We start from the raw sequence: 144,179 nt of genomic DNA on the forward strand, positions 1-144,179 counted from the left end.
TTGCATTCTGATGGGAGGTAATGTCCCATCCGGACTGGCTTCCAAATGAGCTGGCAGGGAAGTGAATCTATTTCTTAAATTAAAACATAAGGTTATTGCTCCTTGATTCACTGTACTGGGGTGAGATCATCTTGAGTTATAGCAACTCAAGTCTGGCAAGTTTGTGACTATGTTTTTAATCTTTTGTTGTAGTTCTTGTTGTTGTTGTTATGAGATGCCTGGGTCTCTCCTCGACCGGCCTTGACCTCACAGAGGTCCACCTGCCTCTGCCTGTCTGGTGCTGGGATTAAAGGCATGTGCTACCTACCATGCGAGGCTTACTTTTCCATCTTTGTAGTTCTTAACAGTCCTCACCACAATCTAGGAACACAATGAAGATACTGACTTACTACTTCAGTACAACATCACGTGTCAGGATGGAGACTTTGAGGATGGATTCACAAAAGAAACCTTCACGGTGAGCAGCAGCAGCCTGGAGAGTTAGCCGGCAGACTAGAACAGACACAGTTGCTGACACAGGCCATGTAGAAATTCATCAAAAATGAAATGGATGGACTAAATTTACATCACTGACATCCTTATAAGGCAAGTGAACTTTGAGGTTAGAGAAAAATGGACATTTTCCATAGAAATTTGAAAAGTTTCTATTTATTTCTAGTTATTGGAAGAAAGGAGAGAACATTAGACAAAGATTCACCCCAAACTCTCTCAGGGTGGCAGACCCTGGGCACAGGGTAGGAAGCACCCTGCATCTTGGCGTTATGTGTCCTGGAAATGGCCCCAGTTATTTCAAGTGTCAGCAGAAGGCTGAAGGTGACCAGGCTCAGCCTCTCCTCTCCTCCTCAGCTCATCAAAGAGTCACATGCATGTCTTTAAGCAAAACACTGCCTGGCACATGAGATTAAATGAAACTGTGACATCTACTCACCACGATGATGAGGTGCACATGGGCTCTGGGTACTTCTGGCAAGTGAGCCTGCCCGGGTCATATTTGTACCTTCAGTGTGTGTACAGCACTTGTCACCATAAAGTATCCTCAAGACACTAACACATCGTGCTGTAGCGAAAAGGGAGCCCTCTGCAGAACCTGGTCCCTAAAGCATGGCTTTCCCTCTCCCTCCTCAATTACGACATTTGTTTGCCTCCAAAGTTACCCCTGGGTTAATTAGGTTTTCATTACATCACAGAAACATGCGAAGTGAGAATGTGAACAACAGCAAGGTTTCCATGTCTAGAGTTCCCCCATGTTCCTGATCCCTTCTTTACTTTTCTAAACTAAGTCTATGATGAATCAGAATAGAGACCTGCCTCTGGCACAGAGGGAAATCAGTTCTTTCTCCAGCCCTTGTTGTGTGGAGGACATAACAGATGACATCTGTCACTTCACACTCTACTTTCTGAGTACATTCCAGCCACACACGTGGGCAGAACAAGGTGTCTTTGCCTTATCTGCGCACGTTCTAGTTCACCATAGTCTGCCATAAGCAATGATTTTACTCCTTCTTCCTTAAATAAATGGTATCCCCTTTTCAAATTATGTTCTAACACCACTGTATCCTCATAAACAAAGACACTCCTGATACCCAATGCAGGATAAACACACTTAACTGTAATTGAAGGAAATTCCTTTATCATCTTCATCCTTACTTTTGAATGTGAAATTGAATCCTGGATGGATCAAAGGTCCCATCCCATTTTCAAGGGTGAATACAAATATAAAAGTGAAAATCCTAATTCTCCCTGAAGCAAAAGGTCATGATTAATCTCAAATTCTTCTTTTAAAACATTTTCATCATACATTGTGTATATTTTTTCTCTTTTATTTTTTGAGTTTTCTATTGATTTTATTGAATTCATAGTTAATACAAACTCTTGTATATATACATATCTTATAAAATGTACATGTAGTAAAATTATTTATAAGTCTATCTTTTTTTCCATTTATTTTATTTTACAATACCATTTAGTTCTACATATCAGGCATGGATTCCCTTGTTCTCCCCCCTTCTGCCCCCCTCCCCTTCCCCCCAGCCCACCCCCCATTCCCACCTCCTCCAGGGCAAAGCCTCCGCCAAGGACTGAGATCGAGCTGGTAGATTCAGTCCAGGCAGGTCCAGTCCCTTCCTCCCAGACTGAGCCAAGCATCCCTGCATAAGCCCCAGGTTTCAAACAGCCAACTCATGCAATGAGCACAGGACCCAGTACCACTGCCTAGATGCCTCCCAAACAGATCAAGCCAGTCAACTGTCTCACCTATTCAGAAGGCCTGATCCAGTTGGGGGCCACTCAGGAAGACAAATATGGTATGTACTCACTCATAGGAGAATACTAGATGTGGAACAAGGATGACTGGACTGCTACTCACATCACCAGGGAGGCTACCTGGAAAACAGGACCCCAAGAAAGACACAGGGATCACCCAATGACGGAGAAATGGCTGAGATCTACATGAACAACCCGGACATGAGTGGGAGTAATGAAGGGCGAGGGTCGAAGGAAAGAGAGCGGGAGATCCCAGCTGGATCAAGAACAGAGAAGGAGAACAAGGAATAGGAGACCATGGTAAATGAAGACCACATGAGAAAAGGAAGAAACAAAGTGCTAGAGAGGCCCACAGAAATCCACAAAGATACCCCCACAATAGACTGCTAGCAATGGTCGAGAGACAGCCCGAACTGACCTACTCTGGTGATGGGATGGCCAAACACCCTAATAGTCGTGCCAGAAACCCCATCATCCAAGGACTGAGGAATCTGGATGCAGAGATCCACGGCTAGGCCCCGGGTGGAGCTCTGGGAGTCCAATTAGCGAGAAAGAGGAGGGTTTATATGAGCAAGAATTGTTGAAACCAAGGTTGGATAAAGCACAGGGACAAATAGCCAAACGAATGGAAACACATGAACTATTTTTTCTCTTACCCCTTTGATATGTTTGCAAAGTTTTGATTTCATCAAGACAATAACCTTTCATTCATTCTCTTAATGAACCTAGAATCAATCCTAGGGAAGATCCTGGTGTTTGTAAGACATGTATATATTTTTGTCATTGGTGCCAAGAAAATATAAAGACTTTATTCTCTTCCACTTGACTTTCTGAAGCATTTTCGTCATGGAGAGATTGACTGCAGAGAGAGACACGGGTTTTTCACTTTTTACTTTTTGACCAGTGGAGAGGGGCATTTATTGGGACTTGGAGACACAAAATGCAGGCCTGTGCTTCTGCTCTTGACTGTCAAAATATGTGATTGCAAGGCGTCTTTAAGGATGAGTCCACATAGGGGCACCAGAGAGCCAAGAAATGCTGGGGATCCATTCTTCTGTGTCTGCCTTGAGGAATATACCATCTGGAGTCTCTGAGGCGTTTCTCTTGCTAGAAGCCCTACAGAAGGGAGAGGATTCTCCCTTTACACGCCATTTTGCCTTGCACCTGTTTCTAGAGTCCGTGTTATCTCTATTTCTAAAAATGCTTTCCTGGCATTAGCATTTGAGAAACCATCAACATTTGGGTTCCTTTAGTGACATGTGTCTTAGTTAGGGTTTCTATTGCTGCGACAAAACACCATGACCAAAAAGCAAGTTGGAGGAAAGGGTTTATAAGGCTTACAACTGGATCTCATCCTGGCATTTCCTCAACTGAATCCAATCTCTCTCTCTCTCTCTCTCTCTCTCTCTCTCTCTCTCTCTCTCTCTCTCTCTCTCTCTCTCTCTCTCTCCCTGCTTGCTGGTCATGATTTCAGCTACTACTCCAGCTCCATGCTTGCCTCCATGTCACCATGTCCCCTGCCGTGGTGGTCATGGACTCACCCTATGAAACTGTAAGCAAGCCCCCAATTCAATACCTTCCATCATAAGTTGTCTTAGTCACAGTGTCGCATCACAGCAGTAGAATAGTGTTTAAGAAACCTTGAAACTGCTTTCTTCACAAAACTCTGAAGCAGGCCTTGGATTCCTTGCCATTTTAAACTAAAGGAGAACCTAACAAGAGATAGATGAAGTGATTAATAAAATGACCCTCATGCAGGATTCAGCGATTAGCCGTGACTCAGTGCTTTATCATCTTCTATTATCAGTGCTACTATACTTTGCAGACATTCAGAAATTGACCCGTTGGGATCAGGAATGTTTCTTTCCAATCTGTTCTTGGCTTCAGTGTCACGGGAGGTGAGAGGAAACTGGAACCAAGTCTGAGAAAGCAGCACCCTCAGGACACTGCTCACCCTCACTTCCCACCTCATCACCCACAGACTCTGCAATTACAATCATAATGATTTGTGAATCAGCAAATGACAGAGAACCAGGGAGACGGCTGCCCTCAGGGATGGAGATGGGAAGAAGGAGCCCTTTTCCCTGTGAACCAAACTCCTGACAGCTGGGAGAGCTGCTGTGAACACAGGGAGTGGGGATGATAAACAGGGCCTGGCTGGTGCAGTGAGGACACCCACTGAGCCCTGCACAGACTGCCCAGGTGAGTGCTGCTCTGTCACTGTAGACTGAGGCTGCCTTGGACTTTGGAAGGGACACTGTGAGGCAGGGTGACTTTAGGTGTGAATAAGGAGGGTCTCAGTTGACCTGTCACTGTGCAAACGGAAGGCGGCAGGACCCGGGGAGCAAACAGTTTATCACTTTCTACCTGTCATCCAGAACCTCGGTTAGGCAGAGTTTGCAGCAGTCCGTGGTGCATGGCGGCAGAGCTGCTCATCCCATGGCCCGGCAGAGACAGGACACGGGGTTCTGGGGGCATTTCAGTCTGGATGTGGGGAAGGACTTACGCTTTCCACATTTTACATTCAAAAAAAAAAATCAAAGATTTTGTTTGAGTTCAGCGTCTCATTTCTCATGTTTTTCAGTCTTTTAAGACAGAGCTCTCTTGCCTCTGACTCTGGTTTTGTTTTTCAGAACTTGCCAAACTATAACATAGTGAACACAGTGTACAATTGTACAGACTTGGAGAAAGTGGACATTACTCTCAGGTAAGAGAAAAAATGATTTCTTTAGAAAAATAATTCTGTTTCTGATACTTGACACCTCACAGTATGCTTGCATGGGACAAAGCAGCATCCTCAGGTTACAGAGGAGAACACTGGATGTGAGGAAGCCAGATTACATGATCAATGTGATACAAGCAGAAATGAGAGACTGGATTTGAGTCTGGAGTGGTTGATTGTAAACAAGGTTCTTGTGCATGCTTAACTTAATGTGTGTGTGTGTGTGTGTGTGTGTGTGTGTGTGTGTGTGTTTCTCTGTGTGTGCCTGTGTGTCTGTGTATACAGGGTGGGGAGAACATGTTGTTATGTGCAAGTGGTGGGGGTACATTGGTATATGCAGGTAGAGGTGTATGCATGTGTGTACGTGCATGTGTGTGCATGATTGTGTGTGGACAAGATATCAACCTCACATGTCTGCAGCTCACTGCTTCTCCTAGACTGGCTGGCTAGAGACTCTAAGAGATCTTCCTCTCTCTGCATACAGAATGCTGGAATTAAAAGAAGGATGCCACGTGGCATTTTTGTGGGGCTTCTGGGCATGAAACTCAGGTCCTCATGCCTCTACTCGGGTATTTTACCAACTGAGGCATCTTCTCAGCACCATGAACTTTAAACTTCTAAAGTTTATGGTACTTCTCAAGCATTTGGTATATTTGTAACACACTCCCACATATTTTGCTACAGAAACCTTGATTTCATTTCATTCACACAGACTAAATTTACTGTTACATGCCTTAGGTGAGAAACATGTGAAAGCTTATTAAAATATGGCATAGCAGCCCTGGATTAGACAGGTACTTGTAGACATTAGACTTCAAGCTCTTTCAGTTCAGATGCAGCACTGTTAAGGAGATCAAGGGCTACTTCATTCTTACAAATTCTATTACCGATGGCTCCAAGAACTTAGAAGTATCTGAGAACCTCACCAAATCACAAAATAATTATTACAGAGATATTGCAAGTCAATTTAAACCACTATACTTTTCTTAAAGGATAATTCATATCTTTCACTAAATTGATGGAAGCTTGCAAATTCATGTACCAAATGTGTCACCCAAACTAAGTTGACTTCTTCAGGCCATTCAGTTTTTAAATATCATAAGAAAGAGACCAATTTGAGTGTTTCTACACGTGGGCTGCTAACTTTCCTCTGTGTTTTGTGTGCAGTTTTAAAAAGAAGCGCCTCATTTAATAATTTGTTCATAAACTAGTTTTGAGTATGCATTAGTAGATTCTCCAAACCAAAGCAGTGTCTCTGAGGCATGCTTACTATCCTGGGCAGGAAGGCAGCAGATCCACAGGGAAGACAGCCTGGAGAGTTCAGGGAAAGCACAGCAGGTGAAACTCGGAGCTGATATGGATAAGATGGAGAGTAGGTAGCCATGAAGCATGATGCCCTGACAAAGATCAACCGGGGTATATTATGCACAGTCCTGTGGCTAGGAAAGCACCAGTGCTACATTTGAGGGGGTGAAGGGAATTCAGGAATAATTGTGATAAGGAAAGGATGCTAAATAGTGAATGACAAAGACAATTAAGGTTGAATTGCATTCTGAATGTTTTCTAAGAGGTGAAGCGATAGCATATTTGTCTGTTCCAGCAGCATTATGTGTTATGTGTAGGTGTTTTTTGGGGGGAGGGGGTTATGTGTGTGCAGTTAATCTTGCACAAGTGTGTGTGCAAGTAGAGGCCAGAGATCAGCATTGGGGTCTGCTTCAATAGCTTTCCACCATCAGTTTTCAGTCAGGTCTCTCTGAACATAGAGCTCCCTGATTCTGCTAGGCTAGCTGAGCAGGGAACTCCAAGGACATGTCTATCTCCATATCAAACCCCTTCCCACCAGCACTGGGGCTTCAAATCTGCACTTCTTTGGCCAGTTTTTATTTGGTTGCTAGGGATCAAACTTGGATCCTTATATTTGGACAGCATGCCTTTTACAGACTACGCTGAATCCCCAGTTCCTAAAAGAATATTTTGACTTAAATATATAAGGAGAAATATGAAAATGATACCATTCATAAACAGTTTACACATTTGCATGGAACATTAGAGAGATGTAGATCACTGGTTGTGGCATTTCTAACTGAGAAATTGTTCGTCTCAACACACCTTAAAGCATATAATCAGTTGCATGCCTCTTGGGTTAGAGTCCATATAGCCAGTGCCTGAGCTAGGAAATGTTTGCGTGGTGTTTTCTTTTAGAGGAAGTCTCAGTAGAAAGACAGAGCAAGAACAAGGTAGGTGGGAGGAAAAGAAAATTACCTTCCAGAAAGCTGGGAACACAAATCCCACCAGACTTACTCCCACCTTGATGAGAGAGGACAGGACTCCTGTCCTCTACATCCCACAAAACATTCACTCCTGTGCCACTTATGGAAAGGGATATGAGAAGTGGAGTATGTCATATAATCTCCCCTGAGAAGCCAGTCCATTTGGTCAAGAACAGTTTTCTGGAGGAGTGTCAAGCTCTTTATTAGTTCCACAACCACTTGAGTGATGGTTGCATATGGACAGTGAAGAGGACCAGGATGAGGTGCCAACACAGTCCAGGAGCCTGAGGTCACACTGGGTGTGAGGAGGAAAAAGGAAGAGGCCTGTCAGGCTAATAATCAGGACTGTGTTGTTTGGAGAACTGACAAAGTGATGCCATGCTTTTAGCTTTGTTCTAGGAAGAGCATGGTCACATGAACTTGAGGGAATGAGGATCATCATGAAAGGTAGGATTTATACCCTTATTGTACCTATATCATTTCCATGGGAATGGAAAAAATACAAACCAAAAACAAATAAACAAACTAAAAAACAAAAGAAAACAAAAGACCAAGAATATGACCAGGCATCATTAAGAAAAGAACAGTATGTGCTTACATACTTGAAACCATTCTTTTCTTTGGAATAAGCGGAGAACATCTGACATGTTTCTCACATGATTTTCCCTAGTGCTGTGCATGAAGTCAGAAGATGAAGTGGAGTAACATTATCCAGACAATAATCTTCCTTTGTCTTATTGGGCCTGGAAGTGTGGGAAATATCCTAATGTTTGTGAGACAGGTGTACACGTCTGCCTTGGGCACTGAGAAAAAGCCTGTGGACCTCATTCTCATCCACTTGGCATTTTCTAATATGATCATTATTTGCACCACAGGAATCAGAGACATAGCCACAGTGTTTTATTTCAGAAACTTTCTCGGCGATATTGGCTGTAAAGCTGTGGTTTATCTGGCAAGGACGGCCCGGGGCCTCTCCATCTGCACCACCTGTCTCCTCAGCGTGGTCCAGGCTCTCACCATCAGTCCCAGGACCACCATTTGGAGGAAGCTCAAACCACAGACCTCATGGCAAATTCTTACCTATGTCTTACTCTTTTGGATCTTTAATGCCCTCACAAGTTCCAACTTGTTGTACTATATGACAGCAGGCGGCAGCTTGAACAGATCTGGAGTTGCAGGGTATATTGGATATTGCTATATGCTTCCATCCAGGGACACAGTCAAGTGGCTTTTCCTCTCACTCATGGCTGTTCGTGACCTCATCTTTCAGAGTCTCATGGGCTGGAGCAGTGGACACATTTCTTTTTATCTGTATAAACATCACAAGCAAGTCCTCTACCTCCACAGCTGCAGGCCTGTAAATAGTTTCAGTCCAGAGATCAAAGCTGCACAGAGCATTCTCATTCTCATGGCCTGTTTCCTTGTCTTTTATTGGGCAGACTTCATTTTCTCCTTTTACACAGGTTACATGGTGACTCATGACTCCATCATACTAAATATTAAAACATGTCTAGTACTTGGTTATGCTGTTCTCAGCCCCTTTGTCCTGATGAGCAGAGCTGTTCCTGTTGCTAAAGCCTTGTGTTCGCACTGAGAAACACTAGCATTACATATCTCTATGAGTTCAAGATACACAGTGTTATTTATTTGCCTTAATTTTGGAGGGCACATGGTGAGCACGTAGCTTTGCTATGTATTGCAAGCTGTCCTGGAAGCATCTTTATAGCTCAGGTCCTGACCTAGCACCTTCCTGGGCATTACAAGCATTGGCCATCATACCACAATTTGCCTTGGTATGCTAATATATCCAAACATTAAATCAGTTAAGCATTATAATAATTTACTTTTAAAAATAAGACTACTGTGGTAGTTTGAATGTAATTGGCTTTCATAAGCTCATAGAGATTGGCACTATTAGGAGGTGTGGCCTTGTTAGAGGGAGTGTGTCACTGTGGGGCCAGGCTTTAAGGCCTCCTATGCTCAGGCTACATAGAGTGTGGACACAGACACCTTCTATTTTCTACTGCCTGTGGATAAAGATACAGAACTCTCGGCTCCTTCTCCAGCACCATGTCTGCCTGAGCACCACCAATTCCCACCAGATGATAATGGACTAAACCTCTGAAACTGTAAGCCACCCCAATTAAATGTTTTCCTTTATAAGAGTTGCCTTGACACTTGGCTCAGTCTGGGAGGAAGGGACTGGACCTGCCTAGACTGAGTCTACCAGGTTGATCACAGTCCTGGGGGTGGGGGGGGGGAACTTGTCCTGGAGGAGGTGGGAATGGGGGGTAAGCTGGGGGTAAGGGGAGGGAGTGGGAGGGGGAAGAATAGGGAAAACCATGGCTGATATGTCGAACTGAATGGTATTGTAAAATAATATATATATATATATATATATATATATATATATATATATATAAAGGAAAAAGAAAAAAATAATAATTTAAAGGCCATCAATGAGAAACAAAGCAGAGGGGAAATGTGAGAAAGTGTTGAATCAAAAGATGCGAGTGACTGGAGGTAGGAGACAGGGGAATGGTTGGAGAGAGGAAAGGAAAGGAGAAGATGATGTAATTGTATTTTAATTAAAATTAAAAGAAGTGTTTTTAAAAAATTAAAAAAAAAAAAGAGTTACCCTGGTCATGGTGTCTCTTCACAGCAATAGAAACCCTAACTAAGACAACTAGTACTAAGCCACTTAAGAGGAGTTTAGGGTTTCTAGGCAGGTGGAAAGTAGATTGTTACTATCTTTCCATTGACCATCCCTGTCCTGTGACTTGTAGCTTCTCATTAGCATTGGGGGAAATGCTGGAGGCGACACTGTCAGAAATCAACAGTTTTCCCCTTCACAGGAGAGGAAGAGAGCAAGACAGTGGAGGTGCCCAGGAGGAGGGGACCTTTTCTGGGGTGGTTTGTACAGCAGTGAGGAGGACAGGGAGACAGGAGATGTCATCCTAGTCCAGCAGGTTTGCTCACCAGTTGTTTGACCTTGTCAGGTTCCAGAATGGTTAGGAAACTCGTGATGTCAACGCGGGACAAATCTCATCATGTTAGTTCTTAAATTATCACCACGGGTGGCTCTGGCCACCGGGTTCTCTCAAATGATGCCATCGCGGGTCCGTAGACCACGCTCCAGGCCAGAGCCTCACTGGCACACTGATGTGTAAATGTCTCACTAACAGATTGTTAGTAACACTGGGGTTTCCACCTCTCGCTCCCTGTCACTCACAATGATTTAAACTGCACATCTGGGGTTGGCTAAACCACTTTGCCTGGAATCCCAGACTCCTTTGCGCCCTATGCTGCACAGGCGCAGAGGAATACACGCTGCTGAGCTGTGGACTAGGAGACCAGGGAACTGAGGACGCACTGGAGATCTGCTTGGTGAAGATCAGGAGGCACAGCCTTGCCAAGCAGAAGGACACTGGTGGCTGTGAGAACTCCACAGCCTCTGGCCAAAGAGGAAGTGGAGGGTCCAGAAAGCCCCCCCACCCTGTGCCCTCCAGAATCCTGTGCTGTGAACTTCCCCTGGAAGCTTCGATCAGTGCAGTGTGTTCACCGCCCAGAGGGCAGCGAGGCTGGTCACCAAAGCTGTGCATCAGCTCACTGCAGTTCCTGCAGGAAGAGAAACGGAAACACCTCCACAGTTCCCGAAGAAGTGGAGCCGAACCAACTCCCTGCAGCTCAGTATCAAACAAGCACCTGGCAGGAAGGAAGCTCAGTCCTCCTGGTCTCTCCAGGACCCAAGAGTTGAAACTCTCCAGAGCACAGCAAGAGAAAGCCCAGGCCGTGGGCCTGTAAAATACTGCTCTTTTTAAGATAAACTAGGGTTTTACTAAGGTCTAACTAGGTTAAAAACCACTTTCAGAGTGTTATGAAGTAGATGCATGGCTAGGGAGGAGGACTGTTTCTCTACAGCAGTTATATTTACAGTTTGTGTGAGTCTTTCTTATGAGTGGACAGTGTGAACAGAATGACAGATCTGTTCCTAACCTAGCGTTTCTATCCAGATCTGTATATTGTCTACATTTTCCCTTACATCTTTAAAAGTAAAGGTGATATATAACTAACCTTCAAGAAATGTACCTTTGATACACAGTGTGTGATGATTCCCTTAGAAAAGCTGAAATCACTTATCCACTTACTCTGGACTGTTATTTGGAGGGTATAGTGAAAACCCTTGAAAATTCTCCTAGTGAATTCCCAGTGTCCATTACAGTGGAAACAGCAGTCCGCTGCTCTGCAGGAGGTCTCTTTAGATAAAGAACAGCTAATGGTTGCCCACGTTTGTGCCCCCAGTTAGCTTCAGTAGTCATCATGTAAGGGAACTTAGCCAGCACTTCCTCCTTGTCACAGGCTCTCCCAGGAGCCATGAGCAGGAGCACACAGGGGAAGTGGTGTAAGATCAGATACTTTAGAGAGAGACGCGTCCCCTCCTCTGAACTTCAGAATATTGACACCCAAGGAATTACCATTTGGCTATTTCCCTACTGCTTGTGTGTTTATCTCAGGAAAATATTCCATCTTGGGCACACACTATAACTTTGGATGGTCAGGAGGACGTTTTTTGTGTAAGTTGCATAATTCTGATGATTAGAAATAATATTAGGATAGTTTTTTATAACTGACACAGGAAAGCAACAGAATTCTCAGTCACAAAGACAGTTAATTTTAGATTTCAGAACAAATTCAAAACAGACTAACTGCCCCTGCAGAGAATTCACAAACCTATGTTCCAGGTGTTTATCACTAAATCGAGGTCAGAACTGAAGCACCTTTGGTAGCTATAACCCTATGTAGTAATTCTCTTTCCGCACTTACCCAACCACTCAAGGTTGAGGCAAGTACTCTTGTTGTTAAATCCTGAATTTCAGTGTCATTCTCTGTCTGGGAACGCTAACCACTCAGGTCACCTGGTTGGCCAAGTGTTACTCATTGGCCAGTCAGCATGACCTTCTGCCCTGAGAAAAACCATGTGACCTATCATGAGAATGGGTCGGCCCCTGAAAATGTAACATATAATTGTCCAGAATTTGACTATGAGAAAGAGAAGGAGGAGTGAGTGTGTGTGTGTGTGTGTGTGTGTGTGTGTGTGTGTCTGTGTGTGTGTGCGCGCGTGTGCGTGCGTGCGTGTGTGTGTGTGTGTGTGTGTGTGTGTGTGTGATGTGTGTGTGTGATGTGTGTGTGTGATGTGTGTGTGTGATGTGTGTGTGTGTGTGTCTGTGCATGTGTCTGTGTGTTGGGTGGGTATATAGAAGGAGCTGAGGAAAGAACATGAGTAGGCAAGAGAGAGAGCAAGAGAGATTTTTCAGAGAGGATTTTTTTCAAGATGAAGTAAAAGAAAGTTACCATCAGAAAGCCTGTGTGTTTCCTTATTTTTCCCCTCAGATAGAAAAAGTCTAGCCCTTGCTGCCTTCATGGATTATTTATATTCACCATGGGCCCTCCAGCTACAGGTACCTGGTTAGGCCAAACCAAAAGAAGGCCATTTGCTTTGTCAGTTTGTTTCCTAATTTCCTTAAAGAAGCAGTGGCCTTGTGAAACTCTTTGCAGTTTCCATTTTTCATGTGTGTGTTTGTGCATGTTTGGAATGTGTGTCCATGCTTACAAGTGGATGGGCACAGGTGTGTGTGAAGTTGTACACATGCACATTTGTGCTCACCTGTATGCATGAGGCTGAGGTTGGTGTCAGGAATCATCCTCCATTTCCCATTTTACTGAGTCAGGGTCTTTGAGGCAAGCACAGAGCTCACCAGAATAATTAATCTCACTACCCAGCTTCCTCTAGGTCTAGTCTGTCCCTGGCTTCTGAGACTGGAATTACAGGCAGGCTGCCACCCCACCAGGCGTTTAAATGAATTGGAGCCCACACTTGGAAGCCAAGCACTTTGACCACTGAGCAAGCTCTCCAGGTAGGGTTTGTTAATATTAAACGCCACCCTGTTACAAGGAAATATCCTCTATATGGGATCAGCTTGTGGGACGATATGGAGGACACCAGTGAAAGAAGCGAACTCCCTGCCGTATAATAATTTCAGATGGTGGTGCTTTCCCATTACTTGCTTGGAAATTGAAAAAAAAAAAAAGTAAGAACAAATGAACTAAGATAAATCCAGACACACTGAAGACCTCGTAGCGTGATAACATAGAAGGGCCATGGCCCCGGAGCACAGACAGGCCCATCAGGTGTGTTTCCCAGCCCACCACCCCACACACATTGGCCAGGTAGTTGGTTTCAATCCAGACCTGGATCTTGGGCAGAGACAATGATGTCAAGAAAGCCATGACAGCCACCAGAAAGGTGCACAACAGGAACCAGCAGGTGACCTCGGTGACAAGCATATGTGAGTCTTCAAGTAGGTCCTTTGGATGGAGCCAAAAGGGAAAGAGGAAAACAAGAAGAAGAGAGGTAAGGGTGTGATGTGTGGCTCCATGACCTCTCTGAAGACAGCTCCTCCCCACGATGATAGACATGGACAGTGACGTCACCAAGCCGAGTTGCACAACGGACATCCCCCCATCAGACAGACCGCAGCATGGCTCAGGCCTCCTCCAGTGCCCAGCGCAGTGTGTTCCTGGCATGGCATGGACACCAAGGCAGAGGAGACCCGGGAGGGAGTGCCTCACTGCTGAAGACACTTCCGGCAAGCAGGACTCAGGTTTCCATGGAAAACCTGATGAGCAGCTCAGGAAAAGCAGATCTAGTGAGGTGGGGGTGGCAGCAGAGACTTTCGGCTCTCTCTCAGGAGTGCTCCCTCTAAACAGATGCAACAGTCAGGCGCATAGCTCAGAAAGAGTGCCTCCATTCTGTAGGTTGTCTCTTTACCGCATTAAATATTTTCATTGAGCTACAGAAGTTTTGAACTTTGTGGGGTCCCTCCTGTCAATCATTTGCTACTTTACTGAGCAACTGGAGTCACATTGAGAATGTGCTTGTCTATATCTTGAAGTTGTTTGTGTTTTGTTTTTTACAGTTTTTGCATTTCCTCAAGTAATTTCTTAATTTGCTATCTCACATTAAGGTCTTTGGAGCTGATTCGTTGGAGGATAGCATGTACAGATCTAGTATACATCTTCTACCTGTGTGTTCTCAGTTTCCCCAGCACCATTTGTCCTTCTCTGGGGACCAAGCATGCTGAACTACTAAGGTGACACACAGGACATGCCCAACTGTTGTGATAAAGGCATGGCTGACAGGGAAACAACCAGATGCTCTCTGGCTGAATCTGAAACCCCATAAACAGAAGGGAGCTCACATCTGATACCATAGAGCTGGTCTAAAGCCTGTGGTGGGGTGGGGTGTCCACAGCCCTAGTGGGGAGGCTGCAGCTGTTACTTTGCTAACTAGACATGATGGGCCTGTCAGATCCCACTGTAAATACTTGACTATAACCAGAGTTAGTGTTGACATAGGTTTAGTCATGGAAGCTTCTTTTTTGCAGTGGGTAGTTACTTCAAAACCTCAAAGCTAGAAACAATGCTGATAGTAAGTTTTATAATCGTCAACATTTTGCCAGTCATATTTCTTGTGTCTTCATGTGAGGCTGATTATGTTGTAATAGAGTTAGTTTAAAATAAAATCCATTTTATCCTAAGATTTAGTGTAGCATAAATCTTAAAAGTTCTTACCAATAAAAACAAACCTGAGGCCAATTATTGGGGTGAACGCTGGAAGATCAGAGAGACAGAACAGGCCACAGCCACCTCACCTCACCAGTTCTTCAGCTGGTCCTGTTTCCTCAGACTGGAAGAAGCCTCTGAGTCCTCATCCAGAATGAATCTCAGCTGAACTGCTGCTAGAAGCCTGAAAGCTTAACCAGCCAAATGCTTCTAGTTTCTGGTCCTAACACCTTATATATCTTTCTGCCTTTTGCCATCACTCCCTGGGATTAAAGGCTCACTTCTTGGGATTAAAGGCATGAGTCACCATGCCTGGCTGTTTCCAGTGTGGCCTTGAACTCACAGAGATCCAGCGGGATCTCTGCCTCTGGAATGTTAGAATTAAAGGTGTGAGTGCCACCATTTTCTAGCCTTTGTATCTAGTGGCTGTTCTGTCTCTGACCCCAGATAAGTTTATTAGGGTGTACAATATTTTGGGGAACACAATGCCATCACAATTTAGAATTGATAGAGTGTTAGAATTAAGGATGTTGTATTTTATGTAATACTGTCCTCTTATTAACACATATACACTATTATGATGATCAGAAATTAAGCAATGATCTTTTAGTGTAAGATGTGAATTGAAGTGCAGGCTGGTACAGACTGAGGCCCAGGACCCTCTCACCAGGCAAACAGCAATCCTATAGCATAAAAGGTGATGGTGCTTGGCTGCATTCTTTGAAAAAGGTGCATTTCAGCTGCCAAAGTCACATTCTTGAGATACTGTGTATACATTCCTTCCTGGGGATCCCGTATGGATCTGTAATCCACAATACACAAACGCTCCCCACCATGCCAAGTGCCATTAGGAAAAGACAACAGCTTCACTGACGAGTCTCAGAATCATTTCCACTTTTCAAAAGGAAAACCTGGATCCAGGTAACACCTTTCTGAAGACAGCTACAAGAATCAGTACATATCTGCAGCAAAGGCTTTATATTATGGAAAGTTTCTGGAGTGGAAGAGGCAGTCATGGTGAATGCCATCATGCAGATATTTGACAAAGGACTCTATCCTTCATTCTGTGGAACCATTTGTGGGTCAGTCTGGAGTCTCTTATGCCTTCTAGATGACTGATGGTCAAACATCTATTTCTCAGTTCAGAATGTTCATGAGCTTCATGTCATCCAGACCAATGTACTTATTTAAGTTGTTAGAGAGATAATGGTGAGAACCATGTCATTGAACTCAAAATAAACTATTCTTTATGAAGTTAGCATGCCTCATGTGTTTTTCATAACAAAACTAGACAAATAAACACCATGACTATAGAATTATCCCCGAGCACATGACTTTTTCTTTGTTGACCACTCTCCATGTCTGCTGATGCAGAAATTGACAAACACTTAAGTAAGTAAGTAAGAAAATAAGGCTCAAAATTATAGAGAGTTGCTAATAGTCTGTTTAGAAGAAATGGATGCTCTGTCAAGATAGGACCTTGAATGTGAAAAGAAAATAAACAAGTAGTATGAGATTAATAAAAGTGGTAATGATTATTATTTTCTTCCTGTCAGAAAGCTGCAAAATAAAATGGATTTTTTCATTATAATATTCTGAGAGATGGCCTATTGCATGGCATCATGGCTGGCCCACTGGCTACATAGTATTTCTGCTCCAAGAATACCACCAGAATGTCCTCTGCCTATAGGTGACTAATTTTTTTTTCTACAGAACTTGTCCTAGATGGAAGCACCATGAAGGTAGGTCTCTCTTTCTGATATTTTCTTGCCTTTTATTGAATAAATCAGTCAAACTACTATAAGCTTTAAATTGCTTTATTTTTCTTTATACTTCAAAGGTAAAAAAGACACTTAGAAATTTTCTACACAAATTAACAGAGAGAACAGAGGAAAGTGCTCCTTGTTGGACCAGAAATAATTATTTTATTTTTCAACTTCTGTCCACCCTGACATATGTAATGTACAACTGAGTTTCTGTGCACCTGGATTTCCCCATTCAGTAGAGAGGATGGAATTCCTGGTTTCCTCAAAAGCTGTCATTTCATTTACAGCAGAAGCATTTCTGATTTATATTATATGGCAGCTTCACCCACGGGTGTAGAGACACCAACACACAATACACAAAGAGAGACGAGTGACCTCGAACTCATCTCCCAAGGAAACCCAGTGGTGCTTTCTCCTCAAGAACAAAACGATGATGCCATCATTTCTACAGTCAGCCTACACCCACATTTATTTCCATCATTTTGCATTTGGGATAGGAAGGGCTCCTGGGCACTAGAATGCAAAGTACACAGAAGGACCACTCTTGGACACACGTGAGTTTTAGAAGTGTCCTTGAAGTTTTATAACAAATAAACGTTGTTTTTGGAATGAAGTCCAGGTTGGGGAAGGTTGGACTTTATATTTCAAGTCTCATATGATATTTAAAGTGCAGGAATGAAACAGTCAATTACAGCAAACACCTTAACTACCAACAGGCACAGGGAGAACAAGGGACCTAAACTCATCCTGGTCCATGTTTGGAACTTGTTCAATAAGCAGAATCCCCAGTGCTGAGGATCATTTATTCTAATTCTGTCTAAGCAGGGATTTAAGAAAGAGAAGCAGGTGACTTAGTCTAAGTGTTAGAAGCTGGTCCCTTGCCAGATCATAGCTTGTCTCTTTGGGAAGGTGAAAAACAGTCTGGAGATTCACAGAGCTCGGTACAAAAAAACTCAGTTAGTTGTTCATTTTCTCATCTCACATCCTTCCTCTCAAAATAATTAAACCCTAATTAAGCTTGAAATAACCTCTGAGCAAAACAGAAGTAGTAATTGTGGAGAGAAGGGGAAGCTGTACTTCAGGGACTGGGGCCCTGCAGAGGCCTTCCCCCCCCGCCACCCGACACTGTGACAACATGAAACTTGAAGTCCGCACTACCTGATGGCAGCCAAGAGCCCCACAAATCCTGACAGTACAAATAGGACCTGGCAAGTGTCACTTCCCAGAGCTGCTCCAGAGACTGTCTGCACCGCAGAGGTCCAGGTGAGTTCATGGAGGTAAGATCTTCGATCCCCTCAGCTGTGCCAGGGAGAGTTTCACTAAAGCAGAAGTCTCTCCCTTTGACTAAGTCAGGGAGCAGTTGAGAGGCTCTGTGATCCTCAGGACCTCTGCTCTCCTTCTGGCCCTGAGGAGGCTGGTCCCTGACTCCAGAAAGATCAAAGGAGTCAAGTTCCTGGAGACACATAAATAGAACAGAAATGCTGAGGCATCTCTATCCATCCTCAGGCTGGAGGAGCATGACAGAGCTCTGGCTGGGTCTTTGCCTATGGTTACCTCCCTCCTTGCCTTTTTTTAAAAAATGAAGCTATAGGATGTATAAAAATTTTAAGAGTGTATCAAAATATTGAGACAGGGACTGGAAAGATGACTCTGTGGTAAAAAGCACTTGCTGTTCTCCCACAAAACCTGCGTTTGTACCAGCACTCACACCATATCTCACAATCATCTGAATCTATAGTCCTGGGAGATCTGAAGTCTTCTTCTGGCCTCCACAGGCACCAGGCATGCATGTTGCGTATACATATATGCAGACAAAACACCCATACATATAAATTGATAAAAAAAATGAACTAAAACAAAACAAAATAAACATTGAGACAGGCAGAATAGAAGACTCCTACTATATCAGTACTAGAGTAATGAATTAGAAAGATTGCATGCTGAGGACCAGCCTGTTACATAAGAAGACCTTGTCTCAAAAAAGAGAGAGAAAGCCAAACAAAATGTTGTTTTCAGTCTCCAGATTTACTATCATAATGATTCTAACACGTTATTGCCATTGTGCTTATAAACTTTGTACTTCTCAATTTTGGTGCATTTCCATATTTCAAATATTGGCAAATGTTTTCTTTTACAAAGTGTTGGTATGTCTTAAACACACTGCAGATAAACTGGAAGGATTTGGTTACAGTTTCTTGATTCTGTCACATGATATCGTACACACTTGTAAATCAATTTTAATCATTGTGTGCTGGAAGATGGGGAGAAGTATAAACCACTAGAGCAGCAGCTGCCGTTACCATCTTGAGAATCCCTGCCGTAAAGGATCCAGGCTGTGAAGGATACATCCTGAAACAGCTCATCGTAATTTTATCCCAGTGCTAAGGAAAAGGAGCAATAATCTTATATTTATTGGCATGGAAGAAATTACCAATGTACCTCAAGGTTCTGGAGTTATACAGGATGTGGTATTCTTTGTCTCTGTAGATAGAAATCATGTCTCCTAAAACATTTCACAGGATAATCTAAGAGATAAGCCAGCTCTATTTCCCTGTGGTTCTTCATATGAAAAGATAAATCACTTTTGAGATGTCCCATAAGCTGGCTTCAAACAAGACACAGAGCTTTAAAGTTTGGAGAAAAAGAAAAGAGTGTTAGAAAGTAGAATCCCTAGTCCCTTGGAGAAAAGAAAAGAGTTAGAAAGTAGAATCCTTAGTCTGTGAACAAGTGGAAAACATTCAATATTTCCATCGGGACTAGAGGTGAAAGGATTGCAGGGATTTCTACAGATTCCAATCTCTAGGTGAAGAGTTAATGAATATACCAAATGTAGTAATGAATGTAGTGATGCTGATATGCCTGCTACTAATGTCTGGAGCATGTTTCATTATTTACAGACATATAGGATGGTATCCTGAGTTCTAGCATGCAATAGCACAGGAGATAATTACCCCTTTGTTAGAGAAGCAGTTCAAAGGCCATAAATGACATTACTAGAGTCATTAGGCTACATGAACCCACAAGGCTATGTTCATGCAGGTCACAGGTGACATCATCAAGACGCAGACATTTAAAGCAATCCTGTGAGTTTAACAGGAGGGAGCATAGGGAACCGAGGCATTCCAAGTACTCAGAACACACAAACCCATGGAGCCACTGAAATATCGAGTTTCCTCTCATTCTAGAAGGTGCCCAAAGCTTACCATAAGTCCCTGAGAAATGAGAACGGAGTTCCTGAACATGAAGAATAACATCCTGCTGAGATCTAAGTTTCTGGAATCAGTTCACACAGGTGTAGAACAAAGCAGCCTGCCTGATAAACAGGTTGGAGAAGAATCAGAAGCAGCTGCAAAGCAAACTGACAAACTGCTGCTCACAAGGCCCCACAGAGGCAAATGCCACCGTGAACTCTGAGATGGGATCCCTGCTCACACAGTATGCCCCAACCTACGGTACTGTATGTAGAAAATACTGAGGAGTCGTAAGTCATGAACTGCACTCATTTCATAGCATCACATAATACTTCATTAATCCCCTTCTCCCATCCACATCATCATCATCCCCTGGTCCAGAGATATTCCAAACTCTTTTAGATGCCCTTAGGTTGCTCATTGGGGGTCACAGATTCCCTGAAGACATCCACCGAGATCACAGCCCTCTGCTACCCACTCTCCTAGGAAATGTCCCAAGATTCCTCTTGATGCTCTTCCTAATTACAACGGGGTAGTAACATGACTTTTTAACCCAGGACTCTTTTTCAGGATGTCTTTTGATGATTCAGCTTTAATTGTTGGGCCCTATCTGAAAAGATTATTCAATATGACTTTTCACTGAGGATTATTTTGTTAAAGCATAATCATTTATATGGAGTGAAATCACAGAATAGTTAATGTCAAAAAATTTAAATGGAGAAATCCAAATTATAAAGCTTTGAAGCCAAATGCAGACAGACATGGGAATGGTTCTACTAATCCAGATGCAGACAAGAAAGGAATATCAACAAAGGAGGAGAGAGTGTGGAGGGTGAGGTACCAAATCTGAGATAAGTTACAGGTGGTGACCCAGCAAGAATTCCATTGTCTGGGAGGTGATGTGGGGAAGGCACACAGATTCAGCATGAGCCTCGGGCTTTGGGAGTCCGGTGGGGAAATATGATGAAATGGAACGAGAAACAGAGAAAGAAATGTTGGTTAGATAAACTTGGAGTTCAATTCAGCTATGTTGAGAATTAACTAGGATAATCCATGCACATAAATAGACAGACAGACAGACACACACACACACACATACACATACACAATCACACACACACACACACACACACACACACACACACACACACACACAAAACCAAGTCAACTTTGCTAGTACACAGCTCAAAAATCAAAATCTCCTTTGAAACTTTAGATTTTTGAATAGCAGTTACCAAACTCATCTGTAAAAGAACACACAATATCCCAGAGTCCACAGTGGGGAAAAGGAGGCATTTCAAGGATCTATTCTGAAACATTACATGTGTCCATTGCTACCTCTTGCACACTAGAAAATGCCATTGTGCAAAATGTGTTTTTCAGATCCATGTCTAGCATTACTGATGCTTTTTTGAAAAGTGTTTACAGCGTGGAAAAAAGTATTTCTACCTAAGAAGGAAGAAATGGTTTTGAAGATAATTAACGAAATAGTTTTCTTCTTCATGACTGTGCTTGGCACTCTGGGGAACATTTCTGTTTCTGTGAATTATATGTTCAGTTGGTGGAGAGGCCCTGAGAAGAAACCCATACACCTTATTCTCATCCACTTGGCTTTTGCAAACATCATAATCCTTCTTGCTAAAGGATTGCCAAAGACAATAGCAGCTTTTGGTTTGAGAAACTTCCTAGATGACATAGGCTGTAAGATCATCGTTTACCTGTCAAGGGTGGCCCGCGGTGTCTCCATCTGCACCAGCAATCTCCTCACTGTGGTCCAGGCCATCATCATCAGTCCCAGCGCATCTGGGTGGAGGAGGCTCAGACCTAAGTCTGCATGGCACATCCTTCCATTCTTTTCATTCTTTTGGATACTCAATGCTTTAATAAGTGTGAACCTAATCCACTCCATCACAAGTATAAACCTGAATATGTCACAGCTTGAAAATGGTGACAACTATTGTTATTTTTCGCTAGAAAGTCAGAAAACAAAGTGGCTTGTTCTCCCTCTCATGGTCCTGAGAGATGCAGTGTTTCAGGGAGCCATGGGAGGGGCCAGTGGCTACATGGTATCTCTTCTCCACAAGCACCACCAGCATGTCCTCTACCTTCAGAAGGCCAAGCTTCTCTACAGAACTCCCCCTGAGCTGAGAGCTGCCCAGAGTGTCCTCCTTCTGATGCTCTGTTTTGTTTTCTTCTACTGGACTGACTGTACTTTTTCTCTAGTTTTAAGTTTCTCTTTAGTGGATAACTCCTTGATTATAAATATTCAAGAATTTATGACCCTTGGTTATCCAACTTTTAGCCCTCTTGTGCTGATTCACAGGGATGAACTTCTGCCTGAGTGTTGGCATGCTCAGTTGGAGAAATTGAGAAAATGTCTCTCTCGTGTAGCTGTTCAGTGAGTGTGAAAGAGCTCTCGGTTCTGCAGTATTGTGGGGAATACAAAATCCCACAAAGCAGTTCAAGCATGTGTACATTCTCAGAAATCTTCCTGGTGATTCACCGCCTTGAGCTGATTGATGAGAGAGAGAGATCTTAGCAAATTACACTGATAAATAAAACCTCATTCTCTGTATTGCCACCCTTTTGAAAAGATTTTATTTTTTCTACTTGTCTATATTTGTATTCATTTATTGTGTCTGAATAGTTTGCATGCATTTATGTCTGTGTAGCAAATGCCTGCCTGGAGCCTGCAGCTGCTGGAAGAGACCATAAAATGCCCTGTGACTGACTGGGGTTAAACAGATGGCTCTGAAACAAAATTTGCCTGCTAGAAACCGAGCCCGGCTGGTCTTCTAGAGCACCCCTAACTCCCGAGCCCGGCTGGTCTTCTAGAGCACTCCTAACTCTTGAGCTCTCTCACCAGCACCTTAATTAGAATTTGTAGAATTCACATTACTACTACCGTGACCGGGAGCATTCAGGTGAATTTGGTAAATTTTATCAAAATTCATAGTGATTTAATCATGTTAGTCCAAGAAATCTGTTTTCTTGTACCTGACACTGTGCTTGCTAGGTGGTATCCACGAGGCTCTTTTGGGATACTTCCAAGTGTCTGTGACTATCCGTCCATAGAGAAGATGTTATAGAATTGTGGAAGAAGGACGTGCACTCTGCATTCAGTTCATAGAAGCCCCACGCCTCAGTCACAGAAATTAAATGCCCTGAAGCATTTCATTGGTGGTCTGTTCATGAAGGTTCTCTGCAGGAATAAAGACGGCAGATGTGGGATAAACTAGAAAACAAATACTCAGTGAAGTTTCCTGTTATATCGTCTGCAGTTTCTGTGTTGATGAAAGGGTATGGATTTGCCTTTTTGCAATGAACAAGTCACGTGACTGAAGCCGACTGAGGCTGGCTCGCAGCTGCCCTTTGTTAATGCCCTGGTGCACGCAGTGTGCTCCACGACACTGTCCAGCCGTTTGTCATCAAAGAGCTGCAAAAGGATCTGAGTCTACATTTGTTTAGATGAAGGATTCTCTGCTCGATTTCTCAAATTGGATCCACACAATAAGATGTTGACATGGTTCTAAGACTCTGATGGACACATTCTGAAAAGTACTCATTAATATAATCGTTGAACATGACATTGTAGAATTGTTAGAGGTGGGTTTATGCCTTATTTGAAAAAAAAAACCTGCTCTGTCATATCTGACTAAGCCCCCTGTAATATTCTGAGTGCATCATGGCTCTACTTTACAATGATGTGCAAGTATTTATATTTTGCTTGGTTGCACTGTATATATAAAACATTTAAGTAAGTGGTGTGTATTGTATTATGCTATAGATGACTAATTAGGGTGTTTTTCTAAGATAAAGATTTATTTTTATTATGTGTATGTGCCTGTGTGAGTGTATGCCACATTTGTACAGGTACCCACCAGGCCAGAAGAGGGCACTGGGTCCCGAGGAGCAAGAGCTACAGGCAGTCATGAGTCCTAAATATGAGGAATGTTGGGTGAGGAACCAATATCCTCTGCAAGAGGAGTGGGTGTCTTTTCACATTTCTCATGTAAATGTGACTTGTTTGTAGGTAACAGCCATTGCTTCTCTTGGTCTCACACTCTTCTGTTACAGCCATTTTCTAGAAACTGACATAAAGGGCTGGATTAATGAACACTTTCTCAGTGTGTAATTTGACCCAAAAGGAAGTGATGTGAGAACATGGAGAAGGAGTGAAGAAAGGTGTGCTAAATCTGCATCATGAAGACATTGTTCAGCACTAAGAATAGACAGGGGGTCTGGAGAGACACCTCGGTGGATGAAATCACCTGCAGACAAGCCAGAAAACCTGATCTATCTCAGACAAAGAAAACTGACTCCCACATGTTGTCCTCTGACCTCCACATGTGTGCTGTGACACACACATAAAAACACAAAATAAACTTTAAAATAATTAAAAACTTTTCTAAAAGGGTAGACAGGAGATACATAATTGTTGACACCGTGTGCCCAAGGATGGTCTGGACTCTGAGTGGCACATAGCGTTGTAATTTTCAATTTCCCCTTAAAAGTCAGAGTAGATTGGGAAAAAAAACAAAATCTTGATCAGAAGACAAATTAAAATTTTAATACATGATGGAAATAGTTTAGAATCTAAATAAGTAGAGGATTGTGAAGGCAACCTGGACATGTGACTCACTTGCGCCCTTCAGATTTGACAACTGGAATTGGATTAGTATAAACATCTCAAACTTTATAATTTCTTTATTTCTTTTTCTTTTCTCTCTTTTTTTGATCTTGTTTTTTGTTTGTTTGTTTGTTTGTTTGTTTTTTGAGACAGGGTCTTTTGTTTCTCTATGTAGCCTTGGCTATTCTGGAACTCGCTCTGTAGATCAGGCTTGCCTTGAGCTCTCAGAGATCCATCTGCCCCTGCCTCCTGAGTGCTTGGATTAAAAGTGTTAGCCACCATGTCCAGCCAATGATTTCTTTATGTTGGATGAATTGGTCATCAGTAGCATGGCCCTGTGGGACATTAGGATAATGAAATAAGTCAGCTGCATGTAGACAAATACCACGTGATTTTACTAATAAGTGGAGCCTAAATACAGAAGAGAACAGAGCCTTCAGTGTGTGGTGTGCAGCCTACAGCCCTCAGAAACTACCTCCATTTGTGAACCTGCTTGTGGCTGGTTCCTCCCTATAATCAGAAATATAAAGCTGTGGCTACTCAGAGCTTACCAGCCTTTACCTTCAAATTTTCCCTATTATATGACTTTTCCTAGGAAGTCATTTAAAAACATTGTTCTCCCCAGATAGAGTAAAAACTGTGCACAGAATTGGTTCCATCCAAGTTGAGTTGAGTGAACCAATTTACTTGGATTATCTGAATAGATCATAATTGATAGGGCATGAAAGACTCAAACTCACCAGCATGACCAGAAATTCTAGCTCCAACATCGGTGACAACCCCAAAAAACGCTGTATGAGAAAAGATCCCCAACCTCAATCAAGATGCTACCTCCTATGTACCCTTCAATTCAATAAGCAGCGGCGGCAGGAAGAAATGGAGACTGGAATCTCAGGGGAAGCTGTGAAAACAGGCTCTACATTCCCATTAGATTGTCACTGCCCCATTGCCGGTACTACAGGACAAGCTACCAATCTACTGTTCCAAATGTATTCTGTGGGACTTAGAGTTACTGTTTCATGGTGGCCACGAACTGGCTAATTCTGTCAACCTGACACAAGCCAGAATTATCGGAAAGGAGGAAAACTCCACTGAGAAAATGCCTCCATAAGATCCAGATGTAGGGTATTTTCTTAATTACTGATGATAGGGGAGTTCCCAGACCTTTGTGAGTGGTGCCATCCTTGGGCAAATGGTCCTGGGTTCTACACAAAAGCAGGCTGAGCAGCCATCACGCAGAAGCCATTAAGCAGCTCTCCTCCATAGCCTCTGCATCAGCTCCTGCCTCCAGGTTCCGCGAAAGAGGCTGTCCATAGCCTTAAAGGTTGTGGACAGGGGTTCCCTTGCTTTGCGAGAACACTAGTTGGATTGCCGGAAGATCAATAGTCATTTCCAAGGGTCCAAGGAAGCGTTTATGCCAACAGGTAGAAGGAAAACTCACCACACGAAGTAGCTGGTGTTGTGGGAAGCGATCCAGCGGCCACGCAGATGGAAAATGGTCAGTTGTAGAAGAACCAGACCGATTCAGGATCCCGGCATGGAGGTGCCAGGAAAGCCTGTTTGGTTTTGGCACCAATGATTTACCGAGCGCGAGAACAGACCACGAGATACAACAAAACCCACTTGACGAGTTTTTTGGTGAGGGAGGGGAAATGGAAGGGTATGCAACAGACCTGTCCGGAAAAGGAAACATGAAGGAGAGAGAGAGAATCAGGCAGAGTCTGCTGTTTTAAAAGTAACTTAGCACATGCATGTAGGGGCTTACGTAGCCATGCTACATATAGCACATAGGTTACATAGGATATAAGGCCCTGGGGCGACTAAGCGATTTGTCTGGATGCTGACTGTGCATGCACATGACTCCAGAAGTGACTAGGGAAGATGCCGGAAATCCTTTGCCAGTTAGTCAGAGAACAGTTGGAGAATGAGCACATAGAACACTATTTTTTTTTTCTCCCTGGAATTCTGTTCTTGTAATTAAAAGAAAATCTGGTAAGTAGAAAATTGTTGATTGATTTATGCAATATTCCTGCCACCTTGTGGCTAATGGGAGCTTTACAGACTGGTTTACCTACACCTACCCTCATTCCTAAAGATTAGCCTTTAATAGTTTTGGATTTAAAAAATTGCTTTTATACCATATATTCATTGTGATGATAAGATGCATTTCACATTTACTGTTCCCTCACTCAATCATAAAGAACTTCAGCTTCCATATCAACAGACTGTATTACCTCAAGGCATGACAAACTCCTCAGTGATGTGTCTGTCAGTACTGTGTAGGAAAGGTTTTAGAGCCTGTGAGGCAGGCTTTCCTCAGGCTTATATTATTCATTGTATGAATGATATCCTGATAGTCACCTCCAAAGAGGAAGAGCTACAATCAATAGATGACATAAATCAGGATATGCTACATAAAAATGGGCTTATTATTGTGCCTGAATTGGTTAAAAAAAAAAAAAGATCAGACATTGTGCAATATCTGGGATAACTAGTTACTAAAACAACTGTCAAACAAAAAATTATTTATTAGACAAGACAATTTAAAAAGTTAAAGACTTTCAGAAATTATTAGGGAATATTAATTGGCCACATCCTACTTTAAGAATATCTAATTATGCACTAACCAATCTATTTAAAACTCGAGAAGGAGGAAGTGCATTGAATAGTCCTTACATATTATCTTGAGAGGCAAAGGAAGAACTAGGCTATTTAAATCGGGGCTAAAAGAGGCATCTGTGTATTGTGTGACTCCTTCACTGCCTTAAAACTTAGTTATTTTCCCCACTAAATTGTCTCCCACAGGTATTATAGCATAAGAGGGTAAGCCTTTGCAATGAACTCATTTATACCGTAAGGGCTATAAAATAAATACTAACCGCATACCTTACTCTTCTTGCTCAATTAGTAAATCAGGGGAGGACCCAAGGTCAACAATTATATGGATTTGATCCTTTGCTGTATTATGTTACCTTCAATTAACATCCATCTTTAAGAGTGCTACAGAACTCTATGGATTTTCAGATCTTATTTGCAGACTACTATGGAAGGGCAGGAAATCATTATCTGGCTGTCAAACTATGGGGTTTGCTCATAAAAACTAAATTTCTAAATATAAAACTTGTTTAATCTTTTCCCCCTCTACAGGCAGACACTTATTTTACTGATGGCTCATCCAACAGTATAAGAGGAACTCATGATCCAAATAATGATCAATCTATTAGTATTTCTTTTACCTTAGCCCAGCAGGTAGGACTGACTATTTTGATTAACCTACTACAGTTAATTCACAAGCCCTTAAATATTGTTTTATATTCTGCTCATGTTGTAGAATTATTTCCAGTGGTGGAAACTGAATCCATTTTGTCTTCACATTCTGTTCTGCTCCCATTACTACAGGAGCTACAACATCTAGTTAACATCCACACACGTCCTTTTGTTTATTACCAATTTTCGTGCACACTCTAACCTTCCTGGTTTTATTACAGATGGAAATAAGCAAGCTAATGCACTCACCTGTCCGATTTTTACCTCTCCAGAAAAGGAGCATCGACAACACACACTGATGCTGATGAACTTCATGGACAATAAATACCACCTCCCACTCAAACAGGTGAGACAGACTGTGGAAGGACGTCCTGTTTACACTCCCTTACATTCTCATAGTCGTATAGCTGGATATTGAAAACCTAATGAATTATAACGAATGGGTGCCACTCACTTTGCTTTTGTCCCGCAGATGCTGTGCTTGCATATCTGCACGGACACGTATTCTAATTTTTTTCAGCTGTACCTCACTCTTCAGAGAGTGCTTCTGCTGTGTGCTCTTCCCATATACAAACTTCTGCTGCTGTGGGAGGACCCACTTCAACAAGAACTGACCATGGACCAGCCTATAGTAGTAAGAAAAATTTAAAAACATCTGTAAGGCGTGAAGTATTAGCCATCTTACAGGTATTTCTTATAATCCTCAATGCCAGGGCAAAAGTGGAAGAGCACCTGGAACATTAAAACAACGATTATTTAAAAATAAAAAAGGGGGAGCACCAAGGGCTATTATTGCACTTTCCTTATTTACTCTTAATTTTTAAAAGTTTTGTCTCAAGGTGGTATATGTTCAAGAGCTCAGAACACATTTCCCTACAAAACATTCTGAACTACCTTTAAAAGGGCTTATGTGGTTTTTTGTTTGTTTGTTTGTTTGTTTGTTCGGTTTTTTTTATTGAGACTTGGAAGCCGTATTTGCTGAAGAAAATGGGAGAATATATGCATCTTTTGTTGCAGATGGATCCACTGAAACATGAATTTCTTTTTGGCTACTCTGGCCCCAGGCCATCAAAGACATGTCATAGGGTGAGAACCCAGTGGGCGTCACCAGAGAGACAGCAACCCTCCAGCCAAAGGGCAAAAGGAGACATCGACTTCATCATTAGAACACAAGCCTGTCCGCTGGGGTCAAGTTAAGGCCCTACGCACCTAGGGAGAAGTTATTTATGGAGCACATGGGGCCCTGGGTCGTCTGAGAATTTCTTTTCTGGGGATGCTGGCTGTGTGAGTACCTCTGAGCATGCACATGTTCCTCAACCTCTTTTGCTTCAGCTTGTGGATTAGATAGATCCAGCCCCGGTTCTCTTCACTAATGACTCCGTGTTTATGACTGGACCTTGGGGCAGTAATAGAATCATTCATTCATCTGAAGGGACAGAGTTTAATTTTTCTTTGAGATTTGAATCACTACCTATTTGCACAGGACAATCATAACATTTGTATTCCTATAAAAGGGCAAATATGAGTTTATGTTCTACCAGATTCCAGAACTACCAATAATATGGGTCTCTTTTCAAGCTATTCAATAGATTTTTCTGATAAATATAATAATGTAACTAATAGTACCAGATGTCGTTTGGATTCTCATTCTTGGTCGCAGAGTATAGCATATAATACTTTCACTGGTCTAATATTATACATTATGTTTATAATTTGCTTACTTGTAGGATACTCATGCATCAAATGGCAGATTTATCTACTACATCTCAGATCAGAACCACTGGATATCCTGCAACTAAAAACATAAAAAAGGGGGAGATGTCAGAACACAGCCTAGGAGTTGAGTCATTTGAGGAGAATGCTGAGTGCTTGTGGAAACCCTCAGAGAAAAGAGGAGAAAAGTCTCGTGGCTCAGCTGCTTCCCAACATGAAAATGTTCTTGGAATGTGTTTTTGTGCTCCCTCCAGGCGTGGCAAAAGGAGGAGTTTAATTTGACATTACTTACTATTGCTTGTTTGTTATTGACAATTGTATACATGTTTAAAGTGTCCTTTGTTTAAAAGATATGCTCCTGCCGTCCTCAGCTCCTCTTTGTCACTGATTACAACTTGAATTCAGATGAACTTGAATTGCCTCACTTACCGGCTCAATTGAATTGCGTCCTCCAGCCTCTGAAGTGATGACACCTTCCCAACATGCTTTGGTCATGATGTTATTTCACAGCCAAGGAAACCCTAACTAAGACAGGACATGTCACTCCTGAAGGGAAGAGATCCACCACAAAACTCCATTACTTGTCTTCTCCCCACTCCTACAAAAGGCTCTCTTAATAATCTTCAGATGCTGAATCCCAAGCCCAATTCACGGTCACTTGGAGGGCATGGCAGTAGATCTCAGGGTTCTTCATTCTATTATTTATGGCACAAGAGTTTTTAGCCTCTTTTTTTTTTGTGCAAAATATATCACTTAGTAATGCTCATTGATTCACATCTGAAAGACAGGGACGAGGCTCCCCCCAGGACAGGACCAGTGACCAGAAGCCTCCTCCCAGGCCAGCCCAGCACTGCTCTCACTTCTGGATTAGGGATGCTCCTCTCACCTCTACTGTTAGCCCTGTGCCCACAGTTGTTTACAGTACTTGGCATGGAAAGGCCCTCCTATGTGGGACAGCATGTGACAGAGAGAAGCATCCCGAAGGCAGATGAATTACCGTTTTTTCTCCTTTATTCTTTGACTCTTTGGGGCATGCCAACCAGCTCCCAAATAAATCACACATGGAGACTTATTCTTACTTACAAATGCCCAGCCTTAGCTTGGCTTATTTCTAGCTAGTTTTTCTTAAATTATCCTGTCTAATTTTTGTCTCTGGGATTTCACCCTTCTCTATTCTATACACTTTTCTTTCCTTCTTACTCTTGGGTGGCTGGGTGGCTGGGTGGCTGGGTGGCTGGGTGGCTGGGTGGCTGGGTGGCTGGGTGGCTGGGTGGCTGGGTGGCTGACCCCTGGCATCCTCCTCTCCTTCTCCTTTTCTCACTCCCTCCTCTTCTCTCTGCTCTTGTATTTATTCCCTCTGCCTGGCAGCCCTGCCTATCCCTCTCCTGCCTTGCTATTGGCTGTTCAACTCTTTATTAGATCATCAGGTGTTTTAACAGGCGAAGTCACACAGCTTCACAGAGTTAAACAAATGCAACATAAAAGAATACAACACATCTTTGCATCAGTAAACAAATATTCAACAGCATAAAAAGATGTAACACACCTTCAACTAATATCCCACAACAGTGAATTGTACAGATTTCCTTAAAGCTGTGTATAAGGCTATTGGCTTTTTGAAGTGGGGGTGGTGGGATTCAAATCCAGTCAAGATTTTGAGTCCCATTTGTAGTTTAGTGTTCAAGGAATAAAAGGACCAAACACACCAATGACCTTGAAGTGCCTGTGGTGTAGATACAGCAAGGTGACTCTCATCTGTCCAGATCCCTGGCTGGAACTTAGTCAGAAGACACAATCTTCGGTAATCTCCATAACTGTTCTGTGCCGGTGTTTAAAGAAGGACCCGAGGAGGAAGAGGCAGTGACCACCTACTCTGTGACTCAGAAGAGGGTCCCTAAGCTGGGTCATAGCTTGGCGCTGTGGGCAGAGGAGGACGGGTCTGGAGAAACCGGAAACTGGTTACAGAAACTGGACTCCTGGGATAACTTCTGAGCCAAGCGAACATAATAATTATGGAGGAATAAGGAAAGCTGACTTCAGAGGCCGACTCTGCAGCATTTCCCCTCTACTAATGGAAGAGTTGGATAACCTTCTGCGCTGACAGCTGTGCACAGCCACAACCCCAGTCCAAGCCTCCCTGTTCAGAAAATTTATTCAACTGATTTCAGTGAGTGTCTGGGCTCCAGTTTAAAAAACAATATTTTATGAATCCACCCTGGGAGTCTCCCTATCTTCACACATATTATACTATACATGAAAGTAATGAAATATTTGATATACTGGACAACAACAACAATAAAAAGGTGTTTTTCAATGATCAGTGACCTTAAAGAGGATTCAGAAAAGCAGGATGAAAGACCATGCAGTACATTCAGGATGTAAACCAGGAAGTCAGCAGCACAGATGAGATGTTTAGCAAGAAAATTCATCAACAAACAGAAACATTAGAAATGGAAAACTCAACAAGCCAAACTAAAAGCAGTGAGAAATATTACCCAAAACACTAAATGTATCAAGCAGAAAACCATCAGGGCCTGTATGACAGTTTAAGGAACTGCTACACTCTGCTATATGGAGGCAGCAGTACAGAAATGAGCGTGACCACAGCTTTCCAGAACTCTTTATGATCAAGAGTGGAGACCTTGGAAGCCACAGGCTAGGGGAGTTTATATCCTACACACTACAGGGAGAGGCTACATGTGAGCTCTGTGCACAAAATACAGTGATCTCTGTCTCTCTGTCTCTCTCTCTCTCTCTCTCTCTCTCTCTCTCTCTCTCTCTTTCTCTCTCTCTCTCTCTCTCTCTCTCTCTCACACACACACACACACACACACACACACACACACACACACACACACACACACCTAAATTTAGAGAGAGCTCTAACTCACAGTTAGGTACAACCAAGACTGAAGAAGAATAAAAGGAGAGAATGTATCTGTACAGCAGCCCCCGGCCGTCCAGGGCTGACACCAAGTCTCAGTAAAACACAGGCAGCAGAGAGGCCAGAGCCTCCCTTTCAGGAGAGTGAAAGACAGACCCGGGCATTGGACAGCACAGGGTGTCTCGGGTGAGACTAGGAGCCTCATCTCTTCTACCCACCACCTAGCTTATCCACCTCAGCTGACACAAGACACACTCCTGTGACTGGAGAAAAAAGTCTCCTGAGTACTAGTTCAATATGACCACTCAGTGCATTCCTTCACACCAGGGAGTAGATAGGCACTGGGAAGGAGGGGAAGGAGGGGTGGAGGAGGGGAGTGTGAGCTAAGCAGCTCTGCAGAGGTGACTGTGTGGACAGTGAGTCCACTGCTCTCTCCTTGGATCTGCCCTGCTGGCTGAGGACAAGTGAGAACTAAACTTCATTTCTCCAGCTGCTGTTAGAGATCCAGAACTGATATGTGGTCCTTCGAGTTAATTATACATGACCCTTCTCCACGGGATCTGGGCAATGACTGAACAATCTGATCACCAAGAGACAGAAGCCCATTGCTTGACAGTGAACCTCTAACTACATACAACTACATACAACTACATACAAACAGGAGGAGAAATGGAGAACTCCTCTGTGGAGCCAGCACTCAGAGCAAGAAACAGACAGACAGACAGACCTCCAAAATGTCCCCTGCTGCCCCACCCCAAACACCACGTCTGAAGACCAGCCACTGACTCGGACCCTGAACAACTTTTGTTCATGGTGTTACTGAGCTTCTTTGTATTTTTCTTTAAACCTTTATTTTTTTATTAGATTGATTCATTTTATCTTATCTATCTTTTATTTATCATTGTATCTGTGTGTTTTGCCGGCATATATGTATGTGTACCACATGTGCTAGATACTTAATTCCCAGGAGCCAGGAAACGCGGGTGCTGTTCGTCCTCACAGCCCTCCTTGTCACCACACAGGGACTGTAATTAGGAACAGAAAGTTTCTGCCTAGGCAAATGGCAGGGCTCCAGGGAGAGTGCAGAGGTGCCATCCAGGATGGAGAGGTACATAAGGAACCCTTTCCCCTGGAGAAGGGAAGTGCTGAGGGTGACATCCTAACTGCAGTGACAGTTGCTGGGAACACAGGGCTAAGGGTGATAAACGGGCCTGGCTGTGCTGTGTGAAGGCCCACCCTGAGCCCCGCACAGACTCCACAGGTGAGTGTTCCATCCCGTCATGGTGGACTGAAGCTGCCTTTCCCCCTGACAGAGATGCTGTGAGGTAGGATGGGGAGAGAAGCGACTAAAGAGAAGGGTCTGGGCTCCTCTGTCACTGTGAAAGAGGAAGGTGACAAGACCCAGGGAAAAAGCGTCCCTCATTCCCACCTGCCATGCAGGAAACTTTCCAGGTCCATGAGGGAGCCGTGTGCAGCTGCGCCGGGTGCTCTGGGCCAGAGATGCTCATCACAGCCCAGGCAGGTCTAGGAGACAAGGGCTGAGATCTGAGCCTGAGTGTGAGGAGCTTTTCCTCTCTGCGGTCTCCAGTTTGTGTGTTTGTCCTCACAGGAGTGAAGGGTTCTGCTCAACAGTATCTGAGATCTGGAGTCCTTCAGCTTCTAAGAAGGGGGTTGGGTGGCTTTGCCCTTCTTTGTTGTGGTTTTATTGTTCCTGAAGATTCCCTGTCCAGGACTCGAACCTTCACACGGTGTGCAAGTGCAGAGAATCGTGGGGGAAAGTGACGTGACACAAAGCCAGAGAACAGTGCTGTTAGAGTGTTTGACACTCAGCAGGCAGGTCCTGAGCACTAGTGCCTCCACTCCAGTGAATCCTCACAACACATGAGTGGTGCCAAGCACCATCCCTACCTTAGTGAGCCTTAACTGTTCAAAGCCAGGAGTAGAGCGGGTAGGAAAGGCAGGGTCTGACAGACAGGATAGCTGGTCACAAAGCTTGCTGATTTTGCAATAATCTTTCTCTGATTTACTGATTTCTCTTCCATGTATCTGGACCTTGCATCTGCCCCTAGAGTCCACGATCTATTTCTGAAGGAAAACCCTGACTTGATTAGTTTCACACAGGTTGCTTTTTGCTATTTCTTACATGCTGGGGGAGTTATGCATATGAAGATATATATATATATATATATATATATATATATATATATATATATATATATGTATGTATGTATATTCCCAATCACCCTGGAATAGACGTGTGTGCGAGTGTGTGTGTGTGTGTGTGTGTGTGTGTGTGTGTGTGTGTGTGTGTGAGAGAGAGAGAGAGAGACAGAGACAGAGAGACAGAGAGAGAGACAGAGAGAGAGAGATTTTTCCAGCTAAGTTCTGACACTGTGAAACATGAAATCAAAGACAATTTCATGGTTATAAATTTTGCTATTGGCATCTAGGAGATCACATAGGTACATCTAAAAAGGTATCAAATTATAAGCAGTTCAGTACAGAAGCACTTCAAGAGAAAATAAAGCATTGTTGGCAAGTTCTTAGAGGATAACCCATGCCCATCACTAAATTGTGTGAAGCCTGAAAGCTCACTCACTGCACAAGTGAGGAAGTGCTAAACACTTGCCTAGTGGGCCACCCAGACAGAATAGACTCTGGAGGGTCCTCAGCTGTATCAACCTTAATACAAGAGCCCGATTCAAGCATTTCTCCAAAGTCCTCTGTTAGTTCATCTCTGTGATTAAAGTGCAGTTTTAAAACCAACAGTTTTGTTGAGCAACCTACAAACTTTTTGAGCAGGTATTCTGCCAATATTTATAAACTACATACAGAACCAGTGTCTCCGGAGCCTGCTCATTGCCCAGTGCAGGAAGGGAGCTCATATACAGGCAACAGCCTTCCAAGTGCAGGGAAATCGTAAGAGATGAAACTCCAATCAGGGTTCAATAAGGCAAGATAGCTGGCAAAGATCAGCTGTGGATACAGCACATAGTCCTGTGGAAAGGTAAGGGTGAATGCTAACATTTGCTTGGGAGGGGTTCAAAGTAATTCAGCCTGGCGGTGGTGGCGCACACCTTTAATCCCAGCTCTCGGGAGGCAGAGCTAGGTGGATCTTTGTGAGTTCGAGGCCAGTCTGGTCTACAGAGTGAGTTCCAGGAAAGTCGCAAAGCTACACAGAGAAACCCTGTCTCGAAAAAACAAAACAAAAGAAAACAAAAAGTAATTCAGAACTGATTTTGATGTGAACGAGGTGTCAAATTATGGAGGACAGACAGAAATTAAAGTTATCATTTGAAGTTCTATGTGTTTTGGGGAGGATGAAACAAATAGAATAGGCTTCTGCTTCAAAGGCCTCATTTTGACTGCAGTAAACAAAATTTAAAAAAAAAAAAAAAACAGAGGAAAAAGATACCATTCCTAAAATGGTGACAATCACAGTGTGAGATATTGGGGAGGACTCGCAGGCTGGGGGATTTCTGACTGAGAACATTACAAAACTGAACTAACCTTAAAACTATTAGCAACACATGCCTTTGTTGAGATGCTACAGGAACAGTTCCCTGGTGTTTTTTTTTTTTTTTTGGGGGGGGGGTGGGGTGTTCACAAAAGAAAGAGAAAAAAAACAGGATAAATTGGAGTAAACAGGAAATCGTCTTCAGTATGATTCTACACATGCTGATTGGGAACACAACTTTTACTCACACGTAATTCCACATTGAGACCAGTGATCTAGACTTTCATGGCCCACTAATTCACTAACATCTGTATAATTAATGATCAATGGGCTTGGGAAGAGGAGAATACCATATCATCTCCCTGAGAAACTGGACCACTTCACCGAGAACAGCTTTCTGAGAAGCTGTAAGCTTTTTATTAGTTCAGCAATCAGGTGATAGTTGCATATGGGCAATGAAGAGGACCAGGATGAGGACCAGCACAGTCCAGGAGCCTGAGGTCACATGGGTGTGAGGAGAGAAAAGGAAGAGGCCTGTTAGGACTGTGTTGTTTGGAAAACTGCCAAAGCGATGCCATGCATTTAGTTTTTGTCTGGGAAGAGCGTGGTCATGTGACTGTTGATGAAGGATGAAGGAATTCAAAGAAGGGTCTTTGTGAAAGCAGAATTAATGAAGTTTATTATGGATATGATAAGATAAAAAGGGAGATTATGGAATCTACTTTTAAAAAGGAACTACTTGTTTTAAATAAGATAAGTAATGAAAATTTTTTGGTCTGAGTTTATCAGATGTTACTGGACTGGACATTGTTAATATATATAAAATGGAGTTTTTGTCTGGATCTGTCAAATGTTAATGGACTAGACATTGTTAATGTAATCTTGACTGTATATTGCATATACTTATTGAAGATAGTTTTTCTTGTATTAGTTATAAGCTTTTTTAAATTTTAGACAAAAAGAGAGGAAATGTGGTGGTATTGTGTTCCCCAAAATATTGTGTACTCTAATAAATTTATCTGGGGTCAGAGAACAGACAGCCACTAGATTCAAAGGCTAGAAAATGGTGGCACTCACACCTTTAATCCTAGCATTCCAGAGATAGAAATCCCTCTGGATCTCTGTGAGTTCAAGGCCACATTGGAAATAGCCAAGCATGGTGACACACACCTTTAATCCCAGAAAGCCAGCCTTTAATCCCAGGGAGTGGTGGTAGAAAGCAAAAAGATATATAAGGCGTGAGGACCAGAAACAAGAAGCATTTGGCTGGTTAAGCATTCAGGCTTCTAACACAGTTCAGCTGAGAGCCATTGGGATGAGGACATAGAAGCTTCCAGTCTGAGGAAATAGGACCAGCTGAGGAACTGGCAAGGTGAGATAGCTGTGGCTTGTTCTGTCTCTCTGATCTACCAGCATTGACCCCAATAACTGGCCTCGGGTTTGATTTTATTAATAAGAACTTTTAAGATTCCCTCTACAGTTTATGCCCTGATTGTAGCTAGCACCACTTCTGTGGGAATGGAAAATAGACAAACCAGGAAAATAAAAAATATGATCAGGCACCATCAAGGAAAGAACCATATGTGTTTACATAATTGATATAATTATTTTCATCAGAATAAACAGAGAAAATCTTACATGGATTTCTCAAATGATTTTCCCTAGGGCTGTGCATGAAGTCAGAAGATGAAGTGGAATAATACTCTCCACACAGTAATCTTCCTTTCTCTTGCTGGACCTGGAATTGTGGGAAATATCCTAATATTTGTGAGACATGTATACACGTCTGTCTTGGGCACTGAGAAAAAGCCTGTGGATTTTATTATCATCCACTTGGCATTTTCTAATATGATTATTATTTGTACCACGGGAATCAGAGACATAGCCACAGTGTTTTATTTCAGAAACTTCCTCAGCGATACTGGCTGTAAAGCTGTGGTTTATCTGGCAAGGATGGCCCGGGGCCTCTCCATCTGCACCACCTGTCTCCTCAGCATGGTCCAGGCTGTCACGATCAGTCCCAGGACCACCCTTTGGACAAAGCTCAAACCACAGACCTCATGGCAAGTTTTTCCCTTTCTCCTCCTCTTTTGGATTGTTAATGTTCTCATAAGCTCAACTTGCTCTGCTACATCAAAGCAGGTGGGGACTTGAACATGTCTACACTTGGAACATACATTGGCCATTGCTATATGCTGCCATCCAGAAATATAATCAAGTGGCTTTTCCTCTCTCTCATGACTCTTCGTGATGTCACCTTTCAGAGTCTCATGGGCTGGAGCAGTGGGTCCATGGCTCTCCTTCTTTATAAGCATCAGAAGAGAGTCCTGTACCTTCACAGCTCCAGGTCTGAAAACAATTCCCCTCCAGAAATCAGAGCGACATGGAGTGTTCTCATTCTAATGTCCTGCTTTCTTTTCTTCTATTGGGTAGATTTCATTCTCTCCTTTCACACTGGTTTCACAGTGACACACAGTTCTCTTTCCCTAAATATTAAAACATTTTTAGAACTTGGTTATGCTGGGTTTAGCCCCTATGTTCTGATTAGCAGAGACATCCGTGTTCCTAATGTCTTGCATGCTCACTGAGAAGCTTGGGAATTACGTTTACACATATTCTCTATGAGCTAAAGGTATGTATATTGTAAGCTAATTTGCCATGGTGAATTTTAGAGCTGGGGGACCTAATGCTCACTATGTAGCATAGGCTGACCTGGCAGTCAGTGCATAGCACAGGCTGACCTTGAGATACTTTGGATTTCCAAATGCTGGTGTTACAGGCATTCCCCCACCAAACTGCCATTTGCCTAAATGTCCTACAGTATCACAACATTAAATTAAATATTATAATAATAAATTTTCTTTCCTTAAAAAGTCTAGCAGTGCACAATCTTAAGACTAGTTCAGGGTTTCTAGGCAGGTAGAACTCAGATTCTTACCATCTGCTTCCTATTCCTCCATCCCTGTCATGGGACATTTTGCTTCTCCTTAGCACTGGGGAAAACGCTGGAGAAATTAGTATCTATTTTTTCCCCAAAGCCAGAGAAGGAAAACAAAATAGTGGAGGTGAGGAGAGGCCATGTGCTTGTGAGACAGATCTTGCTTCAGAGTCCCTGCGTGCTGCTGTCTGTTCTCAGTGTTAACTCTAATATAAACTTTTTACCCTCAAACAATAAGTCACCCCATTGCCTCCCTAAACCTCCTTTGACACTAAACTTGATATAAGCTTGTATAATGCTAAATGTTAGGCTAGTTCTAAAACTTGGCTCTGCTCTTCTAAGCCCCTTTGTCCTGATGAGGAGGAATGTTGTTATTGCTGAATGATGACAAACCGGTTATCAGTTACTGTTTACACACATTTCTCCAATATATATATATATATATATATATATATATATATATATATATATATATATGTGTGTGTGTGTGTGTGTGTGTGTGTGTGTGTGTATAATACTGATTGTTGTGTCTTAATGTTCTAACATATCAAATCATTAACTTAATCAAGTCTATTAAAAGTAAGTTTGCATTATTTTTTACAAAATTCATTCTAGGCAATCTAAGCCCTACTCAAGGAGTCTAGAAAGCTGAAAGGACAGATCCTTACCCGCCTCCCACCCCGCTGTGCCCACCCATCACACAGCTTTAGATCTCTTGCTCCCTTGGGGAAAGAACTGGAGGTGATTCTGTTGCCAGGGAGCTAGAACTGCAAGTTAAGAAGAAATGAGTAACAGTTGTCCACATTTATATCCCTCAATGGTTATCATGAAGGGAAACACCCCAGCACTTCCTTTTTGTCATGGGCTCTTCCAGGAGCCTTGAGCAGAAGAACAACAGAAAAAAAGGTGTCAGAATGTAACTGTCCAGGCAGGAGAGCAGATATTTTAAAGAGAGACATTTGTCCCTTCTATTTCACTATCATAGTATTGATACTGTGGTGATATTTTATTTGTGCTGAAATGTGGTGATATTTTATTTGTATGTTAATAAATAAAGTTTGCCTGGAGATCAGAGGAAATAGCAAGCCATTTTAAGTAAACACAAAAGTAAGGCAGTGCTAGCACCTGCCCTTAACCCTATCACTTAGCAGACTGGGTCTCTATGTGTTCAAGGCCACACTAGGGAACAGAGACAAGCGTGGTGACACATGCCTTTAACCCCAGTGCCAACCATAGAGACCTGGAGGTCTGTACAGACAGACAGAAAGTGATAGAGCTGTGTAGGAAGAGGAAGTGAAGTAGCTGGGCTAAGAGAGCCAATGAGAGGGCAGAACAGCAAGGCAATAAAGACGCGGATAGACAGGAAGTCGTGACATTTGGAAGCTGCTGAGCTGGTGAGGTAAGGTTGGCTGGTGGCTTTTCCTATTTCTCTGCTCTAAGGCCTTCACCCCTATATTTGGCTCTGTGTTTTTATTTAAGAAGACCATTTAGAAATTCATCTACATGATACAATAAACCCAAAGAAATAACAATTGCCCAGGAGTCATTCCCAGTCTTGCAGATGGGGAAGGTTGAAGCCCTGGGACTCTCAGAGGAGGAACTTGCCCTCCGCACCCCAGAGGGTTCACAGGGTTCTGATGACATGCACCTTCCTGCATTTTCTTCCTGTGTTACACATCGTAACATTGCCACAGCAGTGGGGAGGGGGAGAGAAATCCTTGTGCTTGGTTTCTTTGGCTTTGTCGGTTTGTTTCCTAATTTCCTTAAAGGACAGCAGTTTCCATTTTTCATGTGTATGCCTGCATGTATATCTTTATGATTGGATCGGCGTGTGTGTGTGTGTGTGTGTGTGTGTGTGTGTGTGTGTGTGTGTGTGTGATGTGCATGCACATTTGTGCTCACCTGCATGCATGAGACTGAGGTTGGTGTCAGGAATCATCCTCCATCTTCCATTTTACTGAGTCAGGATCTTTCAGGCAAACACAGAGCTCACCAAAATAGTTAATCTCACTACTCAGCTTCCTCTAGGGCTAGCCTGCCCCTGGCTTCCAAGGCTGGAATTACAGGCAGGCTGCCACCCCACCAGGCATTTGAGTGAGTTAGCACTCAAGCTTGCAAGGAAAGCACCTTAGCCACTGAGCCGCCTCCCCAACTAGGGTTTATGAATTTTCAGTGCCACCCTGTAAGACGGGGATATCCTTTATCTGAGATGAGCTTGCTGACCAGAAAGAAGCTAACTCCTTCCATACTATAATCTCAAGATAGTAGTTGTCTGGCATTGCTCGGTTCCAACACATCAGTTTGGTAAGAGTAAACACAAGATGAGTCCAGACACATCGAAGACCTGAGAGTTTGGTCACCACATACTTGGATGGATGTGACTGTAGCTGCCACGGAGCACAAGCAGGACCCCGGTGTGCATCCCAGGCTTTCTAGCTCAGTGAGAACTTTGTCAGGTAGCTAGGTTCCAGCCCAGAAGGAGATCCTGACCAGAGGTGATGTCAAGAGGGTCATGAAAGCTGAGAAAGTGCACAAACAGATAAAAAGTGAGTGATCATTGGTGACATGTTCTTATGAAGTGGGTTCCTGTGACTGAGGCAAAAGCTGGTGATAAAAGCAAGAATAAGAAGGGTGATAGGGATAAGATAATGTGTCTTTAAGGTGACCAATGTGAAGAATGTCTTCTGGCCTGGATGACGGACATGAATGATGATGCCACCAAGCAGAACTGTACAACAGACATCAAACAGAACAGCAGTGACTCAGACCTCCCCAAGCATCCAGTGACATGTCATCCAGGGATTGCCACTGACACCAAAGCAAGAGAGACCTGGGCTGATGTGAAGGAGTGTCTCAGAGACAAATACACTTCTGACGATCAGGACTCATAGTCTTCCATGGAAAACTTAATGACTATCTCAGGAAGGCAGATTTGCAGAGTTGGGGCTGGCAGCAGAGATTCAGGCACTAAGGACCACACCCTCTAAACAGACAAAGCAGTCAAATGCTTGGCTTGCCAAGGTTTTCTCTGTCTGTAGTCTGTCTTTCACTTGATTAACTACCGTTTTGTAGTACAGAAGATTTTTAAGTTCCTAAATTCCCATTTATCAATTGTCTTGTTTCCTGAACAACTGGAGTCTCATTGAGAACAGCCTTGCCTATGTTTAGATCTTGAATGTCTTTGTCTACATTTCCTCTGACACTTTTTAGTTCCTTGTCTCACATTAAGGTCTTTGGTCCACTGAGAGTCAGTTCTTGTGAAAGGCGGGCTATATAGACCTAGCTCTTTTCTTCTACATGTGGATATCCTGTTTCTGTGGCCCCATTTCTCCATATCTGCAGACCACGCATGCTGCACTAGCAACCTGACATGCAGTACATGCCCACTGCTGTGATAAAGGCATGACTGATGTGGAAGTAGCCAAACACTTTCTGGTTGGACTTGAAATCCCATGTACAGGAAGGAATTCACATCTGACGCGGTAAACCTGGTCCGAAGCGTGTGGCAGAGGTGGGTGGGATGCCCACAGCCCTAGAGGGAAGAAGGAATTCACATCTGCTGCCATAAACCTGGTCCAAAGCCTGCGGCAGAGGTGGGTGGCATGCCCACAGCCCTAGCAGGGAAGGTGCAGCTGTTGTTCTGCAAAATGGACATGATGGGCCTGCCAGATTACAAAATGAGTTCTGAAAACTTACATTTATGCCCATAGATTGCTGCTGCCATAAGCTTTAGTCACAGAAGCTTCTCTCTGAACTGGGCAGTGGTTACTGCAATACCCCATAACTAGACAAATTGCAGAGAGTACGTTTTATAATCATCAACGTTTGTCAATCATATTTCCTCTGTCTTCCTATGAGTTTAATTATAATGTAATGAGGCTAATTTAAAGTAAAATTCATCTTAACTTTAAGATTTTTATTTTGTATACCTTATAAATAAGGACCTTCATTTTATATCATCTTATTTTATCAACATAAATTCAGTACTATTATAGCCTTTTTTTTTTACATAATAAGCAGAAACCTTTCAGTGTAAGAAGAGATATGGGGCCATCAAGATGACTCAGGGTAGAGGAACCTGCTGCCAAGCCTGAGGACTTGAGTTCAATATGCAGCACCCACACGGTAGAAGGAGGAAACTGACTCCTTAAAAACTGTACTCTGGCCTCCATACATACCATGACAGGTGGGCATCCATACAGAGACACACACAATGTAAATATGTCTTCATAAAGCTTTTTAAAAGGTGACTTGGAGGTTGAGATATATAATTTTGTGTTTAGCATGTTCAATGCAAGGTTCTGCATTTATCCCAGCACCAGCTGTAAACACACATACACACACACACACACACACACACACACACACACACACACACACACATACACACACACACACACACACACACACACACACACACACACACACACACACACACACAAAGCCTGGATAAATAAATAGAAAGTGCAAAAGTGAAATTTGAATCCAATATCTCTGGCTCCAGTTTCTTCTAGTAGATCACTTTTTCCAAACCACTTACAATGGATAACAATTGTCTCTATTAAGCAAGTGCAATAATAAAGGGAATGTTGATAATTTATTGCATTTTAATGTGTGAGTTGAGATGTTGTATGACAAGACACCGTGAACAAGGCAGCTCTTGTAAAAGGAAACATTTAACTGGGGCTGTTTACAGTTTTAGAGGGTTAGTCCATTATCACCATTTGGGGGGCAAGGTGGGGGCATGGTGGCACTCCCGGCACTGGAGCAGAAGCTGAGAGTTACCTCCTAATATGGAGGCAGAGGGAGAGACAGAGACAGTGAGACAGAGACAGAAAGACACATCGAGAGAGAAGAGACAAAGATTGGACCAGGTGTGGGCTTTTGAAACCTCCAAGCTCACCCCTGTGACACATTTCTACCAATAATGCCACAGCTCCTAATCCTGCTCAAATAGTGTCCTGCCATGTTGACTAACCAATCAAATACGTGAGCCTGTGAGGGCCATTCTTATTCGGATCACCACATTTCTATTACAGAACTGTAACGAGTCTTTCTCTGTCCCACTAGCCAACTCACAAACAATGACATGGAGACTTCTTATGAATTATGAAAGCTTGGCCTTAGCTTAGGCTTGTTTCTAACTAGCACTTATAACTTAAATTAACCCATTTCTATTAATCTACATGCTGTCATGTGGCTTGTGGCTTTTACCTCTCTTTCTGCATGTCCTGCTTCCTCTGAATCTGGATGGCAACTCCAACCTACTTCCTCTCTGAGTCTTTTCTGTACTCAGAAGTCCCACCTAACCTTTTCCTGACTAGCTATTGGTCATTTAGCTCTTTATTAAACCAATCACAGTGACACATACTCACACAATGTAAAGGAATATTCTGCAACACAGAACAAATATCTAAATTTTCTAACCATACTGTTTGAGCCCCATAGTGGAAAAATCAAATTGAATCCTTGTTTACTCTGCCCATGGTCACGCTCAAGATGGTTGAAGACAACCTAAATTTTTTCTTAACTTGTGGAGTTATTTCTTATTTTCATTATTTCATTTATCGTATTTGATTCTGTTTCATCCTATCATATTACCATCATTTAATTCCAAATGCCAGGGAATAAATCAATGCATCTTAACTATGGCCTATTTGCAGACACTTGGGGAATCTCTTTCTTCAAGTTCTTTAACATCTCCAAGTCTACAGGTGTTGCAACTTCTACTGTGTCTCATATTTTATTTCTTTTAAAACATTGACTCATTTTATGTACGTGTGTGTGTGTGTGTGTGTGTGTGTGTGTGTGTGTGTGTGTGTGTTCATAGGCACATACATGCACTATGTGTGTGTGTGGAAGTTGGAGGTCAATACCCAGGATCTGGCTCTGTCTTTCTACCGTGGTTCTGAGAAGGAACTCAGGCTGTCAGGCTGGGCAGCAAGCTCTTTTCCTTGCTGAGCCATCTCTCTGTCCATTTAGTTTGATTCAGTTTTCCCTGCTGTCTCCCTTTGTTAAGCAAGATAACTTCCAGGGTAGCCTTTCTCCTCCCAACTTGTGTGTCTTTGCTCCAGAGCTTTGATGTTTCCTGGGTTAGAGTTGAACCTCAAACTGATTCTGCGCTTTAGTATTAAATGGCATTTTAGCTTTCAATAGTATGCCAAGCTGCATAATTTTTCCATTTATGATCAAACAATTAAAGCTGAAACACTCAAAGATGTCCCAAAAAGTCTCTTATTGAAAAAAATCAAATAATCTGCTGTGTGTAGCCAGGAGAGTGCCCTCGAGGAGCTGTGGGTGGCCCTTGACCACGAGGTCTGAGTTTTGATTCCTGACCTCTAAGGGAAGCTTGGATTTGTTCTATATGTGTGGATGCTTTTGAAGGTAGATTAGAGGAAGAAGAATAACTTGCTGTTGTGTATTGTCATGGGATTAGGAAAATTTCTGCAGTCTGTTTTTAGTTTTCCTCTGGTCTTACCCATATCTTTTCCCTCAACCTTGTTAATAACTGGGTCACTGTGATCTCTGTCAGATCAAGTTGATTTTCTGATTTCTAGATGGGGAGGAATTTCTGTTTCACATCCAAGAACTCCACCACCATGTCTCCCATATAGGCGTATTTATACGGGACAGTATGTTAGCATAGAGGAAACCATGAGTTTTGGTCCCCAAGGTTTGCATATATTCTAAATAACTGGAAAGCCAATCTGAACCCTTCCTCTTCTTCCTAGTTAATATTACATTATTACTTTAGAGTCTACATGGCCAGTTCTATCAGCCATGGTGACATAGTGAGACCCTGGCTCAAAAAAAAAAAAATAAATAAATAAATAAATAAATAAAAATAAAAGCAAACAAAGAAAAAGCAACACTTCTCCAAACAGACTTATAGCTTGACAAAAAATGACTGCCCTTACCACACTGGTAATGCAAGTCCACATTTCCAGCACCAGGGAGACTACAGCAGACAGATTGTAGCTTAGAAACTACCTAGAGATAAATAGTAAGAACTTGTCACAAACGAGGCTAGCACTACACTGGAGTGAACTGAAGGGTTTCAAGGTCTCCTTGCTGTGCTGAGCCCAAAGGGGAGTGCTGGGTCAGCCTGTCAGGGTGAGGAGTCCCAGGTCTTATTGTACTTTCAGGATTCTTGCAGGTCTTTGCTCCAAGGAAGCAGCACAAAGACGTCAGCTGTCATCATCACCGTGTCAGGAAACTCTGCAGAGTCTCAGCCCCTGTGCCAGCTTTTCTTCTTCCTCTACAATCATTGCACTGTTTGGCTCACAGGTTATCCCAGCCATTGTTGTGGATTAACTAAGGATGTGAGCTGAGAAAACACACAACATGAAGTCCAAACATGTTCTGTAACTATCTTCCCGTGTCCCCAGACCAGTCCTCCACCCACATTTCCAAGCTATGAACCAGCTCAGGGACACACATAAAAAAAAATGTATTTTTCAAATAAAAAATGCATTGGAGAAGATATTTTGCTTTTGTTTCCACAGGATATGAGAGGCTGTGGATTCCTTTAGAGTTAATATGGATCAGATTTGATCAGGTGAGACCTCTTGAATATTGACAGGTGATGTCTATCAGCAAAGTTTACTGCTGGTCTTCCCAGGACTTGGTCATTATCTCAAAATTTTCTCTCTGGTACCCTAAAGATGTTTCATCCATAGACAACAGGAACCAGTATAGAGAAAACTATGCTCACATTCCCAAGAGTTGGGAGATGTGTGTGGTCTTTGGTTATTTGATGGGTTATGGATATTTATTATAATTTGGGGAAATACAGGAATGATGAGATAAAAGGGAATATTATTGAATCTTCCTTAAACTAAAGAACAACTGTTAATCTCAAATATTTTGTATTGGTATGGACTTTAGTATACTGATACAAATTTAAGGTCTTTTTTGTTTTAAAGTATTGTATATATGTTTCTACTATTGTTTAAAGGATTTTTTTATAGATACAATTTAAGGTCATTTTGTTACCACATATTGTATATATGTCTCTACTCTTGTTTACAGTATTGTACCTATGCAGTTCATTTAAAAATGTAAGGTAAAGTTCTAGTTTTTTTTTTTTAAGTATTGTTATAATCTATATAGGATAATCGAGGAACATAAGTCAGTAGTCATTTATAACAAATCTGTAGATATGTTAGGTATATTTTCTAGGTTAAATAAATATATTTTAGATATATGGTCTTCAAATACTTCAAAGACCTATAAAATATGTCATTTAAAATGTTTTGTTAACTTAAAGTTTTTCATGACAATAAGACACATCCACACCTGACGGCACCAATTTATTTCAGAGAAGAGATGGGCACTGAAGAAACTCATTACAGAGTTTGCTTTCATTGTGGCAAGGTTAGCCACTGAGCAAAGAATCTGTTTTTGTCTTTGACTGCTGACAATGTGCTGTGCAGACTGGACATGCAAAGCACACAGGAAAAAAAAACCCGATGAAATTGCTAAAAGAAGGTAGGACAGTCTTTCCAAATTCCTGCTTCACAAATAGTCTGTCAGATATTCTGCTCGACACAGAGAAAAGCAACTGATAAACTTTTCCAATACAAGACAAGACAGTCCTTCACATTTCCTGCTTCACTGATAAGTTTGCCTGATACTCTAGGCCTGTAGGCTGAAGATAGTTTCCCCAAGGTTGCAGAAGGAACTTTGAGTGATGTCCAGACAGTCAGATGTCATTTCTAGAGCTTTGGAAGTTGCCTGCAATGTACTTTTTGTTTACTGAAATAATATTATCCTTCTGGGGTCTTTGATGGAGTTAAGACTAGACAGTTATGGTTGCAGTTTTCCTTAGCTATGATAGAGAGTAAATTAAGTGTAAAACTTGGGATTCATTATGATAGGATAGATAATCCAGTATTTTCGCTGAATATGCTAACTACAAATAGAATATTGTAAATATAATTCTTACTTGACAACTGCTTTTGTTGTGTATAATTTTACTATGTTAAAGTGAAAACTTTTCTTTCTATTTAGACCAAAAGGGAGAAATGTTGGAGAATATTATTTTAAGGTGTGTTGCTTTTATTTATGTTTCATTTGTTTAACTCTGTGAAACTTTGTTACTGTGCCTGTCTAAAACATCTGATGGTCTAATAAGAAACTGAATGGCCAATAGCAGGGCAGGAGAAATAGGCGGGGCCAGCAGGTACAGAAGATAAATAGAAAGAGAAATCTGGGAGGAAAAAAAGTAGAAGGACGAGCAAGAAAAGAAAGAGGACATTAGGGGCTAGCCTACTCAGGCACACAGCCAGCCAGAGTAAGAAGCAAAATAAGATTACAGAAGTAAGAAAAAGGTAAAAAGTGCAGAGGCAAAAGGTAGCTGGGATAATTTAAAGTCAAGAAAAGTGTCAAGAAACAAGCCAAGCTAGGGCTAGGCATTTGTAAGTAAGACTAAGCCTCTGTGTGTGACTTATTTGTGACGCAGGTGGCAGGACCCCCAAAAAAGCAAAAACAAACAACAGACAGCATACTGTCCATAGTTGATGCAGAGGCAGTTTCTTTGCCCAAATGGCTAGCTTTTGCCATAAAGAAAACAAACTCCATATGCAGTTTCTTTGATGCCCATCATCCTCTCTTGAAACAAATTACCGCTGTCAGGAGCAGATGTATCTGTCTCATTGTCATGAAAAGTCATAGGTTATTAAACATATATAATGCCACATTCTGTAGGCCTTTGACGTGTTTGAAGACTATCTAAATATATCTCTGTATGACCTTGAAAACATACCTAACATGACTATAAGTTTGACTATTATAGATGACTATTAATCTGTATTTCTTAGTTATACATTACATTTTAAATGAGCTGCATAAACACAATACCCCAAACAAGAGTAGAAATATACATACAGTATAACAAAGTTAAATTTAAATTTGTATCAATGTACCAAAATCCATAATAATGTGAAGTATTTTGAGATGTATAGTTGTTTTTAGAATTAAAGTAAATTCAATAATCTATGCCTTCTCCCTTATTATTCCTATATAATGTCCCTTTTTCCATTAGAAAGAGTTCTTTGAATTTAACTCTTTTGTTTAGCTTTTTTTCTGACTATAACCAATAACAACTTGTAACCAACCCTCCTAAACAATTAAAAAATTTTTTATATTTAGCCATTTTAATTTTTATTATGTATTTTATTTTATTTTATTTTATTTTACAATACCATTCAGTTCTACATATCAGCCATGGGTTCCCCTATTCTCCCCGCTCCCACACCCTCCTCTTACCCCCAGCCTACCCCCCATTCCCACCTCCTCCAGGGCAAGTCCTCCCCCGAGGACTCTGATCAACCTGGTAGACTCAGTCCAGGCAGGTCCAGTCCCTTCCTCCCAGACTGAGCCAAGTGTCCCTGCATAAGCTCCAGGTTTCAAACAGCCAACTCATGCAATGAGCACAGGGCTTGGTCCCACTGCCTAGTTACCTCCCAAACTGATCAAGCCAATCAACTGTCTCACCTATTCAGAGGGCCTGATCCAGCTGGGGGCCCCTCAGCCTTTGGTTCATAGTTCATGTGTTTCCATTCATTTGGCTATTTTTTTCAATTATTGAGTAGAACTGAAATGTATTATAAGCCACAGTCATCCTAGGGACCTCCATGCTATATATATAGCCTCTATGGTCCTATGGGTTGTGGTCTGATTGTTCTTTATTTTATATCTAGAATCCACTTATGAGTGAGTGCATACAATGGCTATCTTTCTGGGTTTGGGTTACCTCACTCAGGATGATTTTTTCTAGTTCCATCCATTTGCCTGCAAATTTCATGCTTTCATTGTTTTTCTCTGCTGAGTAGTACTCCATTGTGTATATGGACCACGTTTTTTCCATCCATTCTTCCATTGATGGGCATCTAGGTTGTTTCCAGGTTCTGGCTATTACAAATAGTGCTGCTATGAACATAGCTGAGCATGTATCTTTATGGTATGAATCAGCATTCCTTGGGTATATGCCCAAGAGTGGGATGGCTGGGTCTTGAGGTAGTTCGATTCCTAATTTTCTGAGAAACCGCCATACTGATTTCCACAGTGGTTGTACAAGTTTACATTCCCACCAACAGTGGAGGAGTGTTCCCTTTGCTCCACATCCTCTCCAACATTGGCTGTCATTGGTGTTTTTGATCATAGCCATTCTGACAGGTGTAAGGTGGTATCTCAGAGTCGTTTTGATTTGCATTTCTCTGATGATTAAGGATGTTGAGCATTTCTTTAAATGTCTTTCAGCCATTTGGAGTTCTTGTTTTGTGAATTCTCTGTTTAGCTCTTTAGCCCATTTTTTAATTGGACTGTTCAGTATTTTGATGTCTAGTTTCTTGAGTTCTTTATATACGGTGATCAATCCTCTGTCAGATGTGGGGTTGGTGAAGACCTTTTCCCATTCTGTTGGCTGTCTTTTTGTCTTATTGACTGTGTCTTTTGCCCTGCAAAAGCTTCTCAATTTCGAGAGGTCCCATTTATTAATTGTTGTGCTCAGGGTCTGTGCTGTTGGTGTTTTATTTAGGAAATGATCTCCGGTGCCAATGCGTTCAAGAGTGCTTCCTACTTTCTTTTCTATTAAGTTTAGTGTAACTGGATTTATGTTCAGGTCTTTGATCCACTTGGACTTGAGTTTTGTGCATGATGACAGATATGGATCTATTTGTAATCTTTTACATATTGACATCCAGTTATGCCAGCACCATTTGTTGAAGATACTTTCTTTTTTCCATTGTATAGTTTTGGCTCCTTTGTCAAAAACCAGGTGTTCATATGTGCATGGATTAATGTCAGGGTCTTCAATTCGATTCCATTGGTCCGTATGTCAGTTTTTATACCAGTACCAAGCTGTTTTTATTACTATAGCTCTATAGTAGAGTTTGAGGTCAGGGATGTTGATGCCTCCAAAGGTTGCTTTATCGTATAGGATTCTTTTAGCTATCCTAGGTCTTTTGTTTTTCCATATGAAGTTGAGTATTTTTCTTTCCAAGTCTGTGAAGAATTGTGTAGGGATTTTGATGGGGATTGCATTGAATCTGTAGATTGCTTTTGGTAAGATTGCCATTTTTACTATATTAATCCTACCTATCCATGAGCATGGTAGATCCTTCCATTTTCTGATATCTTCTTCAATTTCTTTCTTTAGAGATTTAAAGTTCTTATCAAAAAGGTCCTTCACTTGTTTCGTTAGTGTTATCCCAAAGTATTTTCTATTATTTGTGGCAATTGTAAAGGGTGATGTTTCTCTGACTTCTTTCTCAGCCCTTTTATCATTTGTGTATAGGAGGGCTACTGATTTTTTTGAGTTGATCTTGTATCCTGCCACTTTACTGAAGGAGTTTATCAGTTGTAGGCGTTCCCTGGTAGAGTTTTTGGGGTCACTTATGTATACTATCATATCATCTGCAAATAGTGACAGTTTGACTTCTTCCTTGCCAATTTGTATCCCTTTGATCTCCTTTTGTTGTCTTATTGCTCTAGCTAGAACTTCTAGTACTATATTGAATCAAGATGGGGAGAGTGGACAGCCTTGTCTTGTTCCTGAATTTAGTGGTATCACTTTGAATTTCTCTCCATTTAATTTGATGTTTGCTGTTGGCTTGCTATAAATTGCTTTTATTATGTTTAGAAATGTTCCTTGTATTCCTGATCTTTCTAAGACCTTTATCATGAAGGGGTGTTGGATTTTGTCAAAGACTTTTTCAGCATCTAAGGAGATGATCATGTGGTTTTTTCTTTCAGTTTGTTTATATGGTGTATTACATTGACTGATTTTCATATGTTGAACCATCCTTGCATCCCTGGGATGAATCCTACTTGGTCGTGATGGATGATTGTTTTGATGTATTCTTGGATTCGGTTTGCCAATATTTTGTTGAGTATTTTTGCATCAATGTTCATGAGGGAGATTGGTCTGTAGTTCTCTTTCTTTGTTGCATCTTTGTGTGGTTTGGGTATCAAGGTAATTGTAGCCTCATAAAAATAGTTTGGTAGTGTTCCTTCTGTTTCTATTGTGTGGAACACTTTGAAGAGGATTGGTATTAGTTCTTCTTTGAAAGTCTGGTAGAATTCTGCACTGAAACCATCTGGTCCTGGGCTTTTTTTGGTTGGGAAACTTTTGATGACTGTTTCTATTTCTTTAGGGGTTATTGGTCTATTTAAATGGTTTATCTGGTCTTGATTTAATTTTGGTATGTGGTATTTATCCAGAAAATTGTCCATTTCTTCCTGGTTTTCCATTTTTGTGGAGTACAGGTTTTTGAAGTATGATCTGATGATTCTCTGGATTTCCTCGTTGTCTGTTGTTATGTCTCCCTTTTCATTTCTGATTTTGTTAATTTGGGTGCTCTCTCTTTGTCTTTTGCTTAATTTGGCTAGGGGTTTGTCTGTCTTGTTGATTTTTTTCAAAGAACCAACTCTTTGTTTCATTGATTTTTTGTATTGTTCTCTTGTTTTCTATTTCATTGATTTCAGCCCTCAATTTGATTATTTCCTGGCGTCTATTTCTCCTGGGTGAGTTTGTTTCTTTTTGTTCTAGAGCTTTCAGTTGTGCTGTTAATTCATTGGTATGGGATTGCTCCATCTTCTTTATGTGTGCATTTAGAGCTATGAATTTTCCTCTTAGCACTGCTTTCATAGTGCCCCATAAGTTTGGGTATGTTGTACTTTCATTTTCATTGAATTCTAGGAACTCTTTAATTTCTTTCTTTGTTTCTTCCTTGACCCATTGATGTTTCAGGTGGGCATTATTCAGTTTCCATGAGTTTGTGGGTTTTCTATAATTTTTGTTGTTGTTGAGGTCTAACTTTAAGGCATGGTGGTCTGATAAGATACAGGAGGTTATTCCAATTTTTTTGTATCTGTTGAGATTTGTTTTGTGTCCAAGCATGTGGTCAATTTTTGAGAAGGTTCCGTGGGGTGCTGAGAAGAAGGTATATTCTTTTGTGTTAGGATGGAATGTTCTGTAGACATTTATTAGGTCCATTTGTGTCATAACATCTGTTAGGTCCTTTATTTCTTTGTTAAGTTTCAGGCTGGTAGATCTATCTTTTGGTGAGCATGGTGTGTTAAAATCTCCCACTACTAATGTGTGGGGTTTGATGTGCGTTTTAAACTTTAGTAGTGTTTCTTTTATGAACTTTTTATGCTTTTGTATTTGGAGCATAAATGTTTAGAATCGAGACTTCATCTTGGTGGATTTTTCCCATGATAAATATGTAATGTCCATCCTGATCTCTTTGATTGATTTTAGTTTGAAGTCTATTTTATTAGATATTAGGATAGCTACACCAGCTTGTTTCTTAGGTCCATTTGCTTGGAAAGCCTTTTCCCAGCCCTTTACTTGGAGGTAGTATCTGTCTTTGAAGTTAAGGTGTGTTTCTTGTATGCAGCAGATGGATGGGTCCTGTTTTCTTATCCATTTTGTTAGCCTGTGTCTTTTTATAGGTGAGTTGAGACCATTGATATTGATGGATATTAATGACCAGTGATTGTTAATTCCTGTTATTTTTTGTGGTTGTGTTGTGTTGTCCTTCTGTGGTGTATGTTGGTGTGGGATTATCTGTTGCTTGATTTTTCATGAATGTGTTTAGCTTCTTTGGGTTGGATTTTCCCTTCTAGTGCTTTCTGTAGGGCTAGGTTTGTGGACAGGTATTGATTAAATCTGGTTTTATCCTGGAATATTTTGTTTACTCCGCCTATGGTGATTGAGAGTTTTGCTGGGTATAATAGTCTGGCTTGGCATCCGTGGTCTCTTAGTGTCTGCATGAGATTTGTCCATGATCTTCTAGCTTTCATAGTCTCTATTGAGTAGTCTGGTGTTATTCTGATGGGTTTGCCTTTATATGTTACTTGGTCTTTTTCCTTTGCAGCTCTTAATATTTTTTCTTTGTTCTGTGTGTTTAGTGTTTTGATTATTATGTGGCAAGGGACTTTTTTTTGGATCTAGCCTATTTTGTGTTCTGTAAGCTTCTTGTGTCTTCATAGGTATTTCTTTCTTTAGGTTAGGAAAGTTTTCTTCTATGATTTTGTTGAATATATTTTCTGTGCCTTTAAGTTGGTATTCTTCTCCTTCTTCTATCCCTATTATTCTTAGGTTTGGTCTTTTCATGGTGTCCCAAATTTCCTGGACGTTTTGTGTTACGACATTTTTGTCTTTAGTGTTTTCTTTGACTGATGAATCTATTTTCTCTATTGTGTCTTCAGTGTCAGAGATTCTCTGTTCCATCTCTTGCAATCGGTTGGTTATGCTTGTTTCTGTAGTTCCTGTTCGTTTAGTCAGGATTTCTATTTCCAGCATTCCCTCAGCATGTGTTTTCTTTATTGTCTCAAATTCATTTTTCAGATCTTGGAATGTTTCTTTCATCTGTTTAATTGCTTTTTCTTGGCTTTCTTTGATTTATTCCCATGTTTTGTTCATTTTTTCTTCCATTTCTTTAAGGGAGTTTTTTATTTCCTCTCTAATGGAGTTTTTCATTTCCTCTTTAAGGGTAGTTTTTATTTCCTCTTTAAGGGAGTTTTTCATTTCCTTTTTAAGAAAAGTTTTTATTTCCTCTTTGAGGGAATGTTTTATTTCTTCTTTAAGGGCCTCTATCATCTTCTTAAAGTCATTTTTAGGGTTGATTTCTTCTGTTTCTTCTGTCTTGGTATTTTCAGGTCTTGCAGATGTAGAATCACTAAGTTCTGATGTTGCCATATAGGTCTTTATGTTGTTGCCTGTATTTTTGCACTGGCATCTACTCATCTCTTCCTCTGTGCGGTGCAGGTGGTGTCTGTGTCTGAGAGTGCCTCTCTTGTTCTAATTTTCAGTCTTGGTTTAGTAGGAGTTCTTGGTTAAATTGGTGCTATTGGGCTGTTTCTTCAGGGGCAGCTGATCTCAGTCGGTGAAGTATATACTTATGATTCTGGTGATCTGGTTTGGTGGCTGGACAGCGCCTTCTTCTGTGTTCCCAGATCACGTTTTGTTCATTCGTCAACTCCTCATCTGATCTTGTTTCTTCAGACTTCAAACTGTAGGCATCTGAATCCTCTCTCAGATGGGTTTCAGCTGAGTGGGGTAGTCTCCCCATCACCTCCAAGTTGTTGGGTTTCGCAGGATCAGCAGCTGGGTCCTGGGTTGTTCTCAGACGGAGTGTTCAGATTCGTTCTGGTTCCGTCCCATGGAGATAGCTTCTTCCCCAGGTGTTGGGGTTAGAGGCGTCCCTGTTCCAAGCTGCGTCTGCTTGTCTCATCGACGGGCCTGTCTACCTCTGCGTTACTCTGCTGGGCCTGGATGTCCCCATCAGCTGCCACTGGGTCTCTCTGCTTCTGTGGGCCGCCGCCGGACCTGTATGTCTCTGCCAGCTGCCACCGGGCCCGTCTACCTCTGCGGGCCGCTGCTGTGGACCTACCTTCATCTGCTTGTCTTCACTGCCAGGCCTGTCTACCTCTGTGGGCCGCCACTGGGCCAGTATGTCTCTGCCCGAAAATTTTTATAATCCACTGAAAACCAAAACCCACCCATACTCCATCTCTTGGGAATGTGGGCTTCATTCTCTAGACTACTTCCTGTTGTCTATTGGCACTGGTATCTTTGGGGGAACTCTGAGAAAATAAGGATAATTGTGAGGTCATGGCTAGAATAGTATGTGAGGCTGGACCATGTAAGCCAGCAGTCTTAAAGCTGTTTTGAGTGCAGAATTCTGAGGAGACAGTAACAGAGGCATTTTGAGATGCTTGATCACCTGGGCCATCTGTTTTTTATTGGTGTCTGGTTCCCTTGCTCTGAAAATACATAAACTTTTAAAAGTAGCATACATGTCTGCATTAACACAAGTATAGACAATGCATTATACACACATTAGCCAAAGAAGTTTTTTTTTTTGCTTTATATTTGAGCAACTAAAATATACATTATTTGTTTTGTAGGTTTTCTATGTTTATTTCTTTATGTCTGTAGTCAGGATTTTTAGAAGGTTTTCCCAATTAATTGATCCATATGAACCTGAAATGAATCCACAGCCTCTCACTTCCTGTGGAAATAAAAGCATAACCTCTTCCAAAGTAACATTTTTAATTCCATTTTGAAGACAGGAAGTTATGAAAATATATAGGTTGGCTTAATCCAGCAGTTTTGATAATCCAATGCATCTTAGTAGCTGTTATTCCTTCATTAGCAATCAGAAATTCTAAAGAAAACACAATAAAATGCAGGATCCAGACTCTGTGTAGTTCCCATATTTATGTGGTTTATTTATTTATTTTACTTATTTATTTATTTACTTATTTATTTATTTATTTTACTTTACTGCTATGGATATCACTCTGTATGCTGTGAATGTGTTGTTCTGATTATTTACTAAATAAAATGCTGATTGGCCACTAGCTAGGCAGGACGTATAGGCAGGAGAAGCAGAGAAGAGAATTCTGGGAAGAGTTCGAGGTCACCAGGCAGACACAGAGGAAGCAAGATGTGAATGTAGAACTGAGAAAAGGTAGCAAACCACATGGCTAAATATAAATAAAAATTATGGGTTAACTTTAGGTTAAGAGCTCATTGTCGGGCGGTGGTGGCGCACGCCTTTAATCCCAGCACTCAGGAGGCAGAGGCAGGTGGATCTTTGTGAGTTTGAGGCCAGCCTGGGCTACCAAGTGAGATCCAGGAAAGGCACAAAGCTACACAGAGAAACCCTGTCTCGAAAAAACAAAAAACAAAAAACAAAAAACAAAAAAAAAAAAAAAAAAAAAAAGAGCTCATCAATAGTTAGCCTGAGCCAATGGCTGAGCAGTTTTGATTAATAAAAGCCTCTGTGTGTTTACTTGGGTCTAAGCGGCCACAGGGCAGTGGGAGCCAGGCAGAACCAGGAAAACTTCAGCTACACTGAACTTCTTTTTTAAGACTTTATAATTTTTAAACTACTTTTTATTATATGACTGTATATATCTTTTCTCTTTTCTTTCCCAAGCCTATGTATATTTTTAAACACACTGTAACCTGTTTAGAGGTTTTTTTTTTTTCATCTGGATCTGTCTTTACAGAGCATCTGTATTGTTCTTTGGTTGCATGAGACCAATCTTAAACTGCCATGTTAGTTACCTGGCAATGCTCAGCTCAGTGCATTCCTTGGCTCATGGCATTGGCAGCTGGCTCCTCCCCTCTTGGTTCCCTGAGAGCCTGGCTTCATGGCCAAGGGACTGGAGGGAGCCACATTTACTGCCCCAGCTCTGGGCAGTTGTTGGGTCCATGCTGCCTCCTAGCTGCTCATTAACCCCAGGTCAGCATCCAGGAGCAGGCCTCTTGAAAGAGCCATGCCCATGTTTGCCACTAGCACCCAGCCAGGAAGCTGCCTCTTAAAGGAACCACACCTCTGTTTGCTGCTGGCACCCAGCTGACCCAACAAAAGGCAGTTGCCAAGAAGCCATATTTGACTCCATTTGTGTGTGTGTGTGTGTTTGGAACCCTTTATTTCTCTTTAAACTTCCTCAGGTTTTATGTGGATCTACGTTGCCTCACGTTTCAATGTTGAGTAATAAAATGTTTGTCCTATATATACAATGTTTTTTTCCTGCAGAGAATGTTCACCAATACAAGACCAATTACACTTTTCAGTTCATTCAAGTGTTGTGACTGGTGCATTGATCATCTAGTGACTGACTGATTGCACAGTACAAATCATTCTTTTGAAGTTCTGTAAAATCTTTTCTATGGATGCAATCTTAAGACACTTTGATGAATCAGGTACAAGATATGGAATTTCTTGGACTAACAGGATTAAATCACTATAAATTTTGATAAAATTTACCAAATTCATCTTCATGCTTTCAGTCATGGTAATATAAAAGGCAATTTTACAAATTCTGATTAAAGTCATTTTCTCAGTGCTTAAGAGATGGTTCACTTAAGAGCAGTAGCTGGTTTCACTGAGGATCCAGGTTCAATTCCTAACAACCACATTTTGGTTCAGAACCATAAGTCTTACTCCAGTCAGTAACAGGGCATTAGATAATCTCATCCAGCTTCTAGAGGCACCAGGTACGCACAAGTTACACATACATAATGCAGACAAACTATTCATACACAAGAAATGAATACAAATATAAAATGGCTAAAAACAATAAAGTCCCTTCACAAGGGTGGCAATATAAAGAATGAGGTTTCTGTATCACTATAATTTGCTAAAGTCTCCCTCCCTCTCCACTCAAGGCTTGAGTTACCAGGAAGATTGTCTGACAATAAACACATGCTTAAACTGTTTTGTGGGATTTTGTCTTACTCACAATATTATAGAACTGAAAGTTTTTTCACACTCATTAATAGATGAATGAGAGAGATAATTTATTGAATTCTTTCACTGAGCATGCCAGCACTCAGCCAGAAGTCCATCCCTGTGAATCAACACAAGAGGGCTAAAGGTAGCATAACCAAGGACCATAATTTCTTGGATATATATCATCAAGGAATTGTATTGTAAAGAGAGACTTAAAAATAGAGAAAAAGCACTATTAATCCAGTAGAAGAAAAGAAAACAGAGCATCAGAAGGAGGACACTCTGGGCAGCTCTCAGCTCAGGGGGAGTTCTGTAGAGAAGCTTGGCCTTCTGAAGGTAGAGGACCTGCTGGTGGTGCTTGTGGAGAAGAGATACCATGTAGCCACTGGCCCCTCCCATGGCTCCCTGAAACACTGCATCTCTCAGGACCATGAGAAGGAGAAGAAGCCCCTTTGTTTTCTGACTTTCTAGCATAAAATAACAATGGTTGTCATCTTTTTCAAGCTGTGACATATTCAGGTTTATACTTGTAATGGAGTGGATTAGGTTCACACTTATCAAAGCATTGAGTATCCAAAAGAAAAAAAAGAATGGAAGGATGTGCCATGCAGACTTAGGTCTGAGCCTCCTCCACCCAGATGCTCTGGGACTGATGATGATGGCCTGGACCACAGTGAGGAGACTGCTGGTGCAGATGGAGACACCACGGGCCACCCTTGACAGGTAAACGATGATCTTACAGCCTATGTCATCTAGGAAGTTTCTCAAACCAAAAGCTGCTATTGTCTTTGGCAATCCTTTTACAAGGAGAAGTATGATGTTTGTAAAAGCCAAGTGGATGAGAATAAGGTGTATGGGTTTCTTCTCAGGGCTTCCCCACCAACTGAACATATAATTCACAAAGATAGAAATGTTTCCCAGAGTGCCAACCGTAGTCATTAAGAGGAAAATTATTTTCTTGATAAACTTCAAAACCATTTCTTTCTTCTTAGGTAGAAAACTTTGTGTCCAGGATATAAAGACTCTTCAAGAAAGCATCAATAATGCTAGACATAAATCAGAAAAGCACATTTTGCACAATGGCACTTTATAGTGTGTAAGAAGCAGCAATGGACACAGGTAATGTGTGCAGATTAGGTCCTTGAAATGCCTCCTTTTTCCCACTGTGCACTCTGAGAGAGTGTACTCTGACAGGTAAGTTTGGTAACTGCTATTCAAAATCTAAAGTTTTGAAGGAGATTTATATTTTTGTGCTGTGCACTAGCAAGGTTGACTTGTTCAAGTGGAGTGTGTCTGTCTGTCTGTCTCTCTCCCTGTCTTTTTGTCTGTATGTCTTCATACCTGGATTTTCCTAGTTAACTCTCAGCATAGCTGAATTGAACTCCAGTTTCTCCAACCAACATTTCTTCCTCTGTTTCTCATTCCATTTCATCATATTTCCCCACCTGACTCCCAAAGCCTGAGGCTCATGCTGAATCTGTATGCCTTCCCCAAATCACCTCCCAGACACTGGGAATCTCTGCTGGGTCAACACCTGTAACATATCTCAGATTTAGTACCTCACCCTCCACACTGTCTCCTCCTTTGCTTGATATTCCTTTCTTATCTGCATCTTGACTAATGTAACAGTTTCTAGATTTGCCTTTGGCTTCAAAGTTTTATAACCTGCATTTCCACATCTTAATATTTTTAAAGTTCTTGTATTGAACACTCTATGCCTTCATTCCATATTAATGTTCACTAGTCACTTTTTAAAATAGTCCTCAATGTCAAAACAAATCATGTAACCTTTCAAGATACATTTCAAGATAACCTTTCAAGATAGGGCCTGACAGTTAAATCTGAGTCATAAAAAGATATGCTGACAATTTCATGTACCCACCCGGTTGCATATGTCTAGCAGAACTCTGTGGTGCTTCCTAGGAGAGGGGGTAGCAGACAGCTTTGACCCCAGTTTATGATTTCAAGGCATTTGTGACTCCAGTGAGTGACCTGGGGTCATCTGAGGGTGCATGGATCCACTCTCCAAGAGGGGATGATGATGAGCTGGATCTAAGAAGGGGATTAATGAGGTGTTAGGTACCACCGAGAGATGAGTGCAGTTCATGACTTATGACTCCTCAGTATTTTCTACATACAGTACCGTAGGTTGGGGCATACTGTGTGAGCAGGGATCCCATCTAAGAGTTCACGGTGCATTTGCCTCTGTGGGGCCTTGTGAGCAGCAGTTTGTCAGTTTGCTTTGCAGCTGCTTCTCCTGATTCTTCTCCAGCCTGTGCATCAGGCAGGCTGCTTTGTTCTGCATCTGTCTGAGTTGATTCCAGAACTTTTGATTTCAGCAGGATATTATTCTTCATGTTCAGGAGCTCCTCCATTCTTATTTCTCAGGGACTCATGGTAGGCTTTGGGCATCTTTTCTGGAATGAGAGGAAACTGAATATTTCATGGGTCTGTGTGTTCTGAGTACTTGGAACGCCTCTGTTCCCTTATTCCTGTGAAACTTACAGGATTGTTTTAACTCTCTATGTCTTGATGGTATCACCTGTGACCTGCATGAACCGAGCCATGTTCCCAGATTTGGGTCTCTGTTGCCTCATGACTCTAGAAATGTCAGTTACTTCTTTCAACTGCTCCCCTGATGGAGGGGTAATCATTGCCTGTATTATCAGTGCATCCTAGAATCACAATACCATCCCAAATATGCTCCAGACAGTAACAGCAAGCACATCAGCATTCAGTAACAATTTAGAATAAAAATGCAGTGTTTACTCAGAGGCTGGAATCTGTAAAAATTCCTCCAATAATTCACCCAAAATCCTGATGGAAAATATTAACATTTTTTAATTGTTTAATATTTTATTAACATTAAACATTGTTTAATGCTTGATATCTGGGGATTCCTACTTTTCTGGTCTTCTCTCTCTCCACCCCAAAGTTCAATCATATTTCAGAACAGATTCTGTTCTAATAAGTGATCCCTTCTACTGGAATGGACTGTCAGAGGAGATAGAGGCAACTTATCTTCCACATTATATTGGTGAATACAAAAGGAAATTAATTTAATAGACAGGGTGGACTTGCGTTTACAAATACGGATGATCCCTAATCTGTAAGTAAACCCCAGGAACGTGACATAGGTTACATCCATCCATCCTGGTTTTCTGAAAACAAGGAAACAAAAGCAAAACAGACTATTTCTCTTTGCTACTTAACATTGGGATAAAATTAAGATGAGCTGTTCAGGGTGTGCTAGTTTACAGCCTGTATCCTTGATAGCAGGAATTCTCAAGATGGTAACAATAACTGTTAAACTTAGTGGTTTATATTTCTCCATACCTGCCAAGCTCACTAGACTGTACCTGATAAAAAGTATTATAATATTATGCAATAGACGGAAGAGCCTAAGGATGGATATCGAAAAAAACCCTTCAAATTAGGAGTTATGATATAATTTTTAAAAAAAATTGCCAATATTTGAAAAGTAGAAATGCACCAAAAGTGAGAAGCACCAACATTACAAACGCTAGTGATGCTGTTGGAGTCACAATGCTGGAAAACATGGAGGCTGAAACAAGAAATTCTGGTTTTGTTTTGTCTTGTTATTTTTGAGACACAGTCTCCCTATGTGAACCAGGCTAGCCTTGAACAACAATCACCTTGTCTCCATCTCTCGTGTGCTGATGTTACAGGAGCATATTCTGATTTTCTCCATGGTTTGAGAGACATGGGGAAATATTCTATATACTATCGATTCCTTTAAAGAAAAAAAAAAAAGGAAGAAACCTATACAAAGACCCAGACAGAGCTCTGTCATGATCCCATAGCCTGAGGAGGATAGCGATGCTTTGGCAATTCTGTTCCATTTCTCTGTCTCTGGGATCTAGTCTCCTTTGCCCTTTCTGGAGCCACGGACCAGCCTCCTCAGGGCCAGAAGGAGACCAGAGGTCCTGAGGATCACAGCCTCTCAACTGCTCCCTGACTTAGGCAAAGGGAGAGACTTCTGCTTTAGTGAAACCCTCCCTGGCACAGCTGAGGGGATCGAAGATCTTACCTCCATGAACTCACCTGGACCTCTGTGGTGCAGACAGCCTCCGGAGGAGCAGCTCTGGGAAGTGACACTTGCCAGGTCCTATTTGTACTGTCAGGATTTGTGGGGCTCTTGGCTGCCATCAGGTAGTGCGGACTTCAAGTTTCAAGTTGTCACAGTGTCGGGGGGGCCGGGGGAAGGAAGGCCTCTGCAGGGCCCCAGTCCCTAAAGTACAGCTTCCCCCTCTCTCCACAATTACCACATCTGTTTTCCTCAGAAGTTATTTTAATTTTAATTAGGATTTAATGATTTTAAGAGGAAGGATGTGAGATGAGAAAATGAACAACTAACTGAGTTTTTTTGTACAGAGCTCTGCGAATCTCCAGACTGTTTTTCACCTTCCCAAAGAGACAAGCTATGATCTGGCAGGGGACCGGCTTCTGACACTTAGACTAAGTCACCTGCTTCTCTTTCTTAAATCCCTGCTTAGACAGAATTAGAATAAATGATGCTCAGCCCTGGGGATTCATGTGCAAGACCCACACAAGGGCTAGAACAAGTTTAGAGCTCTTTGTTCTACCTGTGCCCATTGCTGGTGACAGGATTAGTTGGAGCTGATTCTTTCATTCCTGCACATTAAATATCATACAGAATTCTAAATGGATTCCTTCTTGCCCTTATTCCAAAAGCAGTATTTGCTTATTATAAAACTTCAATGACAGTTATAAAACTTTTGTGTGTGGACCTTCCATATACATTTCATTCTAGTTTCTAGGAGGCCCTACCTTTCCCAGATGGAAAAGGATGTAAATAAAAATACAGGGCTAAGATTAGAGGTGATGACATCATCATTTTGTTCTTGAAGAGAAAGCATCATTGTGTTGACATAGGAGATGAGTTCAAGGTCATGACTCTTACTCTGTGCCCTGCATGATGGTGTCTCCATACATATAGGGGCTGCTGACATTCTAGAGGCCAAAAAATGCTTCCTCTGTAAATAAAATGACAGCTCTTGTATCCTCTCTATTGAATGTGGAATCCAGGAACAGGGAAGCTAAGTTGTACATTACATATGTCATGGTGGATGGAAATAGAAAAATAAGGGTTGTTGGCCAAAGGGCCCCTTGGAGTCCTTAAAACAATCCAGGCTATTGCCAAGTCTATAGGCTACTCCCCACAAACTGACATCAAGGCTCCATTCCTTAACACTTCACCCACACTACTCACTGAGCTTGGAGATGTCAAGTCAATGCCTACATAGAGGCTTTATTCCATGTTCCCGCATCTTGGGTACAGGCAGGTACTCTGCATGCTCTCAGAAGAGAAACATAAACACCAACCCAGGCACAAAGCCTTATCTGCAATGGTACGCTGCCTGCAAGATACGCTAGGACAATGGCGGCACAAAGATTGTGGAGTAACCCACTCCTCAAGATGAAACCCACACCTGACACTGCTTGGCTAACCAGGAACCTGAGAAGCAACAGCCAGGGACCAAGGGTAAAACCAAATAATACTGGTCTAAAAAAGGGGGAAATGTATTGATAAAATGACTCCTAAATATTATGCAGCACTCATAGGTCAGTGTCTTGTTGAGCTATCAGCCGAGAAGCTTCCTCCTGCCACAGATGGGATCAAACACAGAGACCCACAGTCAGACAGTACCCAGAGAGTGAGAGACCTTGGAACACACAGCCCCAAATGGGATGTCTCCATCAAATCCCTCAATCCCTCCCCTCAGAGCTCAGCGAACCCCACAGAAGAGGATGTGTCAAGAGCATTAGAGCCAGAAGGGATGAAAGACACCAAGGAAATAAGGCCCTCTTGTGGTGGTATTGTGTTCCCCAAAATATTGTGTGCCTGAATAAACTTACCTGGGGTCAGAGAACAGAACAGCCACTAGATACAGAGGCCAGAAAATGGTGGCACTCACACCTTTCATCCTAGCATTCCAGAGGCAGAGATCTACCTGGTTCTCTGTGTGTTCAAGGATACAGCCAAGCATGGAGATGCATGCCTTTAACCCCAGGGAGTGATGGCAGAAAGCAGAAAGGTATATAAGGCGTGAAGACCAAGAACTAGAAGCTTTTGGCTGGTTAAGCTTCAGGCTTTGGAGCAGCAGTTCAGCTGAGATCCATTCAGATGAGGACTCAGAGGTTTCCAGTCTGAGGAAACAAGATCAGCCAAGGCACTGGCGAGGTGAGGTAGCTGTGGCTTGTTCTGCTTCTCTGATCTTCCGGCATTCATCCCAATACCTGGCTCCAGGTTTGTTTTTATTAATAAGACCCTTTAAGATGCGTGCTACATCCCTCTAGATCAACATGAGCAAAGCTCCTAAGAACTCAGAGAGACTTGAGCAGCCTGCACGGGTCTGCACGGGTCTGCACCAGATCTTCTGTGTGCTTCTAGTTTTTATGGGATTTCCAAGTGTATGAATGAGTGGGCCTCTGATCCTATGCCTTCTGTTAGGTTCTTTTCCTTCTGTTGGTTCGTCTTGTCTAACTTCAATGTGATAGGTCTTGTTTTATCTTATTATATATTTTCTAAAAATGAATGAATGAATGGAAACCTAGCCACTGGGGTAAAGGTTAGTGACTGAACTGTCACTTATACTTCCTGGGAGAGGGAAAATCAGTTTTCTCTAATAGAGTGACACTTGGTATATCAACTACTTGAGGACCTCACATGCAGGAGTAATTAACCAGCATAATAATGGACTACACAGGGTATTTGTTTTGTTTTATTTTGATTTTTGTGTGTGTACTTTTATGTGGTTACAGTTCAATGGCTTTTTCTTTTGGGATATGTATTTTTTTATTTTGTTTTCTTGTTTTGGAGGGATTTTATTATTGTATTGGGTTTTTGTTTTTGAGAAAGAGCTTGAAGTTTGGTGGGTAGGAAGGAGGGGAAGATCTGGGAGGACTTGGACTTTGGGAAGAATGTAATAAAAATATGTTTGAATTTTAAAATACTTGAAATGTAAAAATGAAATAATAATAAAAGAAATTTTAAAATAAATCTCTGGAATAACAAGGAGCACTTCCCTCTGTTGTTTTTGTGATTGTTTTTGGAGAAGTTCTAATTATCTTCTTTGTCTTTGAAAGAAAAAGAAAAAGAAAACAATTTAAAGCTTGTAGTGCTCTGACTAGTTTATTTAATAAAAGACAAGAAAATCTCAGAAAGCTAGCTTTCATGTGGCTTCCATCCAGAATTCTATAGAGAAAACCGGCCACCACAGGCAGAGGGCATGCTGGGAGTCACTGGTAACCTCGGTTTTGTACAGCAAGCTTACAATACTCCATTGTAAGAGGGTGGCAACTAAGGTTAATAAACCTCACTGGGGAGATTGCTCCGCGACTAAAGTACTTTATTCCCAGTGTTAGTGCTAACTCACTCAAATGCCTGGTGAGGTGGCAGCTTGCCTGTAATTCCAGCCTCCAAAGCCAGGGACAGGCTATCCCTAGAGGAACTGGGTCAATAGGTTAGCCATTGCTGTGCTCTGTGTTTCACTGTAAGATCCTGACTCAGTAGAGTAGATGGAGAATGATTCCTGACACCAACCTCAGTCTCATGCATGCAAGTTATGTACAAATGTGCATGCACATCACCTCACACACAGGTGTGCCTGTGGACTCACAAACATGCATGCACCCATAAAAAATAGAAATGTAAAGAAAAAAACAAAAAACAAAAAAACCCCACCACAATGCAACTGCTTTTCTTCAAGGAAATCAGGAAACCAACTGTCAAAACAGGTGGCTTTATTTATGGTTTGGCTGAACCCGGGAGAGAAAGACTCTTCCTTTCTCTGCCCTTCTCTGTAGCGGTGATACAATTTTATAAGAAAGAAAGAAATGCAGGAAAGGTCCTTGTGTCCTCAGAACTGTGGGAAGCCTCTCTAGAGGGTAAGTTTCTCCTTTGACAGTGCCAGGGCTTCAACCTTTCTCCTGCCTAAGGGTAGGAATGACTCTAGGCAAATGGTCATTCCTTGGGTTTATAATATCAATATTCTCAGAGTGCAAAGGAAGGGACACGTTTCCTTTTAGAATAACTGCCATCCTGCCAGGACAGTGACATCCTGACACCTCTTTCCCTGTTTGTCCCCTGCTCATTGCTCCTGGTAGAGCCATTGGGAATCAGGAAGTGCTGGGGTATTTCCCTGACTTGATAAACACTGAGGGGATATAAATGTGGATGATCATTAGTTCTTCCTTTTTTTATTGTAGTTCTAGATTCCTGGCAATGGGGTCTCCTTCAGTTTTTGTTTTTGTTTTTTTGGTTTTTTTGCAAGTAAGCAAGAGATCCAAAGTCACATGATCGGCAGAGTGCGGGGGAAGCAGGTAAGAATCTGCCCAGCATTCATCCAGGGAAATATTTCTGCATATTGGAATATCTATTTGGATGATTTAATAATCTATTTTATGTTGCTATAAAAATATTTGAGATTAAGTACTTCATGAAATGATCTGCTTGGATTAGAAGTCTTGTATCTGGAAGGTTCAGATAGCATAGCACTCTCATTCTAGTGAGGGACTCCTGGATGCTTCACAATGTAGTTAAGATACAGAATAAAAAATGACCACAGAAGCTATCAGATGTGTGGTGTGGTCTTGCCATATAATCCATTCCCATAAGAATGACTTAACCCTGTCGCTGTAAGAAAACACCATGGCCAGAAGCATCTTAGGAAACGGTTTATTTTGGCTTTTGGTTCCCAAGGGTTAGTTCCCGTGATGGGGGTACAGCGTGGCAGCAGGTGGCTGGAGCAAGAAGCTGGCTGATGACATCTGAAGCCACAACAGCTTCTCCCGTTGGCAACGGCTATATCAAGCCTCCGGTTCCACCTGCTTCGGGTACACACAGGGAGAAAGGACCACCGACCATGCTGCCCATCAATGTGGACCCAGACAGCAAACCAGGAGAGTACGTCCTCAAGAGTTTGTCAACTTCACCACTCAGGCAGAGCGGAAGATTCGCATCATTATGGCAGAGCCTCTGGAAAAACCACTGACAAAATCTCTGCAGCGTGGAGAAGACCCCCAGTTTGATCAGGTGTTGTAGAAACACGAGACCATGTGGAGTTAGACAGACCTGGGCTTACATCTCAACTTCCACACGGAATTCACTAGATCATTTTTAACCGTATGACACAAACTGTGGCCTGTGGACCATGTTAGGAACATCGCCTGGCGGCCCTGGAGCTACAGACTTCGCAGCTCAAAAAGAGAACCCCCAGGGGTCCCATGCTGCCAGGTCATCAGCTAGTACTGCCTGCCTTCCATCCTGCGGACGCAGTTTGATTGGTACAAGAGGCAAAATGGCATCCAGGACGAATCACACGAATACAGACCGAGAATGAGCAATAAGTCCAAAAGTGATGAACAGCAGCGAGACTATTTAATGGAAAGACGGGACCTCGCCATTGACTTTATTTTTTCATTAGTGTTAATAGAAGTTTTGAAACAGATTCCCCTTCATCCTGTAATAGACAGCTTAATACATGATATTATCAACCTGGCTTTCAAACACTTTAAATACAAAGAAGGGTACCTGGGTCCCAACACTGGCAATATGCATATTGTGGCGGATCTGTATGCAGAGGTCATCGGAGTACTGGCCCAAGCCAAGTTCCCAGCTGTCAAGAAGAAGTTCATGGCAGAGTTGAAGGAGCAGCGGCACAAAGAACAGAGCCCCTACGTGGTGCAGAGCATCATCAGCTTGATCATGGGGATGAAATTCTTCAGGATTAAGATGTACCCCGTGGAGGACTTCGAGGCGTCCCTCCAATTTATGCAGGAATATGCCCATTGTTTTCTGGAGGTTAAAGACAAGGACGTCAAGCATGCCTTGGCTGGGCTCTTTGTGGAAATCCTCGTCCCCGTGGCTGCTGCTGTGAAAAATGAAGTCAACGTCCCCTGCCTCAGGAACTTCGTGGAGAGCCTCTACGACACCACGTTGGAACTTTCCTCTCGGAAAAAGCATTCCCTGGCCTTATACCCCCTGGTGACCTGTCTTCTCTGTGTCAGTCAGAAGCAGCTGTTCCTGAACAGATGGCACGTTTTCCTCAACAACTGCTTGTCCAATCTCAAGAACAAAGACCCCAAAATGGCTCGAGTTGCCTTGGAATCTCTCTACAGATTACTCTGGGTTTACATGATTCGAATCAAATGTGAAAGCAACACTGCAACTCAGAGCCGACTCATAACCATCACCACCACGCTTTTCCCCAAAGGGTCCCGCGGCGTGGTGCCCAGGGATATGCCTCTGAATATCTTTGTGAAGATTATCCAGTTCATTGCCCAGGAGCGTCTGGACTTTGCAATGAAGGAAATCATTTTTGACTTTCTTTGCGTGGGAAAAGCAGCCAAGGCTTTCTTTCAGTCTCAACCCAGAGAGAATGAGCATCGGTTTGCGGGCGTTCTTGGTGATTGCTGACAGCTTACAACAAAAGGATGGTGAGCCGCCCATGCCGGTCACAGGAGCTGTGCTCCCGTCGGGAAACACCCTGAGAGTAAAGAAAACGTATTTGAGTAAGACGCTGACTGAGGAGGAAGCCAAAATGATAGGAATGTCCTTGTATTACTCCCAAGTCTGCAAGGCCGTAGGCAACATCCTAAGGCACCTTGATAAAGGAGTGGGACGATGTATGATGCTGACCAATGTCCAGATGCTGAACAAAGAGCCAGAAGACATGATCACGGGTGAAAGAAAGCCAAAAATCCTTCTCTTCAGGACCTGCGTCGCTGCAATTCCTCGACTGCTGCCCGATGGGATGTCCAAACTTGAACTTATTGACTTGCTGGCCAGGCTCTCCATTCACATGGACGACGAGCTGCGGCACATCGCACAGAACTCTCTTCAGGGACTGCTGGTTGACTTCTGCGACTGGCGGGAAGAAGTGCTCTTCGGTTTCACTAACTTCCTGCTCCGGGAAGTCAACGACATGCATCACACCCTCCTCGATTCCTCCCTCAAGCTGCTCCTGCAGCTGCTCACCCAGTGGAAACTGGTTATCCAAACGCAAGGAAGAGGCTACGAACAAGCCAGCAAGATCAGAAACTCAGCGCTCATTCCCAACGGCTCCAGCCACAGGATGCCGTCGGAGCGTGGTCCCCACTGCAGCGTCCTCCACGCTGTGGAAGGCTTTGCTCTTGTCCTGCTCTGCAGCTTCCAGGTGGCCACGCGCAAACTGTCCGTGCTGATACTCAAGGAGATCCGAGCTCTCTTCCATGCCCTGGGTCAGCCTGAGGACGATGACAGGCCGATGATTGATGTCATGGATCAACTAAGTTCTTCCATTCTTGAAAGTTTCATTCATGTGGCAGTTTCAGATTCGGCAACACTACCACTTACCCACAACGTGGATCTACAGTGGCTGGTGGAATGGAATGCCGTCCTGGTGAACAGCCATTACGACGTGAAGAGCCCTTCCCACGTCTGGATCTTCGCACAGTCTGTCAATGACCCCTGGGTCCTCTGCCTCTTCAGCTTCCTGTGCCAGGAGAACTTGCCAAAACACTGCCCCACGGCCCTGAGCTATGCCTGGCCTTACGCCTTCACCCGGCTGCAGTCCGTGATGCCGCTGGTGGACCCAAACAGCCCAATCAATGACAAGAAAACCAGCACCGCGGGCAGCGGAGACAACTACGTTACCTTGTGGAGAAATTACCTCATTCTCTGTTTTGGAGCTGCCAAACCCAGTATTATGAGCCCAGGACACTTACGAGTGTCCACTCCAGAGATCATGGCCACGACCCCCGATGGTACAGTGAGCTACGATAACAAGGCCATCGGCACACCGTCAGTGGGCGTCCTGCTGAAGCAATTGGTGCCTTTGATGAGGCTGGAGAGCATCGAGATCACAGAGTTGCTTGTTCTAGGATTTGGAAGAACAAATTCCCTTGTTTTCAGAGAACTGGTCGAAGAACTCCATCCGTTAATGAAAGAGGCTCTGGAGAGGAGGCCAGAGAACAAGAAACGCCAAGAACGGAGAGACCTGCTGAGGCTGCAGCTGCTGCGGATATTCGAACTTCTGGCAGACGCTGGGGTGATAAGTGACAGCACCAACGGAGCCCTGGAGCGGGACACCTTGGCCCTCGGAGAGCTGTTCTTGGAGTACGTGGACTTGACCCGCATGCTCTTAGAAGCTGAAAATGACAAAGAAGTTGAAATTCTTAAAGACATCCGAGCGCATTTTAGCGCCATGGTTGCCAACTTGATTCAATGTGTCCCAGTTCACCACAGGAGATTTCTCTTCCCCCAGCAAAGCCTGAGGCACCACCTCTTCATCTTGTTCAGCCAGTGGGCAGGCCCCTTCAGCATCATGTTTACACCTCTGGATCAGTACAGTGACAGGAACCACCAGATCACGAGACACCAGTACTGTGCCTTAAAGGCCATGTCAGCCGTGCTATGCTGTGGCCCTGTTTTTGACAATGTCGGCCTCTCTCCGGATGGCTATCTGTATAAGTGGCTCGACAATATTCTGGCCTGTCAGGATTTACGAGTTCATCAGCTTGGCTGTGAAGTTGTCATCTTGCTACTGGAACTTAATCCTGACCAAATAAACCTTTTCAACTGGGCCATCGACCGATGCTACACAGGTTCCTATCAGCTTGCGTCCGGCTGCTTCAAAGCCATAGCGACTGTGTGTGGAAACAGGAACTATCCCGTTGACATAGTGACCCTGCTGAACCTTGTTCTCTTCAAGGCCTCTGACACCAACAGAGAGATTTACGAAGTCTCCATGCAGCTCATGCAGATCCTTGAAGCCAAGCTGTTTGTGCACTCCAAGAAAGTGGCCGAGCAAAGACCTGGCAGCATTCTGTATGGAACGCACGGGCCGCTGCCTCCTCTCTACAGCGTGTCTCTAGCCCTCCTGTCCTGTGAACTGGCCCGGATGTACCCGGAGCTCACTCTTCCCCTCTTCTCAGAGGTGAGCCAGAGATTCCCCACGACACACCCAAATGGACGACAGATCATGCTCACCTACCTCCTGCCATGGCTACATAACATTGAACTGGTGGGCAGCCGACTCCTACTCCCAGGGTCAAGTCCCAGCAGCCCTGAGGATGAGGTCAAGGACCGGGAAGGAGAAGTGACCACCTCTCATGGGCTAAAAGGGAATGGCTGGGGCTCTCCAGAGGCCACGTCACCGGTCCTGAATAACCTCATGTACATGACAGCCAAGTATGGCGATGAAGTCCCAGGACCAGAAATGGAAAATGCTTGGAATGCGCTGGCCAACAACGAGAAATGGAGTAACAACCTGAGAATCACGCTCCAGTTCCTCATCAGTCTGTGCGGGGTCAGCAGCGACACCGTCCTCCTGCCCTATATCAAAAAGGTGGCAATATACTTGTGCCGGAACAACACCATCCAGACAATAAAAGAACTTCTCTTTGAGCTGCAGCAGACGGAGCCAGTGAACCCCATCGTCCAGCACTGTGACAATCCACCTTTCTATAGATTCACAGCCAGCAGCAAGGCCTCAGCTGCTGCTTCAGGAACCACCCCAAGCAGTAACACCGTAGTCGCGGGTCAAGACAGTTTCCCAGACCCCGAGGAGAGCAAGATCCTGAAAGAGTCTGATGACAGGTTTAGCAATGTGATCTGAGCCCACACTCGCCTGGAGTCAAGATACAGCAACAGCTCTGGAGGGTCGTATGATGAAGATAAAAATGATCCAATCTCTCCCTACATGAGCTGGTTGTTAACTATTACAGAGGCCAAGCAGCCACAGCCCTTACCCATGCCATGCACTGGAGGATGCTGGGCCCCCTTGGTCGACTACCTCCCAGAGACCATCACTCCACGCGGGCCACTGCACAGGTGCAATATTGCTGTGATCTTTATGACTGAGATGGTGGTGGATACAGTGTGAGAGAAGACTGGGCTCTTCATCCTCCACTGTTACTTCACGCCGTCTTCTTAGGTTTGGACCATTATCGGCCTGAAGTCTTCGAGCACAGCAAAAAGCTTCACCTCCTCATCGCCCTCTCTTGTAACAGCAACTTTCTCGCCGTTGCCTTGTACTACTGCAGACCCGGGAGATGGGGGAAGCCAAGACACTGACCATGCAGCCAGCCTACCAGCCCGAATATCTCTACACAGGTGGCTTTGACTTCCTGAGAGAGGACCAGTGGTCCCCAGTGCCAGACTCCGGCCTGAGCTCCAGTTCCACGTCCTCCAGCATCAATCTAGGCGGTAGCAGCGGGAACCTCCCGCAGATGACCCAGGAGGTAGAAGATGTGGACACAGCTGCAGAAACAGATGAGAAGGCCAACAAGCTCATTGAGTTTCTGACCACCAGGGCATTCGGTCCACTTTGGTGCCACGAAGACATCACACCCAAAAACCAGAACTCGAAGAGCGCGGAGCAGCTTTCTAATTTCCTACGTCATGTTGTATCTGTATTTAAAGACTCCAAATCAGGCTTCCATCAGGAGCAGCATTTGAGTGAGGTCGCCCTGCAGACAGCCCTAGTGAGCTCGTCCCGGCACTACACAGGCCGATCCTTCCAGATCTTCCAGGCCCTCAAGAAACCCCTGTCAGCGCATGCGTTGTCTGACCTCCTGTCGAGATTGTTGGAGGTGATTGGGGAGCACGGTGATGAGATCCAGGGTTATGTGATGGAAGCGCTCCTGACCTTGGAAGCTGCCGTTGACAACTTGTCCGACTGCCTGAAGAACAGTGACCTCTTCACAGTGTTATCTCGTTCTTCTTCACCAGATCTGAACTCCAGCAGCAAACTGACGGCGAGCAGGAAGAGCACTGGTCAGCTGAACGTCAACCCCGGGACTCCCAGCGGCAATACCACAACTGCAGAGTGGAGCCGGCACCAAAGGAGCTTCTCGGTGCCCAAGAAGTTTGGTGTGGTTGACCGATCCTCCGACCCGCCTCGAAGCGCCACGCTGGACAGAATCCAAGCTTGTACCCAACAAGGTCTTTCCTCAAAAACCAGAAGCAATTCCTCCCTGAAGGACAGTCTCACAGACCCGTCCCACGTGAACCATCCCACCAACCTGCTGGCCACCATCTTCTGGGTCATGGTGGCCCTGATGGAGTCCGACTTTGAGTTTGAATACCTCATGGCCTTGAGGCTCTTGAACCGACTGCTGGCCCATATGCCGCTGGATAAAGCTGAGAACCGAGAAAAGCTGGAGAAACTCCAAGGGCAGCTCCGGTGGGCTGACTTCTCGGGCTTACAGCAGCTGCTCCTGAAGGGCCTCACCTCTCTCACCACCACAGACCTGACCCTGCAGCTTTTCAGCTTGCTGACGCCAGTGTCCAAAGTGCCCATGGTGGACTCATCCCAAGCCATCGGTAAGGCCAGCATCGCACATCCTTGTAGCCCTGATGGTGGCTGCATTCAGCCTTAGAGAAATAAGATTATACTATATATCTGTATCTATAGTATTAGACACTGGCAATCAAATAAAAGGGGCAGCAGTTTATAGAGAAAAAAAAAGAATGACTTAACCTAGACATCTCCATTAAATGCTTATGAAGAGTCACCTGATGAGGCAATTCCATTCCAAGTTAAACTCTACCTCCTCAACACTGCCAGATAGATGAAGACCACACTTCCAATCCCATTCCAAGTTAAACTCTACCTCCTCAACACTGCCAGATAGATGAAGACCACACTTCCAATCCCTGGACCTGAGAGAGACCCTTAAACCATACTGAAACCATAGAAGTTGCTTAATATGCAGATAAAATTTATCATATCTGAAACTCTATATGTCTTTATCTAAATATGCAATCCATTCCTCTAAAGCATTTCCATCTAATAAATTATCATAGCCACTTACCCAGGATTTCTAGTCAAAAATCTCTCACACATCACACCCTAGTAAACATTATTGGTTCTATCTTAAATTATTGAAAATGTAGCTAAATCATACTACCTCTATATAACTAATACCATCCAAATCCAATGTTTCCACATTTTAATATGCACAGAGATTGCTTGATCACATCCCACATGAAGATACTGTGCTCTTGAATCTTTCTGTTCAAGAGAACCTGCTCTTGCATAGAGAACATCATCCCTGCATCCACCGGTGCTGCCAAGGCTGTGGGCAAGGTCACCACAGGGCTGAACCGGAAGCTCACAGGCATGGCCTTCCATGTTCCTTCCCACAATGCGTCCACTGTGGATCTGACATGCCCCTAGAGAAAGGGGCCAAGTATGATGACATCAAGAAGGAGGTGACGCAGACATCGGAGGGTCCACTAGAGGGCATCCTGGCCTACACTGACGACCAAGTATTCTCCTGTGACTAACAGTGACCCCACTCTTCCACCTTTGATGCTGTGCCTTGCATTGTTCTCAATGACAACTTTGTGAAACTCATTTCCTGGTACAACAATGAATTCAACTACAGCAACAGGGTGGTAGACCTCAAGGCCTACATGGCCTCCAAGGAGTAAGAAGCCCACCTCAGCAAGGACAGAGGAAGAGAGAGACACTGGGCCGCTGAGCAGTCCCTGTTCCATCTCTGCCCTGACACTGAGCATCCCCCTCACAGTTTCCATCCCAGAATGCCAGAATAGCTGGAGGGACTTGGGGAGCCCTACTCTCTTGAATACCATCAATAAAGTTAACTGCATGCCTTCCCCAAAAAAGAGTAAAATTTGAGCATGCGAAAAAATAAAATAAAATTCTACTTTCCGGGATTGCATGCTCTCCTGCATTTCCTGATGAAGTTTGCAACAGGCTAAATTGTAGAAGAATTGATAAACGGTCTTCTTCAATAAAAAACCCAGAGCCAGATTCAGGGGTTAAAAATCTAAGAGATCAGTGGAACAGGAAAAGCCAAAAGCCAACCTCACCTCACTGACACCTCAGCTTTCAAAGAGACCTACTGCCTGTCTACTGACATCTATATGCCTTTCTGTTCTGCTATCTCATTGCTCTCTCTGTCCAGCTACATCACATTCTCTTCCTGCCCAGGTCTGTCAATTCCTGTCTGTCTGTATAGACCTCCAGACCTTTATGGTTAACTAGTGTTGAAATTGAAGGTGTGTGCTACCATAACTGGCTCTGTTCCCAGTGTGGCCTTGAACTCCCAGAGGTCCCAACAGATCCCTGCCTCCTGAATGATAGGATTAAAGGCATGTGCTACCATGGCCTGACTTCCATGTTTAATATAGTGGCTGGGTTTTTCTCCGATCCTCAGATAAACTTTATTGGGTTGCACAAACAAAGTATCACCACACTAAATAAACTTCATGATCACCATGTTGGGATGGTGGGAACGTGAGAATCCCGACAGCTCCCGGAAGCCTAAACCAGTCTTCAACTTTCTAGGACAAATTGATTGTAAAACAAAACAAAGAAAAATATAATCTATTATCTCAACAATTTATTGTTGTGATACACGAGAAGGGAAGAGCAAAACCATCCTAGTGTATGTAGCTTTAGTTGGTAAAGAGTTCGGTGTGAAAAGGAATTTCTTATTTCTCAGGGGACACGGCAGTGCTTAGCAACACGGACGTCCCTGATGATCAGGACAAAGGGACTGAGGCCAGCACAACTAAGTACTAAAAATGCTTTCATATTGAGTATTGTGGAATCGTGTGTCACTGTGGAGCCTGTGTAGAAGGAGAAAATGAAATCTGCCCAGTAAAATAAAAGGAAACAGACCATGAGAGTGAGAACACTATGGGCAGCTCTGATGTCTGGCCTGGAATCATTTGCAAACCTGGAACTGCGAAGGTACAGGACACGTACGTGATGTTTATACAGATGGAGAGCCATAGACCCACTGCTCCAGCCCATGAGACTCTGGAAAATGACATCACGAAGAGCCATGAGAGAGAGGAAAAGCCACCTCACTGTGTGTGTGGATGGCAGCATGCAGCAATACCCGGTACACATCCCGACTCCAGACCTGTTTGTGCTGCTGGCTGCTGTGATATAGTGAAGCAAGTTGGAGCTTATCAGGGCATTAAAGATCCAAAAGAGGAGGAGAAAGAGAAGAACTTGCCATGCAGTCTGTGGTTTGAACTTTCTGCAAAGGATTGTCCTGGGACTGATGGTGACAGCCTGGACCACTCTGAGGAGACAGGTGGTGCAGATGGAGAGGCCACAGGCAACCCTTTCTAGGTAAATTATAGTTTTACAACCAATGTCACCTAGGAAGTTTCTGAAATAAAAAATTGTGGCTATGTCTCTGACCCCTATGCAATGAATAATGATTGTGTTAACAAAAGCCAAGTGAATGAGCATAACATCTACATTTTTTCTCTGAGGACCCATGAAAGTATACACATGTCTCACAAATAAGATGATGTTCCCTAAAACTCCAAGTCCAGTAAGTGAAATGAAAATTAGTCTCTGGATGAGGTCTCTCCAGATCATCTTCATGAAATTTCCAGCACTAGGAAAAACCCTTTTGAGAAGCACAAGGAAGTAAACATGAAATGGTTCAGGCCTGTGGGTGTTCTGTTTTCTTTAGTGAAGAGAACAGTGTATTATGTAAATGCAGAGTCCTTTGTTACAGATGCCTGAGTTCGTTCTTGCCCCTCCTGTTCTTGTTTCCATGGATACAGCAATGGTGCTGATGGTGATTGAACATAAACACCATGCTGATGCACTCACTGCTTTACAGAAGACAGTTTTATACCCTCCATCTCTAAACTTTTTTCCCCGAGGACACCCAAACAAAGGGCAGCATCACTCAATTTCTGAGCTATGATATGGAGCATCAATTTAGATGACTCTTTTCCCAGATCCTCTTTGCCATCCTGTACACACTCATCCCTCAAGTGATGAATTAATAGAAAATTGGAGAAACTCCAAAGATACTGTAACACTTGTCCATATGGGGATGCTTTCCAGGAAAAGTCAGGTGGCTTTTCTCTGTCTCCAATGCTGAATTGACCTTGGCAACAAATGACACATAGATTAGGTAGAGCAGCAGCAGCCCATTCCCTTAACTTCAGTAGGATAGTGTGATTAATTTTTGTTTCCTATCACTTCATGAGTGGGATATATTAAAGGAAACCACACCCCTACTTATGTATGTTTACTGACCATGCCCTAAGAATGTTCTCCCAAGAAAGCATCATATCTCAGTTCTCAGCTTAGGCATTTTCCTTTGGACTCCCAGCAAAGGCACAGTCTAACATTTTGATTTTTAAGGCTCATAAAATCAGTGATTTTATCAGTCAGTAATGCTATACCCTATAAAGGACAAGCAACCTACAACACCATACTATTGTGAAGTTTTATATATAACATCCATTCTTCTGTTTTCTCATTCTGCTTAAATTGAAGTGAGGATTAAAACACAAATGAATTCATGTCACTTCCACTTTTACAAATCATAGATAGTTTTACGTGGGAAATCTAAGTCTACTTTCTTCCACTTTTTAGTATTCTCTGCTGTTCACAAAGTTTATCTCCAGATTGCTTTCAGATTGTTTCAAGCACATGGAACACGGGCACTGACCCTGTGCCAAGGGGACATGTGATGTCCTCTTTGTGACCTGACTCCAGCCACGATCCTTCATAGCTAAGTGCTGCCCACAGGTCACAAATGTGTCTCCTACCGTTTCCCTGAAGCCTCCGAATGTGCCGTCTGCTCCCTGCTTATATCATCCCTCTGTGCTGAGAACACCTGAGAGACGCTTTAGGACATCAGCACCTTCCATAAACCTGTCATGGAATGCTCAGAAAATGGCTTCTGAGTAAATTATTAACTGAGTGTTATGGTTGCAATGTTCTATATAAATCACAGAGATGAACTGAAAGCAAAGATATTCTGGTTGTGCTCTTAAAGTGCTGGGGAAGTCAGTCCACTTTGGAATACACATTCAGGAAGGTTTACTATATTTCCGTGCAATATTAGGGTGGGAAATTTCCAAGATCCCATAGGTCCACTGACTATCATGGACTACCTATAAAGGCATTCATCAGTGTAGCTAATTTTTAGTTGCATTATCTCTGTAATGATCTTTTTATGACTATGTTTTTTAAAGGTGTACCTCTTATTTATTTGAGATACCAATAATGTATATTGAAATGAGGAATCTATCACTGTTTCCTGAATAGTGTCACTCCTGCACTGAAAAAAATTATCTATTTTACATCTATTAAAAAAAATCCGGAGAGACAATTATATGTAGATTTCCATTCATTTCATTTTAATTTAGTTATTTTATGTGTATGAATATATGCCTGGGCAGTCTTTGTGTCCCTGGACCTGCAAGGGTCAGAATTAGGTATCAGGTCCCCTGAAACTGGAGTTGCGTATGGTTACTAGCTTTGATGCAGGTGCTGAGAATCACAAGAGTATCAAATGCATCAACCACTGAGCCTATTCTTCAAACATGCATGGACAATTTAACACGTTTTCACAAGCTCCTTACCTCAGCCATGCTGGAACCAAGCAATCCAGTCTGTGTGCGTCCAGATAAATGAGGGATTTTGCTGCAATGATGTGGTGGAGGCTTACACATATTCTGGAAGCTTGAGGAATACCGAAACTTTAGAAATAGAAAGTTCAGGATTCACAAGAACCTGTTTTGTGACCACCCACTGTGGATTAAAATTCTGGCTTTCCCAATTCATATGTTCATCATGTTAAGGATATTATTTGGTTTCTTTAAAAAGTATTTTTCACATGTAAATTGTGTTTTGTGCAATACAGGTGTATTTTAGGGAGTCAGTGAACTGACATGTATAGTGCCTAGGGAAGTGCCCAGCATGCTTTAAAGACCCATTATCTAAAATCAGTTATTAGTGTTAGTGTTTAGCCTCATGTCTGCATTATCCACAATTCTCATGTTCTATGGTTTACATTGGATCTAGGGAAGGGGAAATTCACAAGAATTGAAATCATGGTAAGGAAGGAAAGAGTGCTCCATCTGCAAAAGACTGTAGTCACTAGAGGTTACACAGCTCAGATGGAAGTTCCCAGTCCTTGGAGGGAAAAACACACAAAGATTGTGCAGAAGCTGTGGGAACCGGAGCTTCCTCCTCCAGGCTGCAGTGCAGGTCCCCCTGTCTCCTGCTCTGCCTGTCCTGTGTAATGAGCAGCTCTGGCCCAGTGGCCGCACACACTGTCCACACGGCTGATGCAGCCATCCTGGATTGCAGGTAGGAAATGATAGACCATCTTCTCCCTGAATCCTGCCTCTTCCCTCTCCCAGAGTGACAGGGAGCCCACATCCTTGTCTCCTGCATCTCTGCCCTCCACAGATTTCTGTCCACACCAAAGGCAGCTCCACCCCACCATGACGTGCAGCACTCACCATGCAGTCTGTGCAGCAGCTCGGGGTGGGTGTCCTCACGGCACCAGCCAGGCCCTGTTTATCAACCTGAGACCTTAACTCAAGAGAGGTGTCAAGATGTCACCATCAGGAGTTTGGCTTTGTCAGGGGAAAAGGCTCGTCCTGCACATCTCCATCCCTGAGGCTGCTCTGCCTTCTCTCTGGTGCTCTGTCATTTCCTGAACCCAGGAACTTGCTGATTGTAATTATGGTCTCTGTGAGTAAGGAGAAGTAGGGGTCAGGCATTTGAACTTAACTCTAGTCTGTCCTCATGCCTCAGTTTACCTCCTTAACCAGGAACTGCTTTGGAAGAAATATCTGATACTCCAAAGTGATCACTTTCTGAATAATTTTCAAACATATTCTTTATTAATAACAAAAGATCATTTAGTGCTACAGGCAAGTCAGTGTCATGTTTAGGACAATCACCAGGACACTGTGGGAGCCTCTGTGCTCTTAGTACTGTTTTGAGTGTCTGCTGCATGCTTTACAGTCAGTCCTGAGTATTTTTGTTTTTGTTTTATATCTGTACTATTTTCTTTTTCTTATTTAAATTTTTATACAATATATTTTGATCCTGTCATTCTGTTCCCCCAATACCTCCTGCTTTCTCCACACCTTCCTATGCATCTAACTCTATATTTGCTCTTTTGTGCTCTCTCCCACAAAAATAACAAAACAAAATCCCGAATAAAAGTAAATGAAAGGAATCAAAATAAAATTTTTAAAAAAGCCCACAAAACAAAATTGTGGAGTTCATTTTATGTTAGATAACCATTCCTGGGCATGGGACCTGTCCTGGAGTATGGCTGAGTGTCACTCAGAAGTATTAATACAGAAGTTAAAGACTCAAATATATACAGTAAGGGAAGAGAGAACCAGGAGGAGTGTAAATCTCTGCATCGATTCTAGTCTGTTCTTAAATATAGGAAATCAGTAAAAGCATCGCATATCTTTCAAAGAGGCTTGACCAAATAACTTATTGTCAAAACTATGCAATCTACCCAAATGTATTTTGGGTTCTGTTTGAGAAAAATCAAAAGCAAATCATCATTCATTTGGGAGCCAGGATCTTTTCTAGGTCTCTGCAACAGAGACTAGCAACAATAGGAAGTTCAAGGCAATAACAACTCCTCCAAAAGAAACACAAATTGTTTTCAAATCAGTATTTTGTTTATTGATAAAATTCATATGAATGTATTAATCATGAACACTGGGAGGAAAATATTAAATCCATCTTCATTAGTTTCCATAAATTTAGGTTCTTTCAAATGAGGCAAGTACTTTTTCCATTCTTTCTTATTATTTACATGGATTGTATTGTTGGTGATATACAATTAAATATTGTTCTATTGTCTTTTAAACCAAACTATTAAGCAGAGCTGTAGAGGGAAGTTTCTCCAGTCCCACCTGGTCCTCCAGTCCTGTGTTTCTCTAGTTCTGCCTGGCCCTGTGGTCTTGTCATTCTTTCTAAAATAATCACTCAGAGGCTTAATATTAATTACAAACTGGATGGCCTATGGCTAAGAATTCTTTTATTTATTTATTTATTTATTTATTTATTTATTTTTGGTTTTTCGAGACAGGGTTTCTCTGTGTAGCTTTGCGCCTTTCCTGGAACTCGCTTTGTAGACCAGGCTGGCCGGCCTGGAACTCACAGAGGTCTGCCTGTCTCTGCCTCCTGAGTGCTTGCTAGCTAGCTCTATCATCTTAAATTAACCAATATCTATTAATCTATGTATTTCCACATGGCCATGGGGTTACCAGTCTGCTGGCATGTTCCTCCTTGGCTGTGGCTTGCGTCTCTCCTGCCTCTGCCTTTCTTCTTTCTGTCTCTCTCTTGGATTTCCTGCCTGGCTATAACCTGACTTGCCATAGGCCAGAGCAGCTTCTTTAGTAACCAATCATAGCAATACTTATTCACAGCATACAAAAAGACATCCCACAGTACATAGCTTTTCGAATGAATTATGAGCATACCTGAACTATCATAATGTAAGACTGACATCGCCCATTCTTTCATATTTTCAATGAGAAAAATCTGAGATGGACCTGTATAGCTGCCTATAAATAACAAGCCAAAGGATCGGTCACTAGATATTTGGTTTTGAAAATAATGTTGCAATGTGTGAAGGTTTTTGCTGTGAGTCTGATACAAACAGCTTGAGAGTAAAGACAGGAGGAACCCCAAGGATCAGCCTGTGCAGACAGTCAACCTCAAGTCAGCCAGAGCTACAGGAAATGACTCCATCTCACTTAAACTAGTACTGATACAAATAAAACAATTATATCTGCAAGATGGAATTGAGACCTGAAATCCCTAAGTCAAGTGTGACTGTGAAAGTAATCAGGGCACAATTTCTAACTTGTTGTTAGTTTGTTTCTTCCCAAAGTATGTTTTTTTGTATTTGTATTTATTTATCTATTGAAGGCTCAAATATCTTTATTTGCAGATGATGATAGTTATACATAAATGACCCAAAACATCCTGCCAGAAAACATAAGTGACCCCCCAAAACTCCTACAGGTGATAAACTCTTTCAGCAAAGTGCCTGGATACAAACTTAACTCACAAAATCAGTAATCCCTCTAAATACAAATGACTAACAGACTGAAAAATAAATTAGAGAAAAAAAAACACCATTCAAAATAGCCTCAAATACCATAAAATGTCTTTTTTAAAAAAATTAATCACATAATATTTTATTGATTCCTTGAGAATTTCATGTCATGTGCCCCAATCCTGCTCACCTCCCAGTCCTTCCATAGCTGTCCCTCTCCCCCCGCAGCATCTCCCCAGAAGGAAACCCCCCAAATTAATTAAAAACAAAAACTCTTTCTTCCATCCTTCCCACCTCTTCATTCGTCATAGTGACACTGGGAGCTTCAGTGTGTCACGCAGTGTACACTTTTGTCCAATCAACCCCACACAAAAGTGTTCATTCCAGTGAGTCATTGGTCCGTCAAGACCTCTGGCCTCCGGCACACCATCATCACTGGACCCTCACTGAAACTCTTCTACCATATCCTGCTGTTGCCCCATGTCTGGAGATCCTGTGGCTATTGTTCTACAGTAGCAGTCCCTTCAAGTTCTCCAGCATGTCATAGATGAGGTAGATGTTAGGGTGGGCCAACTCAAGGCCCAGGTTGTGGGTCCTGGGTGGTAGATGAGCAGTCATTCTGGGCCACTGGGACTGGTCCCTCAGGTGAGGAGCAGAGCCAGCTCTCCCTAGTGCAGTGGTGGGGGGCAGCTCTCCGATAAAAGTAGGACCAGCTCTCCTGCTGCTGTGTTCAGCAAAGGGCAAGGTCAGCTATCCCATGGTCACTGCAACAGTGTGGCCTTCAGACACCAATTAGGCCCCAGGTGGTGGCCCAGACTCCTGGCATCAGTGTGGCCTTCAATTGTAACAGGAGCCATGGACATCAACATAGACCTTAGCTTCTGTAGGGCCACAGACCCAGACATGGCCCTCAGTTGTCACTGTGGCACTTTGTGGCAGCACAAGCCATGCAGATCTGTGTGGCACAAACTGCAACATGACCCTCAGACACCAACATGGCCTCAAGTGGCAGCTGAGACCCAGGCATGCTTGTGGCCTTGGGTGGCAACAGGGGTCATGGATGTCAACACAGACCTCAACTACTGTAAGACCACGGACCTAGACATGGCCCTTAGCAGCAGCCTGGGCCTGGATATTACTCTGGCTCTGGGTGGCAAGCAGCCCACCCACACCAGCCTCTTCCTAAACGCCTTTGTTTCTTCAGTTCTGCCTCTTCCTACAGCACATGAACAGTTCTGCTTCTCTTTCTTTCCCATTTCTCCAGCATATATTTGCTCATCATAATGGCTTCTACCTGCACAATACCAGGTAGACCTGTGGATGTCTTCAGCCATCCAGGACTGTGAGGACCCAGGCTTGCTGTGGAAGTCCTCTGTACTCTGTGAAGATGTGTTGCTCACATTGTTAATAAAAAGCTGATTGGCTGATGTCTAGGCAGGATTTCCAGGGCAGAGAGAATACTGGGGAGAAGAAGGGCAGACTCAGAGGAGGCGCCATGAGACCCAGAGCAAGCAGGACGAGAAATACATAGATGAAGTATATGAGCCTTGAGGCAGCACATAGATGAATAGAAATGGAATGATTTAAGTTATAAGAGCTAGGTTAAAAAAAAACAAGCCCGAGCCATTGGCCAAGCATTTATAATTAATATTAAGTCTCTGTTTGGTTATTTGGGGATTGGCTGGTGGGACAGAGCTGATTGGTAGTTGAGATGGAAAACTCCACCTACAAATGTTGCCCAATGTTTAAGGCCACATATATCCACACAAAACCTTAAAAAAAAAAACAAAAAACTTTTTAAAAAAAGCTTCCAAATAAACAAAAATGGAGCCAAACACAATTTTCTAGTCCTACAGTCTTTTGTGCAGGCTCAGGGAGGAATCTCCCAGCCACTGCCTGTATCCTTGAGCTGTCAGCATGAGCCCTGCCAAAACGCTGTGAGCTAAGCCACATGGCAGGTTTAAGGTTTTGTTCATGCAAACAAAAAATATAGATATGCAATGAAGACAGATACAGAAAAAAGAAACCTTTAAACAGGTTACAGTGTGTTTAAAAATATACATGGGCTTGGTAAAGAAAAGAGAAAGGATATATACAGTCATAAAAAAAGAATAGTTTAAAAATAATCAAGTCATTACTACAGGTGTAAAGTAATATTAAAAAAATAATAAACCATTTAGAGATAGAAAATATACAGGGAGACCAGAACCTGTGTGTTATTATGTTGTCTTTAAATTTTCTGATTGCTGATGAATAAAGCCATAGCTGATAAGAGACATTGGATTGTGAAAGTTTCTAGATTAAACTAACCTATATATTTTTAAAATGTCTTGACTTCAAAATGGAAGTCAAAAGATGTGTTGCTTTGGGCAAGAGGTTATGCTTTTGCTCCCCCCAGGAAATGAAAAGCTATGGATTTGTTCTGGGTTAAAGAAGTTCAAGTTTGATCCAGGAAGAACCCCTGAAAATCATGGCTACAGACATAAAGAAATAAATCTAGAAAAACTACAAGACACATGATGTATATTTTACCTGCTCAAACATAAAACAAAATACTATCTTTGACTGACTTGTGTATAACACACAGTCTATTTTTGTATTAATGCAGATATGTATGTTACCTTTAAAAGTTTATGTATTTTCAGAGCAAGGGAACAAGACATCCTTGAAAACAAATGGTCCAGGTGGTCCAGGATCTCAGAATACCTCTGTTGCAGTTTCCTCAGAGATCTGCATCCAGAACAGTATCAAGGCTGCTGACTGAGATGGTCCAGCCTCACAGACTACTCCAGCCAAGACTTAACCATTATCTTGATTTTCTCAAGGTTCCCCCAAAGATTCCATTGCCCCCAGACAGCAGAAAGCAGTTTAGATAAAATAATGCCCACATTCCCAAAAGATGAGTTATAGATGTTTGTCATCAATTGGGGCAGTTGGTTACAAATTGTTATTGGTCATGGTAAAAAAAAAAAAAAAAAAAAAAAAAAAAGGAAACTAAACAAAAGAGTTGGATTCAAGAATCTCTTTCTGAAGGAAAAGGGGAGGGTATAATATACAAATGATGGGATAAAAGGGTAGATAACTGAATCTACTTTAATCCAAAAAGCAACTACGAGTCTTAAATACCTTGGTATGGATTTTTGTATATTGATTCAAATTTAAGGTTATTTTTTGTTAGAATATGTTGTACATACATTTCTACTCTTGTTTAAGGTGTTGTTGTACCTATACAACTCATTAAACAATGTAATGCAAATTTCTAGTCCTTGAAAGTTATTATTATAAACTATTTAGGATAAGAAAGAAATATAGGTTGGTAGTTAGTCACAAATTACAATCAAACTTTTAGTTATGGTAGGTATGTTTTCAAGGCCAAAGAGAGATATATTTTAGATTGACAGGTAGTCTTCAAACACCGCAGAAATCTACAGCCTTGGAATTTAAGATGTTTTAATAATATAAGGCTTTTTATGACAATGTGACATGTCTACTCCTGGCAGTACCAATCTACATCAGAGAAGATGATGGGCATTGAAGAAACTCTATATGGAGTTTGCTTTCTTTGAGACAGAAGTTAGTGACTGGACAAGAAACTGCTCCTGCCTCAACTGCTGACAGTATGCTGTCCAAATTTGTCAAGTAGGGCCCAAAAGAAAGGATTGCCAAACTTTGTCAAGAAAAGGTAGACCAGTCCTTCAAAATTCCTGCTTCACAGAAAAATCTGTCAGATAATCTAGGTCTGTAGGCCAAAGATAAATGCCCCAACATTACAGAGGAACTTTGGGTAACTGGTCAGGCAGCCAGCTGTTTCTGTCATTTCTTGGTTTTGGAAGTTGTTGCTGTGCACTTCCTGTTTACTCAGGTAATATCATATCCTTCTCAGGTCTCTGACAGAGTTGAAGACTGGATAGTTATAGTTATAGTCTTCCTTGTTACCAAATTCAGAGAAGAACTCACAAAAGAGGAATAAAGTGTATAAGGTTGGGAGACAAAAGAATAGTTTTGGGTTGGTAACACATGTTAGGTTATAAAGTGAATTAAGTACAACACTTTGGACTCACCAAGATAGAAAAGAAAATGGAAAATTTTCTCTGAATTTGCCCAATACAAATGGACTGGATTTTGTGAGTGTAATTCTTACCTGATATTTATTCTTAGTGTAGATAATTTTATTATGTTAAAGTTAAAAACCTTCCTTTTTAATTAAACAAAAAAAAAATCAGGAAATGCTGTGGAGTAATCCTTTTGTATACTGTGAAGATGAGTTGCTCTCATTGTTAGTAAAAAGCTGATTGGCTGATGGCTAGGCAGGATTTTCAGTGCACAGAGCATGCTGGGGAGAAGAAGGGCAGATTCAGAGAAAGTGCCATGAGATGCAGAGCAAGCAGGATGAGAAATACATAGATGACATAAATGAGCCTTGGGGCAGCACATAGATTAATAGAAATGGGTTGATTTGAGTTATAAGAGCTAACTAAAAACAAGCCTGAGATATTGGTTGAACATTTATAATTAATATTAACTCTGTGTGGTTCTTTGGGGAGTGACCAGAGGGATAGAGCTGATTTGTAGTCTAGTTGGGAAACACTGCCTACACAGGCTGGCCTATGGGTGTCTTTCACCCACCTGGGCCATGTGGCACAAAGCAGGCCTGTGGATGCCTTCAGTCAGCCAGGACTGTAGGACCAGGCTGACCTGTAGATCTGTTTTTTCAAACCTAAATGTAATGCATTTATTTTCATTATAATCATTAACAGATTAATTGTATCATTCAGTGGGAGTCACTGTGATATTTACACATTGTCTCTATCATGTATTAATGGTGTGCTTCTATAACTCTTTCTACTGCCAGAAGTGGTGATCATGAATGATCCTTTATAGACACAGGAAGGCAAGATGGAGAAAGAGACAGTTGGGGCTTTGGACTTTCCTCAGTTTCATTATTAGCTAAGGACAATCAACATTTGTTGAGTATGAATCCACCCTTATGTGCTGAGATACTCTTAGTAGATATGGTACTATGTGCAGCGAAACAAAACTATCAAGTTTTCGGTTTTGTATGCTTGTGGGGCATACATGGGCTGCAAAGAGGGTGCTGAGAGAAATTCAGATAAATAGAGCTTAAGCTTTAAGCTGTTTGCATAGAGAGTGGATACAAATGGTACCAGAGGAAGTTAGTTTAAGCTGTTTGTGCAGAGAATAGATACAAAGGATGGCTGAGAGGAAGTTAGCCTGGGTTGTTTGTATGGAGATTAAAGCCAGTGAAAAGGGAAGTTAGCTCAAGTTATTTATGCTAAGATAAGATACTAAAAACAGGAGATGGCATCAGGACATAAACAACTTGTAAATAGGGTGCCCTTTAAAATGATTGGTTGGTTCCTTCACCCCCTCCTAGGGTTCTGAGGTTTTCTGGTGTAGAATAGACTTACTGCCTATCAGTAAATGAGTTCTTGCTTGACTTGACTCCCCAGTACATCTGATTGTCTCAGGGTAAGAGGGAGGCTGGGGAATGGGCGAGCTGTGTGCACTTACCCTTCCTCGGTTCCAGGCCACCTCTTCACAGGTGACCTAAGTTCCCAGTGGGGCAGGTACTCCCATATGCTGAGATGATCAATGGACATTTATCAATGTCTGATCTCTCTTACTGAGTATGACAATATTTAGTTGTCAGATGTCCATCTCTCTGAATAAGTATGAAGGGGCTGATAACTGCATATCCAAGAGTTAGAAACTCTGGAACATACAGTATTTTGGAATAATTTTCTAAGAAGAAAGTAAAAATTAAAGAAATAAAACAATCTGCCCAATAGAAGGAAAGAAAACAGAACATCAGAAGGAGGACACTCTGGGCAGCTCTCAGCTCAGGGGGAGTTCTGTAGAGAAGCTTGGCCTTCTGAAGGTAGAGGACATGCTGGTGGTGCTTGTGGAGAAGAGATACCATGTAGCCACTGGCCCCTCCCATGGCTCCCTGAAACACTGCATCTCTCAGGACCATGAGGATGAGAAAAATCCATCTTGTTATCCAGCTTTCTGGCAGAAAATAGCAATAGTTGCCACTTTTTCTAACCTGTGTTACGTTCACACTGTTGATACTTTTGATGTAATATGGTAAATTCATGCTGATCAAGAAATTGAGTATCCAAAAGAAGAGCAGCGAGGAAACAATGTGCTGTGGAGTCTTTAGGGTGAGCCTCTGCCACCTGGAGTGTCTGGGGCTGATGGTGATGGCCTGGACCACAGTGAGGAGACTGCTGGTGCAGATGCAGAGGCCCCGGGATGCTCTTGCCAGGTAAACAACAACTTTACAACTGGTGTCATCTAAGAAGTTTCCAAAATTAAAGGCTTCTATAGTCTTCGGCATCCCTTTCGAAAGAAGCATTATGATGTTTGTGAGTGCCAAGTGGGCAAGAATGAGGTGTATAGGCTTCTTCTCTGTGTTTTGGAACATGTGCATGTAACTGACAAAAACTAAGATGTTCCCCATGGTACCAAGCCCAGTGAGACAGAAGAAGACTGTGCCCTTCACAGGGTCCAAAACCATCCTTATATCTGAGGCAGAAATACTTGACCCAGCAAGCACCTTTTTGAAGAAATCAATAAATCATGATAAGTATCAGAAAAAAAAATGTCTTAAAGCCACTCAGTTTTCTGGAGGATAAAATAATGATATATATTATTGTTCAGATATTGACCCAGAACTTCCTTAAAGACTTGTTTTCAGAAAAATCTTTCCAAGCTATATATTTAACTTATACTATAAAATCATCTACTTGTTCAAAATTGATATATCTCACCTATGTTCTCTCTCAGCATGGCTGAAGTAACACCAGTGGCCCCTACCAGAATTTTTCCAAGCATTTTATATTTTGCTCTGTCACATTCCTGTAATCCAATTCTGTAAATAATGCTAACCTGTCTGCCTGTGCCACATGCCATCTACAAACATCTGTGAAGTCCTCTCTCTGGTTTTAACGTATTGAACACCTCTCAAATTTAACCACATTTTGATTTCTACAGCACCTCTTATTTGCCCAGTATTCCCTTACATCTTTCAATTGATGAGTGTAGCATTTCCTATGTTCCTTCCATCTTATTGTATATTAGATGCTTAGACCCCAGTATTTCCAGATACATATTAAAAACAAACACTGATTCTATGATTGTATAATGAGCCACTCAAACTAAGATTTAAAATTATCTTTCCCAGGCTCAGTTTTCTACTGGAATTATCATACTGAGAGTGGATGTGGTCAACCCCCAAAGCCCTGGGCCCTGGTGTCAATAGAAAGGCTTTTCTCCACTCTGAAAACTGAGCTGCAAAGCTACATATGTATGCCTATTTACTAACCTTTGTTGCATAATTTCTGTAAAGTTTAGGACCACTATGGGGCAATGTGGAGACAGACTGAAAGCAACTATCCCCAGTTTTAGCCCAAATTGTAAATAAAAATTTCCATTTGCATGTACATGTGCACATATAAATTTCATTTTCTCTTAATGCCAGTAAGCTAGATCCAATTTTCTCTTAATGCCATGTAGCTAGATCCAATGATAGCAATTTTATTACTTAGAAATATTTACTGGTCTTCTGTAGTTCCACAACATTGAGTCAAAGTGTATCCCTACTAGATAAGATCTACTGGTTACAGTAGAATCAGCAAAGGCATCAAGGAATCAATTTGCTTTTTTTTACTATCCACGTTCATAAACTGTACCAAACCATAGGTTCTAGTGTGGCATTTTCACGCATATATAACTTGTATTCTCCTCAAAACCACCTTTAGTGCCCTACCTCATCCTTTTCCTTGGCACCTTAGCCAGGTAATAAAGGAAGAGAAACACACAGAAAGGAAATAGAGAATAAATACAGATGTTTTTATTTGCAGATATCAACCTCTACTTAAAAGATCACAAAGACTATACCAGAATATTCTTGAAGACGTGATAAATTATTTCAGAAAGCCAAAGAATATATAATCGGTATACAGAAATCAACATTTTTTAGTACCAGCTAAGAAAGAAAACAATAACTTTCACAATATTTACATTAAATAAAACAAAAACCACCCAGTTAAAAAAAACAAATGTGTAACAGAACATGGCAAGCTGTTATCTTTGCTTTTCCTCTGAATCTTTACCCTAAGTCTATCCCCAAATTTTTCATTCATCCTTCCTTCTCCCTGGTTATTCTAAATTCTTAAGTGTGGTTTATATAAAACGTCTTTTCTCTTCATCTCCAATGAATTGAGTTGCAGAAGATTAGTATGTTGTCTAAAAGGAAAATGCAAGTGTCACTTGAGTGTTAATTCTGAAATTTGCCAGAACAACCAGTTCCACAATTTTGGCCAACTTTAAGCAAGCTTTTTACTAAAACTTTAAGTACTGACCAAGATGACTAATTCAAAAAAATCAGTAGCCCTCCAATATACAAATGAAAAAGAGGCCGAGAAAGCAATCAGAGAAATGTCACCCTTTACAATAGCCACAAATAATATAAAATACCTTGGGGTAACTCTAACTAAGCAAGTGAAAGACCTGTATGATAAGAACTTTAAGTCTCTGGAGAAAGAAATTGAAGATATCAGAAAATGGAAAGATTTCCCATGCTCATGGATAGGTAGAATCAACATAGTAAAAATGGCAATCTTACCAAAAACAATATACAGATTCAATGCAATCCCCATGAAAATCCAAACACAATTCTTCACAGACTTGGAAAGAACAATACTTAACTTTATATGGAAAAACAAAAAACCCAGGATAGCTAAAAGAATCCTGTATAATAAAGCAACCTCTGGAAGCATCATGATCCGTGACCTCAAGATCTACTATAGAGCTATAGTAATAAAAACAGCCTGGTAATGGCATAAAAACTGACATGTGGACCAATGGAATCAATTTGAAGACCCTGACATTAATCCACACATCTATGAACATATGATTTTTGACAAAGAAGCCAAAACTGTACCATGGAAAAAAGAAAGTATCTTCAACAAATGGTGCTGCCATAACTGAATGTCAACATGTAAAAGATTACAAATAGATCCATATCTGTCACCATGCACAAAACTTAAGTCCAAGTGGATAAAAGACCTCAACATAAATTCAGTTACTCTGAACCTGATAAAAGAGAAAGTAGGAAGTAGTCTTGAACGCATTGGCACCAGAGATCACTTCCTAAATATAACACCAGTAGCACAGACACTGAGAGCGACAATTAATAAATGGGACCTCTTGAAACTAAGAAGGTTTGTAGGGCAAAAGACATGGTCAATAAGACAAAAAAGACAGCCTACAGAATGGAAAAGACCTTCACCAACCCCACATCTGATGGAGGACTGATCTCCAAAGTACATAAAGAACTCAAGAAACTAGACATCAAAATATCGAACAATTCAATTAAAAAAAATGGGCTAAAGAGCTAAACAGGGAATTCTCAAAAGAAGAATCTCAAATGGCTGAAAGGCATTTAAGGAATTGCTCAACATCCTTAGTCATCAGGGAAATGCAAATCAAAACAACTCTGAGATACCATCTTACATCTATCAGAATGGCTAAGATCAAAAACACTGAGGACAGCTTATGTTGGAGAGGATGTGGAGCAAGGGGAACACTCCTCCACTGTTGGTGGGAATGCAAACTTGTACAGTCACTCTGGAAATCAGTATGGTGGTTTCTCAGAAAATTAGGAATAAGTCTTCCTCAAGACCCAGTTATATCACTCTTGGACATATACCCAAGGAATGCTCAATCTTACCACAAGGACACATGCTCAACTATGTTCATATCAGCATTATTCGTAATAGCAAGAACCTGGAAACAACCTAGATGCCTCTCAACTGAAGAATGGATAAAGAAAATATGGCACATATACACAATGGAGTACTACTCAGCAATAAAAAATGTTATCATGAAATTTACAAGCAAATGGATGGAACTAGAAAATATCATCTTGAGTGAGGTAACCCAGACTCAGAAGGACAAACATAGTATGTACTCACTCATAAGTGGATACTAAATGTGAGGGAAGAGATGGCTAGACTGCAACCCACAACTCCAGAGAGGCCAGCTAACAGGAAAAGACCCTAGGAGGGACACATGGATGACCCTGTGAAGGAGAAGTGGATGAGATCTACATGAGTGGACTGGGTGTGTGTGTGGGGGGGGTGGCAGAGAGCGAGGAGTAGGGGAAGAGAACATAGGGAAATGGGAGGGTCAAGCTGAAACAGGGACAGAGTGGGAGGGCAAGGAGGAAGATATCATGATAGATGAGGAGGACATCATGGGAATAGGAAGAGGCAGAGTGCTGGGGAGGCTCTCAAGAATCCACAAGGTTGACCCCACCTTGGTCTGCTGGCAGTGGTTCAGAGGGTGCCTGGACCAGTCTATTCTGGTGACCAGCCTAGCAAATAACCTAGCTGTCATCATAGAGCCTTTGTCCAGTGACTAATGGAGACAGATACAGAGCTCCACGGCCAGGCACCAGGCTTAGCTCCGGGAATCCAATTGATGAGAGAGAAAAGAGATAATGCAGGCGAGGGACGTCGAGATCATGATGGGAGGACATGCAGAAATGACTGGCCACACTAGTGGAAGCCCATGAACTGTGGACTGGTGGCTGTGGAGCCCCCATGGGACTGGACTAGGCCCTCTGGATACGGAAGACTGTTGTTTGGCTCAAACTGTTTGGGGGGCACCCAGGGAGGGGGATTGGGATCTGTCCCTGGTGCATAGGCAGGCTTAGGGAATCTGGTGCCTGTGGTGTGACACCATGCACAGTCTTGGTGCAGTGGGAAGCAGCTTGGACCTGCCTAGGCTTGGTGAACTGGGCTCTGCTGACTCCCCATGGGAGACCTCGATTTGGGGGATGTGAGGATGTAGGGTGGCTTGGGAAAGAGGGCTGAGGGGTGGGAGGAGGGGGGAATCTGTGGATAGTATGTGGAGTGAGTAGAAAATTTCTTAATAAAGAAAAATGAAAAAATAAAATAAAATTTTAAGTACTGACCAAGATGGAATTTGATCATGACCACCACCTGGAAACTTTCCAGCTATGTGGCCTGGAGACTCTTGTTGATGGGATTTATATGGGCAAAAACCATAGGCCATCATGTAAGTGTTACAGTACTGGAGGGACAGGTATCCTGACCATCAGAAGCCAGGCTATACCTATACCTATAGCTCTGAAGGAAAAAGTATCCTGGTTGTCAGAAACCATGTGATACCTACAGATCTGTTCTGCTGGTGGATGGTTTCCCTGCAGGAATGTAGCAGCTCTGCTCCTCTGGGCAAGCTATTACTTCTCTGCTCCACTCAGCTAAGGGAGTTTCCCCACAGAAATGTAGCAGTTCTATTCCTGCTCAGCTTAAAATTGTTACTTCTCAGACCCTCTCTACTCTGGTGAAAGATCTTCACCCAAATCTCACTCAGGAGATTTATTGGGAAGAAAGAATCCAGGAGAGTAGCTGCCTCTGCCAGAGTAGAAAAAGGCAGCTCTCAACTTCACAGGTACATTGCATATATAGGACGTCTTAGGGAAGGAGTTTTTCCAGGGTGAAGATTTTTCAGGGTGGGAATTGGTCAGATTTCAATCCCTGAGCTTGGACAAACTCAGAGATTGACTGGATTTCATGCTAAGGGATTAGTTAGTTTTCATGCTCAGGGACTGATTGGTTTTCATGCTCAGGGATTAGTTTGTTTTCATTCTTAGGGATTTGTTTGTTTTTTGTGCTGAGTTGGTCAGGGGTAGAGTGTATCTCTTTGGCACTGGTTTCAGGTCCAAAGTGTGTTTCTTTCTCTGGCCCTTGTTAACTTTTTTGGCTCTGGTTTTAGGGCCAGTTAAATGGCTCTGGTTTCAGGGTCAAGATGAATTTCTTTCAGGACCAAAGTATGTTTCTTTGACTCTGGTCTTAGGGTCAGGGTGTGTTTCTTTGGCTGGTTCTTTTTAACTTTTTGGCTCTAGTTTCAGGGTCAGGATGTATTTCTTTGGCTGGCCCTTTTACCCTACATCCGTACTTCCCATGAGGCTTTGTTGTTATTTTCCAAAAACTACAACTTCCAGAATCCTAGGAAGATACTTTGTTCTTGGGCAGGTGTTATCCTTCATGAACTACAACTTCCAGAATCCCAGGAAGTTACCTGGTCTTTGGACAAGTGGGTCTTACAGATTAATTTCAGGTCTAACATTTCCCACTGAAGTTGTATTCTGGGTCAAATCTCTGACTCTATGATGGTACCAGTTTATAGTTAGATTTAATAACCATTAGTATAATAGTTCCCAAGCAGGAATTATCATTTAGTTATTGTATCAACAGTAATTAATAGAAATAGTAATAATTAATAGTAATAGTAGAGCCAACAGTAATTAAAGAAAGCAGAAGAGCCAAAGGCCTTGTGATGGATACTATCTCTTTGTTCTACATAGAGCAGGTCAAGTGTCCTATCATATTGCAGAAACATTTTAGTTAAAGAATCTATTGCTGATAAATCTGAACCCTTTTTTTTTTTTTTTTGCTATATCAATTGGCATTAGTGGAAGCCATTTTGTCCCCTATGTCAAGGAGTTTTCTTTAGACTTAGCATTTTTTCAACCTGTCATGAAGGCAGGGATGATGTATTCTGTTCTGTGGCTGCTTCCAGCTCAATTGGGGCATTGGTTGTCAGGCCCCAGGAAGGTTGAGCAATGAGGAATTTATCAGAAGCATCTGATTACCTGAATCCGGTGAATGGATAGAGAGCAATCAATTGGCCAGACTGGTCCATATCAGCTTTTTGAAGTTCAATGGCTCACAGTCTTTTGGAGAAGGTTGTAGTCAGTTGCCATTCCCTGGATGATGTCTGTCAGTTAAGGGGAAATCTGCCGAGAAAGATATAGACTAGGGGCAGAAGTTAAAATTTAAGAACTTAAAGGAAAATATTACATTTGGAACTTTTAGGTCCATAGTCCTAGTAATTGTGGAAGAGGAGGAGTCCCAAGAGACTCAGGAGGGAGAGGGAGAGAGAGAGAGAGAGACAGAGAGAGAGAGACAGAGACAGAGAGAGACAGAGAGACAGAGAGAGAGAGAGAGAGAGACAGAGACAGAGAGAGACAGAGAGACAGACAGAGAGAGAGAGAGAGAGAGAGAGAGAGAGAGAGAGAGAGAGAGAGAGAGAGAGAGAGTCCATCCTCAGGAACAGACTGGTGGGGAAATTTAGGCTGCACTTACCTGGAGTCCTTTTGATCTGTGAAAGGTGGATCCAAGCCTTATGATTTCTTGATTCCTTGAAGCTTACAAGAATTTCAGTTTACCAGAGGAGATAAAAGCTTTAGATATATTAACATTACTCTTACACTGACATCAATATTGTAGAAAAAAAAACAGTTAACAGGACTCTGTAAAACAGGTGGAACAGATTTACATCTTGGTATCTTAGCAAAGGCTATGGCTTTTGGTAAAAAGCATGAACATTTATTCCTATGTCTAGCGAGCCCAATACATATTTTAGCCCAAATGAAAAGCACTTTTAAGTCTGTGTTTAGAAGATGGCTGATGGAAATTTAAATCTTGAGGTTGTGATTGAAAAGTAAGCAGTCAGTGCTCTACCAATTTACCAGAACTCTATCTGTCCAGCCATTCCAGGGCACTCGAGTGCAATCCACCTGGGGGTCAGATGTTTTCCTTGCTCTAAGGCCCCTTCCCCTTCTCAGGACCTGAACCTGAGCCAAAGCTGGACCCTGGCCTGCGCTCCTCCTCTTCTGCGGGGTTCCCTGAGCTCTGCCTGATATTTGGTTATGGGTCTCTGCATGGACCTCGGGGCACAACAGTGGTGCCTCTGATTCCAGGAAGGTAGTTTCAAAAACAGACTTCGCTGGGAGGACCAGTGGGAGGGGAAAGAAGAAGGAACAGCAGTAAGGACGAACACAGGAAAACACAATGACATGTGCATGAAAATGTCTCAGTGGTTCCCGTTGCTTCACACAGTAACAGAAGAAAAACAGCAGCAGCAGAAAAAAACAAAAAACAGGGTGGCTTTGCATTCTGATGGGGGATAATGTCCCATTGGATTGGCTTCCAAATCAGCTCTCAAGTTAAAACATAAGGTTATTGCTACTTGATTCTCTGTACTGGGGGTGAGATCATCTTGAGTTATAGCAACTCAAGTCTGGCAAGTTTGTGACTATGTTTTTAATCTTTTGTTGTTGTTGTTAATGAGATGCCTGGGTCTCTCCTAGACTGGCCTTGATCTCACAGAGATCCACCTGCCTCTGCCTGTCTGGTGCTGGGATTAAAGGCATGTGCTACCTACCATGCCAGGCTTACTCTTCCATCTTTGTAGTTCTTAACAGCCCTCACCATGGTCTAGGAACACAATGAACATACTGACTTACTACTTCAGTACAACATCATGTGTCAGGATGGAGACTTTGAGGATGGATTCACAAAAGAAACCTTCATGGTGAACAGCAGCAGCCTGGAGAGTTAGCCGACAGACTAGAACAGACACAGTTGCTGACACAGGCCATGTAGAAATTCATCAAAAATGAAATGGACGGACTAACTTTACATCACTGACATCCTTACAAGGCAAGTAAACTTGAGATTAGAGAAAATAGACATTTTCCATGGAAATTTGAAAAGTTTCTATTTATTTTTAGTTACTGGAAGAAAGGAGAGAACATTAGACAAAGATTCACCCCAAACTCTCTCAGGGTGGCAGACCCTGGGCACAGGGTAGGAAGCACCCTGCATCCTGGCGTCACGTGTCCTGGAAATGGCCCCAGTTATCTCAAGTGTCAGCAGAAAACTGAAGGTGACCAGGCTCAGCCTCTCCCTCTACTCCTCAGCTCAGTCCAAGAGAGCCACATGGGTGTCTTTAAGCAAAATGTTGCATAACACATGAGATTAAAAGAAACCGTGAGGTCTACTCACCATGATGATGAGGTGCACATGGGCTCCGGGTACTTCTGGCAAGTGAGCCTGCCCGGGTCATATTTGTACCTTCAGTGTGTGTACAGCACTTGTCACCATAAAGTATCCTCAAGACACTAACACATCGTGCTGTAGAGAAAAGGGAGCCCTCTGCAGAACCTGGTCCCTAAAGCATGGCTTTCCCTCTCCCTCCTCAATTACGACATTTGTTTGCCTCCAAAGTTACCCCTGGATTAATTAGGTTTTCATTACATCATAGAAACATGTGAAGTGAGAAAGAGAACAACAGCAAGGTTTCCATGTCTAGAGTTCCCTCATGTTCCTGATTCCTTCTTTACCTTTCTAAACCAAGTCTACGAATCAGAATAGAGACCTGCCTCTGGCACAGAGGGAAATCAGTTCTTTCTCCAGCCCTTTGTTGTGTGGAGGACATAATAGATGACGTCTGTCACTTCACACTCTACTTTCTGAGCACATCCCAGCCACACACCTGAGCAGAACAAGGTGTCTTTGCCTCATCTGCACACATTCTAGGTCACCATAGTCTGCCATAAGCAATGGTTTTACTCCTTCTTCCTTAAATAAATGGTATCCCCAACCAGATGGACCTCCCTTTTCAAATTCTGTCCTAACACCACTGTATCCTAGTAAACAAAGGCACTCCTGATACCCAATGCAGGATAAACACACTTGACTGTAATTGAAGGAAATTCTTTTATCGTCTTTATCCTTACTTTTGAATGGGAAATTGAATCCTGGATGGATCAAAGGTCCCATCCCATTTTCAAGGGTGAATACAAATATAAAAATGAAAACCCTAATTCTCCCTGAAGCAAAAGAGCATGATTAATCTCAACTTCTTCTCTTAAAACATTTTCATCATACATTGTATATATTTTTTTCTCTTACCCTTTTGAGATATTTGCCAAGTTTTGATTTCATCAAGACAATAACCTTCCATTCTCTTACTGAACCTAGAATCAATCCTAGAGAAGATCCTGGTGTTTGTAAGACAGGTATATATTTTTGTCATTGGTGCCAAGAAAAAAATAAAGACTTTATTCTCTTCCACTTGACTTTCTGAAGCATTTTTAGAGACATGGGTTTTTTACTTTTTATTTTTTGACCAGTGGAGAGGGGCATTTACTGGGACTTGGAGACACAAAATGCAGGCCTGTGCTTCTGCTCTTGACTGTCAAAATATGTGATTGCAAGGCATCTTTTAGGATGAGTCCCCAAAAGGGCACCAGAGGGCCAAGAAACCTTGGGAACCAATTCTTCTGTGTCTGCCTTGAGGATCAGGATCTCCTGGATTAAACCATACTTTCCACTGTGCTGTAATATACCATCTGGAGTCTCTGAGGTGTTCTCTTGCTAGAAGCCCTACAGAAGGGAGAGGATTCTCCCTTTACACACCATTTTGCCTTGCACCTGTTTCTAGAGTCCGTGCTATCTCATTACAGATCTAAAACTGAGTATTTCTGAATTCACCTCACCTCTCATCATCTACTCTTTACTATAACACAGCAGTGCCTTTCCCTCCCGCACAGTTCTCCTTTTAGTAAGAGCATCTGATGTTTTATTTCAGTCTTGTGGAGACTCCAGCCAGAGCTGACTGTTTCTAACCTGCCATCCTCCCCACATCACTGTTGCTATCTATCATAACCAGAAAAGCCTTCGCTGTCACAGTAACACAGGGAGAGGACATTCCACCAACACACTGGGAAGCACTGGAAACAGGGCCAGGGGTTCCTTGGAAACTGCACAGTTCTTTTTCTAAGGATGCTTTCCTGGCATTAGCATTTAAGAAACAATCGACATTTGGGGTTCCTTTAGTGACATGTGTCTTAGTTAGGGTTTCTATTGCTGCGACAAAACACCATGACCAAAACTCAAGTTCTAAGGAAAGGGTTTATTTCGCTTCGGCATTACTATTCTTCACTGAAGGAAGTCAGGACAGGAACAGAAACAGGGCTGGACCCCGGAGACAGGAGCTGCAGAGACCATGGAGGGGAGCTACTTACTGGCTGGCTTCCCATCCCTTGCTCATCCCCCAGCACTTTGCCTTTTATATCTAATCAAAAAGGAAAGTTTTAGCTTTAATATAGTAAAATTATATATAACAAACAGTTATCAAGCAAGAATTAAGTTACAGTAGCTAGTCTATTTGTATTTGACAATAACAAAGAAAATTTTCTATCAATCCTGTATTTGTGAGTCTAAGGTTTCATATCTAATTTATCTTTTATAGAAAAACTATAATTATAACTATCTAGTCTTCAACTACATCAGAGACCCCAGAAGGATATAATATTACCTAAGTAAATAGGAAGTGCATTGTAAGCAACTTTCAAAAATCTAGAATGACAGAGACAGCTGGCTACCTGGACAGTCATCTAAAGTTCGCCTGCAATGTTGGGGCATCCATCTTCAGCCCATAGGCTTAGAATTTCTCAGTTTCTTCTCCCTGTGTCCTGCAGAATGTCTGGCAGTCTCCTCTGTAAAGCAGAAACCTGAAGGATCATCTTGCCTTGTTTTGGCAAAATTTAGTGGCCATTTTTCCATGGGTCCTGTATGTCCAGTGGATACAACATTTTGTCGAGCAGTCCAGGCAAGGAAAATTTCTTGCCCAAATGGCCAGTTCTGCCAAGAAGGAGATAAACTCGATATGGAGTGTTCTCGATGTCCATCTTCCTCTTTGAAGTAAATCAGTGCTTGTCAGAAGCAGATGTGTCTTATTGTCCAGAGAGTCTAAGTTTTTAAAACATTTAAATGCCATATTCTGAAAGTCTTTGAAGTGTTTGAAGATTATCTATCTAACTGAAATATATCTATGTATACCTAGAAAACTTAACTAACATGACTATAAATTGATTCTCATGGATGACTAATTATTAATCTGTATTCCTTAATTATACATTATAATTTCAAATGAGTTGCACAAACATACCTTAAACAAGAATAGAAATATACATACAGTTTAGCAAAATTAATTTAAATTTGTAATAAACTAAAATCTATAGCAATGTAAAATGTTTTAAACAAGTTGTTGCTCCTTAAAAGTAGATTCAATAATCTACCCTTTCATCCTATCATATCTATAATATCATCCCTTTTCTTCTTTAGAAAGCGATTGCATTTATAATCAACCTGCTTTAAATAAAAATAAACACTCATTTACAATATTTTGGGAATTTGGGTGTAGCTTCTCCCCTCCTCCCAGATTGAGCCAAGCGTCCCTGCATAAGCCCCAGGTTCCAAATAGCCAGCTCATGCAATGAGCACAGGACTCGGTCCCACTGCATAAATGCCTCCCAAACAGATCAAGCTAACCAACTGTTTCACCCATTCAGAGGGCCTGATCCAGTTGGGGGCCCCTCAGCCTTTGGTTCATAGTTCATGTGTTTCCATTCGTTTGGCTATTTGTCCCTGTGCTTTATCCAACCTTGGTTTCAACAATTCTCGCTCATATAAACCCTCCTTTTCCTTGCTAATTAGACTCCCGGAGCTCCACCCGGGGCCTAGCCATGGACATGAGTGGGAGTAATGAAGGGCAAGGGTCGAGGGAAAGAGAGCCTGTGGGAGTGGGAGATCCCAGCTGGATCAAGAACAGAGAGGGAGAACAAGGAATAGGAGACCATGGTAAATGAAGACCACATGAGAAAAGGAAGAAACAAAGTGCTAGAGAGGCCCACAGAAATCCACAAAGATACCCCCACAATTGATTGCTGGCAATGGTCGAGAGACAGCCGGAACTGACCTACTCTGGTGATGGGATGGCCAAACACCCTAATAGTTGTGCCAGAAACCCCATCCAAGGACTGAGGAATCTGGATGCCAGCCATGTTCTTACCACTTGGAAATCCTCAGCCAAAGAGACCTACTTCCTGTATACCCATGCCTATATGCCTTTCTGTTCAGAATCTCACTTCCTCTCTCTAACCACCTACATCACTTCTTGTCTGTCTGTACAGGCCTCCAGACCTCTATGGTTAGTGCTGGGATTAAAATCATGTGCCACCACGCCTGGCTCTGTTCCCAGTGTGGCCTTGATCTCACAGAAGGATGGATCTCTGCCTCTGGAATGCTAGGATTAAAGGCCTGTGCTACCACTACCTGACTTCTATGTTTAATATAGTGGCTGGCCTTTTCCTCTGATCCTCAGATAAGCTTTATTAGGGTACACAATATATCACCACAGCCTACAGTTGACAAATTTTCTCCACAGAACTCATCCCCGATGGAAGCCACATGACGGACTCTCTGATATTTTCTTGCCTTTTATTGAATAAATCAGTGAAACTACTACAAGCTTTAAATTGCTTTATTTTTCTTTATACTTCAAAGGTAAAAAAGACACTAAGAAATTTTCTAAACAAATTAACAGAGAGAACAGAGGAAAGTGCTCCTTGTTGGACCAGAAATAATTATTTTATTTTTCAACTTCTGTCCACCCTGACATATGTAATGTACAACTGAGTTTCTGTGCACCTGGATTTCCCCATTAAGTAGAGAGGATGGAAATCCTGGTTTCCTCAAAAGCTGTCATTTCATTTACAGCAGAAGCATTTCTGATTTCTATTATATGGCAGCTTCACCCATATGTGTAGAAACACCACCACACAATGCACAAAGAGAGACGAGTGACCTCGAACTCATCTCCCAAGGAAACCCAGTGGTGCTTTCTCCTCAAGAACAAAACGATGATGCCATCATTTCTACAGTCAGCCCACACCCACATTTATTCCCATCATTTTGCATTTGGGATAGGAAGGGCTCCTGGGCACTAGAATGCAAAGTACACAGAAGGACCACTCTTGGACACACGTGAGTTTTAGAAGTGTCCTTGAAGTCTTATAACAACTAAACATTGTTTTTGGAATAAGGTCATGGTTGGGGAAGGTTGGACTTTATATTTCAAGTCTCATATGATATTTAAAGTGCAGGAATGAAACAGTCAATTACAGCGAACACATTAACTACCTACGGGCACAGGGAGAACAAGGGACCCTAAACTCATCCTGGTCCATGTTTGGAACTTGCTCAATAAGCAGAATCCCCAGTGCTGAGCATCATTTATTCTAATTCTGTCTAAGGAGGAATTTAAGAAAGAGAAGCAGGTGACTTAGTCTAAGTGTCAGAAGCCGGTCCCCTGCCAGATCATAGCTTGTCTCTTTGGGAAGGTGAAAAACAGTCTGGAGATTCAGGGAGCTCCGTACAAAGAAACTCAGTTAGTTGTTCATTTTCTCATCTCACATCCTTCCTCTCAAAATAATTAAACCCTAATTAAACTTGGAATAACTTCTGAGGAAAACAGATGTAGTAATTGTGGAGAGAGGGGAAGCTGTACTTCAGGGACTGAGGCCCTGCAGAGGCCTTCCTTCCCCCTGTCACTGTGACAACATGAAACTTGAAGTCCGCACTACCTGATGGCAGCCAAGAGCCCCACAAATCCTGACAGTACAAATAGGACCTGGCAAATGTTACCTTCCAGAGCTGCTCCGGAGGCTGTCTGCACCACAGAGGTCCAGGTGAGTTCATGGAGGTAAGATCTTCGATCCCCTCAGCTGTGCCAGGGAGGGTTTCACTAAAGCAGAAGTCTCTCCCTTTGACTAAGTCAGAGAGCAGTTGAGAGGCTGTGATCCTCAGGACCTCTGCTCTCCTTCTGACCCTAAGGAGATAGGTCCCTAGCTCCAGAAAGATCAAAGATGACTACTTCCTGGAGATACAGAAACAGAACAGAAATGCTGAGGCATCTCTATCCATCCTCAGGCTGGAGGATCATGACAGAGCTCTGGCTGGGTCTTTGCCTATGGTTATCTCCTTGCCTTTTTAAAAGGAATCTATAAGATGTATAAAAATTTCAAAAGTGTGTCAAAACCTAGAGACAGGCACTGAAGAAATGACTCAGAGTTTAGGAGGACTTGGTGCTCTCCCACAGAACCTGGGTTTGTCCCAGTACCCCATGATATCTCACAATCATCTGAATCTATAGTTCTTGGAGATCTGATATCTTCCTCTGGCCTCCACAGGTACCAGGCAAGCATGTAGTGCATATACATACATGCAGACAAAACACCTATCACATTAAATTGGTAAAAAAAAAAAAAAAATGTTGAGAAAGGCAGAATGGTATACACCTCCTATATCAGCACTAGGGAAATGAGTCAGGAAGATTGCATGCTAAAGACCAGCCAGTTACATAGGAAGGCCTTGGAAGAAGAAGAAGAAGAAGAAGAAGAAGAAGAAGAAGAAGAAGAAGAAGAAGAAGAAGAAGAAGAAACCAAAACAAAATGTTGTTGTTTTTCAGTCTCCAGATTGACTAGCATAATGATTCTAACACGTTATTACCATTGGTGCCTATAAAATTTGTCCTTTCAAGGGCAGGAGCTCCTTTCCCACGCTGTTACATCTGTGAGACATTATCGGACGGTCTGCCTGATCCTCAGCTCTCCCGGTGCCACACACCTCAGCTGTCTGACTTGTCTTCTGTCAGATTCTAGTCCACGTACCACCTGGAGGAGAAGGACCAAGTTCCCTTATGCACGGGTCTAGAACATGGGAAAGTCTGGACATAGACACTTCAGTTATTGTTTTCTTTCTCATTTCACACACTCCTATGGACACAATGAAACCCTAATGACTACTGAGGTAATTGCTGAGGCACGGTGACGAAGTAATTGTGGAGGGAGAGGGAAGGCGGTACTTCAGGGACAGGTTCTGCAGAGACTTCCTTCTCTGTGACAGCACTGCACTGACAGACTTGACATCCCAGGGACACGTGATGACAGCCACGGCCCAGCAAACCCTAAAGGTACAAATGCAGTGTGGGAAGGCTCGTCTTCCAGGACTCCCCAGAACTGACTGCACCTCAGCTGCGAACGTGAGTAGACCTGGAGCTCTCTGGTTTACACTCGAGCCACATAAATTTCCCTCTGAGACTTGTTAACCTCTTTGTTAGTAAGCCAGAGAGTCGTGACAGGGTTCAAAAGATTTAAGACTTTCCCCTAACTGTCTATATCTAAATTTATGTGGCTGAGCAAGAAACTGAAGGGGACCAATTCTAGCACCTGCCAGTCCACCATCGCTTGAGTATCTCTATCTGAGTCCAGATCATGCATCTTTAGAGAGCTCTGGAGTCTCATCACAGGTCCTCATCGTATGCTCTTTTGGAAAACAGAAAGACAATATGTCTGGGTTTCTAGCCAGAACTAGTTTGCTTTGGCCTCACTTTTCACCTATACAATGCTTCTGTTGTCAGGATTAGTTACATCCATTTCTTCACCTGATTTTTGGTGTGTCACTGTGTTTTAAATGGACCATCTTTCTCTTTTTCTTAAGTCCCATGAACACTGAGATTAACTTGAAGGTGTTATTTGGACATCCATCCTTAGCATCCCCCCATCTCCATTCATGGTATTGCACACATGTAAATCAGCTTCACTTGCTGCATGCCTGTTTGTTGAGGGCTCTGTTGTCAAGAAGTTGTTCTTTTGAGGATTCCTACTGTTTTGCCAGGTTGTTTAGTATTCTTTGGGGGTAGCTCCCTTAAGTTTAGCCCAGGATTGATTTCAAGGAGTTCTAATCTCATCTTTATTTGAGGCTCCAGAGCCTGGGGTGGATGCACTTGATGGTATCCTATGCATCCATCTGAAAGCAAGGCTTATCTTCTAGAACAGTTTGCTGCAGTGTTCAAGAAGGCATTTGCAAAGTGGGGGCTGTAGCTCAGAGGTAGAGTGTTTGTCTTCAAAGCCTGGTGCCTGAAATTCAATCCCCAGGGCTGCCAAAAAGAAAATGTTTAGCATAACACTTGCCCCTCCTTCCTCTGACTCTTCATTACTCTGTGGTAGTGAAAAAAGTGACTTCTTGGATATCTCAAGTGAATAACAAATCTGATTCTGAGTTATGGACTATTGGTAAGGTGAAAAAATAACCCCTAGAAAAACAGGAAAAAATAGGCCAAAGAAAATATTTGATGAGTCCATAAAGACATTGAGGTATATGGAGTGACAAAATAATGAATCATTTTATAGTCCAGACTTATTACTTAAAACAGATGTGCTAGTTAAAGCTGGTCACATCCTGCATTACATGAGAGATTAAGGTTGGGTAGGCCTTTCCCAGTGCACTGGTTCAGTCTTTACTCTGCCCACTTGTCATCTGTCAGAAGAAACAAGGATCAAAAGGCAGCAACTGATTGCCTGAAGTCATGGGGCTGCCTAGTACCAAGTAGGGAAGCAGCTGTGTTGCCAGAAACCTTCAGGACAGAGAGATCTGTCCTCGTTTAATAGTTAGAAGATAGTGAAGGCCAGAGAGAGCAAGGCAAAACAGATGACTTGTAGAATCTCATTCTGAACATACAGAATGCATGCAAAGTGCAGTATCCCAGGGATAGGCTCAGGCATCCTGGAGTATTTGATTCTTAATAAACAGTCCCAAGTCTTACATGACTTCATAGCTGAGAGTCATAGAACACTTTCCTTGACTAAAACATTCCACCCCGCAGTGAAGCTCTTTAAACAAAAAGGTAAACAGTTCAAAATAACTTCAGAAAGTCCCTAAATGCAACCAGATCCACTAGGCTCCTCCCTGCCAGAGTAAACAAGAAAAGCTGAGAGTCCTTCTCAGGCTAACTGAGCTAAGCTACGAAAAAGATGAAATACAAAAAAAGACTCAGACTCTCAGCCAAGCTGCAAAGAATACGGAGGCCAGACCAGCTTCCTGGGAGAAGCAGAAACCAGCCTGGCTGCCTGGAAGAGGTTTAGACCAACTGAGTCACCTGGAGAGGAGAGTCTCCAACCTGTCCAGCAGCCCATGGTGCGCTCCAGGTTTCCCAGCATTTGTGAGCTGTTGCCCATGCTGGGTGAGCCTCAGTGATGCAGCTGTCTTTGAGTCATCCTGTAAGTAATCCCTCACCCATACTCTCGTTAAGTAACCCCAAGAATATTTATTGGTTCACCAAGTTGAACTTTGGCAATATCCATTGAAGGAGAGCCCTGCACAGCAGGTGTTCCCTCAGGGACCAGATTAGCACAAACCCTATCCAAACACCTGTTTTCACAGAGAGATCCTTTATTAATTGGGGAGGAACTTAAAGTGTCTACTTTCCGACTCAGGCAGAAAAACAGCAGCAAATGACCTTGCAGGTGTAATTCTCAGAAAGAGAAAAAAAAAAGGAGGTCTCTGTTAGAATAGGCTAGGATGTGGTGGTATATTTTGATTGGGTGTGATAATTAGGTGAACCAAAGGGGGCTTTTGCTGGACTTTAATACTTTGATTGCTGGACCATGGTAGTCAGTCTCAGAAGGAAAGTGGTATAGACCTTGGTGGCTAGCCTTAGGAATGTAATCCAACAGTTTTTAGCAAAGCAGACGGAATCTAGTAGAAGGGCAAGGCCTGCTAGAGCCATGCTTGCCACGCTTGAGCTGGCCAGTCCCTTCATCCACACTTTGGTCTGTCGTGGGATCCCTGTCTAGGGTGAGTAGATGGGTGTTGCATCTCCCCAGGAAAAGCTCTGTCACACAGCAGTGAGACGCCAGATTGGCACTCACAGATAACAAAAAACAAACCCCTCAACTAGGCACATCCAGTAAACCCAGCACTTGGGAGGTAGGGACAGTTCAAGTTCATCCTCACCTACATTCCAAGTTCAAAGTCAGCTCAACAGGTTAGAGAGTCTTCACATAGCTCAGTAGGTCTGAGCCTGTTCTTGACAGCTTAGGGGATCTCTGCTTCTTTCAGGCATCTAGGTTTGTCCTTAAATATGTCAGAAGTCCTGTTTATACACAGGTTGGGAGGGGCGGGGGATCAGTTTCAGGGACTTCCTGCAACTATTGAGTTGTTTACTTGCCGAGTTTAATGAGCTTCCTTCCCTGCAGAATGAAATGTTTCACCCCAGCCCCTTAGAACACTTTTTACCTCCCTTTAACATCACGTGTCTCAAGGAGCTTCGCTCCAAGAAGGAAAGTCTTAATCTTGAAGAAAACTGATACACAACAGGTGTGCAAAGTGAAAACGAAAGAGAAGCTAATACTTGGGGTCACGCTGGTTTAAAAACATTTAGTTGCACATTTAGTGTGCAACGCTGCTCATGTTTAGTTTTTTTCTAGGAAAAAAAAATCATGTAAATTTTAGAAGTGAGGGACACAAAGAAGTATTTTTTTGGAAAAGCAAATAGATGAATTAATGTGGGATTTGTGTCTAAAATATCGCTATCATCAGCATGTCAGTGGAAATAAGAAAATGAAAAAGAAAAGCAAAGACAATAATCATCTGCCTGCTAGAAAAGAACCATGTACATGTTCATATTTCATAAATTCCTCATGTAACACAGAGACAGTCCAGGGAGGTGAAGAATGTCGGCTTCACTCATTTGTGTTTCTCAAAATGAATTTCCCTAGTTCTCATCATGAAGTCAAAAGATGATCTGGAGTGATCTCATCCAGCAAATAATCTTCCTTTCTCTTATTGGACTTGGAATTTTAGGAAACATCCTTTTATTTATGAGACATGTACATATGTTTATCATGGGTTCTGAGAAAAAACCGACAGACCTTATCTTCACTCATCTGGCGATTTCAAACATAATCATTCTTTATACTTCAGGGATCCAATACATAACCACAGGCCTTCATTTCAAAAATGTTCTGGGTGACGCAGGTTGTAAAACTTTGGTTTATCTGGAAAGGGTGTCCCAGGGCCTCTCCATCTGCACCACCTGTCTCCTCAGCGTGGTCCAGGCTGCCACCATCAGTCCCAGGACTTCCTTGTGGAGAAAGCTCAAACCACAGAGCTCATGGCAAGTTCTTCCCTTTCTCCTCCTCCTTTGGATCTTTAATGTTCTCATAAGCTCCAACTTGCTCTACTACATCACAGCAGGCAGCAGTCTGAACAGATCTAGAGCTGGGCTATACAGTGAGTATTGCTGCATGCTGCCATCCGGGTGTATAGTTAAATGGCTTTTTCTGTCTCTCATGGCTCTTCGTGATGTCATCTTTCAAAGTCTCATGGGCTGGAGCAGTGGGTCCATGGCTCTCCACCTGTATAGACATCACAAGCATGTCCTCTACCTTCACAGCTCCAGGCTTGCAAATAGGGCCAGCCCAGAAGTCAGAGCTACATGGAGTGTTCTCGTTCTTATGACCTGTTTCCTCCTCTATTACTTGGGAGATTTCATTTCCTCCTTCTACATTGGGTCTGTCTTCACCCTTGATTCCATAATACTAAATGCTAAGTTGTTTCTGGGAGTTGGCTATGCTGCTCTCGGCCCATTTATCCTGATAATAAAGGATTTCCACTTGGCTTGCTGCTGGCATGCTCACTGAGGAGTCAGGAGGTTCTGTGACAGCCCCTCCAGGTACTAAAGGAGACACTGCACATTGTGACTTAAGAAAAAGACAGAGGGAAGATTAAAGAGTAACCTCAGACTTCTTGCAGTGCATGTGGAGTTAACAAGTCATCCTACAGCTTCCCTCAATTCAGAGAGAGAGAGAGAAGAGAAGAGAAGAAAAGGAAAGCCTGGTGTGGTGGTGCATGCCTTTAAGTCCAGCACTCGGGAGGCAGATGCACATGAATTCAAAACTAGCGTGATTTTTGATTTGCGTAGCAAGTTTCAGGGCAACCAAAAGAAAGAAAAGGAAGGGAGGAAAGGGAGGGGATGGAGGGAAGGGGAGGGAATGGAAGGGAACGTAACAGAAGGGAAGGAAAGGGAGAAAGAAAAGTTCAAAGGGCAGCATTCAGCCTCTTTCAATTCCTAACAGTGAGACACAAAAATGTCCTCGTAGGAAGTAAAGATGAACAATTTAAGTACATGGAGTGCCACAGTTCTAAAGAATGGGAAGTTCCTGCTGTATTCACAGACACCAGTCTCCAGAAGATGGTGTCAAATCCCAAAAGCAAGGAACATGAGCACTGCACAGCTGGTACTGAAGAGTAATGAGAATTTCCGATTTCTAAAGGAGAAAACACGTGTATGTCTATATAAATCGGACCTGAAGAAATGCAAAAACACAAGGAGGAATCACAAGCAAGAAATAGAATCAGCCAAGATGTTCCACAGCAGAAGAAGGAATAAAGAAGCACAAATACACAATGGAGTTCCATTCCAGATGTAAAGAAAAAAAATTATTATGACATTTTCAAAGTGGATGGAACTAGAAATTATTGTGGCAAGCAAGATAATCCACATTCAGAAAGACAAATACTGCATATTTTCCCTCATATCAGTCCTAGATTTAAATTTTTATATTTGTATATCTGAGAGGGAGTCATGAAATTGGAGAGGGGGCCATGGGAAGGAAAAGAGAGGACTTAAGAGGGGGAGAAAAGAGGGTAATAGAACACATGTGATGTGAAAGAGGACGAGGCTAACTGAGGGAGGAAGAAGCGGCAAGCAGTGGGCAGGAGGGACAGAGTGAGGAGGAGGAGGAGCAACAGGAAGTGTCCAGGAAGTGTCGTAAGGAAGCATGCTACTGTGTATACTGTTTTCCAAAATCTGATGTTTTCAATGAATTATGTATTGGAAGAATCATGTTAGTATAGCATTCATGAGCTGGTAGTTTTTATGTCAGCTTGACACAGGCTAGAGCCATTTCGGAAGAGGAACCTCAATTGAGAAAATGCCCCCACCAGATTACCTGTAAGCCAGCCTGTGGTGCATTTTCTTGACTGACGATTAACGTGGGAGGGCCTTGCTAACTGTGGACAGTGCCACCTCTGAGCTGATGGCCCTGGGTGCCATGAGAGAGCAAAGAGAGCAAGCCATTAAGAGTAAGCTAGCAAGCAGCACTCCTTCATGGCCTCTCCATCAGGTCCTGCCTCGAGTTCCTGCCTCCCTTCCCTTGTTGATGGACTATTTCCTGGAAGTGGAAGCAAAATAAACTCCAGGTTTCCTCCCCAGGTTGCTTTTGGTCATGGTGTTTTATCACAGCAATAGAAATCCTAAGATAACACATCAAAAAATGTTACTGAAAATATACCAACAGAGAATAGTAAGCACATATTACAAGATAAAATTTAAAACATAGGCCAATCAGATTAATTATCTGAAAGAAAACATAATTTAAAAACATGGCAGGAAGAGAAAGCATAAAAACCGGAAGCTCTGGCTGAGCATGGTGGTACACATTTTTATTCTCAGCACTCTAGAAGTAGAGACAGATGGATTTCTGTGGGTTCAGATCCATACAACATGGGAAGAAACACAGCAAAACAAAGAGCATTTTAAAAAATCTGAAGCATTTTTTTAGTGAATAAATTAAATATTTATGCACAAACATTACTGCATGATATGAAAATAAATTCCAAACCCAAGAGCATTGCCTCATGAATTCCTCCAAACATTTATTCAGGAAAAGGGCCACTACTACACAAAGGCTTCATTCACCATGGCGTGTAAAAGAACACTTCCAGACTCATTTGGTAAAACCAGCACCATGTCAGTACCATTAAGGTGCCTATATCAAGGAGAGGCTCTTGCTCTCAACTGTATCTGAGACTTTCTCAGAAAGTGGAATCTCCGGAGATGGATGACATTTGTCGTACTCTCAGGTGTGGAACAGGTCAAGGAAAATAACAGGACGTCGCTTTTTCTGTACCTGTAAAGCAAGTCCTTTTCTAATTCCCAGCTTCAAAACTTTGTGACAGCGAAGAGACACAGACTGGAGACATAGGCAGCGAGACTCAGAACCTAGCTGCTGTTCACTTCCTCACTGCGTGTCCATTAAAGTAATTCAACTCCAGACTGTACTTCCAGGGATCACGTCTATAGTTTGTTACATACAGTAATTAAATTCCAATTAAGTCTGAAAGAGCTTCTAGAAGAAACCTATGTAGTAATTGTGGAGGGAGAGAGATGTGCCCCAGGGATAAGATTCCAGAGAACTTCTTTCTCCCCTACACACTGAGAACTATGAAAACTGAAGCCCAGTGATGGGTTGTTGAAAACAAGACTGAATCCAGAAGGTTCAAACACAGCCCTGGAAGGCTCACCCAGCCAGAGGACTCACCCAGAGCCTGTCTTCCACCTCGGCCCTGCAGTGAGCACACCTGACCACTCTTTGATGTTCCTCCCTGGGGCTGCAAAATTTCCCTCTGAAGCACATCAGCTCCTTTTCTTTGATTGTGAGGCACAGGGCTGAGCGAACCTGATCTCCACAGGTGTGTACCACAGGCTGGAAAGATGGTTAAGTGCCAGGCTTCCATGTTTAGGAGCCAGTGCCTTTGGGGAGGTGGGGGCAGGGGGGTGTCTTTCCGTGTGTTGCCTCTTTCCTTTTGGGGAGAATAAGAACGATACAAGAACGTCTCCAGTTCCTAGGGGGAAACAAACCAGAAACTCTTCTTCTCTTCTGTAAGCTCTGCCTTCACCTGTACCATGACTGCACCATTATCAGTTTCCACAAAATGTCTTCATGGCAGATTTGTCCCTTACATATGGACAAACTTTCTCTTAACCTATTAAGATCTTAATTCTACAAACCCCTGCCGCCCCCGCCCCCCGGCCCCGTGTGTGTGTGTGTGTGTGTGTGTGTGTGTGTGTGTGTGTGTGTATCTTAAATGTATTCCTGCACTTATGCTCAAAGTCTCTCCTAATCTCATAAATAACATACTGTACCTCTGAATCAACTTCATCATTATATACTAGTATGATGGAAAAAACTGTTAACAGTTAGTATTGAAAAATATTCTTTATCTTGGCCAGGTTATGCGTTGATATAATCCACTGTAAATTAGACTTAGTTTTCTGAAGCATCAAGCACTGTTGCCATTGTTAGTTGAGAAAACTGTGTCTGAAATGGGCACAGTTGCCTGCCTGAGTAGTTACCTAACTCAATGTACAGCACACCCTTTTAAGTAGTTTCCAACAATAATTCAAACGCTGTTTAGGGAGGTAATTCCCTATTGTCCCTGCTACTGTTCAAATTGTTGGTCAAAAACTACTGGAAGTATTGTAATAGGTGTCTCAAAGCTTACCCCAAATCTGATTTGGAGCTTTGGGTCCTCACTAACACTATGGTAGGAATCCTGGGAAGATGGGAAATACTAGACCAAAATCATAAAATCATAAATGTATTTGTTAATGACATGAGGGTATTGGGGAATAGTTTGAATTTTGGTTTTTATTTTTTAAGATTCTAGATGTCTGACTAAATTTTTAATCAACTCTTATTTAAATATACCAGTTACAGCTGTTCTTGCTGATGTGCCTGGCGCTTTATTGCACTATGGGCTGAGAATTTTAAATTCCAAGATGCTATGTTTGTATGTATGGCTACAGATTGTAATCTCTCATCTTGCAATCAAGGAAACTGAGGCTGAAAGACAGTACTTTGTGAGTGTTTCTACTCATGAGGATGCATCATCCCAGACTTGGGAACAAGCCAATATTCACACAGTTCTTGCTGCCAGTGATCTTGGAGATAAAAGATAAAAGACAGGTATAGAGGCACACATCTATGGAGTATAAAGATATATGAATCAAAGATACAGTAACTAGAGACAGGACATTAAACAGATCTTTGCTATATTCATTTTAAAAGAAAATCAACATAGTAACAAAGCAAAAGGTGTTATAGAAAAAGAAAGGTCTCTCACTCTGAAAGAAACTAATGCTGATGCAGTAAGATAGAGTTGTTTTCTTTCATATTGACTTTTGTTTGGCTTTTTGGACTGCTCTAGGGTTTTCATGGGGTGAGGGTTCAGACAGGTTCTTGTTATGTGACTGTGGCTGACCTGAAACTCTCTATATTGCCTAAGCTGAATATGACTATAGTGAACCTACAGTCATCCTCCTGCCCCTCCCTTCTTCAAGAGCAAGTGAGCCACCATGCTTAGCATTTTTTTTTTCTAAAGAAGTGTCCACTAGGTGTGTGGGACAGGAGGTTAAGGGAAGGTGCAGATGGGGAACTGATTCACAGGGGTGGTAACAAAATTAAATAGGAAATGCAAGGAGGTATTTGGTGAGCATTTGAGTTTATTTCAACATATGCTGAGGTTCAAAATACATGGAATATGTAAACATTTAAACATGTAATTTAATTTTGCTAATATGGAAGTCTATTTGCTAATATAAATATGTTTTGTAATTTCAAATATTTTTATTTTCTCCCACAGATTCCACTTAAGGTACAAGATGCCCCATAAAGACAAGAAAAATAGTAGGATTCTTTTGATTAAAGAAGAAAATCTTGTCTATTGCACATGTCAGGGCTATCCTTTATGTACCAGAAACACACTATGATATAAAAATTTCAGAGTGTATCAAAATATTGAGACAGGCGCTGGAAAATGACTCTGTGGTTAAAAGCACTTGCTGCTCTCCCACAGAACCTGGGTTTGTACCAGCACTCACACCATATCTCACAATCATCTGAATCTATAGTCCTGGGAGATCTGTTGTCGTCTTCTGGCCTCCACAGGCACCAGGCATGCATGTTGCGAATACATATATGCAGACAAAACACCATACATATAAATTGATAAAAAATGAACAAAATAAACATTGAGACAGGCAGAATAGAAGACTCCTACTATATCAGTACTAGGGTAATGAATTAGAAAGATTACATGCTGAGGACCAGCCTGTTACATAAGAAGACCTTGTCTCAAAAAAGAGAGAAAGCCAAAAAAAAATGTTGTTTTCAGTCTCCAGGTTTACTAGCACAATGATTCTAACACGTTATCACCATTGTGCTTATAAAATTTGTACTTCTCAATTTTGGTACATTTCCATATTTCAAATATTGGCAAATGTTTTCTTTTACAAAGTGTTGGTAGGTCCTAAACACAATGAAGATAAACTGGAAGGATTTGGTTAAAGTTTCTTGATTCTGTCACATGATATCGTACACACTTGTAAGTCAGTTTTAATCATTGTGTGCTGGAAGATGGGGAGAAGTATAAACCACTAGAGCAGCAGCTGCCGTTACCATCTTGAGAATCCCTGCCGTAAAGGATCCAGGCTGTGAAGGATACATCCTGAAACAGCTCGTCGTAATTTTATCCCAGTGCTAAGGAAAAGGAGCAATAATCTTATATTTATTGGCATGGAAGAAATTACCAATGCACCTCAAGGTTCTGGAATTATACAGGATGTGGTATTCTTTGTCTCTGTAGATAGAAATCATGTCTCCTAAAACATTTCACAGGATAATCTAAGAGATAAGCCAGCTCTATTTCCCTGTGGTTCTTCATATGAAAAGATAAATCACTTTTGAGATGTCCCATAAGCTGGCTTCAAACAAGACACAGAGCTTTAAAGTTTGGAGAAAAAGAAAAGAGTGTTAGAAAGTAGAATCCCTAGTCCCTTGGAGAAAAGAAAAGAGTTAGAAAGTAGAATCCTTAGTCTGTGAAGAAGTGGAAAACAGTCAATATTTTCCATCAGGACTAGAGGTGAAAGGATTGCAGGGATTTCTACAGATTCCAATCTCTAGGTGAAGAGTTAATGATTATTCCAAATGTACTAATGAATGTAGTGATGCTGATGTGCCTGCTACTAATGTCTGGAGCATGTTTCATTATTTACAGACATATAGGATGGTATCCTGAGTTCTAGCATGCAATAGCACAGGAGATAATCACCCCTTTGTTAGAGAAGCAGTTCAAAGGCCATAAATGACATTACTAGAGTCATTAGGCTACATGAACCCACAAGGCTATGTTCATGCAGGTCACAGGTGACATCATCAAGACGCAGACATTTAAAGCAATCCTGTGAGTTTAACAGGAGGGAGCATAGGGAACCGAGGCATTCCAAGTACTCAGAACACACAAACCCATGGAGCCACTGAAATATCGAGTTTCCTCTCATTCTAGAAGGTGCCCAAAGCTTACCATAAGTCCCTGAGAAATGAGAACGGAGTTCCTGAACATGAAGAATAACATCCTGCTGAGATCTAAGTTTCTGGAATCAGCTCACACAGGTGTAGAACAAAGCAGCCTGCCTGATAAACAGGTTGGAGAAGTATCAGAAGCAGCTGCAAAGCAAACTGACAAACTGCTGCTCACAAGGCCCCACAGAGGCAAATGCCACAGTGAACTCTTAGATGGGATCACTGCTCACACAGTATGCCCCAACCTACGGTACTGTATGTAGAAAATACTGAGGAGTCGTAAGTCATGAACTGCACTCATTTCATAGCATCACATAATACTTCATTAATCCCCTTCTCCCATCCACATCATCATCATCCCCTGGGCCAGAGATATTCCAAACTCTTTTAGATGCCCTTAGGTTGCTCATTGGGGGTCACAGATTCCCTGAAGACATCCACCGAGATCACAGCCCTCTGCTACCCACTCTCCTAGGAAATGTCCCAAGATTCCTCTTGATGCTCTTCCTAATTACAACGGGGTAGTAACATGACTTTTTAACCCAGGACTCTTTTTCAGGATGTCTTTTGATGATTCAGCTTTAATTGTTGGACCCTATCTGAAAAGATTATTCAATATGACTTTTCACTGAGGATTATTTTGTTAAAGCATAATCATTTATATGGAGTGAAATCACAGAATAGTTAATGTCAAAAAATTTAAATGGAGAAATCCAAATTATAAAGCTTTGAAGCCAAATGCAGACAGACATGGGAATGGTTCTACTAATCCAGATGCAGACAAGAAAGGAATATCAACAAAGGAGGAGAGAGTGTGGAGGGTGAGGTACCAAATCTGAGATAAGTTACAGGTGGTGACCCAGCAGGAATTCCATTGTCTGGGAGGTGATGTGGGGAAGGCACACAGATTCAGCATGAGCCTCGGGCTTTGGGAGTCCGGTGGGGAAATATGATGAAATAGAACGAGAAACAGAGAAAGAAATGTTGGTTAGATAAACTTGGAGTTCAATTCAGCTATGTTGAGAATTAACTAGGATAATCCATGCACATAAATAGACAGACAGACACACACACACACACATACACAATCACACACACACACACACACACACACACACACACACACACACACAAAACCAAGTCAACTTTGCTAGTGCACAGCTCAAAAATCAAAATCTCCTTTGAAACTTTAGATTTTTGAATAGCAGTTACCAAACTCATCTGTTAAAGAACACACAATATCCCAGAGTCCACAGTGGGGAAAAGGAGGCATTTCAAGGATCTATTCTGAAACATTACATGTTTCCATTGCTACCTCTTGCACACTAGAAAATGCCATTGTGCAAAATGTGTTTTTCAGATCCATGTCTAGCATTACTGATGCTTTTTTGAAAAGTGTTTACAGCGTGGAAAAAAGTATTTCTACCTAAGAAGGAAGAAATGGTTTTGAAGATAATTAACGAAATAGTTTTCTTCTTCATGACTGTGCTTGGCACTCTGGGAAACATTACTGTTTCTATGAATTATATGTTCAGTTGGTGGAGAGGCCCTGAGAAGAAACCCATACACCTTATTCTCATCCACTTGGCTTTTGCAAACATCATAATCCTTCTTGCTAAAGGATTGCCAAAGACAATAGCAGCTTTTGGTTTGAGAAACTTCCTAGATGACATAGGCTGTAAGATCATCGTTTACCTGTCAAGGGTGGCCCGCGGTGTCTCCATCTGCACCAGCAGTCTCCTCACTGTGGTCCAAGCCATCATCATCAGTCCCAGCGCATCTGGGTGGAGGAGGCTCAGACCTAAGTCTGCATGGCACATCCTTCCATTCTTTTCATTCTTTTGGATACTCAATGCTTTAATAAGTGTGAACCTAATCCACTCCATCACAAGTATAAACTTGAATATGTCACAGCTTGAAAATGGTGACAACTATTGTTATTTTTCGCTAGAAAGTCAGAAAACAAAGTGGCTTGTTCTCCCTCTCATGGTCCTGAGAGATGCAGTGTTTCAGGGAGCCATGGGAGGGGCCAGTGGCTACATGGTATCTCTTCTCCACAAGCACCACCAGCAGGTCCTCTACCTTCAGAAGGCCAAGCTTCTCTACAGAACTCCCCCTGAGCTGAGAGCTGCCCAGAGTGTCCTCCTTCTGATGCTCTGTTTTGCTTTTTTCTATTGGACTGACTGTGCTTTATCTCTATTTTTAAGTCTCTCTTCAGACTTATCTCAAAACGATTCTGAGATACTGATTATTCAAAATTTCCTGGTCCATGGTTATGCAGTCTTCAGCCCCCTTGTGCTAATTCACAGGGATGGACTTCCGGCTGAGTGTTGGCATGCTCAGTGGAAGAAATTGAGGAAATGTCCCTCTCGTTTATCTGTTTAATAAGCATAAAAGAAATCTCAGTTCTCTAATATTGTGGGTAAGACAAAATTCAACCAAAGCACTTTAAAGATGTTTTTATTCTTAGACAGTAATCCTAGTGACTCACAGCCTTGGCTTGAGAGAGTTCTAAGCAAAGCACAATGATATGGATATTTTCTCCAGCTACGCACCCTGGAGAAGTGCCTTTAACTGCAGATTATGAAAATGATTTTCTCAGCACTGTGAGTCCAGGAGTGGGATGTGTGAGGACAAATTGGGTAAATTTTATCAAAAGAACTCGTCTTTCTCTCTTTTAGCCAGGAATTTCTTATCTTAGATCTATAGCCACAGGTAGATTTGTTCTTTGAGAATTTCACTGGGGGAAAATGTTATACATTATGGAATTGTTGTTTCCTAAAAACAATAATTTAACCACAAAAAGCCCATTTTGAACTGCTTGAAAGCAGGTTAATTATCCAGCCACAGAAAGGATCTTATGGAATTGTAAATAAATGGTGAAGAATCAAGACACCTTTATCTGGAATGACATGTACTATGAAATTTCAGTCAATAGAATCCATTGACACCAATCACAGAACTGAAATGCATGGAAACACTTAATCGATGCATGAAGAGAGTCTGCAGTAACATAGATTATAGACTGTGTAACCAGGTAATGTATGCACAGTAAAGTGCCATTCTATATCCCTCTATAATTGCTTTATTCATAAAAATGTGAATTCCTCTTTCAATATTGATAAATAAATGTGTTTGCAAGCAGACAGGACTTGTTGGTAGCTGCCCTTTGTTGCACCCTGACTCTCCACAACACTAGTCATCTCTCTGTCATGAAAGAACTGCATGAGGATCTGATTCTAATTTAATTTAATTGACAATTTCTGCAATTACAGCCACACAATAAGGTACTGGGTAGAGAATATGGGTCTAGTTATCAGATATTGGATGAACCCATTATGAAAAATACTTACTAATAGTTAACTTATTATATTATCTTTGAACATAAAACTCTAGAATAGTTAGAGACAGATTTGTACCCTATTTGAAAATAACATTTCTATCACCTATGGTGAGAACCCCTTAAACATCTGGGTACATCATGGTTCTACTTTACAATGGTGAATACATATTTATTTTGTGTTTGGTTGCACCAAAAAATGTTAGCAATTTCTGTTATAATTTTATGCTATAGTTCCTTAAGTAGCTTGGCTTTCTAGTATAAATATTACCTTGCAGTGTGAATGTAAAAATATCTTAGATTTCAAATATTTTCTTCAGTTATCATTTATTCAAACATTATGAAAGATTTTGTAGGCAATCATCACTGCAGGATTTGTTTTTATATTTTTATTTTACTGGCAACAAAATCTATGAAGAGAAGAGAGTGAAAGCAGCTCCAATTCCAGTCTGTACTTTCTCGCGCTGTGTCAATGGTCATGCATCTGCTGTCTGCTCTTAATGCTCAGCAACCTTCCCTCGTGTTCAGATGTGGCACACTGTGTGTCACCCCATCCCCAGGATCTTACATCACTTCCTTTGAGTCAGCGCTCAAAGACTGATTTAGAAAGTGCTTTTGTGAACTCTGGTCCCTTCAGATCAAGGCGTTTTGCCCAGTGTGGTGTGCATGCCTGCAATCTCAGGACTGAAGGGGTTAAGAAAGGGGTGACAGGGAGGGTGAGGATAAAGGAGGAAGAGGAGAAGGAGGTGGTGGCCGAGCTGGGAAGATGACTCTATCAGTAACGTGCTGGCTGTGCATTATGAGACCCTGAGTTCAGATCCCTAGGATCCATGTAATAAAATAAGCCATGCACAGTGGCCTGTGTAACTCTAGGACAGAAAGGTGGAGAAAGACAGATCCAGGCAGCTCACTGGCAGCCAGTCTATCCAGTCTGTAAGATCTGAGACAGACCCTGTCTCAAAAGATAAGATGTAGAGGGCAGATGAGAGAGCTCACCAGGTAAGGGAACTTGCCACTAAGCCTGATGAAACAAGTTCGGTCCTTGGGACCCACATAGTGCAAGGACAGAACTGACTCCCATAACTTCCCCTCTGACCTCCATGTGCATCACACACACACACACACACACACACACACACACACACACACACACGAACCAAAAAAATAATGATAGTGCAGGGGGGTTACCATGGAAGATGACATCAGATATCAACCTCCATATTTACATGTGCAGAAAGAGAGAGAGAGAGAGAGAGAGAGAGAGAGAGAGAGAGAGAGAGAGAGACAGACAGACAGACAGACAGAGACAGAGACAGAGACAGAGAGACAGAGACAGAGACAAAGACAGAGAGACAGAGAGAGCATGCAAGGCTTCAGCAGTAAGTGAGTAAGTTCACACCCAGGCACATCATAAATTGCTAAATATTCAATCAATAAATTAACCTGAGAGAAACAAGACACTTCTTATGAAGAATCCTGGATTCTCAAATGACACTGGAGTTTTCTCAGGGCACAGTGAATGTTATACAGAATTTGCATTGATCACCTTTCCTTATGGAACCTCTACTCAGATTGGTGGGGCACAGTGACATTTTACACCTCTAAAAACTAGTGTGGGGGCCTGGAGAGATGTCTTAGAGGTTAAGAGAACTGAGTGCTCTTCTACAGGACCCCATTTCAATGCCCAGCACACATAGGGTAGCTCAAATCATCTGTAACTCCATTCCCAGGGGCCCTGATGCTCACTTCAAACTTCCACAGACACTGCATGCATGTAGTACAGATACTCATGCAAGCAAATACTCATAAATGTAAAATAAAAATAAAATATAAAAAAATTAAAAATATGTCAGTTTAGACTAGTGTCCTATCAAATCTGAAAAGATGTAAGTAAGTTCATTTCTCACCACAAAGTAACCTAGCAAATGAGTGCAGTTTATTTGACCAGAAGGCACATTGACTGACAGCACATATTTGTGGTGGCATCTACGAATGGGAATCTGGCTCCACCCTCTTTGCAGGAGCTTTGAGACTGAACATTGACTCATATCTGGGAACTCACTGATGAACATTCTAGTGTTTCAAGTGAGATGAATCCAGATCTGGTGATTTCCCCCTTGTATATAGCATATAGAATCCTGGTGGAGTTCTAGGCCACTTGAATTTTACAGTTATCAGATACCATGATCAGCCGATCAGCACAAGAGTTTCTCTGCATTGAACTGTTCTGATCACTGTTATTTCCATAACCATAGCAACCTTCCCTATGGTGATTGGGTCTCATCACTTGTTCCCTAGCCCCTTGGAATCAGATCATCACAGTTTGACTAGAGATTCCATGTCAACTGGTGAGCCCCAGCACAGAGCTTATCAGAATGCTGGGGCCTGTCTATTCTATTAAATGATTTCTCACAGCCACAGTGCAAGGCTGTGCACCACTAAGACTATATAGTGTATAAAGTGACGTTCTGACATCTGTATATACATGTGTCCCCACATACACAAGCACATTGTGAATTGTGGAAAATAAACGATCAACATGTTTCCAAGATCGTCTCTTCTCACAGTGCTAACTAATGTGTGTGTAATCAGGTCCTGAACTTTTGACTCTGAATCTCTCTGAATCTTCCTCCCCCAGCTTCAAACATTTACAACCTTCTAATGTTGATCTTTAAAGGATTCCATATTGATTAGGTGATCATTGGAACCAGAAGGCTTATGAAGAAATCTGCTAAATACCAAATGAACAATGGGTTAGTTAAGGTAAAATACAGAATTATCTAGGAAGTTTTCAACTGTCAGTAGATAAATTTATAATGATCATTTGAAAAATAAATTTTGTCTGAAAAAGAAACACAAGAGGAGGAGGATGGAAAGTAATACAAAGGGGTAAAAAAAGAGTAAGATAAATAACACTATAGGAAACTTCATAAGCTTACATTAAGATATATATTATTTATCTCTGTGTGTATATATACGTGTGTGTGTGTGTATATATATATATATGTATACTTAAATATACACATACTACACACACACACACACACAGAGAGAGAGAGAGAGAGAGAGAGAGAGAGAGAGAGAGAGAGAGAGAGAGAGAGAGAGAGAGAGTTTAAATAGAGCTACCCAACACAGAGGATAATAAACCTCCCAAAAAGCAATGGACAAAGAACCCTAGTGCTTAGTAAGGGATACTGCTCTTTGAGTTATTGGTCAAGGATATCCAAAGACCCCCAAAACAATATAGTCTATAGCCATCATCCTTGCTTTGCAGTGGGATGTATTTCTATATGCTGTGAATATGTGTGGCTCGTGGGAAATCCAAGCAGAGATACAGAGAGAAGGGTGGAGTCAAGAGAGACGACAGCTCCTCCACAGGAGTAACGAGACGCCAGCAGACCAGTAACGCCACAGCCACATGGCAGCATGTAGATTAATAGGAATGGGTTAATTTAATATGAAAGAGCTAGCTAGCAAGAAGCCGAAGCCATCGGCCATACAGTTTGTAAATAACATAAGCCTTTGACGCCGGGTGGTGATAGTACACACTTTGATCCCAGCACTCAGAAGGCAGAGGTAGGCAGATCTTTGTGAGTTTGAGGCCAGCCTGGGCTACAGAGTGAGTTCCTGGAAAGGTGCAGAAGCTACACAGATAAACCCTGTCTCGAAAAAAAGAAAAAAGAAAAAGAAAAAATATAAGCCTCTGAATATTTATTTTATAAGCGCCTGTGAGACTGCAGGTGGGAGAGCTTTGTCTGGACTGCTGGGTGAGGCAGGACCGGAGAAATTTCCAGGTACTTGGTTATCTCCCAGAAGTTGAGGGCAAGACCCTATTGCTGAGGATATCACAAATTCACATAAAAGAACTTGGGGAAATCAGCCTGGTAATTGACCTGGAAGCCTCCTTCCTGAGAGCTACCACTTAATAGTGTTATAAGGTGATGTACACACTGCTGAGGGAGAAAAGCAAACAGTAGTAGCATTCAGCTGTAAAGCCTGCAAACCACAATGGGTGACCTGGCAAGGTATGTTTAATGGCTCAACAGAGGCACACATATATTGGGTAACCAACAGCATCTTGGGGATAACCAACAGCATCTTGGGGATAACCAACAGAATCTTGGGGATAACTAACAGCATCTTGGGGATAACCAACAGCATCTTGGGGATAACTAACAGCATCTTGGGGATAACCAACAGCATCTGGGGGATAACCAACAGCTGTCTATTTGGATTTAATGGATGCTCAATAGGAGAAAACTCATGCTTAGCCCTATCTGTAAAGCTAGCTAAGATCCCATGGGTGGAAAGGTCACAGACTGTAGAGGAGAAACCTACTACTGCCATTTTCCTAAATCAATAAAGCTCTAAACTGCGTTCCAAATATTTATGCTTATGCCCACAGATAAGTATACCTCTCACTAATTGTGATAGTTTGAATGAAAATGGACACTATATACTCATAGGGAGTGGCATTTGAAAGAATTAGGGCATTTGAAAGAATAACATGAAAGAATGTTAAAGTAGGTGTGGTCTCTTGTGTCACTAGGGATGGACGTTTGGGCCTAGGACATCAACTTTCCATGATCATGGATCTCCTCATATCTGGCATTGGTCCTGATGGCTTCCACCAGCTTAGCCAGAGCTCCTTTGTCTATTTAATTAGCAGTAATACACTTGTCCCGAGGACTGGCCAGCTTGCCCTTCCCCATGATGATGTAGTATTAGACTTCCATCTTGAAACATGGAAGGCAGGGAGACCACCATCGTGATGGAGCCTGTCATTACCAACTAGACCCACTTGTTCTCCACCAAGTAGTGACAGTATTGACCTCTGCTTGAAAGACAGGCAGCCATTAGTGAGAATGCACTAAGCCAACAGAGAAACCTTTCCAAGATAAACTATAACTCTATGACAAATAAGGGGCATAACATTCTGTAAAATACAGTTTATCCTAAATTCACCTGGTACTTTGGCTCCTTGTGTAAATTTACTGCCTCCACCAATAAATCCGCCAATAACCTTCCCGTATGTACTGACAGTCATTACAGGACATGCAAATCTTTCACATGGAGTTCCAGTGGGTTTCGGGGTCCCAGTTGCTGTTTGATGGACAAAGAAGGAAACAGTCACTCATGGAAGACCTTGAACCATCAACATGCCTACAGTAAGGAGAGCCTCTTGCTCCCAACTATGTATCTGAGACTTTTTCCACTGAGAAAGTGGAATCTCCAGAGGTGGTTGACATTTGCCATACTCTCACGTGTGGAACAGGTCAAGGAAAGAACAGGACATTGCTTTTTCTGCACCTGTACAGCAAGTCCTTTCTAATTCCCAGCTTCAAAACTTTGTGACAGCGAAGAGACACAGACTGGAGACATAGGCAGCGAGACTCAGAACCTAGCTGCTGTTCACTTCCTCACTGCGTGTCCATTAAAGTAATTCAACTCCAGACTGTACTTCCAGGGATCACTTCTATAGTTTGTTACATACGGTAATTAAATTCCAATTAAGTCTGAAAGAGCTTCTAGAAGAAACCTATGTAGTAATTGTGGAGGGAGAGAGAGATGTGCCCCAGGGACAAGATTCCACAGAGAACTTCTTTCTCCCCTACACACTGAGAAGTATGAAAACTGAAGTCCAGTGACAGGTTGTTGAAAACAAGACTGAATCCAGAAGGTTCAAACACAGCCCTGGAAGGCTCACCCGGCCAGAGGACTCATCCAGAGCCTGTCTTGCACCTCGGCCCTGCAGTGAGCACACCTGACCACTCTTTGATGTTCCTCCCTGGGGCTGCAAAATTTCCCTCTGAAGCACATCAGCTCCTTTTCTTTGACTGTGAGGCACAGGGCTGGGTGAACCTGATCTCCACAGGTATGTACCACAGGCTGGAAAGATGGTTAAGTGCCAGGCTTCCATGCTTAGGAGCCAGCAGCTTTGGGGAGCTCAGGGAGGGTCTTTCCGTGTGTTGCATCTTTCCTTTTGGGGAGAATAAGAATGATACAAGAATATCTCCAGTTCCTAGGGGGAAACAAACCAGAAATCTTTCTCTTCTGTAAGCTCTGCCTTCACCTGTACCATGACTGCACCATTATCAGTTTCCACAAAATGTCTTCATGGCATATTTGTCTCTTACATGTGAACAAACGTTGTCTTAACCCATTAAGATATTAATTCTACAAATGGCCACCCCCTCTGTCCCCCTGTCTTTCTCTATCTCTGTATGTGTATTTATCTTAAATATTTTTCTGCACTCATCCTCAAAGTATCCCCTAATCTTATAAATAACATACTGTACCTCTGAGTCAACTTCATTATATACCAATATGATGGAGAAAACTGCTAACAATTTGTATTGAAAATTATAATTATTCTTTATCTTGGCCAGGCTGCAAGTTAATATGACCCATTGTAAATTTGACTTAGTTTTCTGAAGCATCAAGCACTGTTGCCATTGTTAGTTGAGAAAACTCTGTCTGAAATGGGCACAGTTGCCTGCCTGAGTTGTTACCTAACTCAATGCACAGCACACCCTTTTAAGTAGTTTCCAACAATAATTCAAAAGCTGTTTAGGAAGGTAATTCCATATTGTCCCTGCTACTGTTCAAATTGTTGATCAAAAACTGCTGGAAGTATTGTAATAGGTGTCTCAAAGCTTACCCCAAATCTGATTTGGAGCTTTGGGTCCTCACTAACATTAAGGTAGGAATCCTGGGAAGATGGGAAACACTAGACCAAAATCAGAAAATCATAAATGTATTTGTTAATGACATGAGGGTATTGGGATTTGTTTGAAATTTGTTTTAAGATTCTCGATGTCTGACTAAAGTCTTAATCACCTCTTATTTAAATATACCAATTTCAACTGTTCTTGCTCATGTACCTGGTGCTTTATTGCACTATGGGCTGAGAATTTCAAACAACAGCATTCTTTATTTAATGCATGACTACAGATTGTAATGTCTCATTTTGCAGTCAAGGAAACTGAGGCTGAAAGACAGTACTTTGTGAGTGTTTCTACTAATGAGGATGCATCATCCCAGACTTGGGAACAAGCCAATATTCACACAGTTCTTGCTGCCAGTGATCTTGGAGATAAAAGATAAAAGACAGGCATAGAGGCACACATCTATGGAGTATAAAAATAAATGAATCAAAGATACAGTAACTACAGACAGGACATAAAAAAGGTCTGTAGGGGGAAGTTTGTGCCACCCAGGCCCATGGTCTGGACAGATATCTCCACCCGCAGTCCCACAGCCACTTATAAAATAATTATTCAGACGCTTACATATCAATTACAGACTGTTTGGTCTATGGTTCAGCTTACTACCTAGCTCTTGTATCTGAAATTAACCCATTTCTGTTCATCTCTGTGTCACCACATGTCCCATGACTTTACCTTTGTTACATCGCATCTGGCTTCCCGACTTCCCTGGGCAGCTTTCAGCATCTCCTCCAGCCCCAGCGTTCTTCTCCATGTATCTCTGCTTGGGTTTCCCACCTGCCTCCTAGCTGCTTTGCCATAGAGAAGCTTACTATTAAGCAATGATAACAACACATACTCACGGCATAAAGGAAGACCATCCCACAGCACAGATCTTTTCTACATTCATTTTAACAGAAAAGCCATATAGTAACAAAACAAAAGGAATTACAGAAGAAGAAAGGTCTCCCACTCTGAAAGATGGTAATGTTGATGCAGTAAGATAGGGTTATTTTGCTTCATATTGATTTTTCTTTTGCTTTTGGGGCCGCTCTAGGGTTTTCTTAGGGTGGGGGCTCAGACAAGGTCTTGTTATGTGACTGTGGCTGACCTGATTACTGTGATTGCAGGGAATCCACAATAATCCTGCCTCACCCTTCTTCAAGAGCTGGGATTACAGAAGTGAATGACCAGGGTTGACACAGTTTTTTAAAGAAGTGTCTGTTGATTAGCTGTGCAGGAGGGGAGGTTAAGGGAGTGTCCCAGTTGGGAACAGACTCACAGCAGAGGTAACAAAATGAAATAGAAAACACAAGGAGACATTCAGGTTGGTGAGCATTTGAGTTTATTTCAACACATGCTGGGGTTCAAAATACATGGAATATGTAAACATCTGAAGATGTAATTTAATTTTTGCTAATATGGAAGTCTATTTGCTAATATAAATCTGTTTTGTGATTTCAAATATTTTTATCTTCTCCCACAGATTCCACTTAAGGTATAAGATGTCCCATAAAGACTAACAAGAAAAAAAGAATATTTTAAATAGAAAATATGTTCCATTACACATCAGGGCTGCCTTTTATATACCAGAAACATATTATGACATTAAATATATTTTATAGATACATATCATTTCCTCAGACTCTACTTGGAAGATGCAAAATTTTCTCCCTACGAAGTAAGAAATGGTTTTGAATATTAGTGAAATAACAATATTCCTTCTTATAACTGGACTTGGCACTATGGTGAATATTTCTGTCTTTGTGAATCACATAGGCGGTTTTGTGGGTTCTGGAAAGAAATCTATACACCTTATTCTCATGCACTTGGCTTTTACAAATATTATAATGCTTTTCTCTAAGAGCATACCAACGGCAATTGCAGCTTTAGGTCTGAGACACTTCCTAGGTGATGTGGGCTGTCACATTATTGTTTATTTAGAAAGGATGGCCCGGGGCCTCTCCATCTGCACCAGCAGTCTCCTCACAGTGGTCCAGGCCATCATCATGAGCCCCAGAGACTCCTGGTGGGGGAGGCTCAGACTGAGGTCCACATGGTATATGCTTCTCTCCCTGCTCTTCTTTTGGATTCTCAATTCCTTGATCAGCATGAACCTCCTCCACTCCATCAGAAACAGAGTCACAAATACATTACAACTGAGTAACAATAGTTTATACTGTTATTTCAAAAAAGAATGTCAGAAAATAAACAGCATGTTTCTCCTTCTTATGGTCCTGAGAGATGCAGTGTTTCAGGGAGCCATGGGAGGGGCCAGTGGCTACATGGTATCTCTTCTCCACAAGCACCACCAGCAGGTCCTCTACCTTCAGAAGGCCAAGCTTCTCTACAGAACTCCCCCTGAGCTGAGAGCTGCCCAGAGTGTCCTCCTTCTGATGCTCTGTTTTCTTTCCTTCTATTGGGCAGATTGTGTTGTCTCTTTGTATTTATCTTTCTCTTTGAAGAATGACTCCTTCACAATGCATTTTCAAGAATTTCTGACCCTTGGTTATGCAGTTCTCAGCCCTTTTATCCTGATTCACAGGGAAGGACACCTGGCTGAATGTTGGCATGCTCAGTAAGATTGGAGGAGCCACGTTGCTTCAGAAAAGGAGGTTTGAAACGGCTCTTAGTATTTTCTATGCCTTGTGTATGTTTTTTAATCAAGTAAGAAAAGCTTAAGCAGGTAAAGACAGTCTCACACAGTACAGCTTGGGGTGAGCAGCCTATGTCTGATACGAGGGTCAGATCAAAGAGAGAGGCACCCAGGTATCTTCTCATTTACTCTCACATCATACTTCAACATTCAGTGTGAACTCTGCACAGATAGATGGAGGCCATTCAGTGTGAACTCTGCATATATAGATGGAGGTCATTCAGTGTGAACTCTGCATAGATAGATGGAGGTCATTCGGTATGAACTCTGCACAGATAGATGGAGGTCATTCAGTGTGAACTCTACACAGATAGATGGAGGTCATTTGGTGTGAACTCTGCATAGATAGATGGAGGTCATTCAGAGTGAATTCCGCATAGATAGATGGAGGTCATTCAGTGTGAATTCTGCATAGATAGATGGAGGTCATTTGGTGTGAACTCTGCATAGATAGATGGGGGTCATTCAGTGTGAACTATGTGTAGATAGACAGAGGTCATTCAGAGTGAATTCTGCATAGATAGATGTAGGTCATTTGGTGTAAATTCTGCAAAGATAGATGAGGTCATTTGGTGTGAATGCTGCATAGATAGATGAGGTCATTTGGTGTAAATTCTACATAGATAGATGAGGTCATTTGGTGTGAACTCTGCATAGATAGATGGAAGTTTCTCTCCACTGAGCTTTAGGTAGTGAAGATCAGCAGAATGATGTGTCAGCATCTGCACAAATTACTGAAGTGAATCCCTTTGACTCAGGAACCCCATTTCTAGGAACTAATCCTTCAGATACAGGTGTTCACTGAAGAAATACAATTTACAAATTATCTACATCATTCCAAACACATTGCCTAAATACCAAATGAGATGTGCATTTGTTAGCTACTTGATAATATTCGGGGGCTGGGGAGTAACTCAGTGTCAGGGTGACTTCCTCTATGAACAAGGCCCAGGCTCAGCCTCCAGAACCAAAGCAAAGAGAACAACACAACAGGAAACACATCCGCAGTTCCACACTTAGAAGAGAATTATGGCATTGAGGACCGGTGGAGATGGCTCAGCAGGGAAAGGCACTTACCACCAGACTGACACCTGAGCTTGACCCCAGGAACCACACGATTAAAGAAGTAAACTTATGCCGGGCGGTGGTGGCGCACGCCTTTAATCCCAGCACTCGGGAGGCAGAGCCAGGCGGATCTCTGTGAGTTCGAGGCCAGCCTGGGCTACCAAGTGAGTTCCAGGAAAGGCGCAAAGCTACACAGAGAAACCCTGTCTCGAAAAACCAAAAAAAAAAAAAAAAAAAAAAGAAGTAAACTTACTTTCTTAAGCTGCCCTCTGATCTCTATATGTACCAAGGCACATGCGTGCTCCCCTCCCACAAATAAATGTATTTTAAAAATTTACAAGATTTTTTGGTGTGATATTTATAAGATGGTAAATAAGCTCAAAATATATTGATATAGAATGAAATATTCAAGTGCATTTCAATGTAATAAAATAAAAGCATGAAAATAATGGAATATAGTCATAGCTTTAATTAGATTTGCTCTATCATTTGCAAGAGTAAAAAACTATAAGAATTATTACATTTGAGAAAAACTAGAACAGAAGTTTAATAAGTACTTCCTTTTACCTTTCTGAGTTATTTTGTTTTTTAAAAATATGAGGAAACTGAAGACATAGGTCAGCAGTAAAGATCACACACTGCTCTTGCAAAGGACCCATGTTTGATTCCCAGTACATCAAGTGGTTCACAACTGCATATAACTTCAGGTCTGGGGGGATCCAGCATCTCTGCACTTCTCTGGCACCTGTACTCATGTGCACAGACACACACACACACATAACTACAAATAAAAATAAACATTTTGGCTATTGAACCCAAATTGGCCTCTTGCTTTAAGGCAGAGGCTGGCTGTCTAAATTAGGGTTTTATTGTTGTGAAGAGACTTCATGACCACAGCAACTCTCATAAAGGAAAACATTTAATTGGGGCTGGCTTACAGTTCAAGGGTTTAGCCCATTATCATCATGGTGGGAAGCCTGGTGGCATGCAGGTAGACACAGCACTAGAGAGGGAGCTGAGAGTTCAACATCTGGATCTGCAGGCAGCAGTGAGTGAATGTCTACTAGACCTGGCTTGAGCATTTGGGATCTCAAAACCCACCCCCTCATGATACACTTCCTCCAACAAGGCCACACCTTCTAGTAATGCCACTCCCTATGAGCTAATGGGGGGCATGTTTATTCAAACCACCACACTGGCCTTGAACTCTTGATCTTTCAGCCTCAAGCTTTCCAACTGCTGGGACTATGCATATACCATTAGAGGTATATGCCACTAGGCCTTGCTCACATTTATGTTGGTGGCTGTGGTGACGATCTGAGAGATGTAGGAATGGTGCTGGTCAGTGCTCCTACTGACAGAAATAGCAAGTCAAACTGGTAGAAGGTGGGAAGAGCCTCGGTAGCATCTTTCACGGTGGGCATTTCCCTGCTCCGTTGAGGACATGATAGGAGAGGGGCATGGAAGGGCTTCTGGCTTACTGTGAAGATTTGGGTGTGGTTTTGTAGATATGTACTGTTTCTAAGAGTCACTTACTGCATTTAAGGTAAGTGTAGTTTTCTTCCTTTTGATCCAGCAATCCCAACTACTGAATATACAGCCAAAGGAAATGAAATCAGAATGTTAGAGACACTTGCACTCTATGTTTAGTCACAATAGCACTCACTATGCACATGGATTCAACCTAACTCTGTTAATAGATCAATACATAAAACTGTCATATATAAACTGAAGGAAATATTATTCATCCACACAAAGAAAGAAATCCTAAGGGTCTAGATGGGAATAGGAAGTGAGGAGCAATAGAAGAGGAGGAAATTGGGAGAGAATCAACCAAAACCCAGCAGGTATTAAAATGCCATAATGGAGCCAACTATTCTGAATGCTGAAATAAAAATGCTGAAATAGATAAACAAAAGGATAAAAACAAACATCACCACGCAAAAGGAAAAAAATAATAACATGAATAAAGGGCAAAACATCCAGCCCACAATAAAGTTGGCGATGGTGAAGAGAAATACAAACAGACCTTCATAGCCTAAAAGGAAGGAGGAGGGGAAGGCATTCAAAACAGTAGTGAGGTCACAGAGGCTCCCACAGTGTCCTGGTGATTGTCCTAAACATGACCTTGACCATAGCCCCTGCCTGTAGCACTAAATGATCTTTTGTTATTAATAAAGAATATGCTTGAAAATTATTCAGAAAGTGATCCCTTTCGAGTATCAGATATTTCTTCCGAAGCATCTCTTGGTTTAGGGGGTAAATGAATGGAAAGAGGAAAGAATGGATTTAAGTTCAAAGAGCCCAGACCCCTCATGCCCTGCTCATCACCTACTCACAGGCACTGTAATTAAGTTCCTGGGTTCAGGAAATGACAGAGCACAGGGAGAAGGCAGAGCGGCCTCAGGGATGGAGATGTGCAGGAGGAGCCTTTTCCCCTGATGAAGCCAAACTCCTGATGGTGACATCTTGACACCTCTCTTGAGTTAAGGTCTCAGGTTGATAAACAGGGCCTGGCTGGTGCCGTGAGGACACCTACCCCGAGCTGCTGCACAGACTGCATGGTGAGTACTGCACGTCATGGTGGGGTGGAGCTGCCTTTGGTGTGGACAGAAATCTGTGGAGGGCAGAGATGCAGGAGACAAGGATGCGGGCTCCCTGTCACTCTGGGAGAGGGAAGAGGCAGGATTCAGGGAGAAGATGGTCTATCATTTCCTACCTGCAATCCAGGATGGCTGCATCAGCCATGTGGACAGTGTGTGCGGCCACTGGGCCAGAGCTGCTCATTACACAGGACAGGCAGAGCAGGAGACAGGGGGACCTGCACTGCAGCCTGGATTAGGAAGCTCCGGTTCCCACAGCTTCTGCACAATCTTTGTGTGTTTTTCCCTCCAAGGACTGGGAGCTTCGATCTGAGCTGTGTAACCTCTAGTGACTACAGTCTTTTGCAGATGGGGCACTCTTTCCTTCTTTACCATGATTTCATTTCTTGTGAATTTCTCTTCCCTAGATCCAATGTAAACCATAGAACATGAGAATTGTGGATAAAGCAGACATGAGGCTAAACACTAACACTAATAACTGATTTTAGAAAATGGGTCTTTAAAGCATGCTGGGCACTTCCCTAGGCGCTATACCTGTCAGTTCACTGACTCTCTAAAATATACCTGTATTACACAAAATACAATTTACATATAAAAATATTTTTAAGGAAGCCAAATAATATTCTCAATATGATGAATATATGAATTGGGAAAGACACAATCAAAACCACAGTGAGTGGTCACAAAGCAGGTTCTTGTGAATCCTGAAATTTCTATTTCTAAAGTTTTGAAATTCCTCCAGTTTCTAGAGTATGTGTAAGCCTCCACCACATCATTGAAGCACAATCCCTCATTTAACTGGACGCACACAGACTGCATTGGTTCCAGCATGGCGGAGGTAAGGAGCCTGTGAAAGCCTGTTAAATTGTCCATATGTGGACTGAAGAGCTGGCTCCCTGGTTAAGAGCACTGGCTGCTCTTGCAGCGTTCCCTGATTCAACTCTCAGCACCTATATGGCATTTAACAGCCATGTGCCACTCCAGTTTCAGGGCATCCGATGCCTTATTTTGGCCTCTGCAAGCACCAGGCACACGTGTGGTATCCTGACATACATGCAGGAAAAACACCCAATACACAAAAATGACTAAAATTAAAAAGATATGATGTAAAATTTAAATTACTTTTGACAGTTCCTTGAGTAGATGTTTTTGCAGTCCAGGAGTGACAAAAAATCAGAAAAAAAAGATTTCAGTAAACAATTCAATATGTATTATTGATATATCCAAAAACCAAGAGATACATCTGCAAAAATACAAGGTAACTGATGTACTAAAGCATCTCTTGGGGTTTCCCAGCACAGAGGGGTTGATAAAAACAGACTAACAGACAGCACAGTCCAGAGGATTCAGAGAAATTGTAGGAGATACATTTGTGACCTGTGGGGAGCATAGAGCTGTGTAGTGTGGAGGCGGGAGTCAGATCACATAGAGAATATTACATGTACTGTTGTGGCAAGGTAGGTGCCAGTATCACATAAGTTTGGGAGGAGCCAAAATAATTCAGAGATAAATTTGGTGAACAGCACAGAATATTAAAGTGTGGAAGTCAAATATACTTAAGGATCCTATATAAAAATATTTATGATTTGTAAAAATGTAAGTAAAATTAATGCATTTATGTTTTAATTCTGATTTGAACTTTAAACAGAATGAGAAGAAAGAAAATGGATATCATGTGTAAAAAATACAAATCAGTACTAGGTATTAGGTGGCTTGTCCTTTATAGAATGGGGCGATACTGATTGATAAAATCACTGCATTTGCTGAACCTTGAAAATCAAAACAGTAGGATGTGCCTTTGTTTAGATTCCAAATGAACAATGACTATGCTGAGAGCTAAGATTTGGGAGAATGTTCTTAGGGAATGGTCAGTAAACGCACATAAATAGAAGAGTTTGTTACTCCCATGCAAGAGACGATAGGGAACCAAAATTAATCACACCGTCAAGGTGAGGGAATGGGCTGCTGCTGCCCTGCCCAATTAAACTATGTGTCCTTTATTCCAAGGTCAATTCAGAGTTGGAGACAGAGAAAAGCCACCTGACTTTCCCTGGAAAGCATCCCCATTTGGACAAGTATTTCACAACTTTGGAGTATCTCCAATTTTCTATTAGTTCAATACTTGAGGGATGAGTGTGTACAGGATGGGAAAGAGGATCTGGGAAGAGAGGCATCTAAGTTGATGCTCCATATCATGTCTCAGAAATTGAGTGATGCTGCCCTTTGTTTGGGTGTCCTCGTGGAAAAGAGTTTAGAGATGGAGGGTATAAAGAACTGTCTTCTGTAAAGCAGTGAGTGCATCAGCATGGTGTTTATGTCCAATCACCATCAGCATCATTGCTGTATCCATGGAAACAAGAACAGGAGGGACAAGAACGAACTCAGGCATCTGTAACAAAGGACTCTGCATTTACATAATACACTGTTCTCTTCACTAAAGAAAACAGAACACCCACAGGCCTGAACCATTTCACGTTTACTTCCTTGTGCTTCTCAAAAAGGTTTTTCCTAGTGCTGAAAATACTATGAAGATGATCTGGAGAGACCTCATCCAGAGACTAATTTTCATTTCACTTACTGGACTTGGAGTTTTAGGGAACATCATCTTATTTGTGAGACATGTGTATACTTTCATGGGTCCTCAGAGAAAAAACGTAGATGTTATGCTCATTCACTTGGCTTTTGTGAACATAATCATTATTCATTGCATAGGGGTCAGAAACATAACTGCAATTTTTTATTTCAGAAACTTCCTAGGTGACATTGGTTGTAAAACTATAATTTACCTAGAAAGGGTTGCCCGTGGCCTCTCCATCTGCACCACCTGTCTCCTCAGTGTGGTCCAGGCTGTCACCATCAGTCCCAGGACAATCCTTTGCAGAAAGCTCAAACCACAGACTGCATGGCAAGTTCTTCTCTTTCTCCTCCTCTTTTGGATCTTTAATTCCCTGATAAGCTCCAACTTGCTTCACTATATCACAGGAGCCAGCAGCACAAACAGGTCTGAAGTCGGGATGTATACTGGGTATTGCTGCATGCTGCCATCCACACACACAGTGAGGTGGCTTTTCCTCTCTCTCATGGCTCTTCGTGATGTCATTTTCCAGAGTCTCATGGGCTGGAGCAGTGGGTCTATGGCTCTCCATCTGTATAAACATCACGTACGTGTCCTGTACCTTCACAGTTCCAGGTTTGCAAATAATTCCAGGTCAGACATCAGAGCTGCCCATAGTGTTCTCACTCTCATGGCCTGTTTCCTTTTCTTTTACTGGGCAGATTTCATTTTCTCCTTCTACACAGGCTCCACAGTGACACATGAACCCACAATACCAAATATGAAAGCATTTTTAGTACTTAGTTATGCTGGCCTCAGTCCCTTTGTCCTGATCATCAGGGATGTCCGTGTTGCTAAGCACTGCCGTGTCCCCTGAGAAATAAGAAATGCCTTTCTACACTCAGTTCTTTATGAACTGAAGCTAACACTGGAATGGCTTTGCCTTGCCATTCTAATGTATCACAGCAATAAATTAATTGAGATAATAGGTTTGGGTTTTTTTTTTTTTTTCAGACAGCTGGTGCTAGATAATTGAAGACTGGCTCAGTTTCCAGGGACTTGGCAGGGATTCTCACCTTGCCACTCTGGTGGTATTGTGTACCCTACTAAACTTATCTGGGGTCAGAGAACAGAAAAGCCACTAGATTCTTAGGATAGGCAGTGGTAGCGCACGCCTTTAATCCTAGCATTCCAGAGGCAGAAATCCATCTGTTCAAGGATACAGCCAAGCATGGTGACTCACGCCTTTAATCCCAGGGAGTGGTGGTAGAAAGCAGAAAGGTATATAAGGCGTGAGGACCAGAAACTAGAAGCATTTGGCTGGTTAAGCATTTGGCTGGTTAAGCATTTGGCTGGTTAAGCATTTGGCTGGTTAAGCATTTGGCTGGTTAAGCTTTTAGCAGGTTAAGCTTCAGACTTTCAGGCAGCAGTTCATCTGAGAGCCATTGGGATGAGGACACAGAGGCTTCCAGTCTGAGGAAACAGGATCAGCTGAGAAGTTGGCCTGGTGAGGTTAGCTGTGGCTTGTTCTGTCTCTCTGATCTTCCAGAGTTCACCCCAATACCTGGCCTCAGGTTTGATTTTATTAATAAGAACTGTTAAGATTCCTGCTCCATCCCACCATCCCACCATGTCTATCATGCAGTTTATTTAGCTTGCTGCATCCTTCATCAGGAAATGCAGGAGGACATGCAATCACCTGAAAGTAGAATTGTATTTTTCTGTATGCTGGAGTTTCACTCTTACAAGGCTAACAAACGTTTCCTATCTTCTTGTTCCTTCTAATGTGCTTCTGTGATCATCAACTTCTCTACTTATTTACAAAGCACTTCCTATGTGTCAGAGGCTATTCTAAAGCCAATGAGCATGAGAGCAAGTGTAGGAGAAGGATGTCAGGAAGCATCCTTTATCAGAAGGTCACTTGCAAAGTGGGATGACCAGGGAGAGAAGCTAATTCACAGCAGCAGGTGAATGCTTGGCATTGCTGGGTGCCAAGCTCTAAAGAACTGGTAAGAATAAACACTGAAAAGTAATTCCCAAGATATTGACATGTAATTGTGATTGCTCCATTTTATGGTAGACATCTACGTTGTTAGCACTAGTCATTTGTCTCTGTCTTCAATCCCTGGATAATAAATTCTCAGCTACCTTGACTCAGTGACCCCAAGCCGGAAATTTACAGCATGACCATCAACCTGTTATGATATGACTAACTGCTATTTTGGCGTCTGTAACCTGCTTATGCAGACACTGAAATATTGCTTTGGGGTGCCTTAATCATTTAAACTTGGCAGTTCTTACTTTCTTTGGTAGAGATTGAAGGTCTCCCTGTGTTTTTCACCTTAAAAAATAAAGGCCTTCCCCATTCCCCTGTTTCACAACATGCCTGAGATTCAGCTTTAAGGCTGTTACCCTGTCAGCAGCTAATCAATGGATCTTTTAATTACAGTTGCAACCCCGGACTCCGGCCGGGGGTTCCAGGATAGGCCCCAGAGGGAGCAAGTCCAAATGGACTTGATAGGCCATGGGGAGCCCAGACTTCTCAAGTTTGGACCGATTGTGAGCTGTCTTCTGTTTTGGAGTTCCAACATTTGGAGAGACCAAAAAAAAAAAAAAACACAAATGTAGACCCAGTCTCTGGGACACATGTATATGTAACTTAAAATCAAATCTTATGTCTCTTTCGGAGACTAAATAGACAACAAGAGGTCTGCAAGATATTTTAGATTAGGATAGATTTTTAAATGATGATTTTTGTCCTAAAATTAAAAATGTAAATAAAAAACAACTATGCTTATTAAATAAAACGTATTTAATAAGAAATGTTTATAAATTCCTATGCTCTACTCAGGTTAACAATAAATGACTTGAAGGTATATGTATAGTCTCTTGGTTTTTGCTAACCTCATTAAGCTTTAGCTATTTGGATAAGTGAGACTTAGCAGAAACTGTGATATTCTATAATGGTACACTGTGAAAAGATCAAGAAAATAAGATTCCCAGTCTCTCTGGGGGCTATATTTATGGCTTTATAAAATTTCCAATCTCTCTATGGGCTGCATTTATGATTTAAAGTTTTATTTTGTTACTAAAAGAAATGCAAAATTAACACAATTACAAATATGAATGTATAGGAGATTGAGAATTGAATCTGGAAATAATTTTGTATTGGCAAGTATTCAGGGGATAAACTAGTAGGTTTCCCCATGACGGTCTCACATGCACAGTTCAGGTGCTTGGCTCATGTCCCTCCCGTCACTATTCTCTCAAATCCACTCTGTTTTCACAGCAGGAACACAAATGTCTAACTAGAAGTCACACTGACCGTCTTTCATCTCTTAGATGATTACAGGATTCTTTTTTTATAGTAAGATAGAGGTAGAAACATGAAATCCATATTTTAGCAGTAAAAGATATATGGATAGTAATTAAAAAGAGATTGAAGTTTGATGTACTAAACCTTTAAATCAAGAAATCCAGAAAACCTCATGCAGGATATATCTCAGTATGTCTGTATCCAAACATATATAAAAAAAATTTCTAAAATTCAAAAGTGAACATAATCTTGAAAGTGTTCTGAGAGAAACAAGAGATTATCTGTAAGGAAACAAAGGCTTCCAAATAGCGCTGCTTTCTCATAAGACACCATGAAGGGAGACAGAACTCAGTTGATCATCTTCCCGTAGGAAATGCCTTCTCTGACCCATGGCGCAGAATGGCAAACTGGGTCTCCAGAAACTAGTGTCATTTGTACCAAATGCTCATTCACCTCTGAAAGTCCCCACTGAGTTTCAGTCCCAACTACACCTACATGATACCTAACTAAATGACCAAGGGAATGTTTGTGACAGATAATCATGTTTGTGTCAGTGTGTGTATAGGATAGCATAGTTGACGTGGTCTTTTTCGTTTCCGTGGGGGTACAGCTGAAAGAGACTGAGCACTAACTCAAACCTGGGACCCTACTGATTACCTGTTCTAGAGACTCAAGTAAGATTTGTTTAACTGAATCCTGGGTTTTCCTCTTTGAGCTGATCAAGTAAGACTAAGGCAGAGATCTCTCTTAGTCAGGGTTTTTATTGCTGTGATAAAACACCATGACCAAAAGCAATTTGTGGAGGAAATGATTTGTTTCAGCTTACACTCACTCTCAAGTCACATGAGACTCAAAGCAGAAACCTAGAAGCAGGAACTGAAGCAGAGGCTACAGAGGATTACTGCTTATTAGCTTGTGACCTATGGCTTGCTAAGCCTACTTTCTTATAGAATTCAAGACTACCAGCCAAGGGTCAGCACTGTCCACAATGAGCTGGGTCAATCATTAATCAAGACAATACTCCACAGATTTGCCTTCATGCCTATCTCATAGAAGTATGTTCTCAATTACGAGTCCCTCTTCCTCTGTATGCCAGGTTTATGTCAAGTTGACAAAAACTAACCAATAGAGGCTCTCCCTTACTCCAGGTCCACAGATAGCCAACTCTGTGTTCAACCAGTCAGTACCAAAGATTGCTGTGAGTAGAGCTACTATGATCTCTGCCTGTTACTGTAACCATGCCAACCTGTCCCCTCAGATTCAGATTATCCCAATGTGACCAGGGAGTCCATGTCAATAGGGAAGACCCACCACTGAGTTTTGGTGCTGAAGCTGTCCATCCTGGTGAAGTTCTTGCTCATGGGAATAACCCGGACAGGTCTTACTATGTAGCCTTGGCTGGCCTGGAAGTCACAGAGATCTGCCTTCCAAGTGCCAGGATTGCCACCACACTCTGCCAAGAATCTAACAGATAGAAAGAGAGCTAAAGAACTTTTGAAGAAAGCACAGTTTGGATTTCATTGGAGTCTTACTTCAAATAAATTAAGGGAAATTAATGAAAACAGATAATTGAATAATTGATAACTGAACAACTACTGTGTGAAAACTGCTAGATGTCATATTTTAATAAAGAATTAGTATTATTACAGTGTGTGGTATTTCCATACTTGTCACTATTTACCATCCTTTATTAAGTTATTTATTCAAGTTTTTAGCACTGGAATGAAAGAATAAATTGGGGTTTTCTTTAAAATATCCTAGTGTAGTGAGGAGAAAATGAGTCAGATAACTGAAAAAGTAATCTCAAAGAGGCGACAAATGGAGGCTGCTGGCAGATCCTCAGTCCTTTAGGGTGAGACTCTGTAGAAATGCATATTTCCCATTCCCCATGATTACACAGATGTGTCAAGACACAAGCTGAGGAAATCTGAAGGCAAAAAGGGTTCTCCAGCCCACTCAACCCTTCTGGGACCTGAGAAAACTTGAAGCAGGCCACTCTCCTGGAAACCGAATGGTAGAAAGTTCTGAGGTCCAAGGGGACAAGAAGCCACCAAAGCAGGGACAAGAAGCCACCAAAGCAGGGACAAGAAGCCACCAAAGCAGGGACAAGAAGCCACCAAAGCAGCTGCATTGATCCTCCCAGTCTGCTTCCTCCAATCACAGGAAGCAAACAGTTGACTCTCACCAACCAGCTGTGGACCAATGATGCTTTAGTGAATCTAAAACATCTTTAAACCTTTCTGTGTTTTGTGCATTGGTCATTTGGAGGAATCTATCAAGTAGTTAGCAGATATCTAAGGTTTAAGACTAGTCTTTCAGTCTGTTTATGGATAAACTGGGATTATGAGTTTAGGGAGACAATGCAAAAGAGATGAGGTGCTCTTCTCGCCTCCTCTGTTATACACTGGATATTTCTTTCCCACCCCACCCCACCCCAGAAACTATATATTGGAATTCTAACCTGTATCAGGATACTACCAGGAAGAATGACATTTGGAAGCTGGGCAGTAGTGGCTCACTCTTTTAATTCCAGCACTCGGGAAGTAGAGGAGGCAGGCAGATCTCTGTGAGTTCGAGGCCAGCCTGGTGTACAAAGTGAGTTCCAAAACAACCAGAGCTATTACAAAAAGAAATCCTGTCTCAAAAAGACAAAAAACAAAAACAAAAAAAACAACCATTTGGGGGTGGATTGGCCTTGAGGGAAGTTTGGCCTTGAGGGAAGAGACATCATGTGGGGTGGGCCCTGTTGACGTGACATACCACTGGTGACTTTACACTTGATCACTAATGACAAATCAGTGTTGCTCAGATTTCTCCCTTTTTATACAGATTCATTATATTTTAAATTTTCTATATTTTTTGGAAATGTAGGTGGCTTGGCTCATTTAACAAAGTGAGGATGATGGTGTCTCCAGCTTTATTTCAAAGTTTTCTCTCAAAAAGATTTTGTATTTATTTGTATTTATCATCTTACAGAAGCAGGTTCTCGTGGATTATATTATGTTTCAGGTTATGTTTCCGTGGCATGAACTTTGGACCTTTTTCCTTTCTTTATATTGTAGAATTTGTTGTTGTTAAAATTTCTCTACCATATAAGCTTATAATTTGGGGCATGAAATAGATTGGAAAGATTTATTGAAGGGTGAGGTATGACTACTTTGTAAGGACATGGACTCTAAAGACAGAAATGCCTCCCCCAAGTGGTTAGTTCATAAAATAAGTTAGGGTGTGTGTTAATAGTTAACAGAAATGGTAAGACCTTGAGGGGAAATTATTTGTAATTCATACCATAGCAGTTACCATGCACATGTTTTTGTATGTGAGGTTTTTGACAACATGAAAGATCCATTATAACTGAACCATGAATGGACCTTATTATGATGCTGTGTGTATGTAAGTGACTCAAGATCAGGTTTTCCCTGTCTGATGAATGCAATGTGTGACTATTCTGCATTATCTTGTCAAATAACAATATCTTCTCAACTGTGAAAGATAGCTTAAGCTCTCCATTTGTGCCAGGGAAATTCTGGGTTCTATAAGAAAGCAGGCTAAGCAAGCCACAAAGAGCAAGCCAGTAAGCAGCGTTCTTCATGGCCTCTGCCTCCAGTTTCCTGACTTCTTGAGTTCCTGCCCTGACTGCTTTTGATGATGAACTGGGATATAAAACTGTGAGCAGAATAAGCCCTTTCTTCCCCGAGCTGTTTTTGGTCATAGTGTTATATCACAGCAATTATAACCTTAACTAAGATATACCTCATGTCCATAGATTAAAAGACAATATTGCTGTGATGTCAATGCTAATAAGACCTATAAATTCAATGCAAGCTTTTCATAATCACTATAATATCCTAGAAAAAGAAACAAAAAGCTACAATATAAAATTCAAAAGGAACCATGGAGAAACCCAAATGTCACTCTTGAAAAAGGACAAACTTTCAGGTAACACCCTAATTTTTGAAACTTACTTCTATGTGAATCAACAAACAGTGAAGTATTTCTGAAGTATTTCAAAGGAGGGTAATTTTATCTCTTCCTTTCCTATTTCTACCTTTTTTTTGCCTTATCACTTAGGCAAATAATTCAAGCACTATACTGATTATGAGTGAAGATGGCGATTACCCTTGCATCAAATGACATGATGTTACACTTAAATGACCCTAGAAATCTCTTGGATCTGACCATTAAAAAAATGGAATATAAAGTCAATATACAAATCCAAAGGTATTTTATGTGCTAATAAAAACAACATTGAGACAAAATCAGCAAAACAATACTTTTAGGAATAGTCTCAAACAATAAAAAGAAAAAACTAAAAATAAACTTCAATAAATCCTCCTGGAAAAATAAGTCAACATGTAAAGAATGATCTTGGACCCTATTTTTCATCCTGTGGAAAAGGCAATTCAAGATAAATCACAGACCTTCATGTGAAGACCCAAATTCTAACACTACAGCAGAGAAAATACTTCAAGATGTAGATGTAGGCAAACATGTTCTACACAAAACATTCTTGTACCAAATCATGAGACATTGCTCAGATCTACATGTCTCTTCCCTGAGATCGAGCTAAAACCAAAATATAAAAATACATCTGTAAAGAAATGTCAACTTACATAAAAAACAATGTAGTAAAAAATAAATAATTAAGCCTAGGAAAACTTGAGAGTTAGATGAAATAATTGTGGGAGGATGGAGATGAAAATTGTGTATCAGGCACTGAGATTCCACAGTGGCCTTGCTTCTTCCTGACGTGGTGACAACTTTGGAAAATGAAGTTTCACTGATATTTTATGGTAGCCAATAACTTTGTAAACCCTGGAGATACACACGTTAACAAACATCACCCGATCAGGAAACGGGGAAAGGTGAGCCTGAGGATCTTCCCTCCCTACCTGAGATGGAAAGGTGAGTGTCGGGGGCCAGAATGCTGGCCATTCCACTGACAGATGTCCTCCAGCAGCCTCGAGCATCCCTGTCGCTGTGTTCAGGATCTGCGCTCATCACAGAGCTCCAGGGCGGCCTGTGCATGAGGTCATCTCAGGGCTTCAACCAGAAACTTTACCAAAGTTTCTTGGAACTCACTGTTGTTCAGCTTCTGCTGTGTCCTGCTTCATGACACTGGCTGCATCATTGGAGTTTAGAAATTGTATTCACCCAATTTTGGTGAGCTTCTGGGCTCCAAGCCGTTTGCTTTTTTACTGTATTGCTTGATCCTATGTTGACTGAATTCAAATGGCAATGTTCTTTTATGAATCCACCCGGGAAGTCTCCTTAAGTTCACACATACTACATTGTACTGAAAATAATGAAATGTTTGAAATACTGAATAAAAGAAAAGCTGTTTTCAGTTGATCAGTGACCTTAAAGAGGATTCAGAAAACAGGATGACAGAGGTGAATTCGAGATGTAGACTAGAAAGTCACCAATCCGTATTAGACATTCAGCAAGAAAATTGAGATATTGAAGAAAAGAGAAACAGGCGGGAGAAGAAATGGAGAACTCAGCCAGGAGGGAGGTGACTCCTCTGTAGAGTCAGCACTCGGAGCAAGAAACAGACAGACAGACAGACCTCCAAAATGTCCCCTGCTGCCCCACCCTGGACACCACATATGAAGACCAGCCACTGACTCAGGTCCTGAAAATTTTGTTTATGGTGTTATTGAGCTTTAAAAAAAATAAAATAAATTTTATCTTTATTAGATCCATTCATTTAATGTGTGTTTCGCCTGCATGGATGTTGGTGCATCATGTGTGCTTGATGACCATCTAGGTCAGAAGAGGGCATTAGATCCCCTGGAGCTATTATATGGTTGTGAGCCTCTCTGTGTGTACTTGGAATTGAACCTGGGTCCTCTGTAGGAGCAACAAGTGCTTAACCACTGAGCCATCTCTCCAGCCCTCAACAGGGCTATTCAACTTGGAAATGTTTAGAGAGAAAATTGTTCAATTTCTCAGAAGTTTCTCCCAATTCAATTCCTGTCTTGGGAGTAAAATGAGGAAAAATTCCCAGGAGCCAGGAAACTCGGGGTGCTGTTCGTCCTCACAGCCCTCCTCGTCATCCACACAAGGACCTGTAATTAGGAACAGAAAGTTTCTGCCTAGGCAAATGGCAGGAGAGCGCAGAGGTGCCATCCAGGATGGAGAGGTGCATAAGGAGCCCTTTCCCCTGGAGAAGGGAAGTCCTGAGGGTGACATCCTAACTGCAGTGACAGTTGCTGGGAACACAGGGCTAAGGGTGATAAAGGGGCCTGGCTGTGCTGTGGGAACGCCCACCCTGAGCCCCACACAGACTCCACAGGTGAGTGTTCCATCCAGTCATGGTGGACTGAAGCTGCCTTTCCCCCTGACAGAGATGCTGTGAGGTAGGATGGGGAGAGAAGCGACTGAAGAGAAGGGTCTGGGCTCCTCTGTCACTGTGAAAGAGGAAGGTGACAAGATCCAGGGAGAAAGCGTCTCTCATTCCCACCTGCCATGCAGGAAAGTTTCCAGGTCCATGAGGGAGCCCTGTGCAGCTGTGTCGGGTGCTCTGGGCCAGAGATGCTCATGACAGCCCAGGCAGGTCTAGGAGACATGGGCTGAGATCTGAGCCTGAGTGTGAGGAGCTTTTCCTCTCTGTGGTCTCCAGTGTGTGTGTTTGTCCTCACAGGAGTGAAGGGTTCTGCTCAACAGTATCTGAGATCTGGAGTCCTTCAGCTTCTCAGAAGGGGGTTGGGTGGCTTTGCCCTTCTTTGTTGTGGTTTTGTTGTTCCCGAAGCTTCCCTGTCCAGACTCGAACCTTCACACAGTGTGCAAGTGCAGAGAATCGTGGGGGAAAGTGACATGACACAAAGCCGGAGAACAGTGCTGTTAGAGTGTTTTACACTTGGCAGGCAGGTCCTGAGCACTAGTGCCTCCACTCCAGTGAATCCTCACAACACAAGTGAGTGGTGTCAAGCACCATCTCTACCTTAGTGAGCCTTAAAGGGGCCTAGGGAACTGTTCAAAGCCAGGAGCAGAGCGGGTAGAAAGGCGGGGTCTGACAGACAGGATATCTGGTCACAAAGCTTGCTGATTTTGCAATAATCTTTCTCCACTTTACTGATTTCTCTTCCATGTATCTGGACCTTGCATCTGCCCCTAGAGTCCATGATCTATTTCTGAAAGAAAACCCTGACTTGATTAGTTTCACATAGGTTGCTCTTGGCAATTTTTTTTCTTTTTTTCCTCTTTGGTAGTGTCTTATATATCCCAGGCTGGCCTCCCAGCTCATTATATATCTTAGGATGACTTTGAATTTCAGCTCTTCCTGCCTCCATCTCAGTGTTAGGATTAGAACTGTTCACCATCATGCCTGGTTTTATGTGGTGCT

At 42.1% G+C, this 144,179-nt stretch overlaps 9 protein-coding genes and 2 pseudogenes across 9 annotated transcripts; 8 read left to right on the top strand and 3 right to left on the bottom strand.

Annotated features, from left to right (window-relative positions):
- Positions 1–7,945: 7,945 nt before the first annotated feature.
- LOC102926504 (putative vomeronasal receptor-like protein 4) lies at positions 7,946–8,848 on the top strand. Its single transcript, XM_076573615.1, has one exon. The coding sequence runs from the start codon at positions 7,946–7,948 to the stop codon at positions 8,846–8,848; it is 903 nt and encodes a 300-aa protein (XP_076429730.1).
- Positions 8,849–21,297: 12,449 nt separating this feature from the next.
- On the top strand, positions 21,298–22,236 carry LOC143273178 (vomeronasal type-1 receptor 4-like). The gene has a single exon (XM_076571551.1). The coding sequence runs from the start codon at positions 21,298–21,300 to the stop codon at positions 22,234–22,236; it is 939 nt and encodes a 312-aa protein (XP_076427666.1).
- Positions 22,237–37,471: 15,235 nt separating this feature from the next.
- Positions 37,472–38,373, top strand: LOC102924944 (vomeronasal type-1 receptor 4-like; annotated as a pseudogene).
- Positions 38,374–58,056: 19,683 nt separating this feature from the next.
- LOC143273179 (vomeronasal type-1 receptor 4-like) lies at positions 58,057–59,051 on the bottom strand (annotated as a pseudogene).
- Positions 59,052–66,322: 7,271 nt separating this feature from the next.
- LOC143273530 (protein furry homolog) lies at positions 66,323–73,405 on the top strand. Its single transcript, XM_076573616.1, is given in 6 exon segments — positions 66,323–66,349; positions 66,873–67,061; positions 67,275–68,381; positions 68,383–71,881; positions 71,884–72,036; positions 72,039–73,405. Coding segments are annotated over 6 exon segments (6,327 nt in total). The 3' UTR covers positions 73,391–73,405.
- A 2,075-nt stretch (positions 73,406–75,480) lies between these two features.
- Positions 75,481–76,401, bottom strand: LOC102914841 (putative vomeronasal receptor-like protein 4). The gene has a single exon (XM_006998446.4). It carries the CDS (start codon positions 76,384–76,386, stop codon positions 75,481–75,483), a length of 906 nt encoding a protein of 301 aa, XP_006998508.2. The 5' UTR covers positions 76,387–76,401.
- An 11,096-nt stretch (positions 76,402–87,497) lies between these two features.
- On the bottom strand, positions 87,498–88,397 carry LOC143273180 (putative vomeronasal receptor-like protein 4). Its single transcript, XM_076571553.1, has one exon. It carries the CDS (start codon positions 88,395–88,397, stop codon positions 87,498–87,500), a length of 900 nt encoding a protein of 299 aa, XP_076427668.1.
- An 18,786-nt stretch (positions 88,398–107,183) lies between these two features.
- On the top strand, positions 107,184–108,086 carry LOC107402692 (vomeronasal type-1 receptor 90-like). Its single transcript, XM_016007337.3, has one exon. It carries the CDS (start codon positions 107,184–107,186, stop codon positions 108,084–108,086), a length of 903 nt encoding a protein of 300 aa, XP_015862823.3.
- A 7,944-nt stretch (positions 108,087–116,030) lies between these two features.
- Positions 116,031–117,067, top strand: LOC143273181 (vomeronasal type-1 receptor 4-like). Its single transcript, XM_076571554.1, has one exon. The coding sequence runs from the start codon at positions 116,031–116,033 to the stop codon at positions 116,973–116,975; it is 945 nt and encodes a 314-aa protein (XP_076427669.1). The 3' UTR covers positions 116,976–117,067.
- Positions 117,068–126,304: 9,237 nt separating this feature from the next.
- LOC143273421 (vomeronasal type-1 receptor 4-like) lies at positions 126,305–127,347 on the top strand. The gene has a single exon (XM_076573012.1). It carries the CDS (start codon positions 126,326–126,328, stop codon positions 127,217–127,219), a length of 894 nt encoding a protein of 297 aa, XP_076429127.1. The 5' UTR covers positions 126,305–126,325; the 3' UTR covers positions 127,220–127,347.
- A 6,124-nt stretch (positions 127,348–133,471) lies between these two features.
- LOC143273182 (putative vomeronasal receptor-like protein 4) lies at positions 133,472–134,392 on the top strand. Its single transcript, XM_076571555.1, has one exon. It carries the CDS (start codon positions 133,487–133,489, stop codon positions 134,390–134,392), a length of 906 nt encoding a protein of 301 aa, XP_076427670.1. The 5' UTR covers positions 133,472–133,486.
- Positions 134,393–144,179: the final 9,787 nt, after the last annotated feature.

Source organism: Peromyscus maniculatus, chromosome 5 (genome assembly GCF_049852395.1).
Source record: "Peromyscus maniculatus bairdii isolate BWxNUB_F1_BW_parent chromosome 5, HU_Pman_BW_mat_3.1, whole genome shotgun sequence".
Classification (NCBI taxonomy): Eukaryota; Metazoa; Chordata; class Mammalia; order Rodentia; family Cricetidae; genus Peromyscus; species Peromyscus maniculatus.

Excerpts from the sequence above, each read along its gene's own strand:
- LOC102926504 (XM_076573615.1), top strand. The coding sequence starts at position 7,946 with ATGAAGTGGAGTAACATTATCCAGACAATAATCTTCCTTTGTCTTATT.
- LOC143273178 (XM_076571551.1), top strand. The coding sequence starts at position 21,298 with ATGGTTTTGAAGATAATTAACGAAATAGTTTTCTTCTTCATGACTGTG.
- LOC102914841 (XM_006998446.4), bottom strand. The coding sequence starts at position 76,386 with ATGAAGATGATCTGGAGAGACCTCATCCAGAGACTAATTTTCATTTCA.
- LOC143273180 (XM_076571553.1), bottom strand. The coding sequence starts at position 88,397 with ATGGTTTTGGACCCTGTGAAGGGCACAGTCTTCTTCTGTCTCACTGGG.
- LOC107402692 (XM_016007337.3), top strand. The coding sequence starts at position 107,184 with ATGATCTGGAGTGATCTCATCCAGCAAATAATCTTCCTTTCTCTTATT.
- LOC143273181 (XM_076571554.1), top strand. The coding sequence starts at position 116,031 with ATGGTTTTGAAGATAATTAACGAAATAGTTTTCTTCTTCATGACTGTG.
- LOC143273421 (XM_076573012.1), top strand. The coding sequence starts at position 126,326 with ATGGTTTTGAATATTAGTGAAATAACAATATTCCTTCTTATAACTGGA.
- LOC143273182 (XM_076571555.1), top strand. The coding sequence starts at position 133,487 with ATGAAGATGATCTGGAGAGACCTCATCCAGAGACTAATTTTCATTTCA.